General features: G+C 38.6%; 2 protein-coding genes across 4 annotated transcripts; one reads left to right on the top strand and one right to left on the bottom strand.

The window, feature by feature from the left end:
- Positions 1-23871: 23871 nt before the first annotated feature.
- Positions 23872-43025, bottom strand: CISD1 (CDGSH iron sulfur domain 1). 2 transcript variants are annotated; one of them, XM_032312327.1, is made up of 4 exons: positions 39453-39709; positions 37097-37191; positions 35963-36168; positions 23872-26859 (listed from the first exon to the last, which is right to left on the bottom strand). In XM_032312327.1, exons 2-4 carry the CDS (start codon positions 37134-37136, stop codon positions 26770-26772), a joined length of 336 nt encoding a protein of 111 aa, XP_032168218.1. In that variant the 5' UTR covers positions 37137-37191; positions 39453-39709; the 3' UTR covers positions 23872-26769. The 2 variants fall into 2 exon arrangements, with proteins under 2 accessions (XP_032168218.1, XP_032168219.1); XM_032312328.1 differs by lacking the exons at positions 37097-37191; positions 39453-39709 and adding an exon at positions 42790-43025.
- Positions 43026-43964: 939 nt separating this feature from the next.
- On the top strand, positions 43965-91699 carry IPMK (inositol polyphosphate multikinase). Of its 2 annotated transcripts, none has more exons than XM_032312324.1 (6): positions 43965-44622; positions 56978-57072; positions 63976-64072; positions 72746-72918; positions 84984-85065; positions 86563-91699. In XM_032312324.1, the coding sequence occupies exons 1-6, from the start codon at positions 44433-44435 to the stop codon at positions 87183-87185; spliced, it is 1260 nt and encodes a 419-aa protein (XP_032168215.1). In that variant the 5' UTR covers positions 43965-44432; the 3' UTR covers positions 87186-91699. The 2 variants fall into 2 exon arrangements, with proteins under 2 accessions (XP_032168215.1, XP_032168217.1); XM_032312326.1 differs by having other exon boundaries at positions 43968-44622; positions 56978-57063.
- The last annotated feature ends 52480 nt before the right edge of the window (positions 91700-144179 follow it).

The following is a 144179-nucleotide window of genomic DNA, read 5'->3' as shown; positions in this document are numbered from 1 at the left end:
CTGCCTGTGGACCTGACAGGGAATTTCATAGTGGGGGGTGTTTATAGTCCCTAGTCAGATATCTAATGTATCCTCTTGTTTTCAGGACCATACTCCTTTCCCCATGTTCATGGTTAGCCCAATTCCTGAATCTCGGTAGAATTCTATTTTTCTTCTTAGTATTTTTATTATGAGATTTTAAAAACAAGACTTTTTTATTAATACAGAACTTTGACAAATAAAAGCATATACGTCTATGATTCTTACAAGTATAACTCTATTCCACCAGTTTCTTGATTCTTTTGATTTTTATTTATTGGGTGTTTGTCATGCAGAATTTTTTGTTTTGTTTTATTTTTATTTTTTTAATTTTTTTTTAAAGATTTTATTTATTTGACAGACAGAGATCACAAGTAGGCAGAGAGGCAGTCAGAGAGAGGAGGAAGTAGGCTCCCTGCTGAGTGGAGAACCCGATGTGGGGTTTGATCCCAGGACCTTGGGATCACAACCTGAGCTGAAGGCAGAGGCTTTAACCCACTGAACCACCCAGGCACCCCCTTTGTTTTATTTTTAAAAATGATCTCAAAAGTTATGCCTTCCGTGTTTTGTGTTATAAAATTTTTTTCTACTTCAAGAGTTAAAAACTTTTCTTCTTTCTTTCAGAACCTTATAGTCTCTCCAAGTCTTTACATTTGGGGGGGACAATTATCAATTATTGTAAGATATCAGGTAGCAGCAAGTATGCAACATTTTTTTCTTCCAGTTGGCTATTAGTTGTTTCAGCACAATCCTTTGAATTATTTATCTTTTTTTAAACGATGAGAAATGTCATTTTTATTTTAAATCCCAATTTGAATTAAGGTCCTTCCTAAACTATTCTTTTTCATAGACTTTTTAAAGTACAAATTCATACTCCATTATCACACCTTTTCGATTATTATTGTAGTTTAATAATAGGTTGGATAATCTAAGGTTGCTAATTTGGGGTTTAATAGGTTTTGCTACCCACCCCACCCCCATAGCATTCTGAAGAACATCTCAGTAAAACTTAGGTCAAGTCCTCACCATGACCCTTCCTATTTCTCTCACATTCTACACACAATCCATCAGCTATTCTGATCCATTCTACTTTCAGAACATATCCTGAGTTTGACCCCTTCTTGCTCCATCCTACCAAAAGCTGCCTTCATTTCTCTCATCTGGATTATTGCAGTAGCCTCCCAAATGCTTTTCTTGCTTCCGGGCCTAGAGTCCCTACAGTTCATCTCCATACAAAAGTGTGGAACACATGTAAATCAATGTCAGCATCCTGCTCAAAAACCCTCTGGTAACATTTGAGCTTACTCAAAGTAAAAGACAAATACTCACACAGCCCCACTGACTTCTCTGACTTCCTAGACTCCCACTCCCTCCAGTTCCAGGAGCCTCCCTGCTATCCTTCAAATACATAAACAAAACCACTTAGCATAATTTACCACAGGCCTTCACACTTGCTCATCTACTACCTGGAACTTACCTCCTTTGTATATCTATTTCAGTTGCTGACAAAGAGGGAAGTAAGAAGTTCAGATATTCTGTTATAATTTCTTAAGAAGTAGCTTCTAGGCACTATCCTAACAAACAGAAGATAGAGTATATTTCATAATAAAGTTAACGGCAAAAAGCAAAATACAAACTTCCCAAGTTTTCAGGATACATATACCAGCATAAAACAAACACAGGACATATAGTGAGAAATTATATTTAAAAGGCTAAAAATAAGAAAGAAATAATAAACAATGATAGAACTAAAACATACCTATTATATCCATATATGTAAATATGCTAAAACATACCTACTAAAAAAAAGACTCTGGTTGAATTATAAAACAAAGAACATTCCATATTGTACATTCTGTACATAGAGAAAACACTAAATTAAAATTACTCAGAATATTTGAAAATAAAAAGATGAACAAAGATATTCTATGAAAATACATAAAAAGAAAGAGGGGTTGCAATATTAATATCAGATGAGATTAAATTCTGGAAAATAATTACAAACATGACACTTTATAAAGAATGCAATATACAATGAAGGTTTTATGATATGCCCAGCTTATATGTACAATTTGTCTCAAATAGCTGGAAGTTGCAGGTGAGGTTGGGAGTGGGCAATGGTAGAAAATCTGGCAGGCTCATGCGTTGTTTTCTGTGGCCTTGAACCATCATTTAAGCACCAACTCTGCTTTTAAGGTCATATCCAATTATTGCCTGTCTAGTTATTTACCATAATTTTTTAATGGCACATTTCCTTTTTTTTTTCACGTTTTTATTTAAGTTTCTGTTAGTTAACCTACAGTGTAATATTAGTTTCAGGTGGAGAATTTAGTGATTTAACACTTCCATACATCACCTGGTGTTCATCACAACAAATGCACTCCTCAATACCAATCACCTGCAGGTGCCTGGGTGGCTCAGTCGGTTAAGTGTCTGCCTTCAGTCCAGGTCATGACCCCACAGTCCTGTAATTGAGCCCAGCATCTGGCTTCCTGCTCAGTGGGGAGCCTGCTTCTACCTCTCTCTTTCCCCCTCCCTCTGCCTGCCATTCTTCTGCTCTCTCTCTCTGTGTCACATAAATAAATAAAATCTTTAAAAAAAAAATTACCAATTACCTATTTCATCCATCCTGCCACCGACTTCCCCTCCAGTAACCCTCAGTTTTTTCTCTATCATTAAGAGTCTGTTTCCTGGTTTTCCTGGTTTTCCTCTCTTTTTTCCCCTCCTATGTTCATTTGTTTTTCTTTTTTTTCCTTAAGTTCCATATATTAATGAAATCATATGGCATTTGTCTTTTTTCTGACTGATTTATCTCATTCAGCATAATACCTTCTACTTTCATCCATATCATTGCAAATGGCAAGCTTTGATTTTATTGTATGTATATACATCATCTCTTCTTTATCCATTCATCAGTCAATGGACATTAGGGTTCCTTCTATAACGTAGCTATTGTTTGTTGATAATGCTGCTATAAACAGGGTGCATATCTCCCTTCAAATCTGTATTTTTGTATTCTTTTGGTAAATACTTATATAATAGTGCAGTTGCTGTATTATAGGGTATTTCTATTTTTAACTTTTTGAGGAAACTCCATACTGTTTTCCAGAATAGCTGCACCAGTTTTCATTCCCACCACCAGTGTAAGAGGATTCCCCTTTCTCCACATCCTTACCAACATCTGTTGTTTCCTGTGCTGTTAATTTTAGTCATTCTGACAGGTGTGAGGTTATATCTTGTTGTAGTTTTGATTTGTATTTCCATGATGACGAGTGATGTTAAGCATCTTTTCATGTGTCTTTCAGACACATGTCTTCTTTGGAAAAATGTCTATTCATGGCTTCTGCTCATTTCTTAATTGGATTATTTGGTTTTGGGGTGTTGAGTTTGATAAGTTCTTTATAGATTTTGGATACTAACCCTTTATTAGATGATGTGTCATTTGGAAATATCTTCTCCTAAAAGCTGCCTTTTAGTTTTGTTGTTTCCTTCACTGTGCAGAAGCTGTTTAACTTGATGAAATTCTAATAGTTTATTTTTGCTTTGTTTTCCTCGTGACAAGAGACATATCTAGCAAGAAGTGTCAGAAAGTTTACCACCTATATTCTCCTCCAGGATTTTGATAATTTCCTGTCTCACATTTAGGTCTTTCATCCATTTCAAAATTATTTTTGTGTATGGTGTAAGACAGTGGTCTGGTTTCATTCCTTTGCCCATTGCTGTCCAGTTTTCCCGACACTGTTTGTTGAAGAGAATTTTTTCCATCGGATATTCTTTCCTTTTTTTGGTTAGAGACTATAGTTGTGGGTATATGTCTGGGTTTATTCTGTTCTATTGACCTATGTGTCTGTTTTTGTGCCAGTAGCTATTCTGGGTCTTTTGTGGTTCTACACGAAGTTTAGGATTGTTTGTTCTAACTCTGTGAAAATGTTGTGGGTATTTTGATAGGGATTGAATTAAATGTGTAGATTTCTATGGGTAGTATAGACATTTTAACTATATTTATTCTTCCAGTCCATGAGCATGGACTGTCTTTTCATTTCTTTGTGTCATTTTCAATTTTTTAAAATGTGTGTTTTATAGTTTTCAGAGTACAGATATTCTATCTCTTTGGTTAGGTTTATTCCTAGGTATCTTATGGCTTTTGATGCAATTATAAATGGAACTGAATTCTTGATTTCACTTTCTGCTGTTTCATTTTTGGTGTACAGAAATGCAGCAGATTTCTGTACATTAATTTTATATCCTGTTACTTTGCTGAATTCCTTTATCAGTTCCAGCAATATTTTGGTGGAGTCTTTTGGGTTTTCTATACAGAGTATCATGTCATCTGCAAATAGTGAAAGTTTTACTTCTTCCTTACTGATTTGTATGCCTTTTACTTCTGTTTGTTGTCTGATTGCTGAGGTTAGGACATCCAGTAGTATAATAACAGTGGTTAGAGTAGACATAGCTGTCATATTCCTAACCATAGAGGAAAAGTTCTTAGATTTTTCCCATTGAGGCTGATATTAGCTGTGGGTTTCTTGTATATGACCTTTGTTGTGTTGAGGTGTGTTCTCTTTCAATCTTCTTTGTTAGGGTTTTTTTTAAATAATTTTTTTTTAAATAATGAAGGGATATTTTATTTTGTCAAATGTTTTTCTGCATCTATTGAGAGGATCATATACTTCTCATCTTTCTTTTATTTTTTAATTATTTTTATTAACATATAATGTACTATTTGCCCCAGGGTACAGGTCTGTGAATCATCAGGCTTACACACTTCACAACACTCACCATAACACATACCATCGCCAATGTCCATAACCCAACTAATCTCTCCCTATCCCCCCACCCCCCAGCAACCCTCAGTTTGTTTTGTGAGATTAAGAGTCTCTTATGGTTTCTCTCCCTCCTGATCCCATCTTCCTTCAATTTTACTTCCCTACCTCCCAAATCCCTGCCCTGCCTCTCAAATTCCTCATATCAGGAAGATCATATGATAATTGTCTTTCTCTGACTGACTTATTTTGCTCAGCATAATACTCTCTAGTTCCGTCCACATCATTGCAAATGGCAAGATTTGATTTCTCTTAAGACTGCATAGTATTGGGGTGCCTGGGTGGCTCAGTGGGTTCAGGCCTCTGCCTTCAGTTCAGGTCATGATCCCAGGGTCCTGGGATCAGGCCCCACATCGGGCTCTCAGCTCAGCAGGGAGCCTGCTTCCTCCTCTCTCTCTGCCTGACTCTCTGCCTAGTTGTGATTTCTCTCTGTCAAATAAATAAAATAATAAAAAAAAGACTGCATAGTATTGTATTGTATATGTATTTCCCACATCTTACCCATTCATCTATTGATGGACATCTAGGTTTTTTCCATAGTTTGGCTATTGTGGACATTGCTGCTATAAACATTCAGGTGCACAAGCCCTTTGGGATCCCTACATTTCTATCTTGAAGGTAAATACCCAGTAGTGTGATTGTTGGATCATAGGGTAGCTCTATTTTCAATTTTTTGAGGAACCTCCATGCTGTTTTCCAGAGTGGCTATACCAGCTTGCATTCCCACCAACAGTTTAGGAAGGTTCCTCTTTCTCTGCATCCTCATCAACATCTATCCTTTCATGACTGTTAATTTTAGCCATTCTGACTGGTGTGAGGTGGTATCTCATTGTGGTTTTGATTTGTATTTCCCTGGTGCTGAGGGATGTTGAGCACTTTTTCATATGTCTGTTGGCCATCTGGATGTTTTCTTTGCATAAGAAACAAAATCTTTATAGATTTTGGATATTAGCCCTTTATCTGATATGTCATTTGCAAATATCTTCTCTCATTCTGTCGGTTATTTTTTGGTTTGGTTGACTGTTTCCTTTGCTGTGCAAAACCTTTGATGAGAGACTTTGATGAAGTCTCTCAAAGATTAGTTGACCACAGAGTTGAGGATCCATTTCTTGGTTGTCTGTTCTGTTCCATTGATCCGTGTGTCTGTTTTTATGCCAGTACCATACTGTCTTGATGCTTACAGCTTTGTAATAGAGCTTGAAATCTGGAATTGTGATGCCACCAACTTTGGCTTTCTTTTTCAACATTCCTCTTGCTGTTCAGGGTCTTTTCTGGTTCCATACAAATTTTAGGATTCTTTGTTGCATTTCTTTGAAAAAAAAATGATGGTGTTTTGATAGAGATTGCATTAAATATATAGATTGCTTTAGGTAGCATAGACATTTTCACAATATATTTTCTTCCAATGCATGAGTATGGAACGTTTTTCCATCTCTTTTTGTCTTCCTCCATTTCTTTCATGAGTACTTTTTTTTATTTTTCTATTTTTAAACATTTTTTATTTTATTTTTTATTATTATCTGAGTACAGATTCTTTGTCTCCTTGGTTAGGTTTATTCTTAGATATCTTATGGTTTTGGGTGCAGTTGTAAATGGGATCAACTCCTTAATTTCTCTTTCTTCTGTCTTGCTGTTTGTGTATAGAAATACAACTAATTTCCGTGCATTGATTTTATATCCCGACACTTAACTGAATTCCTGTATGAGTACTAGCAGTTTTGGAGTGAAGTCTTTTGGGTTTTCCACATAAAGTGATAGTTTGACTTCTTCTTTGTCAATTCAGATGCCTTTTAGTTCTTTTTGTTGTCTGATTGCTGAGGCTAGGACTTCTAGTACTATGTTGAATAGCAGTGGCGATAGTGGACATCCCTGCCTTGTTCCTGAGCTTAAGGGAAAAGCTCTCAGTTTTTCCCCATTAAGAATGATATTTGCTGTGGTTTTTCATAGATAGCTTTGATGATATCGAGGTATGTACCCTCTATGCCTACACTATGAAGAGTTTTGATCAGGAAGGGATGCTGTACTTTGTCATATGCTTTTTCAGCATCTATTGAGAGTATCATATGTTTCTTGTTCTTTCTTTCATTAATGTATTGTATCACGTTGATTGATTTGCAAATGAACCAACCTTGTCACCCAGGAGTAAACTCCACTTGGTCATGGTGAATAATCCTTTTAAGATACTGTTGGATCCTGTCGACTAGTATTTTGGTGAGAATTTTTGCATCTGTGTTCATCAAGGTTATTGGTCTGTAATTCTCCTTTTTGATGGGGTTTTGGTTTTGTTTGGGGACCAAGGTAATGCTGGCATCATGAAATGAGTTTGGAAGTTTTCCTTCCATTTCTATTTTTTGGAACAGTGTCAGGAGAATAGATATTAACTCTTCTTTAAATGTTTGGTAGAGTTCCCCTGGGAAGCTCTCTGGCCTTGGGCTCTTGTTTTTTGGGAGGTTTTTGATGACTGTTTCAATCTCCTTACTGGTTATGAGTCTCTTCTATTTCTATTTCTTCCTGGTTCACTTTTGGTAGTTTATATGTCTCTAGGAATGCATCCATTTCTTCCAGATTGTCAATTTTGCTGGTGTATAGTTGCTCATAATATGCTCTTATACTTGTTTGTATTTCTTTGATTTTGGTTGTGATCTCTCCTCTTTTATTCATGATTTTATTGATTTGGGTCCTTTCTCTTTCTTTTTGATAAGTCTGGCCAGGGGTTTATCAATCGTATTAATTCTTTAAAAAACCAGCTCCAAGTTTTGTTGATTTGTTCTACTGATCTTTTGGTTTCTATTTTGTTGATTTCTGCTCTGATCTTCATGGTTTCTCTTCTCTTGCTAGTTTTAGGCTTACTTTGCTGTTCTTTTTCCAGCTCCTTTAAGTGTAGGGTTAGGTTGTGTACTTGAGATCTTTCGTGTTTCTTGAGAAAGGCTTGTATTGCTATATACTTTCCTCTCTTGACCACCTTCGCTGTGTCCTAAAGATTTTGAACAGTTGCATTTTCTTTTTCATTTGTTTCCATGTATTTTTTAAATTCTTCTTTAATTTCCTGGTTGATCCATTCATCCTTTAGTAGGGTGCTCTTTAGCTTCCATGTATTTGAGTTCTTTCCAGCTTTCCTCTTGTGATTGCGTTCTAGTATTAGAGAACTGTGGTCTGAAAATATGCAGAGAACGATCCCAGTCTTTTGGTACCAGTTGAGACCTGATTTTTGACACAGGATGTGATTTATTCTGGAAAATATTCCATGTGCTCTAGAGAAGAATGTTATTCTGTTGTTTGGGGATGGAATGTTCTGAATATATCTGTGAGGTCCATCTAGTCCAGCATGTCATTTAAAGCCTTTATTTCCTTGTTGATCTTTTGTTTAGATGACCTGTCCATTTCAGTAAGGAGGGTGTTAAGATTCCCTACTATTATGGTATTATTATCAATGTGTTTCTTTGATTTTGTTATTAATTAGTTTATATAATTGGCTGTTCCCATGTTAGGGGCATAGTTATTTAAAGTTGTTAGATCTTCTTGTTGGAAAGACCATTTAAGTATGTTATAATGCCCTTCCTCATCTCTTCTTATAGTCTTTTTCTTAAAATCTAATTTATCTGGTATAAGGATTGCCACCCCAACTTTCTTTTGATATCCATTAGCGTGGTAATTGTTTTCCACACCCTCATTTTCAATCTGGAGGTGTCTTTGGGTCCTAAATGACTTTCTTGTAGATAGCATATCGATGGATCTTGTTTTTTTTATCCATTTCAATACTCTATGTCTTTTGATTGGGGCATTTAGCCCATTTACATTCAGGATAACTATTGAAAGATATTAATTTAGTGCCATTATATTGCCTGTAAGATGACTGTTACTGTATATTTTCTCTGTTCCTTTCTGGTTTACTACTTTTAGGCTCTCTCTTTGCTTCGAAGATTCCTTTCAATATTTTCTGTAGGGCTGGTTTGGTGTTTAAATTTTGTTTGTTCTGGAAGCTTTTTATCTCCTCTTCCATTTTCAATGACAGCCTCACTGGATATATTATTCTTGGCTGCATATTTTTCTCATTTAGTGCTCTGAATATATCATGCCAGTTCTTTCTGGCCTGCCAGGTCTCTGTGGATAAGTCTGCTTTAATCTAATATTTCTACCATTGTATATTACAGACTTCTCGTCCCAAGCTGCTTTCAGAATTTTCTCTTTGTTATGAATACTTATAAGTTTTACTATTAGATGACAGGATGTGGATCTATTTTTATTGAGTTTGAGGGGCATTCTCTGTGCCTCCTGGATTTTGATGCTTGTTCCCTTTGCCATATTAGGGAATTTCCTCAGTTAGGGAAATCCTCTACTATAATTTGCCCCAATATACCTTCTGACCCTCTCTCTTTCTTCTTCTTCTGAAATCCCAATTATTCTAATATTGTTTCATCTTATGGTATCACTTATCTCTTGGATTCTGCCCTCGCAGTCCAGTAGATGTTTGGCTCTCTTTTACTCAGCTTCTTTATTCTCCGTCATTTGGTCTTCACTAATTCTCTCTTCTGCCTCATTTATCCTAGCAGTAAGATCCTCCATTTTTGTTTGCACCTCATTAATAGCTCTTTTGATTTCAACTTGGTTAGATTTTCATTCTTTTATTTTTCCAGAAAGGGATATTCTAACATCTTCCATGCGTTTTTTGAGCCCAACTAGCACCTTGATAATGGTCATTTTGAATTCTGGTTCTGACATATTACCAATGTCCATATTGATTAGGTCTCTAGCTGTCGGTACTGCCTCTTGTTCTTTTTGTTGTTGTTGTTGTTGTAAGTTTTCTGCCTTGTTATTTTATCCAGAGAAGAATATATGAACAAGAGAATAAAATACTAAGAGGGTGGCAAAGACCCCAGAAAATATACGCTAACCAAATCAGAAGAGACCTGAGACTGGGGGGAGAAGAAAGGAGGAAAAAATAAAACTAAAAAATTAAAATATATATATATATATATATATATATATATATATATATATATTTATTATACTGGTGAATAGAACAGAGCCACCACTTGATTTTGAATGTATTCTGGTCTCTTAGAAGAAACTAACTCCCAAAATTTTAAAGAAAAAAAACCTTATATATAAACAAAAATAAAGGTAAACATGATGAAGGGATGGAATATGACTGTAAAGATGAAAATTTTATAAAGATTCTGAAAAAGGAATTGATAAGTTGGTTGGAAAAGAAAAAAAGAAGAGGAGAGAATGAGCAGGCTGGAGACTAGAAGAAAGCAAATTGCCATATTTAGGGTATATTTTGATCTATTAGAATAAATTGTATTCCAAAATTTTAAAGAAAAAAAACTATATGTATACAAAAATAAGGTTAAATACAATGAAGGGATAAAATATGACTATAACAATGAAAATTTTAAATTTTTTTCCTTAAAAAGGTATTAAGATAAAATAGTTTAAAAACATTAAAAGAGGAAAGGAGAAAGGTTTAAAAAAATAGAATAAGAACATAAATTCTTAAAATTTAACTTTGCAAGACTAAGGAATCATGGGGGAAAAGCTATGAATTCTATGCATTGCTTTCCCTTAGCTCTGGAGTTCCATAATTCTCATTGATGGGTGAACTTCGTCTTGGCTGGAAGTTCTTGCTGATCTTCTGGGGGAGGGGCCTGTTGCAGTGCTTCTCAAATGTCTTTGCCCAATGGAATGGCACTGCCCTGTGGCTGTATTCTTATAACATTTTATCTTCAGAAACAGATAGTGAGTCAGTTTTGACCCATGGGCAATAGTTTGCCAATCTCTGTAGAGATAGGCAAATCACAGACTTATACCCCTGAGAGATGGAGCCCAAGACACCTCTAGTTTATATTGGCTCTTGGAGTATGTATAAATGTCATTTTTCTTTTATTAATGTGGTATAGCATATTGATTGATTTGTGAATATTGAATCACTCTTGCAGCCCAGGAATGAATTGCACTTGGTCATAGTGAATGATTCTTTTAAGGTACTACTGAATTTGATTTGTTAGTATTTTGTTGAAAATTTTTGTATCCATGTTCTTCAAGGATATTGGGCTGTAGTCCTCCTTCTTAGTGGAGTCTTTGATTTCAGAATCAGGGCAGTGCTGGCCTCGTAGAATGAGTTTGGGAGTTTTCCTTCCATTTCTATTTTTTGGAATATTTTGAGAACATACATATTAAATCTTCTTTAAATGTTTGATACAGGAGGGCTTGGGTTGTACAGTTGATTAAGTGGCTGACTCTTGATTTTGGCTTAGGTGGTGATCTCAGAGTTCTAAGATCAAGCTCCTCATCAGGCTCCACACTCAGTGAGGATTCTGCTTAAAAGATTCTCTCTTGGGACACCTGGGTGGCTCAGTGGGTTAAGCCTCTGCCTTTGGCTCAGGCCATGATCTCAGGGTCCTGGGATTGAGCCCCACATTGGGCTCTCTGCTCAGCAGGGAGCCTGTTTCCCCCTCTCTCTGCCTGCTGCTCTGCCTACTTGTGATGTCTCTCTCTCTGTCTAATAAATAAATAAAATCTTAAAAAAAAAATAAAAGATTCTCTCTCCCTCTCCGTCTGCCCTGCACTTGCACACATACAAGCATGCTCTCTCACTCTCTCAGAAAAATAAATAAATCCTTAAGGAAAAAAAAAAATGTTTGGTAGAATTCTCCTGAAAGTTGTCTGACCCTGGACTTTTGTTTGTTGGGAGATTTTTGATTAGTGATTCAATTTCTTCATTGATTATCAGTATGTTCAAGTTTTCTATTTCTTCCTGTTTCAGTTTTAGTAGTTTTTGTGTTTCTAGGAATTTACCCATTTTTTCTAGGTTGCCCAATTTGTTGACATATAATTTTTCATAGTATTCTCTTCTTATTTTTTCTGTTTCTGTGGTGGTGTTCTTATTTCTCTTCTCTCATTTGTGATTTTATGTATTTGGGTCCTCTCTCTTTTCTTTTTGATAAGTCTGGCTAGGGGTTTATAAATTTTATTAATTTTTTTGAAAAACCATCTCCTGATTTCATTGATCTGTCCTAGTGTTTTTGTTTTTGTTTTTAGTTTCTATATAATTTATTTCTGCTTTAAACTTTATTTCACTTCTACTGGCTTTAGGCTTCATTTGTTGTTCTTTTTCCAGCTCCTACAGGTGTAAGGTTATGTTGTGTATTTGAGGTTTTTATCACTTCTTGAGGTAGGTCTATATTGCTATGCAATTCCCTCTTATGACCATTTTTGCTGCATCCTAAAGGTTTTGGATCATCGTGTTTTCATTTTCATCAGTGTCCATGTATTTTTTAAATTTCTTCTTTGAGTTCCTGGTTAATCTATTCATTCTTCACTAGCATGTTGTTTAAAATCCATGTATTTGTGGTCCTTCCAGAATTCTTATGGTTGACTTCAAGTTTCATAGCATTGTGGTCTGAAATATGCATGGTATGATCTCAACTTTGTTGTACTTGAGGCATGATTTGTGACCTGGTATGTGATCTATTCTCAGAATGTCCCATGTGCACTTGAAAAGAATGTATTTTGTTGTTTTAGGATGACATGTTCTGAATATATCTGTTAAGTCCATCTGGTCCAGTGTGTCATCAAAACCATTGTTTCCTCATTGATTTTCTGCTTAGATGATGTGTCCATTGATGTATGGGGCATATTATAGTCCCCTACTAGTATTGTAATATTATCAGAGTTCCTTTATGTTTGTTATTGTTTTATATATTTGGGTCTTCTCATGTTGGGGGCACAAATATTTACAATTGTTAGATCTTCTTTTTGGATAGTCCCTTTTATTATAATACAGGGCTGTTTATCTCTTATTAGAGCCTTGGTTTAAAATCTATTTTGTCGGTTATACATATTGCTACTCTGGCTTTCTTTTGACATCCATTTGCTTGGTAAATGACTCACCATACCTCAATTTCAATCTGCAGTTGTCTTTAGGCCTAAAGTAAATCTCTTGTAGGCAACATATAGATGGGTTTTGTTTTTAATTCAATCTTACATCCCGTGTTTTTTGATTTAAGCATTTAGTCCACCTGCATTTGCAGTGATTATTGATAGGTATGTATTTAGTGTCATTTTATTGATTAAGTCATTGTTTCTGTAGATTTTTTCTGTTCCACTCTAGTCTTTGTCATTTTGTCACCATGTACATTTGAGTGATTATTGATAGATATGTATTTCTGTTAAATATTTTTTCTGGAGATTTCCTTATTCCTTTCTAATGTTTTTCTCTTTTGGTCTTTCTTTCCCACTCAAAAAGTCCCCTTTTATTTTTCTTGCAGGGCTGGTTTCATGGGCATGAACTCTTCTAGCTTTTGTTTGTCTGGGAAACTCTTTATCTCTCCTTGTATTCTAACTGATAGCCTCGCTGGGTAGAATATTATTGGCTGCAGATTTTCCCCATTCAGCACATTGAATATACCATGCCATTTTTTTTTTTCCAAATTGCCTGGTTTCTGTGTAGAGATTTGCAGCTTGCCTTATGTTCTTCTCTTGTAAGTAGGGGCTTTTGTCTTGCCACTTTTAGGATATTTCACCACTATATTTTGCAAATTTAACTACAATATATCTTGGTGTTGGTCTGCTTTATTGATTTTTATGGGAGTTCTCTGTGCCTCCTGGATTTATATGCCTGTTTCATTCCCCAGATTAGAGAATTTTTTTCAGCTATTATTTTTCAAATAAACCTTCTTTTCTTCTGAGACTCCTATGATATGAATGTTACTATGTTTGTTGGAGTCACTGAGTTCCCTAAGTTTACTCTCATGATCCATAATTCTTTCTCTCCTTTGTTCAGCTTCATTATTTTCATAATTCTATCTTCTATATCACTTATTCATTGCTCTGTTTCTTCCATACTTTTGGTCATTGCATCCACTTTATTTCAAATCTCAGTTATTACATTTTCTTCATTTTGACGTAATTTTTTAAACTCTTTTATTTCCATAGTAAGGGACTCCCTGATGTCTTCCATGCTTTTCTCAAGCTCAGTGAGTATCTTAATGGTTGTTGCTTTAAATTCCCCATCAGACATATTACATTATATCTATTTTGATTTTATCTCCAGTTGTGACCTTTTCTTACTCTTTTTGAATGAATTCCCCTGGCTTGGCGTTTTGTCTAGGTTTCTGTCTTTTTCTCTGTGTTGGAGAAGCTTGTTGTATTTCCTGCTCTGTAAAGTAATGGCTTTATGAAGAAGAGGTCATATAATGTCCAGAGCCTGGAGCTTCAGGGAGTGTCTCTGATGTGTACTGCATGACACTGATGCTGTGTTTTGGCTGCTATATCCCTCAGGTCAGTTGTCAGCAGAAGGCAGTGTTTGGACCTTGTCTAGAGTATGGTTTTAACTACGTACAATGTTTTGCTTGTTAAATGAGACCTGATGCTAATTCTATTAGAACTGAAGCCTTTCAGAACTCTGTGGTTGGCAGACGTGATATATATAGGGGTTTGTGCTGGTCTCCTGGGGAATGAGCCTGCTATGCTGGTCCTAAGACACCCTTGCCTGAGCAAAGCAGTATCAGGAGAGCATAGGTTTGGGTGGGACTTGGTGTAAGCAGGTTAGGCAGCATTATGGGTGCTGTGCTGTTTATTAAAGTTGGTTTACACTGAGGGATGGGGGAGAGAAATTGTACCAGCCCCCTCTTTTGTCCCCAGAGGGGGAACCTCGTGCTTGCTGCTTTCAGAGATGTGCTCCCAGAGAAACAAATAATTTCCCCCTTGTGTGTTCAAGTATTTTTTTGATCACTGTTTTCATGCTGTCTGTCTCTGGGTTGCTTGTCTGCCTGGAGCAGCACAGTACACTTTGGGCTGTATTCCAGCCAAGTCTGCTAACTTTCAAAACTCCAGACTTTAGGGATGTGGTATAGACAGGGTCCTGTGCTGGTCTTCTGGTGGATGGTCTTGCCACACTGGGACTGATGCAGGTTTGACCAAGAAGGGGAGTGGCACCAGGACGTAGGAGAGTGGGATATGGAGCAAAGCAGGCTAAACAACCAGTGTCCAGGTTAGCCACCCTTAGCAGATGTTTTTGTGCCCATGCTGAGGTGCAGGGGAGGGAAATGGCACCTTCTGGCTCTTTTGTTCCAGGAGAGGGAACTCTGTGACCAGCACATCTCACATATGTGCTCCAAGAAGAGCTAATATTCTCTTCATGCCTTAGGCTATTTTCAGATAGTGCCATCTGCCCCAGGGTTGCTTGTGTGCCTTCTCTCCAAGAGCAGGACAGTACATTCAGGGCTCTATCCCAGCCAAACCCTTGATCTCTAATCTCCAGTCTTTGAGCCCAGCTCGTTGCAAAAACTCACTTGATTTCCCAGCTAGTGGCTTTGGGGGAGTGTTATCTTTGTGCATATCCTTGTGCATTCTACCCACTCACCTTTTTCTGCAACCAGTGCTCCATTTCCTCTGCAGCACCCAAGATCGGTTTCTCTCCCAAACCATGTCTCTGCACTTTCTACTTTCTTTGATGTAGCATCATTTCTCCTTCTATTTGTGCAGTTTGTTTTGTCAGTCCTCACATCAATTTCTTGGGTATTCAGGATGATTTGATAGTTAATCTAGTTGTGTTCAAGGGAGAAGGCAAACCTAGGTTCCTCCTACTATGCCACCATCTTAGCTCCCCCTGTCAATCACACGTTTCTTAACTGAAATAAGTTTAACAAAAAGAGTTAAATGAGAGTTAAGGCCCTTCCCCCCGCCAGAAACCCAGCTGTTCCTCACATCTGACAAATGTGTTCCATGTTACCAAATTATTCAAATGAAGCAGAAATCCATCTTATTATATAAAATCTTCTGACTTTTTAATGTTAGCTTGAAGAAACAAACAAAAACTGCCTGTTTCTCTTTTGACCATGGGTCTACCAGCACTCAGTTGTTGTGTTAGTAGGTACTAAGGACAAACAAATATATTTCCTTTATTGTCTCCTCCCTCCAGCATCAGCCAATTGTTCTTACAGTTCAGTTACCCCTACTCCTTCTCCCTTCATCCTCAGCCATTGATAATGCCTCTTATGAATTGCCTGGACTGTGAACTCTTTAAGAACATCCTTTCTTATTACATCCCCTCTCTACTTCCTCCTGTCTACCATAGTTTCTGGTACTTAATGGTGTCATGCATTTATTTGTTGATTCATATACTCACTCAACAAATGTTAGATAGCAGAGAAACAGAAGAGTTTATAGGCTAAATGAAAAGTTTTATAATAAGTATAATAATGACTTGAACAAAAAATAAGAATAGTCCTGTGGGATGCAAAGAAGGGGCACCTAATCCTAAATGAAGGGCTAGAGATGCCTCCCCCACTCCCCAGAGGAGGCAATATCTGGAATAATTCTTTGATTCTTGAAGAAACTGGTTTTATCCAGAAAAAAGAAAAAAGGTGTGCAGAGCCATTCCAAGAAGAGAAAGCAGTCTGATATGGGAGCTCATTCCAGAGCATTGGTTGGGAATGATGGTTGATGGTGCCAGAGGGTAGTCAGGATTGGTCAAAAAGAACTACATTGAAGGCGGCACCTGGGTGGCTCAGTCAGTTAAGCATCTGCCTTCAGCTCAGGTCATGATCCCAGGGTCCTGGGATTGAGCCCCACGTCAGGCTCTCTGCTCAGTGGAGAGTCTACTTCTCCCTCTCCCTCTCCCTGCCTTTCTACCTGCTTGTGCACTCTCTCTCTCTCTCTGTCAAATGAATAAAATAAGATCTTAAAAAAAAAAAACTACATTGAATAAGTTCATGTGAGACCAGCACACAATGCCAACTAATGCCTCTCTCTCTCTCTCTTTTTTTTTTCCAATTGTTTTTTCCCCCCAGTCTATAATTTCTTTCAATTCTCTGACTGGGAAAATCTCACTTATCCAGTGAGATTTACCGGTACAAATTCCAGTTTTTCTGGAAAGATGGTCTCAACCTCCCTCTAACCCTTATGAACAGAATTTGAGTTGATTGAACCTTTGTACTTTGCACATACTTATATTTTCATTCTAATTATTTTGTTTTATATTTATTATCAGTTTTTCAGCTAGGCTGGGATCATCTTACGTTTATAAAGTTAATTTTTTTTAAGTTCATCTTGGTATCTAAAACATCCATTAGATATTTCTTATTTGTTCCTTGAATGAATAGATTGTCATCAGCTTCTCAGAGGAAATAGCATTTTAGATGGATGTTGAGAATAAGTAACATTAGACACACACACATGCATGAGGGATGGCATATCATGCAAATGGAAAAGGAGCAAAGATTTTTTTTTCTTAAAGTTTTTATTTTAGAGAGAGAGAGAGCCTACAATTTTGAGGTAGAGGGAGAGGGACAAGCAGACTCTGAGCTGAGTGGTGAGCCTGACCCAGGGCTTGATACCATGACCCTGAGATCATGACCTGAGCTGAGTTGGATGCTCAACCAACTGAGCCACCCAGGTGCCCCAGGAGCAAAGATATTTCTTACTAAATCATTTTGGTTAAAATGACTGCCCAAGTGATTAGAAAAGATAAAGAAATTTTTTAAAAGTTTATTTATTTATTTGAAAGAGAGATAGAGTGAAAGAGAACATGAGAGGGGAGAAGGTCCGAGGAAGAAGCTGACTCCCCATGGAGCTGGGAGCCCAATGTGGGACTCGATCCCAGAACTCAGAGATCATGACCTCAGCTGAAGGCAGTCGCTTAACTAACCGAGCCAGCCAGGTGCCCCGAGGATAAAGAAATTTTGATGGCATTTGCTAAAAGGAAGGCTGTCATGAAATTCCATTTCACACCGAATTCTTCCACTGCTTTGACCTATGTTCAAATATTTCTGAAAAGATGAAATTATTTATTTATGCAAGTGCAGTTGAACAGACAACTATGACAGGTCTTTCTTTCCTTATTGTGTGTATTTTAATACCCAGTTTATATCTGACTTTCTCTATGCAGTCTTTTCCAATTATTGAAATCCCAGGGGCTCCTTTCTCGTTTCCAAATCCCTCCAGACTTTCTGCTGGTACTTCTTCCAATAAAGATTATAACCCCTGAAGAGATGCTTACTTCTTTTGTAATTGCATATTTTATACTTTGAATTGTATTTATAAAATTACTTTTTTGGCATGTGGTTGATATTGTAAGACATCATATTTACCACACATATGCGTATAGAACAATATACATACGTTATTGACTCTTCGTTTTACCTTCTCACAGAATTATAAATATATGGAATCCTTACTAAGAAGGAAAAAAAATCTCAAACTTCAGAAAAATAATATTAGAGAAATGTTCACTCAAGAAATGTATTATTTTAAATATTTCCTTTGTTTGAAATATATTTGAAGACAATGGGAGATCAAAAATTTTATTTGATATTATACATGAAGCTTCTTAGAGCTTGTTTTTTCTCAGCCTACTGATAAGGAACAGTCTGAGATCCCTTGCTTGCTTTGATCTTCCTACTATCTGTAGTTTGATTCTGCCCTCAGGGTTTACATTCTCCTCTTTTTCTCCTAGGACACTAATAAAAAATTTAGCTGATTGGAATGGCTCCTTTGAAATCAACTGGTACACTCCCTCTAGTCAACAGTACTCCAGTTTTCCTGATCTTGATTAAACGTTAATGAGAAACTTTTATAAAAGAGACTTTTCACCACCCTGGTATCTTGCAATAGAAAGGCGTGCCCAGGACTCCCCCTGGTGGTGATGGTCACTAGGGACATACATGGGAATGTTTAGAATTTTGCATTTCTCACTAGGCTTTCCTTCTTTTTTTTTTTTTTCCCCCTTATTTATTTATTTATTTTGCTAGTTCCATGGATTCTTTCTTTCTTTCTTTTCTTTTTTAATTTTTTCAATTTATTTATTTTCAGAAAAACAGTATTCATTATTTTACCACACCCAGTGCTCCATGCAATCCGTGCCCTCTATAATACCCACCACCTGGTACCCCAACCTCCCACACCCCTGCCACTTCAAACCCCGCAGATTGTTTTTCAGAGTCCATAGTCTCTCATGATTCACCTCCCCTTCCAATTTACCCCGACTCCCTTCTCCTCTCTAACACCCCTTGTCCTCCATGATATTTGTTATGCTCCACAAATAAGTGAAACTAGGCTTTCCTTCTATGGAGTGGTTACTAATAGATGAGGCCAAAGGAAGAAAGGGGAAGGATGACATTTAGGAATGTCATTTGGGTTGTCATTTCTCTCAGTTTAACTTTCCAATCTCATCAACTCTGTGTGGTGTGTTTATTGTTTTTGTTCTTTTTTAGTTACTTGGTCTTAGACTGTATCTATCAAAGGATATATTAATCGAACCAACTTTGTACTCAAATTATAGTTTTTGATCAAGAAAAAGATTTCTTTGAATTAAAATGGTCATGGTAATGTAGTAGTAATGGCTCATACAGCATTCTGATATGCTAACAGGTGAACAAGAATTGACAGTAGTGAACAATTGAGCATACTTTCCAGGTGTTGGGCACTATGTAAAAGACTTCATATACATTTTGTATGCATTCATCTTCATGACAGTGCTATGAGATAGTCCTATTATCCTTGTTTTACAGGGACTCAAATAGATTAATTGGTCAACTAAGGTCATAGAGTCGAAAAGGTGGAGTCTTTAGCTCTTGGCTTTGTTAGGAAACTTCCAACATACTTACTCACTGATGGTTAATGAATACCAAGAATGGTTTTAGTATAAATATCCACTTAATTTTCCTCTTCAACATTACATTATGGTATAGTTTAACTTAAAAATCACTATTATTACTGAGATTATGAAACCTTTCATATTCAGGTCAAGTATTTTTCATTATGCAGTGAGAACATTATAGAACACCATTGATTTAACTTCTTGTCCTCTCTGGTGACATGATCAAGGTTGAATACATGACCTTTTAAGTTCTCGCTAAAGCAGTAAGGGCTAACCTCTTCTACCTGGGTTTAATGCTAACTTTGTCTGCTTTCATCTGGTTAGTCAGGGATGACAACTGGATTTTATCTTACACATTAAAAATTAGGAAAAAAAATACTGAGAATACATTCATTCCACAAGAAGTTGCACTGCTGACATAACAAGTTTAGGTAGAGCCAATCAGGGCCATGTTGGATGAGAGGGTAAGGTGATCTCTGGTCTTCCAGACTTGAAACTTTCTCTTCCCCTTCAAACACTTACTCATTCTGCCTTAACCTGGTTCTGGATTTTTGCCCCTTGTACTCTTACAGTGTTTGTACTTATCTCTGTAAGGGCTATTCAGCTAGAACAGCCCCACCCCATTTTGTTGTTTGTGAGGTAAAACTAAATTGACCCTGCCCCACAGGGGAACTTAAAAGCAAGTCCGGGAAACCAGTCCCAGGCAACAAAGCCCAAATACAAGGGTGGGTCAGGTCAAGTGGAGTCAGTGGGGGCACATACTGTCTCCTAGCTACCAAGAAGTATGGGCCGCGCCCTTAGGTTGCGTTTTGGGTGCTAAGGTGGTAGGCTAATTCAAAGAGATACTATGGGGTGACTTGTCGTTCAATTGGCCACCCGTGTTTGACCTAGCATGACTGTGCAGCTTTCTCTGTGTATTGCAATCCATTGGCCACCTGTGTGTGGTCAGGCTCAACCACATGGCCTTTGCTCTATAAAAGTTAGTCTGAGGCAGGGAGTGGTCATGCTCTCTGTAAGAGGTGTGGCCCCAGCCAGTTGGTTTGATTCTCGATGCTTGGCACGAAATAAAGCTTTGCTTGACCTTTGCTTTCTATCAGTCTCGCTCCTTTAATCACGGACTTATTATTGGGGGACCTAACATTGAAGACCCAACAATCTCCTTCACCTCATCTCTCTAATTATACTAATAAGGGCCTGTTGTAATACCACCCTTTACCCTTCCTAAGACTTGGGGGCTGATAAACTCTGTAAAGGCAGGGATTGTTTGAGTCTTGTTACTTACAGCCTGGCAAACAGTAGGTACGGAGTAATTAGTTGTAGAAATTACTATAGAAAGACCTTATAATTAACAACAAAACCCTAGGAAAAACTGGAGACTATTTTAGAAAAATGTCCTGGGAATGTTAACAGAAGTATGCCAATATTCAATCATTTCTCGGTATTATTTGTGTAGAAAACAGCTCTGAATCTTTTTGTACTACTTTTAGCAGGAGACACGCTTTTGCGGTAAGGAAGCCAAGACAGTTTGTATTATGTGATTAGAAGGAATTGGCTCATGAGATTGTAAAGGCTGCTGACAATTCCCAAGATTTGCAGGGTGAGTCAGCAAGCTGGGGACCTCAGAAATCCAATGGTGTAGTTTCAGTCCAAAGACTGGCAGTCTTGCGAGAGTCACTCTCGGGAAGAGCAGATGTTTCAGTTCAAAGGCAGTCAGGCAGGAAGAATTCTTCCTCTGGGGAGGGTCAGCTTTTTTGTTCTATTGGAGCCTTCAGCTGGTTGGATGAGGCCCACTCAACATTAGGGAAGACAATCTGCTTTAGTCTATCAATTTAAATGTTAATCTCATTTAAAAATACCCTCATGGAAATAATTAGAATAACATTTGGCCCAATATCTGGGCAATCTGTGGTTTGGTCAAGTAGACATATATAACTAACCATCACAGAGGCCCACAGAAAATTATTTCTTCGAGTAGCAGAGCAGGGATTTTAAGATGTCTGATTTAAAGAGCTATATTGTTGTGTCAGGGCACACACTGCCTCCAAGGAGGTAATAAATGCAATTAGAAAGCCTTCCAGGTTGACAAACTTCAAAACTTTTAGTCTTTTTCATAGCAGTTCTCCCCTCCCCCCCCAAAAATCCTAAAGCAATGTCCACAGATTTTAAATATTCTAAGTACCATAATTTTCCCCCAATTATAATGCATCATGTGCATACTGTCCTCAAACAAGCTGATTTGGGTTGTAGGATTTGTTGGTTTTTATACTAGAAGTTTAGGCATGTTTAAGTATTAATTAGACTAAATTATATCACTAATCTTGTTAGGGTAAGAGAGCTACTTAGTAAATTTTCCTAATAAGCATGTCCAAAGGTATATATACTGGATGTAAAGGAGAAAATTTGAAAAAAGGAAAGATAACCAGGACTTGGGGGTAGAACAAGACAAAAATATTGACTTTTGGGGGATTATCATTGTATCCTTTTAAAATTACATTCCAATCTCTTACTAATTAAAACAAGTCTTTATTGAGTACTTGCTATGTGCTTATAATTGTTCTGGGTACGGGGTATATTGTAATTAGAATTTGAAAATTTTTCCTTCTCAGGGGTTCAAAAAAAGTGAGTCATGTAGCATGACCAAGGACTTTGGCAAACAAGATGACAAAAGCATAAGGAGTAACAAAGCCAAAAACTGCAAACTGCTGTAAGTGACCAGCCTCTTGGGGGTACAAAGATACTAGAGGAACAGGGACTTGAGTGCATACACTGGATGGCAATGTTTTGAGAAATGTAACTTATGGTTTAAAATTTTTATTATCAGAGAATCTATACTAGGTGGCATCCAGGGTTCGAATGGAAGCGGTAACCAGCAATGGAAAACCAATGTATTTTAGCTTCTGTGCTAGAAGCAACTTCCCAGTGGATGCCGGAAGAAATAGTATTAAAGAACTGGTTGCTTAAGTGATGATCAAAATGCTCTCCATTTGAAGAGACACAGAGATGAAGAGATCGGAGAAAGGGTCATGTGATGACTACAGAGCAACTGCAAGTTGGGAAGATGAAGGCTGAGGAATTTTAAAAGTATAAAATAATAGTATTAAAGTGAATACACAGCCTTCTTGTCTAGAATGAAGCAAGCCTGTATCAAGAAAGTCTCGGATAAAGAAAAAGGATTTCTGTGCAGATGGAGTACATAAATGAAACTCTTTCATGGTTGGGAGATTTTGAAATATAACAGATTTAGCTAAGTGTAATGGATGATACGGCTGTTAAGAGACATACTCTCTCTTGTCTATCTTGAATATGGGGTTAGATCAGCCACTCACTGCCTAATCCAATAATGAAAATGTTAGTAGACAGGATTACCAGCAGAAGAAATAATTTATCCCCTAGTAATGAGCATGTAGGCAGGTGGGCAATATTCACAATTATTTTAAACATAAGGCTGGAAATCTATACGACTCTATACTTACTAATGAAAACAACTTTTGAACTCAGGAAAACCAGGTCTTAACAGAAATTGACCTCTGCTTATCTGTAAAAGAAAGGCTGAAAGAACAAGAAATAGTCTATCCTTACAGGTAACAGGGGTGGCTGAAAACCATTTAGTTTACACAATGTCTGGCTGACATTCTGAGCTTGGCATTCTACTCTTCATGTTTGAGGCTGTACTGCCTTTTTGTTATTCAGATTTTAGGGGTAATACCATATCGATACCCCAATCTATAATCCTAACTATATTCACCAATTTATTGATTAAAATTTTATTCCCAGTCTTTCCTCTTTGTCATAATTCCTGGCAACTTTAGTTAACTTATACCATTCTTTTGTTTATGAAATACTTAAGTCCACAAAAACATAGATTTTTCTCAGGAAAGGCATATACCCAATTAACGATCCTTTCTAAATTTCTGTGTTGTATATTTTAATGCTTTAAATAAAGGATTAAGACGGATAGCCATTATTCTTAGTTTGGACCCATTCCATGATAGTACATCTGAATGGAAATAATAATGATTTCTTGGGGTGCCTGACTGACTCAGTTGGTTGAGCATCTGCCTTGGGCTCAGGTCATGATCCCAGGGTCCTGGGATCCAGCCCCAGTGTCAGACTTCCTGCTCAGCAGGGAGCCTGCTTCTGCCTGCCATTCTGTCTGCTTGTGCTGTCAAACAAATAAAATAAAATCTTAGAAAAAAATTCATTCTTAAAAAAAATGATTTCTTATAAATTTACTTTGCATGAAACCTCAACACACTGTAATCATGTGAAAATTTTCAAATATATAAACTATCAGAATGAATAAAACTATATTGTTTTAATATCCTAATAAAACAGTAAGTCCCAGAACTTTAGATAGGATCACGAGTTAGTGTTTCCCAGGTTTCCAGATTTCATGTAGTTAAAAAAAAAAAAAAGTGGGGACCAATACAGAGCTGTCAACTTTTTATTTTGCCAAGTAAGGATACTTTAAAGCAACTAATAATACTATCAACATTTCATAAAAGGATATTTCAATACCACAAAAGTTGGAATGATCTTATAATAAGAATTAAATTCAAGCTACCTATCAGCCTTTTACTTTTTTTCCCCCTTCTGGATGCTGAAAATTTAGGGTTGTCCTAAAATTTGCAAATAAATTACCTAAAATCCCATTTTCTCCAACCATTTTAAATAGAGGCTGAAAGGTGAGTGGCTTTGTCTGAAATCAGCTTGTGTTAAACTCAGAGAGGAAGCATAGCTTCCGACAACTAGTAGGTAATACACTCTCACAGAAACATAATCACTAAACATGTTGCTGATTAGGAACCTTAATCAATGTTTATCTTCAAACCAAACCAAACCAAACCAAACCCAAATCCTTCCTAACTAATGAAAATTTAAATCCACTTACTTTGTAGTATAAAGACTTGTTATACGCAGCCATATATATTATAAGGAAAACCCCAAATCATAAATTATAATTATGTAACCTATATCATAAATGATATAATCTTATCTGTAAGCTTTTAATTATCCAAAATGTTTCATTCTTAAGTGCATGGTCTATGGAAGATGCTTAATAAATGTCTGTTGTACTAACAGAGGAGTGTCACTTTCAATCACTGCAAAACAAGATTCTTCCTAACATTAGAAACTCTCAACTTAGCATGGAATCCTATTTTGGAAATCACTGGAACATTAATGTATAGAGAAAAAAAGATAGTGGTGGTGTTGGGGAACCCAATTTGCCTGACTTCTCAAAAAAAAAAAAAAAAAAGCAATCAGATACTTTGCGGTGCTTAATGAGAACAGTATTTGCACTCAGTGATTTTTGTGTTAAAACATTACATTAATTTAACCACACCCACTTAACTTTTTTAGGATAAGTAACAGGAAAGTCTTAATATTCTAAAGGAATTCTAGTTCAAGAGCATGAAACAAATTTTTACCATGACCCTGAGGATACACTTATCTAATTATTTTGGACTAACAAAATTCTACAGTAGATCTGCATTTCAATTAGGCGATCACCTCTAATTCCACCATAAACGTACACATAGTCTTATTCCTTTGCAAAATAGTTTTGAGAATTGGCACTAATCCCCCCCCCCCCATAGCTATACAAACGCATGACCAATAGTGTAATTTCAAATTTAAAATTAAAAATACAGTTTAGTGTGTTAAAGGGATGCCCCTTTATCAGAAACCAGGAGTTCATGGATTTTTTTTTTTTCCTTAAAACAATCAACCTTTAAAAGCATGATGCTTCTTTTGCAGACCCGCTCATACTTAAAACAGGAAGCAGAGTTAAGGAAAGAAATTCACCTTAAGAAACTGATAGGCAGAATCAGGGTTTGTAGTATTTTACATTGTATATTTAAGATGTGCCTTTAAGACACATCCGTATTAAGTCATATAGGCTGCTTACTATCAGTATACACAATTTTGGTAAGAACTTTACCTACTGTAATACACAAAATTGTACATTTAAAAAAATATCACTGATCATACATGAAATATAGGAATGCTAATATCTGGTTTGATTCCTGTGACTTCCATGGTAATTCTGGGTTTTGGCATATAGAAACTTGTTATTGACTACTACTGAGAATTCAAGTAGACTAAAAGAAATGGTAAGAATATTTTTGTTACCTTTGTCAAGTTGTTTGTATTACATATATATTCTGTCCTGGCTTTTCCTTCTAATCCATAAAACCCAAAGAACTAATCTCTAAAAATTCACCCATTAACTACTCCTGTCTTAATATTTTTATTGCTCCTAATTATTTTCAGTTTTCACTTTTTTTCCTGAATCAGGAATGAATGCAATATTTCTGAGTCTTTGAAAAATATTATATAAACAAAAACTTGTCTTCAAATTTTTGCTTTTAAGATCATGTAATTTAATAGAATGTAGTTGTTTTTTTCCTCCCAAGTTTCTTTACTAGAAATATGCATGTGCCTGATTTTCGAGAGTAGGAAATAAAATCTACCTGTGCCTTTGATCTAGCTTTGTGACTACTATTTCTGTCATGGATGTGTGGCTTTCTGTTCAAGAGGCTTGACATCATGTGTTCCAAATCTTTCAATGTTCCTGCTTCAAGTGCCACTTCTTGGAATAGAACCCTGGAATATTAACATTTTAAGACCTTCTTCATGACTACTTTAAATCTAATATCACTTTGATCTAAATTTCCAGTACTGGTTCCTTTAATGGGTCAATTAAATACACATGAAAATGAATAAAGAAGCTACTGTGCCCTTTTATTTTAGGCCCAGCCCACTTATAATTAAGCAGAATAACATTCCAAGTTCATTTTGATTAAAAACTATGAAAATATAGAAGCTATATTTTCTCAGTGTCATCGTCTCTGTCAAGTAGAGAATCATGGTCGTAACAGGTTTTTCCTATATTAAGAGATTAATATACCTTAATCACACCCAGTTTACTTTCTAGGTTAACTAAGTAATATTAAAAGGTGGTAGTTTTCTTTGAAACTTGTAAGTACAACCTGCATATACAGGATTTTGACAATAATTTAATGGTAACTTTAATACAGAACTATATTCTAATATAATTACTTTAAACATAAAGAAACGGATCCTTACAAGACCAAAATAACCCACAAGCCATGAAGTTGGTTTTTACTTTTTCCTTTTTACGTTTTAACAAATGTGCACCACAATGGTTCAACAAGTAAGGCAAATGCCATGAATATGAAAGCTGCAGTTTCCAAGAGACCACATCTAGGACCCAGGGGAGGCGAATTAGACAGAAGTCGTAGTCATTCTAATTAAACAATCAGAAAACATCCTAAGTTTGTTTGCAGTGTCAAAACTGTCTATTTAAGTTTCCTTTCTCTTAATGATCAGAGGTCCCACGTTGTCGCCAGTCTCTTCATTGTGTTTTGTGTGAGATCCATCGCAGAATGGGAACTAGAAAAAGAGAGAATGTCAATGTCTAATTGCAAAATGACTATTAGCTTAGCAGAGTGGGGGTGATGCTTAAATATATATATAACACACATCAACTCTCAATAAAACGATTTTCTTAGCCCACCTTATATAAGTATTCTTAAAGAGCATATTTGAAGTATAAACACCAAGCAGAAGGAAGAAATCAACTTGTGGATAATGCAGATGACTAACTGCATTTTGTGGTATTTGTTCATGGATGCTTAGTATCATTTCCCTGTTTATATGTTACAGTTACAATTCCCCATCTAGTGAACTATGTCCATTTAGAGCCTCAGTTCATTTGTTTAGAATCAATTTGTGTGTTATCCCTTTGTTGATCATCTTTGCAGCAATTTTTCCCAAACGGTTTTTTGCTAATTTTTTCACGTTACTTTCCTATTAGTTTCATACAAACATGCCAGTATTTCCCTTTTTAACATTCTTCATGGAGACATCTTTCTCCTAGAGTAAATTTCTTTACATGATTTCACATTTTAAATATAACTGACATTTTGGGATTCAGTGGTAGAAACGTGACAGTAGTAAATTTCTTTTAATTAATTATTTTGACAAAGAAAGATAGCAAGAGCAGGAAAACAAGCAGGGGGAGTGGGAGAGGAAGAAGCAGACTCCCCACTGGGCAGGGAGCCGGATGTGGGGCTAGATCCCAGGACCCCATGACCGTTACCTGATCCGAAGGCAGACACTTAACCCACTTAGCCACCCAAGCACCCCAGAAGTAAATTTCTTTCCTTTTTTAAAAAGATTTTACTTTTATTTATTTGACAGAGACACAGCAAGAAAGGGAACAGAAGCACGGGGAGCGGGTGAGGGAGAAGCAGGCTTCCATCTGAGAAGGGAGTCAGATGCGGGGCTCAATCCCAGGACCCTGGGATCATGACCTGAGCAGAAGGCAGACGCTTAATGCTGAGTCACCCAGGCACCCCCAGAAGTAAATGTCTAACAGTGCCTGTCAGTGTGCTCCAAAGAAGTCCTAACAAATGTACTGATTTGGTTTCATTATGTTTTAAAAAACATATCATATAATTCTCTTGATTTGTAGCATACATTTTTAAAATAAGTCCTGTTATTAAAAAATACAATTTTAGCTCAAAATTTCCCAGGCTGACTGAACCATGGATGCTTTTTTTGTTGTTGTTGAAGATTTTATTTATTTATGTGACAGAGAGAGAGATCACAAGTAGGCAGAGAGGCAGGCAGGGGGGTGGGGTGGGGGGAACAGGTTCCCCACTGAGCAGAGAGCCTGATGGCAGGGCTCGATCCCGGGACCCTGAAATCATGATCTGAGCCGAAGGTAGACACTTAACTCACTGGGCCACCGAGGTACCCCTGCCATGGACGCTTTTAACTCTGATATCTATTATCATAGTGTTCTACAGAACACACTTTACAAAATGATGTTCTAAGATCCTGTTGCTTCAATATTAATAGAGTTTGTACAATTGTTACACCTTTATTCCTAATTTTACAAAGTAAGTTGTACCTGTAAAAATGCCTATTTATAGATTCTACATTATCATACTCATCAATCTACTCTGCTGGGGTAATAACGATGTTTAAAATATGCTTCACTATTTGGTAGAGCTAGGTTTCCTTCAAATTATTCTTGTTAGACTTTTCTTATTTATTCTCTACCTATCTTTATTAAACTTTGCCAATTTTTCTTCCAGATAAACCTGAGAATTTTTTTTTTGCCAAGTACTATTTAATTTCTCTTGGAATCCTCATCTTAAGGTCTCATGCATACTCTGATAACATTATTTCTGTCTTACATATTTTATAGTTATCATAATTAGGTATATTTTCATACCTAACTACTTATATATTATCAACAGTTTTTGCAGGTACAGCCTTCCTACTGTTAAATGACAAAAATAGGAATTCAACAATGTTTTACGTGTCTCCTCAGGATTTTACACTTAGAAGTTCCAATTACTAGTAAATTATTTTTTTCTTTCCTTCTATATTTATACCTTTTTTTTCTATTTCACATTAAATAATGATAGCTAGCATCTTCGTTTTATTCTTGATGTCTGAAGTGTACCTAACATTCTAGAATCTAGAGTCACTGTTTGGTTTAAGGTACACTAACTATTGCACTGAAGAGGCCAATTTAGATGACTGGGATCTTAGCCTTAAGATTAAAATTGCCTCATTACTCACAGTGGAGGCAGTATAATTTTAGATACCTGAAAACAGACAATAGGGTATATAATCTTCAACTCTGACATTAGAAGTGTCTATTCTAAGATTAAAATATCATGTTAAAGAAATTCAATTTTAATTTTACTATTTGTATATAATTCCAAGATACAGTAAATTAGTTAAAATTTACAGCAAAAGTCAAGGTACGAGCATATCTAATATTTCCAGGTAAAAATTCTATCTTGGGGTAGATGGCAACATCGATGCAATGTATGTAACGCTTTCTTTTCTTCTTTCCTTTCTCCTTCCCTCCCCTCCTCTTTTCCTCTTTCTTTCCTCAATAGGATATGGTACACAGTATATTCCTGTTAAAAACAAGTCCTCACAACAAAAACAATCAATCAAAGCTCTCATTTTTTTCTTGGCATGGATAAGAGGCCATAACAATCCACAAAAATCAAACTAAAATGTACCCTATAGCAGAGATCAGCATTTCAAGGTGACATACGTTTAATAAACAAACACAGATGATTTTACAGTGAGAATACAAATTTACATTGTAAAAGACTCCATTTTTTATAAACAGCACACACAAAACATGTTACTGAACAGTTTTACATATACAGATTATAAAATGTATTTCTAAAATATAAAGTATTTAAAATAGAAAAGCCTTAAATAACTTACTGAAATAGCATGTTTCTTTCTTTTTGAATCTCATTTTGAAAATACTGAAAAATTCTAGAAAAATAATACATGTTCAAAAATTATCTCCCTCTCTATATAGAATCAAGAACAGGAGAGAAATCTACAGAGAAATCTACAAAGAACATCTTATAAAAGGTTAAGAAAGCCATATATCTAAGATGAGAATATACTTTTTATATGATAATCTAGGTATGCCTAGAAACAGAAATTTGTCTGTTTCCTGTTTTAAAAGAAAAAATATTTCTTTAAAAAGCAGCGAACAGGGGCACCTGGGTGGCTCATTGAGTTAAAGCCTCTGCTTTTGGCTCAGGTGATGATCCCAGGGTCCTGGGATCAAGCCCCACATCCGGCTCTCTGCTTCCTCCTCTTTCTCTGCCTGCCTCTCTGCCTACTTATGATCTCTGTCAAATAAATAAATAAAATATTAAAAAAAAAAAAAGCAGCGAACAGTAGATTCTGGCTATTTGTTCAAAAAACTTTCATCCTTTCATAATATATAAAGCTTTTATGACTTTAAAATGTAAACTAAGCATTAAAAATCATTTTGTTCAGAGACACAGATATCTTTTAATAGTACTTTATTAATCTCAGGAATTACTGACTTAGGGCAGAAACTTCTCCCAAACTTCATGTGAAGATTAGGTACTTTCATATTTACTCATCAGAGTTTTCACTTTAAGTTAATGAAAAAAACTAAACTCCCCCCCCGCCAACCAGGACCAAGATGAGTTACTACAGGACCGGATTAGCAATTTCTTAAGAATACACTACACATATAAATGGGATATATTTATTGAAATTAATTCATGATTCTCAATATGAATGTCAATTACATGGCATTAAAATCCAGGTGGTGGGTATTTATAGAGGGCACGGATTGCATGGAGCACTGGGTGTGGTGAAAAAATAATGAATACTGTTTTTCTGAAAATAAATACATTGAAAAAATTAAAAAAAAATTCAAATTGTAAATTATGTAACAGTATTTATGTTTTTCAGGAAGTGTCTTGTTCTATTTTTTAACTTTTCTATAGGAGAGAAAGAAAATATGTGTATACTTTCAAATGTAATCTAGGAAGTATAGTAGTTTTTGTATTAATGCAATTATATATCAAAAACAAAAAATACCCTTTCACTGAAGATTTGAAATTTGTTAAACAGTCAAGCAAAGAGATGAAATAACAAAAAAACCCCACAAAGGGTGTATTTAATTCACGCAGTCATCAATATTTAAAAGTAAAACCTAAATAACCGATGGAAAAAAGTTTAGCTCATGAGTGATTCTAAAATCTAACATGCCAGTGTTTGTTATTATTAACAAATTCTGGAGAAAAGCTTGCAAACTGAATTGGCTGAACTTCCTGTATGTCCAGAAAATATCATGTATTTGTTAACCCAATTAGTAAACTACAAATCCCACATATTTTTAAAATTAGAGAAGAGAGGACTTAGAGAAGAGGCTTAAAGAATGATTAGGGTCAACCAAAAAAGGCCTAGAGATTCTTGCTTTTCATTTAGAAAGCTAGCAACATCATCAGTCTTCATAAAATACCCAAGATTTGCTTCTTTTTAAAGGCTTTAATCTCAAGTTATGTTTCTGGTTTTTGGGTATTTCAAGATAAAAATAAATAAATGATCCTCACCTTTTTTATCTGCAACAATTAAAACAAATTATTTTCCTTCTCCAAACTTTGTATTTTTTATGAGTTTGAAATGTATTTCCCAAGGAAGTTGCCGGGGGCCATTTTGACTACCATAAACTCTGAGAAATAGTCTTGCTTTGGTTGAGAAAGAAAAGCAGTAAGATCTGACATAATCTGAGAGGATACAACATTTTATTCCATTCTTAGCGACTTACTTTAAGTAAAATGTAAGACAGTAGTAAAATATATTAAGAGAAATTAAGATTTTATAAGACTATCCTTATGTGGATTGGTCAAGCTATGTAACCGTCACTCAGAATTTTGTTTCAGACTCCATGCACTCTCTTCCAAACCATTAATAGGCTGGAGACTTCCGTAAGGCACAGACACACACAACCTAAAACAAAAACACACCACTAACAAAAGACCTAATTAAAATCCTGAAGTTGTAAATGAAACAAGATGATTCTACACAATATGTTCAGTTGCATTTCAACTTCATTTGAGTTCCTGACAGTAACTGGCACACCTTTCCTCTATTCTTATTTCTTAGTGTGTGTGCATCTACTGTCCTTGTTCAAACTCTCTCCTGCCTCCTAGATGGCCAAAACACAACTCAGGTGAGTGGGGGTAGGGTGGCAATCTAGCAAGACTATGTTGCATACTCTTCTCTCTAACATTAAAGTCCTCTCACTTTCTTATTTCTAAAATAAAGCTCTCTCTTCCTTCCTGAGTTTCACATTTGAACTCCCACTCTCATCTTCCACCTCTTTCAAGACAGCACTGTCTCAAACACTATCTTTCCCACAGTCACTTCTCTATTGCCTCCTTTCTTTCTCCTGTCACATATGGATAGCCCTTTTGTGAAATATGATGAAATAACCATGTTTCTGAAACAGCAGACGGCATACCAATCCTTGGGGGTGGGGGGAGAGGACAAACAAGGCATATTTAAAAATGTAATTTCTGCACACTGCTAAGAGAGGATTCATTAGGCCTGAGAAAACCACTCAAAAATGTTAAACCCACACAATGGGCTACACTAGTGATTGTACCTTAAGAATGAATCAGAACAGAATTAAAGATTGTATCATATATAACTTTTCTGAGATAAGTAGAAAGGTGTTTTCATTTTGTTGCATTATAAACACAACTGGTTTATATGAAGAAAAAAAAATTACTGATTATGAACTCAATACAGCCAAAGGTATTAATTAAAGTCTTTTGTACACTGGTAGAGAAATGTGTGAGTTGGCACTTCTGTGATAACCTTACATACCTCCAGAATGGGGGAGTTTCCAAAGATATCAGAAGAATAAGAACATCCATTAAGAAGAATAAAATTCAAAGTGAATTCTTAACTGATTCATGTGGGAATAAAAAGTTCCTAAAATTCAGTGAAAATTCAGAACTGACAAATACTAGATGCAAAGAGGATCACTAACAACATAAAAGATAAGCTTTAAAAAAAGAGAAAACGGGAAATAAATTCACTGGTCTGTCATTCCTTTCCTTGATGTCTATTTATGGGAAATGACCATCTCTGGTTTAAGAATCTGGAGACTGTGTGATGAAAAAATAATCCCAGAATGTTTTGTTGAATTATAAAGTCTAATAAACATTTAAACCAGTAGCTTGTGTCCATTTATGATTCTTCCTGATATACTTAAGATCTTAGTCCTCATACGTTCCTATTTGCTTTTATTGTACCCTCTGGGAAAATCCAACCAAGGCAAACACCCCTTACTTAACCCCAAATCTACGCTTTAGATTTCACTCAAGCAGTCATCTTTCTTTTCCTTTCTATTTACTATGAAAGTTACTGAAATTTTAACATATACTCAGACTCAGACTCTTAGCATTTCACTTTTAGTAATTCACACGTTAACCCACTTAGACACAGCATAGCTTCTATTCTAATTATTCTGTTGAAATGACAACAAAAGGTCAATTGCCTAATTGTTTAATGCAACTCATACTATAATACTGACCTAGTTGTCTTTACACAAGCCTATGTTTATAGCCAAGTCTTTAAGAATATCATGGCTTCATAATGGAAAGGAGAAAGTTCCAGTTTTCTTCTGACTCTGGCCCATTTCATCTCCTTTTTTGGCTCTTATTCCTCATTCCAAAATGCAAAAAATTCCCCAAGATTTCATGCTTGATTTTTATCTGCATCACGGATCTTCTTAAGCATTCTTAATGCTTAAACATAAGCATTCTTACGTTTAACTCCTCAGTTTTGCTGATTTCTATCTCCAAACCTGATATCTCAGCCTTAGACCCACATTTCAGATTATCTGCTGAACATTTCCATTCAAATGTCACCTCAAATTCACTTTGGAATTGAATTCCTTGTCACCTTTCTAGAAAATCAGCTTTTCTTCTTGGAAGTCCTATTTCTGTTAGCAGCACCATCTCTTCTAATACAACAGGTTTAAATTCTTTAATTAGTTTCAGTTTTTCTCCACCAATCTCCCTTATCAATCAGTCAGTGCATTAAGCTTATCCTTCCCTCAAAATGTTTCCTCTATGGGTTCATTCTTTTCCATTCCTAGAGCTATCACTCTCGCATAAGTCTCATAACTTTGGAAATTCCTGACAAGAAGTTCCCCATGTCTGCAGGCACAAACTCCTCGCAAAGGTACTTAAGACTCTCCTCAATTTGGACTTATTCCTGGGGGGATGGAAGAGCAGTGACCAGACTAGATTCTTTATTGATCCCACCACTTGGCTCACTTGAGTCCTTTCATACAGATTTTAATAAAGACTTCCCCCAAACTGGTAGTTTATTTAAATACCATCACACTTTCCAAGGGCAATTTAACTCCCATGTATATCACTACGCTATCCTAGAAAATTCTAGCCCACAGTGTAAGCCCTTTCTTTTATTTAAAGCACTGAGTCTACTGTACACATTTATGATACTTGGTATGTTACAATTTAACTTTTCTAATACGTATATAGTAGACACTAAATGATCATTGACTAAAGAACTACTAAACTGACTTAAGATTCCTGAATTTCTAAAGGCATTGTTTTGTATATTTTGGTGATCAACAGCAGAATAAAACCTATAATGAGCATAATTTTTAAAATACAAACCAGGTCTGGTCTACAGAATATTACTGAGGATTATTTTCTAGCAACCCCACTAGTACTTATAAATAATCCTACATACCAAATGAACACTGTTCTTTTCAAGGTACAACCTGTAATGGAACTACTAATTTTTCACATTCCATATGTTCATCAAGTAGTTTCAAATACAATGACATTATCCCGCAATGTATCACTGGATTATACATCATCATTTTATTGGTGAAGAGAGTTAGAATACACTTTCTAGTACCTAGATTGTGACGTCTTCCTTATTTGATAAACAGTTTGTGATAATGGTTTCCCACTGTGGAAAGAGATGGTCCCTGACAGGTGCTTTCAAAAACAGATAAATAATTTTTATCGTCTATTTTCTTTCTTTTTTTAAAGATTTTATTTATTTATTTGACAGAGAGAGAGAAATAACACAAGCAGGGAGAGGAGTGGGAGAAGCAGGCTCCCTAAGGAGGGAGCCTGATGCTGGACTCAATCCCAGGACTCTGGGATCACGACCTGAGCTGAAGGCGGATGCTTAAGCCACCCAGGTGCCCTATTGTCTATTAAGTGTTATAGTATCATCTTTGGTGAAATCCATCTTATTTAAATACAAATAGTGGCAGTACACTCACCATATTTCTTACAATACATCACATTCAATGTATGAAGCTTTTCAAGATGACCTTAGGAAAGGATTTACCATCTTCACCTCACTACCTGTCATCACTGTCTAAAAGCTGCAGGTATCACAGATAAGAGTTCCAAATGGAACTTGATGAAATGTAATTATCACAAAAGAAGATTTAAAAAATCCTGTTATGTATTTAATTACAGGAGCTATAGCTTAAAGAAAGCTTAGATACAGTGTTAATATATTTATCAGATAAGAAATTTTCAAGGATCGTTTTCCAAGTTTCTCCTGAATTTTCTAAAACTTGTCCTAGAATTCAGGAACTTAAAAAGCTCAAGAAAAGAATCTACCCTTCTGTGTTTCTCTGTGTTTTAGGCTGCATACTCTCTTTCCTGGGAAAGTGGAGGCAAAGATCCACTTGGGGAGGAAATCCTAAGAATAAATAAAGGGATTTTTTTTTTTTTCTCTTCTTGGTCAAGAATACAGTTACACTCACCTGAACTCAGTAAGGGAATAACGCAATTTTACTGCATAATAGTTATACATTTTAGGAAATATACTCATGAAGAGAACATGAAAAACAGAGAAGAACAGAATGCATTAAAAAAGAAAGAAAGAAAAGGGGAGCCTGGTTGGCTCAGTCATTGGAGCAGGTGACTCTTGATCTCAGGGTTGTGAGTTCAAGCCCCATGATGGGCACAGAGATTACTTACAAATGAAAAAAAAAAAAGATGAAGAGATATCCTAATAATATCTAGTGATACATGTTTGACAGAATAGTTTAAAAAGAAATGTTACATTAAAGATGGCACTAACATAAAAGATTTGTTTTCCTCACCTTTTTGGACCTCCAACAACGGCAATACACAGCTTTATCTCCCAAATCCTCCATATCATAAGCATGTACTATCTTGGGGTTGTCTTTCTGGATGTGAAGGTTTACCATAGATTTGTTGCGATGATCTTTAACATAAAATCTTTTGTAAGCTAGATAACCAACTGCAGCTGTCCCAGCAGCAATAGTAACTGCTGCGATCCATTCAACTAGAGCAGGGAAGGAAAACAGGAATAATCATCAAAACCAAAATATAAACTAATAATGTGTATTTTTACTAATATGATATGTTCAGGAAATCTAGTTTTTGAGTTAAGCATTCCGACAGTCAAAAATTTTTACTGTTAACAAAATAATCACAACACAATGGTGTAACAATTCTTGTTAAGATTTTCCCCAGCCTTTACTGAGGCTATTGCGTATTTTCTATTGAAAGATGATAGCTAAATTGAGATAGAGGAAATCTTAAAAAAAAAAAAAGAAAAGAAAAGAAAAAAGAAAAAAATGATGTTTAATAATAATTTTTAAAGTGTTCATAGATTTAAAATAAAATGTAAACCTGAAGATACCTACTGCTTAAAAAAAAAACCTGATAAAAAAATTCAGATTATAAAGACTACCCCCACCCAAAAAATCAGGAGGTGATTATGTTAACAAACTGACTCATCAGAATTCATTTAAATAGTAGGTCCTTTAGTGATTTTAAAGTGCATAACCACAAACAGCATTGGTATCTGAAGAGAAAAAAACAAACAAAAGGACAAATAAAACAAAGCTGCCCTTAAACATTCAAAGAAATATATCCAGCAGGATTCTGGGATTCCGTCACTCAAAAGTTTTTGTTTTTGTTTTTTAAATTTCAAAGTGCTTTCTCATTAGAGAAGGGCAGAATGTATTAAATCAGAATGTATTAATTTCTTATTTCAGAGAAAACATGAATATAATTACAGTTATATTCTCAATAAAGTCTAAATTTCCATTACCCACCAGTGGATGATGATTTGAATTCCCTACAAACGTCATTTTAAAATTTAATGACATTTTTCTACTCAATTATTTGCTTGACTAACAGACCATCTACTTATTCTTTTCATGTAGCTTTTCAAGCAGCCCTTAGAAACCCAAGCACTTAACTACCCCAGTTCCACAGAATGTTGGAGAGTAGAAAGTTCTGCATAGTCTGGTTAGCCTCAGCCTCAGAGGAGAGTTGTCTATTCCCAGCATGGAGTGAACTGCAGGAAGAAGTTGAACAGGGGTCAGGATAAACACACTGGACTGCTTCCCAGCACTTCCTGAGTCAGATCTTCTCTGTGTTTGTAATAAGTTCCCAGACTATCAAATAAAGCTCTAGAGAGATAAGTACAAAAAACACATTCCAAGAACAAATAAAAACATATAATGAATAATTAACTGTATGGCTTATTTGCACTATTGAGTCAAATTTCTTATTTGTGATTAATCACCCTTCCTAAGAGTGCCCTACATTAAACTGGAGCTCATTCTTACAAAACTATAATGGGAAGGAACAACCATTCTCACACTTAGTTCCTTTTATCTTGGGTCCTCTCTTTTAACTCATTCCTTGGATTCTACTTTCAACTACAGTATTCTTTACAAAATAGTTTTCCTTCCCACAATATTTCTATTCCTCCTTGCTAAAATCCTTTTAAAATAAACATTAACATTATGTCCTTCCCAGGGGCTACATGACTAAGACAAGTTAATAAGTTATTTGACAGCTTCAAACTTTGGACTCACTAAAGAACGTTTTTAACTACACATTTTGTGTAGATTGGTCTTGAATTTTAGTGCAGCTTCATGATATTACCCTGTAGCAATTCCAAACAGGGCTGAAAGTTCACTCTGATTTCTAGCTTGGTTCATGATAGTCCTTTCTGATGTATTATTTACCATGGAACTCCCATGAGAAGGGACACGGCAGGAGCTGTAGCAATCTGCTTCTAAGTTAATGGAAAGCCACTCTGATTAGCTAATGTACGTATCACAAAATGGGCTAAAATACTGCTATGCATAGTATATATTCAAGTGTATTTGCTTAAATATTATCTTTAGTATCAACTTAAAAGGAGGAAATACCCCAAAAGAATAAATTAAGACAATAAAAATTGTGTAATCTTAGTTACACCCTACTTTTTAGGTGAATTATGAAGTAATCCCTAACAGATTTGCTTTAATAGTGCCTACATATATCAAAAAGGCCTGAAACCCAAAGAACTAAAATTGGTTAAGATTAATTTGTCTCACAACGTAAGAAAGAAATCCTATAGAAATTTCTACCTGAAAACCGTAATAGGCCAAAAGAATCTTTCTTAACCATCAAAACAGTCTTCTATTCTCTTTTCTCATATTAGCCACTGAATCCATACGGTGACTTTTTTTTTTTTTTAAACCTTTACCTCTCTGGAATTTTTGACAGTGGAATAAATGACAGAATAACTGACACACAAAAGAGGCAATAGCAAATCAAGAAATGGAAACTGAGTCTAGATATTATTGAAAAGTAGCTGCCCCACAGGGAATCAAAACATGCAGTGTTACTCTGCCCCCTAACAAAGGTGACTTATGACCCTATATAAATGTCATAGTACCCTATGTGTGCTAGGAAAATGGCTTTGCATTTGCTCCAGTGGGTTTTTTAGAATCAGGACTAGATAAATTCTTAAGAATTTCCACCCCCCACCCAAAAACCTAATTCTCTAATCTCATAGAAACAAATGTAAAAGTTCCCAGAATAAGAAATATGTTACTGTTTTATCATTTCATGATAAATGAATCATATATATATATTTCTTTTTTTCCTGGCAAAAAGCTGTGGATGCCACTGGCAACTCTAGGGGAAAGAAGGAAAAGGAAACTGTAGAGACAGGCAAGAATGACGATTGCCTGAAAAGTCAACAATTAGAATAGAGAAAGAACTGAAAACCCAATATAACAAACAAATTAAAACAACAAAACCTAAGTAACATTTAGTTTTTGATAGTGGGCATATTCTATTAAGAATAAACACAAGCTCAAAGGCAAAATGAGACTTTACTAAAACCCAATTTTCAAAGACATTTCAGCTGGCACCTTTCAGACATTCTTTCCTAACTGGGGTCCAGAAAGCACTGAGCACTACTGCTGCCTCTGGTTTTACCCTCACTTCCCTTCTCTTATAAACATCTCTCAAGGTACAGTATTCCTACAGTTAGATCAAACCCCGCCCTTCCCAATCTTGCTTAACCATGCTTTCTCTCTCTACAAATACAATGAATAAGCCAATATAAAGAACAAAATACAGGAAATACATTTCTAAATAATCCTTTCCATTCTTACTCTTCCCTTGGTCTACTATTGTATAACATTGATTTGTATAGCAGAATACTGGTTTTCTCTCAGGATAATTCAGATATCGAAAACAATCTCTTGTTTATAACCCATTCCCCAGCTTTTCTCTTCTACTGTGGAAATTATTTTAACTTAGAAATCTCACCCTGTTTCTGTTCCTTTAGTCCCTTATCTGTCCAAAACTGTCCTCTTTCCCCCAGTGTCAACTGCCACAGAATCAGAATGTCCTTTTCTTCTCAGGAGAGGGGGAGGGGAACTATGTTTAAATCTTTCCCTCCCTAAGGTCTCTCTCCCAAATCGGCAGGCTGTGCCTGGTAGTTGTTTTCTTAACGCCTGGCTTACAGGTGGTGTTCAATGTTAGTTGAATAAGAAGAAAGAACAGATTATTAATTTGAATTTGCAACTCCATCTATTTTACCATCACATTGCTCTTACACCAATTGACTTATCTTTGGCCTCATCTTAACCTACTGTATAAGTGTGGGACTTAAACATTTCTTTATATTAAAAATACAACTTTAGGAATGCCTGGGTCGCTGAGTCAATTAAGTATCTGCCTTCGGCTCAGGTCATGATTCCAGGGTGCTGGAATGGAGCCCTGAATTGCATGGGGTTTCTTGGTCAGCGGGGAGTCTGCTTCTCCTCCTGCCTGCTGCACTTCCTGCTTGTGCACTCACATATGCGCTCTCTCATAAATAAAATCTTAAAAAAATAAAAATAAAACTTTATTATGGAACACTTCAGACATATACAAGGATTACTATAATGAACTCCCATTTATCCTCACTCAGCTCCAACAAGGATAAACTCACTGCCAATCCTGTTTCATCTATAGTCCCTAATGTCCCCCAATATTTATTTATTGTTTATAACCTAAAGGAGCAGATTCAATGACTTTTAGAGGTATCAAGGAGCAACACATATACTAAACTTCCTAATAGTCATATACTGGGTTGAGGAGGGGTCACTAAAGATGGGGGACTCCATTGTAGTGAAAGATGCTTAATGTTAGAAACTGTAATAAACTAATAGTATCTGGTATCACATAAAAAAGTAAATTCAGCATAAGTACGTTGATTATATGTCAATAAGGGAAAAACAAAGGTTGGCATCACCCACTCAAGGTATATCAAGAACCATATCACTGAATAGGATCTCTGGATTTCAATTCCAATGACTTATCCTCATTGACTTGCCCAGATTTATGTCCTGGCCTGATCCCTATTAATTTTATTTATAACCCACAACCCATTCTTTTTCTTCTGAATACAAACAAGAATTCTACATGCATAGGCAACACCCTTTTATTTTTTATTTAACATATACTTACAAAGCACATACTATTTTTAAGCCCTTTATAATTATTAATCTATTTAGTTGAGAAGAGACATCTTTTCAATTCATCTTCCCCAAATTAAAAAATCAAAATTTCAGATTTTTTAGTGTGGTTTAAAAATTGGGAACAATTTGAGGTCTAAATATTATAAGGTGGACTCCCAATATATTATCTGTCCCTTCCTTGCCAAACTACTGTGTTTGGAGAAGAAGATAAGAAGGTGCTGGATAAAGTGATTTACAAAGGTTTTGGACCTTTGCCCACAGTCCTCCTAACAAACTTTACACTTTTAAGTGAAATAAGAAGTAGTCACTTCTCATTACAAAGTTGAGTACTTCAAGCTGAAGCTGATAACCCTCTTCAACAAGCAATTTCCTATTCCTAGAAAAAAGCAAGGAAAGTCACCTTTGGATTCCCTTATGATTGGATTACACACACACACACACACACACAAAACAGCAAGCTAATGGGAAAGTTCCCTTTGGATTCCCTTATGGTTGGATTGAACACACACACACACCCCCCTTGTCTCGATTGCACACACACACACACACACACACACACACAAAACAGCAAGCTAATGGGAAAGTCTCCTTTGGATTCCCTTATGGTTGGATTGAAAACACACACACACACACACACACACACACACACACACACCCCACCCCTTGTCTCGATTGCAAGAAAGATTGGCCAGCAGGGAGTCTGAAGGAGTCCTAGGGTTCACTTACTTCACATTTCAATGGGCACTACACCCTAGGTTTAAAATACACAAAGTGACTCCACATTTTAAAATCGTGTTGGCATCTTTCCATATCACAAAAGTGCAAACTGTCTTCCTATAAAATTATCAGTGGCTCAAGTCATACGATATCTTATTTTACACAATAGTTTTATTCCTGAGAAAATACAGGCTTGGATTTTTTAAAAAACAAAAACAAAAATCGCTATTTTAAGAGCACCAAGGTACCTCTATTTAAAGATGAGCATGCTTTGAAATAAGTTTTATAAATAATCACCTCCTACAAACTTCATTAGTAAGTTAAAAATGTCATGGGTTATCATCCTAACTCTGCCAGGTAACTTTTAGAAACAGACATGAAATTCTCCAATTTAAAGAATAGATTACAAAATTAGGTCTCAGGTAAACAGAGAGCCTTTACAGAACCCGGGCACTCTAGATGCTCAATATTTACTAAATGAATCAACAAGGCTCTTTTTAATTAGCTTCTGGACAATCTCTTTACTTTTACTTTACAATTGTTAAAGGTAACCAAACCATGAGGCGTGGCGTTATATACCTGGGCAGAGTATTTTATTACTGGTGCACAGTATTATATTTAACAGTTCTACCACCACCAAGAATTGTTATAATGTGAATCTCTACATTAATAGATTAATAGCAAATCTCTTAATTTTAACTGGACCTGTTTCCAAACGCCAGACTAGAGCAAAGGAAGCAAGGCTGAGAAAGCCGAGAGTTCAAAGAGCTCCGTTTTCAATCCTCTCTCCTGGACTACTGCCAGAGGGATTAAAAAAAGGAAAATTAAAAAAAAAAAACCCACAATAACAACAACAAAAAACCTGGGAAAACTGAAGGTCTTGGATTGGGTTTCTTTCCTTTAAAAAATGTGCAAAACTGAGATGTGATTAGTCACGCATTGCTTCAGGGTTGCAGAAAATTGATGGTCTGACTCCACGGTGATTTAAACTTGAGAAGGGGGAGCAGTTCTTTTTTTTTTTTTTTTTTTTTTAAAAAAAAAACCTTTCCTCTTTTCCAAGCTCTGTGATTTAAGAAAACAGAGGTGTCTCAAGGGAGAACAAGAAAAAAAAAGCTAGAGGCGGAATCGTTAGGTTTTAGGACACGGCTAGTTAAGGAAAACGTGGTCCAGACTTGGGTAGATGCTTCCATGGCCCCAGTACCCCTTAGGCCTGGAGAGATCACCAATTCATATCGACATCGCCCCCTTTCCTGGTTTGGCCCAGGGAGTCCGCAGGCCCGCCCTACGCTTGCCCTTCTACATCTCAAGGTTACAGGGCTGGCGGGCTCGCAGGGCAGCGGTAACTAACAGCCCAGAGAGGCGCTGAGGAAGCTGCAACCGGTGCGCAGGCCTCCAGCCTCACCCGCTCCCAGGCCCCACTTCACCTCGTACGCTGGAAGTCAGACTCATGGCGCCGTCGCTTGCAAGGAGTGTGCACAGGACACTAGGCACAAAGAGGTTCTTGCGGAGGCCCGGAGTCAAGGTTCGAGAAACGTCCTACGCGTACCGACTCCAGGCCGCTACGGCGCAGGCGCCGCGGCTGGCCGTGAGCCGGTGTGTATTGCCACTCTAGTTGATGCTGAGCATGCGCGGAGCTGCGTCCCAGTCTAAAGTCTTGAGTCCGGATTTTGACAGCGGGAAAGTAGGGAGACCTAGAGTGGTAGCAACTGAGTGTGCGCAGTCGTAGGGGGCGGAGTCCTGGAGCCTGGGGCAGGGCTTGGAGAATAGAGATTCCAGGCCAGATTTAAGTCTTTTCCAGGTGTGCGGGTTTCTTATGGCGAAGGACAGGTGCTGGTAGTACACTTGACAGAATCAGGTATCTAAGATTTTATTTACAGTTTTCTTGCTCAGTTCGGCCACGACCAGTTTTCATTATAAAATGCCAGTGGCAGACAAGTCCTATTTTAGAACCTCACCTCGCTCTCCGTGTACGTCACTTTCTAATGCTTTTGAGCCAGTTATCCATTGAGGACCCTGGAACCCGCGCTAGGGGCTGAGTAGGAGAAACAAAGCGGCTTATTTCTTCAAAAAAATGTACTCGAAAAGATACTAAGATTATTCTCTATCTCCTACAGTCTGCAATTAGTGTCAGTTACAAAATATTTTATAAAAGCGGTTTAGGGGCCCAAATTTGGGGAGGGGGGTTAGAATTAACTCAAAGGATGTTTTGAAGGTGCATTTTCTAAGAAGCTGCTTGTTTTTACTATTCTTGTTTCCATGCGGGATGGGAGCTGGAGGAAGTTGATTGCAGGTAGCCTCCCAAGCCACGGCCCCACGGCCTCCCAATTCTCAACACGTGACTGATTGCTCCTCACACCTGGAAGCCCCTGGAGTCTTTGAGCCGGACCCCAGGAAGCGCTGAAACGCCCACTGAATGAATGAAGCTACAACAGCCCGGCTGGTACTGTAAAGCCAGCTCGGCGGTGGGGGGGGGGTGTGGTGGTGAGAAAGACCGCGAGGGCCCTTGCCCCATCCGGTAGCCTTCGGTTCGCGCTGGCTGCGCCGGGCTCCCGCCCCGCTGCAGGGGGTCCCGTCGGGCAGCTTCTGGGCATGCTCAGTAGCAGCGGCGGCAGCGGGTCGCGCAGTCGGAAGCTCGCGGCTGCGGCGGCGGTGCAGGCGGCGCTGACGCGCTCGGCAGCTGAGGGGACTGGAGGACGGCGGGAGGGGGCGGGGGCGCAGGAGGTGGGGCCGCCCTCGCCGTCAGGGCCCCAGGGAGAGCGGGGCGCCGCCGCGGCCGCCGCTCCTCGGCTCGGTTGGGTTTCCAGGGCTGAGCCGGCAACGGTAGCCGCAGCGGCAGAGCAGCAGGAGTCGGGAGCCGCGCTCCGCTGAGAGTCGGGCAGGGGAGCGCTCGCGCTTCCGCGGCGTCATGGGCCCCCTTCCCGGGCCTCAACGGGCACCAGCCGCGGGAACCCCCGGGCCTCCTCGCGGCCAAGCCTAAGCGACCCTCGGGTTCTCCGGATCCCCCTCCTTCCGCCTTATTTTTTTCCTGCTCTCACTGCGGCTATACCTTCAGCTTCGGCTCTCCGTTATGGCAACGGAGCCGCCTTCCCCCCTCCGACTTGAGGCGCCCGGCCCCCCAGAAATGCGGACCCCACCGGTGAGCGAAGCCCCCCCCGAGGGCACCCCGAAGCCGGCAGGCGGCAGGCTCTGCTTCCTCAACGGATGCGTGCCCCTCTCGCATCAGGTGGCTGGGCACATGTACGGGAAAGACAAAGTGGGTAAGTGGGGGGTGGCGTGGGGCTCGCCGCTCCGCTTTCGCTTGTGTGAGCCCCCGGCCGGCCGAGGCAGCTTGGCGCTCACAGGCTGGGCTAGACTCCCCTCCGGTTTGCGCACAGCACCCCAGGCCTATTCCGCTGTCCCCCGTAGCCTCGAGACCTATGCAGCAGAGGCTCGAAAGGGGGGGGGGGGAGATTTCTAGGGTGGGGGGGCGTCAGGCCAGCATTGGGAGGTGGGGGGGGAGAGGAGTGCCTGGTCTTCCCAAGAGGGCGGTTGTTGATTGGAGACGGGGTTATTTGTGAAAAATAGGAACTCACTGAACGGGGAAGTGAATTCTCCCCTGAGCACAAGGTCTGTTTATTATAGGCGGGGAGCAATTGCACAAGAAAAGGAATGAAATGCAGATGATGCTAATCTAGTGTTTCTCTCCTGTGTGCAGCTGCATAGCTGGAGGGGAAGAAAAAACACAGGGCTTATTTCACTTACTTATTTACTGGGAACGTTTTATTGGCTTACCCAGGATCTTTCTTCCCATTCCTTTGAGAGGTTTTTCTGGTGTCGCCTGGGTTTTTCAGGAGGCGTGGTTCCGGTAATGCAGAAACTCGAATTCGTGGTAGGAAATATACCCTGCTGTTACTAGAAAGGTACACAGTTAAGGCATTCAATTATTCTTGATTATCTTTTTAAGACCGTGTCATGGTCTGTGTAACACATTTTGTGAGCCCACCACGTTTAAAGCACAATGTAGGACCTATCGCAGTTGGTTCTCTTGGTGATGTAAAAGTTGAGTTTAGGAACCGTAATTCACCTAGTTTACTCACACTGCTTCTCCGGGCCATGATTACTTGGGGAATCTGATGTATGAGTATGTGAGTAATGCAGATCTTAGACTTAGAAACCATTAGATACAGTTTGGTTTATGTTAGTAAAATGATTCGGGCTTAGGGTAGTAAGATAATATTGACATTTTTAGAAGAGTAACTGAGGCTGAGCCTGGTTAAGTGGCAAGCCTGAAGTCACGTCACTGCGTGTTAGAATCGGGAAACCAAGCGTCATGCCTCAGAACACTGTACATCGTGTATTGTTCTTGCAGATAACTCATCCAACAGGGATTTGTGAAAGTGGATGAGTATTTGTTTGAATCTTTGTATGTATGTTATTTCTCAAAGAGCGGTATTTCTTCCTGCTTTTATCTTTACCCACCTTTCTTTTTTTTCATGGTCAAAGTTAGGTGTTAATGATGTCATGTAGACTCTGCCTTTGTCCCCACTGAACTGTGAGTTCCTTTAAGTTAGGGACCAAATCTGTTTATCCTCATAGCCTTGTCTTGGGATTGGGGCTTAGTTAAATTGAGAAATGTTGAAAGAGTGAAAAATGACAGTTCTTTTAGTACACAAAGGCAAGGAAACAAATATAGTTCTCAAGGTGCTTAGCCTATATGTAAGGAAACAACTTAAGATGCTTTGCACAGACACATTCTTGTGTGTGTCTCTTCTGGTATTGAAAGTTTGAGAGTAATTATGGAATTATTGTTAGTAAATTTATACTGCATACCTACTGATTTATTTTAATGAATTGTAATGATAATATTCCTAATAGTATTTTAGAAGCCTTAAAAAAAATAATTGTTTTCCTAAGGGTCCCTAGAGATTGACTCATGTACAAAGGAAAATAGATAAAATACCCCAGAATACACACAATTTCAATGGTGATTGTCATTTGAGAGTGTAACCACTGCTTATCAAAGTGTGTAATAGTGAACCTATTCAGCCTATTCACAAATGTACTCTAAATGTGACTTTATACCACATTGCAAACAGTGGCTGAAAGTTGTTTTGGCACCCAAATTACCTAATAGAAGGAGTAGTTGAGATTCTAAAAGTCCTTAATTTTATTTATTATTGCATTCAATTTAAAAAATTTTGTAGGATACTCTTGACTAGGGATTGTCTGTATCACTAGGTCACAATGCCTCGAACATACTGTGCTAGCAACCTAATAAATATTTTATTGAATTTAATTCATAGTTATTTACACAGCCTAGCATATATTATTAATGAAAGGACACCTGAATGATGATAATCTTATGTATTCATAAAATGGATAACAAGATGCTCAGTAATTCAAAGTTCAAGAATTTATTGTGTCTCTCTACTATCATAAATCAATTACAGTTGTAAAGTACTTTGTGTAGATTATACTTTGGCTTGGCTGTCAACTGAAATTTTCAGAGTAAATTTTCTTAAAGACATTGTGTGGATATTTGTTTTGCCTTTTAAAATTTTTCTTACTACCATTAACTAAGGGTTTTTCAGTTTTGGATTGATAATCTATCTTACCTATTTCCAAAAAGAAGTTGTTGGCTTTGTTAAATTAAAAATTAAAAACATGAAACCAATTGCACAAAAGTACTTGAATGTAAAAATAGATCTTGTTACAGTTGAGTAATAAGAACATGTTATAGTTCTGCTATCAGAGTAATATTTTGTGTTCTTCACTGAAGTATGATTTCAGTCTTATATCTAAGAATACAAAGTGTTGGTTTTTTAATTGTAAAAGTAGTACATAATCTTTTAGGAAAAAAATTCAAATGGTATAATAGTACCCTTCTACCTGCTCTTCCCTCTCTTATAGGTAGTCACTGGTAACTATTCCTGGTGCAACTTCTCAGGTTTTTGTTTCTGGGCCCATATGTAAATACACTAACAGAACTCTAATTTTTGTACAAATAGATATATTAGCAACTTTTTTTTTTTAAAGATTTTATTTATTTATTTGATAGAGATCACAAGTAGGCAGAGAGGCAGGCAGAGAGAGAGAGGAGGAAGCAGGCTCCCCGCTGAGCAGAGAGCCCAATGCAGGGGTGGTGGGGAGGGGTCTCCATCCCAGGACCCTGGGAATATGACCTGAGCCAAAGACAGAGGCCTTAGCCCACTGAGCCACTCAGGCGCCACGATATATCAGCAGCTTCTTAAAAATTCTGTATTATGTAGTATATCCATATTTTTGTATTCATAATACACTTTATATTTAAAAAAAAAAACTGGTGTATTCCATAGTGTGACTCTATCACAATTTATTCCAACAATTCCGTAATAGTGTATTAAACATTTTTGTGCAATATAGTATACTTAACACATTGTGCAACATTATAGGGAGGTTTCACATTCTTAATAGGGAGGAATTTGGTTTAAATTCCCAAAGCTCACCAAAGTTAGCATGAAATCCTTTTTTTGTTTTATTATTTAACATGTACCATTAATTTCTTTCAAAATTCCTTAAAGTTTCAAACAAATATTGAAATCCTGTATTTGTTTCCTGATCTAAGGATATAGAAATGAGGTGGTTAGGGTAAAAGAAGTATTTAAACTGGTGTTATCTATTTTGGCTTATGGTCTGTTTTATTAGATATGTTCTAAAACTAATTGACTTAAAATAATTTCAGACTTACAGGAAAGTTGCAAAGACAGTATAGAGAACTTAACATTTTATGGAATTTCTTTCTCTTGCATATTATTTATTGGGGGGAACTATTTGAGGATAGGTTGTATATATCTTGTCCCTTTATACAGTAATATGTCAGTGTGTATTTCTGTAACCATGGCATATTTATCAAATATATGAAATTTAACAGTGATACAGTGCCTTTATCCATAATCCATATTCTAATTTTGTCAGCTGTTCCGGTAATGTCTTTTATCATACTTGTTTTCCTCAGTCCAGGATTTAGTTAAGGATCATTTATTGCATTTAGTTGTCATGTCTCTCAGAATCCTTTAATTTGTAACAACTCCTCAGCCTTTATCTTTTATGACATTGTCATTTTTTAAGAATACCAACTAGTTATTTTATGAAATGTTCTTTAATTTGGATTTCTGATGGGTTATAAGATTCAGGTGATGCGTTTCTGACTGGATTAGTATAGAAGTGTGTTCTCCTCAAGGTATCACATCTGGAGGCCTACAATGTCCATCTCTCCATTATTAGTGATATTTATTTTGATCATCTGGTCCAGTTGTGGTCTGGCTTCTCCAGCATGTAGTTAATATTTTTCACTTTGCAACTAATAAACTGTGGAGAGACACTTCGAGATCATGGACATATCCAGATCCTCCTCAGACTTCATCTTAGATTTGGCATCTATTGGTGATTTTTGCCTGAAGCAGTCTTTACTCTGAAAGTTGAAAAATTGTGATTTTTCTCCCCAGTTCTATCACTACCTCTATTTATTTTCACAGTCAGCATTCTAAAAACAGCCCTCAATTTACTCCTGTATATGTCCTTTATTAATAGTTTGGATCCATAGATTCTTATTTTATAGTGTCATGACCCATTATAGAATGTATTTATTTTGGTGTTCAAATTGTCCCAGATTTGTTGAGTGGGAGTACTTCCTTCCTTTCTGTCACAAGTTATTTTAGACTTATACTTTCCCTTCCCAATTCTAGAGCCAGCAGTTGCTCTCAGGAGTCCTGGTTCATTTTCAGTGGGAAATGGTATTTTGAAACTAAGATCTGGGTGCTAGATGTGCTCATTGCTATTGGAGTATTACTGCTTCTTGGCCCTTCCAAAGAACATAACTGAGAAGAATGTATAAATATTTAGAAATCATAATTTATACTGATATTTCCAATTTCTTTCCAGTACCACAGAGTTCTTTTCTTTCCTAATTCTAAATTTGTATTTCCTATCTACCTCAGTGAGAACCCTGGCTCGCAACACTGTTAATGTTCTTTTGTGTGTGTGTGTTTTTTGGTTTGTATGTTTTGCTTGTTCCTGTGATTTTCAGAATTTCTATACCTCTACTACTACAGAAAACAAACCTAGAATAAAGAATTCAAGATGAGATTCCCTTATACTAAGGGTATGTGGTTGGAAACACTTCAGAAGCTATTGGGTTAGGGGTTTGTGGGGTGAGGGGGGGTTGGTTATTTTCCCCCCTCTTCCCTAAAGTAATATTATTTATTTGAAAAACAGTTGGATTCATTTGTGTTTAAATTCAGTTCCCTCCCTTCATTTTTATTTAATTATGTATTTTTGAATGTTTATAAAATTAATATTCTTCCAAAACTCAAAACTTTACAGAGAGATCTATCAGAAGTATCACTTCATTCTCTCTCACTCCACCCATATCTCAACATCCTTTGTAGGTAACGAGTCTCGTTTTCTGATTTATCCTTACTAAGTTACTTGTTGCAAGAACATGCAGATCTATATAAATTTTTGTATTTTTCTTTCTTTCTGGCACAAAAAGTAGTACACTTCATCTACTGTTTTGCACTTCAATTTTAAACTTAATATATCTTAGAAATCAGTAGTATCAATTCATAGAGTGCTTCCTCATCCTTTTTAACAGTCAGTTGTACTCCATTGTGCATATATACCCCTGGATTTCTTGGATTTGCTTTTAGACTTGTATTTATTTTCATTAATTTGCTTATCATAGAAGTAATATCCCATTGTCTTAATTCAGTGAGGAATTGAGTATTAATGTATGGTGGAATAAGCATCCTGTTTTCTTTTTTGAGATTGTCTTGATGATTTCTGATCCTTTGCATTTCCATATAGATTTTAAATCAACCTGTCATTTTTCCCAAGAAAAGGTAAGATTTTTGTGTTTGCTTTGAGTCTGTAGGGTGCTATGGTGAAAATTGATTTCTTTATCGTACTTGCATCTTCCAATACATGAACATAGCAGATTTCTCCATTTATTTAGGCCTTCTTAAATTTCTCTTAGTCATAGTTTTCATTGTAGAGGTCTAGCATTCGCTAGATTCGCTAGATTTTTCCCTAAGTATTTGATGCTACTATAAATTGTACTGCCTTTTTTAAGGAATTTTTATTTTATTTTGGGAAAACTTCAAACTGAAAAGTTGCAAGAATAGTATAATCAATTAATGTATACCATTCATCTAGGTTTACCTGTTATTAATATTTTGCCACATTAGCTTTATCACTTTCTACTTGATAATGATTTAGCAGAATCATTTAAGATTAAATTGCAGACATTATGACCCCTTTTCCTCTAAATAATTAATTCCTAAAAATGAGAACATTCTCTTACCTAACCATGGTACAGTGATCAAATTGAGAATATTTAATATTAGGCTTTTGTCATTTTTTTCCCCCGTAATATCCATTGTAGCAATTTCCCTCATCCAAGACTGCATGTTGCATTTAGTTGTTAGGACTCTTTAGTTACTTATCATTTGGAGCAGTTTTTCATTTTTTTTCTTTTATTTCATAACTGTGAAATACTTAAAGAGTATAGGCTTCGTCAGAACACTATTTGAGTTACATTGTATTCTTGAAGCATTATAAAGCACAGGAAGTCAGTTGCATTACTGGTGATGTGACTTTGACAGCTTGGTTAGGTGATATGTGCCAAGTTTTCCACTGTAAAGTTTTCATTTTTCCTATTGTAATTAAGTAATTTGAGAGGAATAAAAAAGGACTGATGAAGACTGTTAAAATCCTGTTCCTCAGTTTTCATCCAGCGTTATAAGCATACATTGACGGTATTTGACCAACTTATTACTGTGGTAGTTGCAAAATGGTAATAACTGTCATTCCTGTTAAATTTGTTAGTTGGCATTCTGCTTTAGGGAATTGTAGGTTTCCCTTCTCTCTCTCTCTTGCTTTCTTTCATTATAAGGATTTTTGCAGACTCCAGGCAATGGGTCTTATCCATTATTGTTACTACTTACATTGATGCTCATCTTGTCCCAAATTTGGGCAGTGGGAGCTTCTTCAGGCTGGTTACTTGGTCTTTTCAACATTTCCCATTTTTCCTTTTTTTTTTTTTTTTAAGATTTTTATTTATTTATTTGACAGACAGAAATCACAAGTAGGCAGAGAGGCAGGCAGAGAGGCAGGCAGAGAGAGAGAGGAGAAAGCAGGCTCCCTGCTGAGCAGAAAGCCTGATGGGAGGCTCAGTCCCAGGACGACCTGAGCCAAAGGCAGAGGCTTTAACCCACTGAGCCACCCAGGCACCCCTCCCAATTTTCTTTTGAAGCACTTTCTCACTTTCTAGCATAAAAAAGATGTTCTGTGTTTATCTTGTACTTTTTCTGTTCCAGCCCTGGAGGAAGCTTATTTTTCTTTAAGAACCTGGTTCCTTTAGGGAAGAATGGTATTTAAAAACCAGAGTATGGGCACTAGGTATACTCATTGGTCCTTGGGTATGGTTGCTGGTTTTCCTTAAGCAGGTTGGACTAAGAGATACGTAATTTAATATTTTTAAAATTTGGGTTCATACCTATACCTATAATTTAAACCTAATACCACAGGGTTTTTCTTTACCTTCCCCTGTTTATATATCTCTTCTTTCTCTTTGAGAATTCTGTCTTATCCAAAATATCAGCGTATTTACTCATACTGAAATATTTCAACCAACTTTGCATTCCTGGAATAAGTCCTCATGGTCGTGATAATATATTACTGGATTAAGTTTACTGATGTTTCATTAAATATTTTTATGACTGTGTTCATGAGGTCTATAATATTCTTTTAAGTCTGTTGGGATTTTTAAAAAGAATATGCTGGTTTCATAAAATTAGTGGAGAAATGTTCCCCACTTCCCTGTTTTCTAAAAAAATTTGGGAAGAGTGCTATTATCTTTTTCTGTAAATGTTTGATAGAATTTACTGTTGAAACCATTTTGGCCTACAGTTATCTATAAAGATATTTAAAATTATTAATTCAGTGTTCTTCATAGACCTAGGGCAACTCAGGTTTTCTGCTTCTTGTGTTTTAATAATTTATGTGTAAAGGAGTTTATTCATTTTATTTAAGTTGGATTTATTGGTATGAAGTTCAAAACTGTCTTATGACTTTAATGCTTATAGCATTTATTGTGACACCCCATCTTTCATTTATTCCTCACTATGGTAATTTGTTTTTTTCTTGCTCCATCTAGCTAGAGTTATATCAGCTTTATTGATCTCAGAGAATCTTTTTCATTGATTTTTTTTTCCTGTTGTCTATTCTTACTTCATTGTTTTTGTTTTTATTTGCTCCTGCCTTTCCACTTATTTTGGGTTAATATTTTACTTCTTTCTAGCATCTTAAGTTGGAACTCCCCCTTTCTTTTTCTTTTTTTCTAATAGAAGTATTTAAAACTACTCATTTTCCTCTGAGTACTAAGCAGTACTTCAGGTACATTTCACAAATGTTGTTAGTTTTTATTACTATTTAGTTAAAATTTTTTTTTAATTTCCTTTGTGTATTTTGATCCATGGATTAACTACAAGTGTGTTTACTTCTCATCTCTTTGGTATTTTCCCAAATATCTTATTTCCATTATGGACAGAGAATATTCAGTCCTTTTAAATTTAAACTTTTTTTTTTTTTAAATCATTCAGCACATGGTCGGTCTTGGTAAATGTTCCATTTGTACATGAAAAAATGTTCCATTTGTACATGAAAAAATGTCTATTCTGTTGGATATAGTATCCCGTAACTGTCAATGTGATTGTTTGATACTGTTGTTTAGTTTTATGTGTCACTACTAATGTTTTTATCAATTTTTGAGAGAATAATTGCAGGTTTGTCTCTCTTCTCAGTTCTGTCAGGGTTTTTTTTTTTTTTTTTTTCATTTATTTTGAAGTTCTTATTAGGTACATACATTTAGGATTGCTGTGTCTAAATGAATTGACTTATGAAATGTCCCTTTGTGCATAATATAACATTCCTTTTTCTTGAGTTCTCTATTATTAACATAGTCTGATATATGGTAATAATAATATGTTAACTTTCTTATGAATGGTAGTTGCTAGTATAGTCCTTTTTCCTATCCTTTTACTTTTAACTCCTCTGTGTCTTTATATTTAAAATATCTAGGAGTTTGGGGGCGCCTGGGTGGCTCTGTGGATTATGTGTCTGCCTTCACCTCAGGTCATGATGTCAGGGTCCTGGGATCGAGCCTCGAATCGGGCTCTCTGCTCAGCACAGAGCCTGCTTCCCCCTCTCTCTCTGCCTGCCTGTCTGCCTACTTGTGATCTCTCGCTCTCTGTGTCAAATAAATAAATAAAGTCTTTAAAAAAAAAGTCTAGTAGGAGTTTGTATTTTCTATCCTATTTAGAATTCCTGTCTCTGTGTTTTTAGGTTTTTTATTAGTTTTAGGACATTTTAGACATTGTCTTGTCAAGTATTTCCTCATACCCTTTCTGTCATTTAAAAACTTTTCCCTTCGTCTTTTTCAATAACTTGTTTACATAATTGAGATTAAATAGAATGTATAATCATTTTAGTATATTTGAATTTTTCATGTCATATATTTTTTCTCATAATAAAAGCAGTGTGTTTATTATAGAAACTCCTGGAGAAAGTTACAAAAATAGAAATAAAAATTACCTAGAAAGTTCTTGCCACAGATAGAAATTTTAACATGCACTTATTTTACATAGTTGTAATCCCACTACCTACATAATTTTTTCATTGTAGTAAAAAAAAAAAAGGCCCCACAACATTAAATTTACCATATTAATCATTTTAACCACACAGTACAGTAATGTTAACTATACAAATATTTTTGTGCAACATATCTCTCAGAACTTTTTCATCTTGCAAAAGTGAAACTCTATTCCTTGAGCAACAAATTCCCCTCTCCCTTCCTCCAGGACCTGGAAACCAGCATTGTAATTGCTGTTTCTAAGAGTTTGACTACTTTAAATACCTTATGTAAGTGGAATCATGCAGTATTTGTATTTCTGTAACTGTCTCATTTCACTTAACATATGCCCTCCATGTTCATCCATACTGTAGCATGGAATGAAGAATTTCCTTTTTGAAGGCTGAAAAATAATTCCATTATATGTATAGATCACATTTTTTAAATCTTTCATCTGTTGATAGACATTTAGGTTACTTCCACTTTTGGCTATTGTGAATAATGGCTTCAGTGAACATGAGTGTGCCTTTTCTTTTTTCTAGGATTCTAATAGTTATCTTAGGCTGTTCAATATTATTCCACAGATTGTAGATGCTTTCTTCTAACTTTTTCCACTTTTTTTTTTCTCCTGTTTGTGTTTCAGTTTGGGTAATTGCTGTTGACCTGTCAACAGCAATTCCTTCCTCTTCTATATTTTGATTCCTTCTATATTCTGATTCCTTCCTCTTCTATACTTTGTCTGCTTATGAGCCCATGGAAAGCATGTTTTTGTCTCTTTATTCTTTTTTCTTCTTTTTTTTAAAATTTCTTTTTTTATTTGAGAGAGAGTGAGCAAGAGAGGAGAGAACACAAGCCAGGGAAGGGACAGAGGGAGAGAGGAGCAGACTCCCCACTGAGCAGGGAACCTGTTGGGGGACTGGATCCCAGATCTCTGGGATCATGACCTGAGCTGAAGGCAGACACTTGCCTGACTAAGCCACCCAGGTGCCACTCCCTTTTTCATGTCTAACATTCCATTTGTCTCTTAAGTTTCTGTACTGAAATTTCCCATCTTTGCATGCATGTTATTTACCTTTTCTGTTATAATCTTTAACATGTTAATTGTGGTTATTTAAGTTCCTTTGGTAATTCTGACATTTGTATCATCTCTGAAACTCTTCTATATGATGCATCTTCTTTTGGTAGTGTTTTTTTCCCTTGCTTTTTCATATGTCTTGTAATATTTTATTAAATTCTGGACATCACATGTGAGACTGAAAGCAAACAGTATTTATAACTGAAATGAATGTACCTCTTCTGCTAGGCAGTTAGTGTTGGTGATTGAGCCAATCTAGTCCGGAATAGAGCCAAGTTTGAATTTTGTTATACTTACTTTCTGTTATGAACTGAATGTTGTGTTGCCCCAAATTCATACACTGAAGGAACAACCTTCTTCAGTATGATTGTATTTGGAGAGGGTCTTTGTGGGGATAATTAAGATTAATGAGGGCTTAAGGGTGGGCCTGACCCAAAAGGATGAGTGTCCTTTTTTAAAAAGAGACATGAGAGTATGTTTTTTCTCTCACTGTCTCCACCATGTGAGGTAAAAATAAGAAGGCAGCTGTCTACAGGCTAGGAAGAAAATTCTCACTGGGAGCTAAATAGGCTGTCATCTTGATCTGTGACTTCCAGCCTCTAGAATTGTGAAAAAATAAATTTTTGTTGTTTAAGCCACTTAGTCTACAGTATTTTGTTATGGAAGCTAGAGCAGACTAATAACACCTTTAGTGCCCCTCAGGCTTGAAGTTTTTCTCTTGTAATCTTATGTTTAGAATGGGGTTGATTTGCCAGAGGAGTTTTCTCAACATTCCTGTTTAACCCTCTACTTTATGTCTTCTTTGTGCACTCATGCTTCAGAGATAATTTTTCTCCATGTTCATGCCTTTTCTCCAAATGTAGGCTACTGTTGCTTTTTACTTGGTAATTACCAGCCTGATGCAAGGCTGTAGGGGGTGTTTCTTGTTGTCTTGGTCAGCTTCAATATTAGGTAGGCCCTCTGACCCTGAGTCTTGGGATGGGATTTTTAGATTTCTGTCTCTTAAGTGAAAGTAGAAGTCCAAGAGTTTTTTTTTTTTGTTTTTTGTTTTTTAATTTAATTTTATTTTTTCAGTGAAGGAATTTTTTCTGACATAGTCTCTTTTTTTCCTTACGATACTTATTTGAGCCCTGTTGTGTTCTAACACGTGATTTGGTGAAAATCTCAGTATTTGAAAATTTAAGATTTTAGCATATAAATTTGGTAATGAGTGTTGTTGGTATAGGGACAGGACCAGTGCTAGTACATATGTGATGGCTTTAAGAAAAGGGTTCTCCTTTGAGTGGGCTGATAATGAGAAGTTGCCCCTTCCTGCTTCAGACTTGGTATCTGATTTCAGTCCCCACTTTTCCCAGTGGTTATGTGCCCTCAAACTATCTGTACGTAGTGCATCTGAATCAGGAAAAATTTTTAGTTGGTTTCTTATAATAAATGAGAAAAACTTATTAAAAAGTTACAAAATAGGAAGTTCATATAGTACCACCTTTAACACATTTGTTTTTTGCTGTATACAAGAGTGGAATCAGTTTACACTACTGCTTGTGATTTTTTTTGTTTAACTATAAATTACTTTCTCCCAGAAAGACTATTAATGAAGAATTTCTATAAAATTTAGAAATATATTCTAAATTTATTAGAAAGTCTGAGAGGGCTCTAAAGGGAATAGTAATTTGAGACAATAAAACCACACATCACAATTTGTGTTCTGGTGCTTTGCATATAACAAGCACTGAAATCTATTGGTTAAATGTTGAAATTTCTGAAATAAGGAAAACAGACCCCTTAATTTTTATGAAAGTGATTTATCTGTAACTTTAAGAACTCATCTATCTTGTGATACAAGGTATACCATTATCAAAGCATTAAAAAATAGCTGATTTTTGTTCTATAGGTATCCTGCAACATCCAGATGGCACAGTTTTGAAACAGTTACAGCCACCTCCAAGGGGTCCAAGAGAGCTGGAATTCTATAATATGGTAAGTGAGGTAAGGTTTGTTTCATTGTATTCAAAGAGTTTTTCGTAGTTCTTTGATGACTAGGTAAATTCATTTGACAGCATGTCCTGGTATATTGTATATGTGACTAAAACAAAAGCTTCATGAATATAATGTGTATCTCTACAGTCTAGTATTTTCCATTATACTTCATTTTTAAAATTTTATTTATTTATTTTAGAGCACACGCATGGGCAGGGGGGTAGGGAAAAGGCAGAGGGAGAGGAACTCGAATAGACTTCGTGCTGAGTGAGGAGCCCAACTCGGGACTTGATCTCACAACCCTGAGATCATAACCTGAGCTGAAATGAAGAGTCGGCTGCCCAATTGACTGAGCCAACCAAGTGCCCCTAGTCTACTTTATTTCTTAAAGATCCTTATTTCGATCTGCTAAATTGATTTCAATTAATGGATTTAGACCTACATTCTAAAAACCCCTTAATTGGGACACCTGGGTGGCTCAGTGGGTTAAGCTGCTGCCTTCAGCTCAGGTCATGATCTCAGGGGGATCCTGAGATCGAGTCCCCACATTGGGCTCCTTGCTTAGCAGGGAACCTGTTTCTCTGCCTCTGCCTGCCACTCTGCCTGCTTGTTTTCTCTCTCTCTCTCTCTCTGTCTGACAAAAATAAATAAATAAATAAATACCCCTTAACTGAGAGCCCGTTGCAGAAGTGCTGAATTTAAGTAAGTGTTTTTATTTTTACTACAGGACTTTTTTTTAGAACCTTAAATGTGCTAATACGTACTATGAATCTTTAAATTTGGGGAAAGGGACATGGCATACTTAACATCTAATTAACTCTATGAGTAGGAATACTTTTTAGTGCATTCACAGTGTTTTCAACTCTCAACTCTGTCTAGTTCCAAAATGTTTTCATTACACAAAACCCTATATCTGTTAAGCCATCCCTGGCAACTGTTAATCTGCTTTCTATGGATTTACCTATTCAGGATATTTCATATAAAAATTTTTTTTAAAAGATTTTATTTATCTATCTGACAGAGAGAGATCACAAGTAGGCAGAGAGGCAAGCAGAGAGAGAGGAGGAAGCAGGCTCCCTGATGAGCAGAGAGCCGGAAGTGGGGCTCGATTGCAGGACCCTGGGGTCATGACCTGAGCCAAAGGCAGAGGCTTAACCCACTGAGCCATCCAGGTGCCCACAGGATATTTCATATAAATGGAATTAGGTATAATATGGGCCTAGCCTGGTTTTTTAGCGTAGAGTTTTTTTCTTTTAAAGATTTATTTACTCATTTTAGAGGGAGAGAGAGCATGAGCAGGAGGTGGTGAGGGTGAGGGAGCGAGAATGTCAAGCAGACTCTGTGCTGAGTGTGGAGCCCAACTTGTGGCTCTGTCTCATGACCTGAGCTGAAACCAAGAATTGATTGCTTAACCAACTGCATTACCCAGGTACCCCTAGCATAATATTTTTAAAGTTCATCTACGTTATAGTATGCATCAGTACTTTGTTCCTTTTTTTTGTTTTTTTCATTTTATTTTTTTTAATTTTTTTATAAACTATATTATAATGTATTTTTATCCCCAGGGGTACAGGTCGGTGAATCGCCAGGTTTACACACTTCACAGCACTCACCAAAGCACATACTCTCCCCATTGTCCATAAACTTTGTTCCTTTTTAAGGAAAAGTAACATTCCGTTTTACTTCCATACCCCATTTTGTTTATCCATTCACCCACTGATGGACATTTGGGTTGTTCTCATCTTTTGACTTTTGTAAATAGTGTTGGCTATGTACATTTCTGCATTAGTGCTTGAATACCTGTTTCCAATTTTGGAATTGGTGGGTCATTTGAATATTCTACAGGAACTGTCAGTGTGTCCCAGAGGGGCTTTACCATTTTTTTATATTTTCACCAGCAATGTATGAAGTTTCCAGTTTCCCCTCATCCTCACCAATATTTGTCAGGGTTTTTGTTTGTTTTTAATGGCCATCCAAGTGAGTGTTGAAGTGGTTTTTATTTTTTTGTGGTTTTTGTTGTTGTTTTGTTTTGTTTTTGTTTTTGAGAGCGCAATGCTAATTTTATTGCAGTTTGTTTGGTTTGCAATTCCCTAAAGGCTAATGATGTTGAGTATCTTTTCATGTACTTACTGACTATGTGTATTTATTCTCTGGGCTAATGTCTTTTCAAATCCTTTGCTTATTTTTTCATTGTGTGGTCTTTTTAATTTAGTTTTAGTTCTTTATGTATTTTAGATAAAAGTCCCTTATCAGGTAAATGATTTGCAGATATTTTCTTCCATTCTTTGGGTTGTCTTTTCACTTCCTTGGTAGTGATTAGAAGCACAAATGTTTTAAAAATTTGAAGTCCAATTCATCTGTTTTTTCTTTTGTTGCTTGTGCTTTTGGTGTCATATCTAAAGTCATGAAGATTTATGCTTATTTTCTTCTAAGAATTCTGTAGTTTTAGCTCATTTAGATGAAGTAGAAGAAACAGTACAAGCCAAACAAAAAACAAATACTAATATAAATGCTTTTCCAGTATTAACTTGTTTAATCCTCAGAAAAAACCTGTGAGTTAGGTTCTATATTATCCTCATTTTATACCTGTACATATGAAGGCATCATTAGTTGAAATAATTTTACCAAATCATTCAAATAGTTAATGATGGCCCTAGGATTTGAATGTACTCAGTCTAGCTCTTGAATATGTACTTTTAACTGCTACACATGCCCTCCTTTTTGAAGAATGTATTTTATATTCCCTCTGTAAAAGTCTTTTACATGATTTGTTCAGCTTACTCTTTGTACCTCATTTTTTGTTTCTGTCATAAATATTTTTTTGAATTAAGTTTCCCAATGATTGCTAATATATAGGAATGATATTTGTATTTCTTTTATCTAGTAATCTCATTGAACTATAACAGTTCTAACTGTTTCCTGTGTAGACAGTTAAAGCTATGGTGATTGGAAGGGTTTTTGTTGTTGTTGTTGTTTAATATTTTATTTATTCATTTGATAGAGAGAGAGAGGGAAGCAGGTTCCCTGCCCAGCAGAGAGCCTGATGCAGGGCTCGGTCCCAGGACCCTTATATCATGACCTGAGCCAAAGGCAGAGGCTTAACCTACTGAGCCACTCAGGTGCCCCTGTTATTGTTCCTTTTGAATCCATATATTTCTTTTAAGTACTTCCAGTACAGTGGTGAATGGAAGTAGTGATGGGGGAAAGAAAGGGCATCTTCTTCTCATTTAAGAAAAGTACTTCTAAATTTCTCCTTTTAAGTATGGCTTTCTCTTAAGTTTCTGATACTTCTTCCCAGGTTAAGGAAATTGCCTTCTGTGGGCGTCAAGACTGTCAAAATATGAAGGTACACTCTGTCGGTTTAATAAAAGGACTGTTTACAAAGGTGTGGTCACAGTTCAAGGCCACCTACAAGAGATAATGCTATATCATCTCTGGGCCTGAAAGGGCAAAGAAAGGGAGTGGTTACTAGAACTAAGGGAAGGTAACTTTACTAGAAGGTATGAACTGAGAAGGAGGAAATTAAAGAAATAAATAACCTTACCTCAACACTTTTCCTACCCTCCACTATCTTGTACTATTAAGAGACACTGGTTACTAGAACTAAGGGAAGGTGACTTTACTAGAAGGTATGAACTGAGAAGGAGGAAATTAGAGAAGTAAATAACCTGACCTCAACACTTTTCCTACCCTCCACTATCTTGTACTATTAAGTCCATCACTGGTGGACAAGGGATGCCCACCGATCTAGTTGATTGAAGTTAGTTTCTTGGGAAAAGGGGAAGTTACACAACATCCATTCTATTTTTATTTCAAGAAACTTTTTAAGATCTGAATGGGTATTGAATATTTTTCAGCTACCCTCTCTGTATCTATTGAAATGATTTTATGAGTTTCCTCTTTTAATCTGTTAATGTAAATGTCATAATAGATTTCTAATCTATTGTCATCTTTCATTTTTGTAGTAAAACCTACTCGTACATGTCCTTCTAATTTTTTCTTAATAATATGCATTACTGGATTTTGTTTGCTAGTGTTTTATTTAATATTTTTTCCACCTATTCCCAAAAATGAGATTAAATTATTTTATTCACATATTTTCCTTGTCTAACTTTGATATCAGATTTCTTATATCTTCATGAAAGGAGGGGCATTTCTTTTTCTATTTTATGGAAGAATTTCTATCAAATAAGGATTTTGTTCCTTAAGGGCTTTTTTTTTTTTTTTTTTTTAAAGATTTTATTTATTTATTTGACAGACAGAGATCACAAGTAGGCAGAGAGAGAGAGGAGGAAGCAGGCTCCCCGCTGAGCAGAAAGCCCGATGTGGGGCTCGATCCCAGGACCGTGGGATCATGACCTGAGCCGAAGGCAGAGGCTTTAACCCACTGAGCCACCCAGGCGCCCCCCTTAAGGGCTTTTTTAAAAAAAGATTTTATTCATTTATTTATTCATTTTATTTATTCATTTTATTTATTTATTCATTCACCTATTCGTTTTTAGAGATTTATTTATTTATTTATTTTTATTTTTAGAGATTTATTTATTCCTGTTGAGCAGGGAGCCCAGTGTGGGGCTCAGTCCCAGGACCCTGGGATCATGACTTGAGCCAAAGGCAGACACTTAACAATAAGCCACCCAGGTGCCCCTCCTTAAGGACTCAGTAGAATTTAACTGTATCATTGTAGCCAGTTGTCTTTTTTTTTTTTTCTTTTTAATATGCTTTTTTTTTTTTTTTCATTTCATTCCTTCTTTCCTGGATTTTTTTTTTAAAGATTTATTTGTTTATTTGAAAGAGAGAGAAAGTGTGAGCATGAGAAGGGGCAGAGGGAGAGAATATCGAAGCAGACTCCTGCTGAGCATGGAGCTGGCTGGACACAGGACTTGATCTCACGAGCCATGAGATCAGGACCTGAGCTGAATCTAAGAGTTGGATGCTTAACCTACTGAGCTACCCATGTGCCCCTGGGAAGGGATATATTTTTAACCACTGATTCTGTTTTTTAATATCTTGACTTTTCTGTCATTGTTTTAGTAAAATATAGTTGGATTACATACAACTTCTTTTATATTCCTAATATTATTTGTTTATTTGTTGCTTCTGTCTTTTTGTTGATCAGTTTGGCCCCCAGCAGCATCTTTTTTTTTTTTTTTTTTTTTTTTTTTGGTCCCTGGCATTTTTAGAGTGTAATGGTAGGGGAAGGGAGAGGATGACAGAGTTTTTACAATTCAGTAGTTAGATTTTCTTTTCCTCTCCCTGTTTCAGTATAGTAACTCTGTCTTCATCTGTGAGAACCAAAGAGAACCTTTGGTTCAGATCTTCAGAGTAGACCTTTATGAAGCCCAAACATTATAGCTCAGTTTAACGCTTTTGGTTCCCTCTTTATTTCAGACCCCTACGAGTTTCCTTTTTTCTTCCTTGGGAGCTCAGGTATACATTTAAGAAAATGTTTATTATATTTTATCCTACATTTTTCCAGGTAGAAAGTTTTTTTTTTGTTTTTTGTTTTTTTTAAATCATCTCTCCCCCCTCCCATATTTAAGTAAGAAGAGAAAGTTTACCTTTTATATATACTCTTCCAGTACTTTTATCTTTTTTACTTAAAAATATATCATGGATTTTAAGTCCATATCAACATAGATATATACTTGGTTCCTCCATCCTGTTGTTATGTCTTCATGAACACTGTGCCCTCACTGATGTTATGCCAGGAACAAAAGGTTGGTAAGGTATACCCTTCCCTTACTTACCTTGGCCTAGAGTTGACTAATACCACTTCTGCTCACATTTCAATAGGGAAAACTGGGTAATACAATCTATCACATGGATATTTAGTGAGTCTGCCACACTTGAGTTTATTTTGTAGAATTGTTTTATGTATAACTACTAGACATGAATATGGCTTGACAAATAGAATTGTAATACTGAGATTTCACAAATATTTTACACCAGTGAACTTTAATGGTTTTGGATAATTGGGTAGACCATATTGTGAGAATTCATTGGATAATATGTTTTACAAGTTGTTTTAAACCAAAAATATTTTCTTTCCCTACTCTTCTAGGGAAAAAACTAAGAATCTAGTTCCAGGATATGTGAACATTTCTAGTATTTTCTAGAATTATTACCGGTTATACATCAAGGAGTTAAATGACAAATAATTAGACTTACATTGAGTTAAAGGATAATTTTTTAAAGGTAAAATCATAACTCCCAAGTGCCTTTGTTAAGTCAGTTAACTATCTGCCTTCAGCTCAGGTCATGATCTCAAGGTCCTGGGACTGAGCCCTGCATCCAGCTCCCTGCTCAGCAGGGAGCCTGCTTCTCCGTCTCCCTCTGCTGTTCCCTGTACTTGTGCTCTCTCTGTCAAATAAATAAATAAAATCTTCTAAAAAAAACCATAACACCCTTACAGATATAAAATGAACATGTGTTAAAGATTTTGGTAAACTCAGCAGATATTGAAACTGGTTCAAAAGAGAATCCAAAGAAGCACAAATTTATAAGAATTAAAGGGAAGTTGAAATAAGTATATATCTTCTGCCCTCCCATGAGGGGTAGTGGAGGGTAGAAGGAAGTGAGCTGAACTTCTTCCAGCCAGAATTTTTTTTACATTTCCATGGACAAGAATTATTTTGCATTTGTTGAAGCTTTATCTACAACTTAGTTGTAAAATAGTTCAAGGACAGTGAAAGGCTAGAATTAGATAACCAAGAAAGATGTGCTCTAAACAATCATACTTTTTTGTTGGAGACACAAAGTAATCTTTTTTTTGCTTCCAAATGTATTTCCAATTGAAACTCAATACGAGATTATGATTCACCAGTATCATTTTATTTGAGAAATGTGTAGGGCAATTATAAAGCATTATAAGAAACTGCCATGCAAATGTTATATTTCTCTCTGTTTCAGGTTTATGCTGCTGACTGTACTGATGGTATTCTTTTAGAGCTACGAAAATATTTGCCAAAATATTACGGCATCTGGTCACCTCCCACTGCACCGAATGGTAATCTTTTCTTAAAAATCTGTTCTTTACTATTAATTCATGACAATGACTTTTTATTTTGATTTTTAAAATTATTTTTAAAGATTTTTTTTGTTTTTGAGAGAGAGAGTATATAAGCATGGGGAGCTGGGGGCAGAGGGAGAAGCAGACTCCCCACTAAGCAGGGGAGTCTGATGTGGGACTTGATCCTAGGAGCCTGAGATCATGACCTGAGAGTGTCTTTTTAGATGCCTTTATATAAATTTAAGCCTAGTTTTATACAGACAGAATATATGTGGTTTTCTTTCTAGTCTTTTCTTCACTTCATTAAGGGAATCGTACTTCTTTCTTTCTTTTTTTAGGATTTTATTTATTTATTTGAAAGAGAGAGAAAGTGAGAGAGCAAGCGTGAGCAGTTGTGGGGTGGGCAGTGGGAGAGGAAGAAGCAGACTCTCTGTTGAGCAGGGAGCCCAATGTGGGGCTCCATCTCAGGATCTGGGATCATGAGCTGAGCTAAAGGTAGACACTTAACTGACTGAGCCACCCAGGTGTCCCTGCTTTTGTTTTTCATACCCAGTTTCTTAAATGGTGTATAGCATTAATGACCAATGGGAAACCTAGGTGGCTTAGTCGGTTGAGTGTCCAACTCTTGATGTAAGCTTAGGTCATGATCTGAGTCATGACATCCGGCCCCCTGATGGCTCTGTGGTCAGCAGGGAGTCTGCTTCTATCCCTCCCTCCCTCTTCTTCTGCCCCTTCCCACCACCCTCCACTCACATGTGCACATTCTTTCTCTCTAAAATAAATGTCTTTAAAAAAAAAATTAATGATCAATTTCTTATAATTGAATAACAAAATCTATGTACTTAATACTGTGTAAATTTATAAATGTTCTTTTTTCCTTATTTATTGGGCAATTTCTTTTTTTATTTTGAGTAGGAAAACCAAGAAAAACATTTTGTTTACGTAACTTCCTCTGTCTCGTTCTAGGCTTTAAATTGCAATCTGCTAGGGGCGTCTGGGTGTCTCAGTCAGTCTGACTCTTGATTTCGGGTCATGATCTCAGGGTTGTGAGATTGAGCTCCATTCTGGGTGTGGAACCTGCTTAAGATTCTCTCTCTCCTTCTCCCTCTGCTCCTCCCCTCTCCCTCTCTTTAAAAAAAATCACAGTCTTAAAAAAATACTGCTAAGTTTCATGGTTAGAAGACAAAATGATCTATGTAAGGTCACATCTCTTTCTTAATGAATACTTGAAGTATTTGCCTTTTCGAAGCCTTTGACAGAGCAGAATTAAACAAATAGCATGACTGCTTAATGATTGAAGAATCATTCATGAATAGGTGAAGAGTTTCAAACTTGAGTGAGTTTGAGAAAAACCCAGAGGCTTGTTAAAATGCAAATTAATAGTCTCAACTCCCAGTGTTTTGATTATGCAGATTAATGTTAGAGTTTAGTGATATGCTTGTTAAAAAAAAAAAGCTACACTTTTTTTTGGATGTAGCTGCATTTTGAGAAGAGGGAGAGAAGGAGCTCCAGCTTGGGCTTGTTCATCAGCTTTGTTTTTCTTCTTTTCTTCTACTTATTTACTAGGTAAGGAAGTGTCATTTGTAGGGAATCATGGTATCTTCCTGGTATTCTCAGTTAGGTAATAGTAAATCTATGATTCCCCGGGTATTTAGGATTCTTCTGTATTTCAGTAATATGAAAAAAAAAATGAGTGAGTTTAGCTTTTGTCTTCCTCCTTTTTTCTTTTTTCCCTTTATTTCTTTCCTTTCTCTTTTCCCTTCCTTCTTTCTTTGTCTTTTTGTCCCAAATATACAGTATATCCTGATTGAGATCACCATATTACTTAAGTTACTTCACAAATCTTTATGATCATCTTACTTCGTAGAGGTTTCCGTTGTAACATAAAATAATTGGATTCCATTAAACTTTGCCACTGGTTGCTGTTTAATTTTGAGCGAATCATTACTTGTCATTAAAGTGACTGAAAGATTAACAGAGGTCGCTGAGGATGGTACTGTATTCAACATCCAGATAAGTAAATACTCATTTTTAAAAACGTTGTTAGGAAGGCGTAGAATAACTGAGCAAACAGCATCATTATTTTGAAAAGTAGAGTATATAGAAAGAATCTGGGTAAGAAGAAATATTTTAATTAAAAATAACATTTTATAGCTTGGAATTACTAGCATATGATTTAAATATAAAGGACTTACTAGCAATTAACAATCTTCTTGGTCTTCAGTACTAAATAGAGAGACATCTATACTAAAATAGAAAGAGTAGTTTGAAGTCCAAAGACTTGGGTTTTGTTTTTTAAAGATTTTATTTATTTATTTGACAGATAGAGATCACAAGCAGGCAGACGCAGGCAGAGAGAGGAGGAAGCAGGCTCCCTGCCAAGCAGAGAGCCGGAAGTGGGGCTCCGTCCCAGGACTCTGGGATCATGACCCGAGCCAAAAGCAGAGGCTAAACCACTCAGCCACCCAGGCACCCCAAAAGACTTGGTTTTACCTCGATTTTTTCGAAATTTTGTGAAGTTGGTAATCATGAACCTTTTTTCTTTTTCTTTTTTTTTTTTTTTTAAGATTTTATTTATTTATTTGACAGAGAGAGACACACAGCGAGAGAGGGAACACAAGACAGGGGACTGGAAGAGTGAGAAGCAGGCTCCAGGCTGAGCATGACTCCCGATGTAGGGCTCCATCCCAGGACCCTGAGATCATGACCTGAGCCAAAGGCAGACACTTAATGACTAAGCCACACAGGCACCCCAACTCATTAACCTTTTTGAGCTCTACTTTTTCTTTCATAAATTGAAAATAATACCACATACATTTGAGGAGTTGCATGTTATGTAAGAATGCTTTGAAAATTCTAATATTCTTATTTGAATTTCTCTTACGGAGAAGTTGGTGCTACTAGGATAAGAAAATGAGGTGAGGAAAATGAGAGGAGAAAATGTAAATAAAAGGGTGGAAAGGACAGGAATCAAACTGTATATAGAGTGGTTTAGTAATTGAATAGTTGCCTTGGTAGATTTCCTATTGCTTTTCAATTTTTTTGCTCTGGAGGAAGTTACACAAAAATTCTTGCATTGTGCAGGTGTTTAGCTTTTTTTAGAGAATCCATGGGATCATTTTTCTGTTATCCTTTTGATAATGAAACAAATATAAATATTTATATCATGAAACCAAATATTTTCTTAAATTTTAGAACACTGTGGTTTGCATTACTGTATTTTACGTAGGAATAACTGGCCTCCCCAACCCACCCACCAGGTGGGTGCTTATGGTAGTTTTATAAATTATTTATTATTTTTCAGGTGCTCATGGTAGTTTTATAAACTTGATGTAGTTCTTACAGCCCAGAGTAGTAAAATGTAGAAAGTACTGCAAATTTGCTTAGCAAATTATTGTAACTTAAGTGAAGTGTAAGATCATGCTGACCAATAAGGTTTGTTCCATTTGATTTTTTTATGATAGCTTTATTAAGATATAATTTATGTATCATAAAACCCACTCATTTAAAGTATACAATTCGGTAGTTCTTAGTATATTCATAGAGCTATAAAATCATCACCATTAGCTAATTTTAGAACATGACCAATAGATTTTTTTTTTAAGTTAAAACATTTATAAATTATCTTTGAAGATTTTGAGTTAGTTACATATATTAAATCTCATCCTTATCTATATAAACATATGATGCCTAGGATATATACCATCAAAAAGATTTTATTGATAGTTATCTAGGGAGATAGAAAAGTATATCTTTAGTGGGTTTGAGCAAATTGAGAGTTTTTAAATGTACTTTCCAGCTTGATTAATTGTTAGGTGTCTGGATCTAGCTACTAGTCAAATTTTAGGAAGCATGCACTGAAATAAGCTCCTATACACTTAGGTCAAATTTGGAAGCTCAAGGTCTCTGCCTGTGATTCTTTCTACTTTGAGATTATCTTGCCTTTAGAAATGACCAATGATTGCAGTTGAAAGCAGAAGCAAAAGGTCTTCTCTGTTTTTCCATATGGCTTCCTGGTTGGGCGGGGGCTCCTCATCTGGCCTTTTCTCCTTTTTTGAGAGGTTCAGAAATGAAGATAGTAATTAATACCTACTGGACTTTCTGGAGATGGTGGGGAAGAATTTGATGAAACTTGGAACCCATATTCTCATAATTTATACAATCAGTAATATTTAGTATAAGAGCATCTAAATAACTCTTCCTTCAACTCCCTGAATGCCCTCTCCCTAGTCCTTCCTTTAAAGAAACTAATTATCTTTACTCTTTAGTTATATGTAGGTCTTTCAGTTTTTCTATACTATTCCAAATGTTTCTACTTTTTCTCTTTGATACTGGGAATTTTCTGCCCCTTTCTTAGGGTGTCAGGAATATATTCCAGCAGTAGAAAATTTGCTATAGGAATTTTTTATGCATAATGTATTACAAAGCAATGTATTACATTTAATTTATATTAAAGGTAATTATATTTAATTATACATATTTAATTAGAAAATATATTTAAAATAGGAAGCTTCCTTCAGCCATAGTAACCTTGGGTAATCTTACACTGTCGTCAACAGCATGAAGTATATAATATTTTGAGCATGCTAACCATGTCATTGGTAAAGCCACTGAGAAATTTTACTTAGTAATCTGCTTATAACAGCATGAAGTGCTGTATTTCTGAATACCTGGTAGTTATTTTCATGATCTTTGCCTCAAAAAATTAATGAATTATAGAAATTCTGTGTATGCTTCCATGAATTTGTAGATAAATAATGGACTTATCTCTTATAGCCATAGCCTCTTAAACTGAACTGTATTTCTAGTCATTGTGATCTCTTATAATGAGTTCCATGTATTTCTGAAAAGTAGATGGCCTTTTATTTATTATACAATTATTACAGAATATCTCCTTAGATCTGAGTTTCATAAATGCCAGTCCTTTGACCTCTGGGAGACTGGTTGTATCAGTATCTGTTGTCTTAAATAGAGGTTTTCAGAATTTAAAAAAGTAAATCTAGTTATTATTCTATCAATCTTTATAATGTATACAACATACAGTTATACACATGTATGTGTAAAAATCACCTCTCTTCATTCAAAATCATATCTTGCAAGTTACATCATATTAAATAATCATAATTATTTTCCAAACATTGTATGAAAGTATTTTCATTTATTTCCTTGACCTTGGTCAGAATGAACTTAAAAATATTCCAGATAGAACACTTATTCTTAGTCCATCCGATTTTTTGGATGAGTTTCATTTTTTTTTTTTAAGATTCTTTTTTTTAATTTATTTGACAGAGAGAGAGAGAGAGACAGCACAATTAGGGGGAGCAGGAGAGGGAGATGCAGGCTCCTTGCTGAGCAGGGAGCTGGATGCAGGGCTCAGTCCCAGGACACTGAGATCATGACCTGAGCCAAAGGCAGACGCTTAACCGACTGAGCCAGCCAAGGTGGCTAAAACCCTGGATGAGTTTTAGAACATATTTTCTGTTTACCTGAAAATTTAAAAATACTACTTCATTCTATAGCCAGAGGGGCCTCGCTGAAAAAGCATCCTTTGTTATCCAGTCTGTGACATTGCTTTACAAGTGAAACTCCCCTGTAGTAAAATGCCTTTGAGCATTTAAGTTACTAAATCTCAAGATTGACTTATTTTGAATTAAGCTGTATGCTAGTGAAATAATTTGCTAATCGCATTTTGCAGAAAATTAATATTCAGACTTAACTCTAGTGATAACCTGTTTAAAAAAAAAATCTGTAAAGGTGTCAGTGCTCAGATCATGTCCCATTTTCCTATTTATCTATTTCATTCAAAAGTACTTGTGGCAAGCTGCTAGATATATGACATTATAGCCTTAAAAAAAAAAAACTGCATCTCTGAAGCAGGTTTTGATGTTTATTTTTACAACTAAGGGAAGGATAGAAATTACAATCTCAAATTCTGAGTTTCACTTACAAAAAAAAAAAAAATCAAGGCCAGGGAACTAAAAGAAAAACACTAAGCCAACTCAGCAGGTTTTAATTTAAGAATTATTAACTTCCCCTGGGGCTAATAATACATTATATGTTTATAAAAAAATTAATTTTTAAAAAAAGAGTTATTAACAAGGTTAATAATATTTTAGCAGTTGTTTGGTAATTTGAGTCATATATCCCATTCAAGAACCTGAAAGTAAAGTAAAGAAAAACACATTTGGCTAGTTGAAATATATGTCAAATAAAACCCAAGATGCTCAAGCCTGTTTACTGAAGGAATGACTCAGTTATTACAGTGTTAGTAAGGCCAAATCCAAAGTCCCACTGGGCAGTAGGAATGAGAAAGGCAAACATTTATTCATTCAGCAAACATTTATTGTATTCCTACTATATATGGGATTTGCATTTGTATTTTCCTCCTTCCCAAGAGGGGAAGAGGAAATAGAGATTTTATATTATGGTTTGTAATCTACTCTTGCTTCTGTCATCTCTAATTATTACAAGAAACAGTTTATTGTTTGTTTTTAATCACTACCAAATTGGCAAGTAGAAAATAATAATCCTACACTGAGAAAAAGATGCTATGATAGTTAGCTAAGTTCACACACTATCTTTATACTCTCCTTAAGACTTTTGAGGTCTCTTTGAGTTACAGAAAGTAATGATCCACTTGTGTATGTCAGGGATTTACTGTATTGGGTTCTAATTAGTTTTTTCTGATATTTGAAATATAAACCTTGTTACTGAAATTTTTACATAACTGTAGCAAAAGGATGGCTATGTTTCCTTTACTTTCACTCAAGGTAGCTGGAGATGAGAGGAGAGAATACAAAGGCACGGTTCTGTGCTGCTTTCTTCCCCATCATCTCATCCCATCCTGTGGTTATCTTTGAAAGCACAGAATCTTGGGTGGGTTCCAATTTCTTGATCAGAATATTCCCACAGTGCCCTTACTTTTCATTGTCAACAGTCCTGTGTCTGTGTCCAGACCTTTTGTTTTCTCTTACTGAACATGTCTGTTTTTGAGAGTCCTTTTTTAAAATGTGTCCTACTTCTTCCTCTGTGCCAGTGCTAGTTTCTTGGACTATAGTTTTTTGTCATTTTGGGGCTTGACTTCACCTGGTTCTACAAAATCATGACCTTGCCCCCATCTTCCTTTTACTAAGGGATAAAACTTACCTCTTTATTTCCTATCCTTTTTTTTTTTTTTTAAGATTTTATTTTATTATTTATTTGACAGACAGAGACCACAAGAAGGCAGAAAGGCAGGCAGAGAGAAGGAGGGGGGAGCAGGCTCCCTGCTGAGCAGAGAACCCAATGCAAGGCCCAATCCCAGAACCCAGAGATCATGACCTGAGCGGAAGGCAGAGGCTTTAACCCACTGAGCCACCCAGGCGCCCTTATTTCTTATCCTTTCAAGGAAAAGATTTATGCCCCTTGAATCTGAGTGGCTTAAAACTTTCACAAGCTCTATGAGGATTGTTCTCATTTTTGGTTCAATACAGCCTTCTTTGTTGTAATTTAATAGCTATGCTTGGTGTGGGTCAAGGTAAAGGAAAATAGGACAAGTCTTTTTTCTCTAGTAGCCTTTTATTCATAAAAAATACATATCTTCTCTAACTTTGCTACTTTAGTAAAAAGTAGATAAAATCTTTTCTGTTTTTGAGAAAAAGTTTTTAGGAGAAATGCTTCACTTATTCATAACTGAAAGTTATGATCTCAGAACTTTGGGAAGATGCTTTCATCAAGTAAAGAATTTCTTTCCTTTCTTCCCTTTGTACCTAGACTTTACTTTCAAGCTAAGCTGTAATTAGTTCAGTTACAGTCTTTAGTAACTAGAACTTATAATTTTTTACTTGAATCTCCATTTATAGTAGTCTTCTGTGGGAAGATGTATGCAGGATGCCAAAGTAGTTTACAGATGAACTTTTTGATGAATGCTTATATTCTGAAAAGCAAGATACTTATTTTTCTTTTGAGACTAGTAATACTAGAATGTGTATTTGGCAGTGACCATAATGTAGATAGATTTACCTTCTTTTTAATGATTTTATTCATTTATTTGACAGAGACAGACACAGCGAGAGGGACACAAGCAGGGGGAGTGGGAGAGGGAGAAGCAGGCTTCCTGCTGAGCTTGGAGCCCGCTGTGGGGCTCCATCCCAAGACCCTGAGATCATGACCTGAGCCAAAGGCAGACAGTTAAACGACTGAGCCAACCAGTCGCCCCTAGATAGATTTACTTTCTTAAACTATGCTTCTGTTGTGTATTCTGTGGGAAAGATTTATTCCTACTATTAATTTTAAATGAAAATTTTTAGGAATTATTAAAATACTAAGAGATCTGCTGAAGCACAGATGACATAAAATGTATTCAAAAGGGGAATGCATTTTGAAAAAGCTTTTGAAATAATCTCATTTTAATGTCCTTAGGAACTTTATATCTATTTCATCCTTTTGCTTATGATTGAATATTAATTTAATCACTTCCTGCAAGAGTTTCTCTGTGATATTTATACTTGTTATAAATTTATTGGTCAGTTTTTTCTTCTTCTTTCAGTTGGAATAATAATAATTGTTGACTCTGGTTTTATTTTAACTTTTTTCTCAGTTTTAAGATTTTCTCATTTTGTTTTCCTGTGGAAGTTATTTGGGTAGTAATGTGTTTTCCTATTACTAATTAAGGTTTTTCTTTAATAACAGATTTATACTTAAAACTGGAAGATGTGACCCATAAATTTAATAAGCCCTGTATAATGGATGTAAAGATAGGGCGAAAGAGTTATGATCCTTTTGCCTCATCTGAGAAGATTAAGCAACAGGTCAGCAAGTACCCATTAATGGAAGAGATTGGGTTCTTGGTGCTTGGCATGAGGGTAAGAGTGATTATTGGTAACATTTCTCTTTACATGTTCTTCCCTTGGAAAATATAGATGTTATTATAATACTTACATATTAGAAGATAATATATTTTGGATTTGGGTTATTCATATCTCCCCAATGCAGGTAGAGATTTTAATCTCCTTTGTTCACTAATAGATGGTGGGTGTCTGGAGTTATTCTGACACATAATATGTAATTAATGAATGAATGGCTAAACCATAAGACTCTGACTCTGATAATTTTGTTTTAAAGAAGCTTAAGTTTAGGTGCAAACTAATGTGATAAGTAAAAGTGATATTACTTGTGATTCTTCCGTGAGAAAAGTGTTAAAGTTTATATTTTCATTTTTTTCTATTTTTAAAATAGAAAAAGAAAATTTAAAATTGGGTTATTTCTTCAGACTGTATTTTAAAACAGTTGTTTTATTTGCTCATGATTCTGTAGGTTGAAAGTTTGAGTTGGGCTCAGGTAGACAATTTGCTGATCTCAGTTAGGGTCCCTCATATGGCTGTATTCCTCTTATGGCTGTGTTCATTTAATGACTCAGCTAGGTCTAAAATGACCTCACTCTCATGTCTAGGAGATCATACTGTTGGCTGGGCCTTTTTCCCTGTGATCTCCCGTGTTCTAGCAAGCTTGCTGGAGCTTCTTCATATTCCAAGAAGGGAAGAGTGAGAGCTATAAAGTCTCTTGAAATTTACATTAGGAAGTCATTTGATGTGACATCTGTAGGACAAAGAATATCACAGGGCCAGCCCATATTGATAAGGAAAAGAAATAGACTTCAATTCTGATAGTGGGAATGGAGAGGTCACAATATAAATGGTAGTGCACACAAGGTTGGGAAGGATTGTTGAAGCCATCTTTGCAAACAGTATGCCACAGTTAAGAAGTAATGTGGAATAAAATTCTCTAAATACATGGTATGCTTTCTAGATGTGTGGAGGCAAAATTTGGATATATGATAAATGATTGTTTACCTATATAAGTATACTGGGTAGTTTTGAAACTCATCATGTAAGATGATATATGTATAGGTGTTCCTTTTGACTTTTAAACTATAATACAGAAGTGTTATAGATGAATTGTTAGTGTGATGGTAATAATAGCACAGCTAAATTTGGTATTCTGGTTATAAATAAAACCAAAAAATGTACAGTTATTTCATTTTAGAATACTATAATTAAATATGGTTATATGGTAAAGAAAAAAAAAAAGGTAATGGAATAATGTTAAAACAAACAAGAAATAAGCATGGAGCCTGACGCAGGCCTTGATCTCATGACCCAGAGATCATGACCTGAGCCAAAATCAAGAGTCAAACACTTAGAGGACAAGCCACCCAGGCACCCCTCCACTCAATATTAAACTTATTCTAGTCTGGCTTCTGTTTGATCATCCCTCCAGATTTGCTCCTTTCTAAGGTCCCTAAAGACCTTAACAATCTTCATTGTTAAGTAGGTCCAAATGACATTTTTTCATTATTCACTTTACTTTGAAAAGCAACTTTCAGTGCTATCTAAGTTATCCTTGAAAACTTTCCCTCTTCGTGTTCATGATACCCTCTCTTGGCTGTTTCCTAAGATCACTTTCCTAAGACCACTTGTCTTATTTTCCAGCTCATTTTTTTCTGTTTACTCTTTAAATGTTGATGTATTCTGCTCAGTTCCATTTTACTCCCTCGTTTTTCTTTCTGTTTCTTCCTGAGCAGTGTCTTTTGTTCTTAAATGGTTCATTTTTACTTACACTGGTTAAACCCAAGGTGTATCTTCTACCTCTGGTTTATCTTTGCTCTCCTAATCCGACATTTACTTGGATAATGTAAAGACATCTAGAATGACTACATTAAAAACTGACACACATCCCTCTTGCAAACTAACAACCACAACAATAGTAACATCTCTATTATTCCCTATCCCGGTAAATGGCATCACCATACATACAGTTTTACAAAGCAGAAAACTTGTAGTACTATCATATCTCAGAACCATTCATCAGCTCTATTGATCTTAATTTCCAATGTCTCTTGAGTCACATTATCCCTTTCCAGACTCTACTCTTAACCGATCTCTCAAGTTCAGTTTTGCTCTCTTCCAGTCTGTTCATCAAATATTGCAAAAGACATACCTAATTAGGACATTACCCTGTTTAAAAATTCTTCAGTGGATTTCCATTACCCTTAGGGTACATATACAGGATAAATAAGACATTGTGTGATTTAGCATTCTTGGGATATGTTGTTTCCCCAGACAAGTAGTTCTTCTGTTTGTATTTTTTTAATAACAACTTTTTGAGATACAATTTACATATCCTTCAATTCACTTATTTAAATATATGATATGATTCATTGGTTTTAGTATATTTATGGAGTTGGGCAACCATCAACACATTCAACTTCAGAGTATTTTCATCACCCTCAAAAGAAATATAATAACTAGCAGTTGCCCCTCTTTTTCTTCCAGTCTTTTAATTCCCCCTAGCCTTAGGCAACCGTAATCTACTTTCTATCCCTATAGATTTGCTTCTTCTGGACATTTCATATGAATGGAATTTTACAATATAATAGGTGGTCTTTTTTTTTTTTTTAAGATTTTATTTATTTATTTGACAGACAGAGATCACAAGTAGGCAGAGAGGCAGGCGGAGAGAGAGGAGGAAGCAGGTTCCTTGCTGAGCAGAGAGCCCAATGCGGGGCTCGATCCCAGGATACTGAGATCATGACCTGAACTGAAGGCAGAGGCCTTAACCCACTGAGCGAGCTAGGCGCCCCTAATAGGTGGTCTTTTGTGACTGGATTCTTTCACCTAATGTTTTTAAAAGTTCATCCATGTTGTGGCATAGATTGGTATTATGTTCCTTTTTATTGCTAAATAATATTTCAGTGTCCATAGTGAAATAATATTTCAGTGTCCACATTTTCTTTATCCATTCATTTAATTTTTTTAAAGATACTTTTCATTTATTTATCAGAGAGAGAGAGCACACAAGCAGGGGGAGCAGCAGGCAGAGGGAGAAACACTCCTTGCTGAGCAAGGAACCCGATGCTGAACTTGATTCCAGGACCCTCAGGATCATAATGAAGGCAATGCTTACCTGACTGAGCAACCCAGGCATTCTGTATCCACTCATTTATTGATAGACATTGGGTTATTTCCATGTTATGTCTATTATTAATGCTATTATGAGTATGAGTATAAAACTTTTTTACATGTACATATTTTTATTTCTTTTCATAGATTTCTGAGTTTGAAATTGGTAGGTCCTGTGGTTAAGTTTAACTTGTTAAGAAACTGCCAAAGTGTTTTTCCAAAGTTCCTGCACCATTTTACATACCTACCAGTGATGTTGTGAAGGTTCCAATTTCTTCACATCCTTGCCCAACACTTGTTACTATCTTCTTTTTTGTTTAACCATTGTCATCCTAATTAAACAGTATGTTTACTACTGTATAAAGGAAGTTATGAGAACAAAAATAACAGGAACACAAATTGATCCAGTATGATCCTCACCAAAATCCAAACTGGCATTTTTTTTTAGCAACTGACAATTACAACTTAATCCTAAAATTCAAGTATAAATTTAAGGAGGACCCAGAATTAGTCAAAACAATCTTGAAACAAGAAGGAATAAAATTAGAGCTGTCACAGTTTCTTCAAAGCTTCTTCCAAGGCTACATTAATAGACAGTGTGGTTCCAAAAAAAAATTTGCAAATCATATATTTGATATGGGGTTAGTATCTAAAATATATAAAGTACTCATATAATTTAATACAATCGACATCCTGATGGGTGTGAAGTGGTATCTCAATATGGTTTTGATTTACATTTCCCTAATGACAATTATGTTAAGCATCTTTTCATGTGTTTATTGACCATTTGTATATATTCTTTGGAGAAATGTCTATTCCTATCCTTTAGCTGTTTTTAAATTGGGATAGTTGTCTTTTTATTAATGAGTTTTATACAAATACCTGATGAGATATGATTTGCAAATATTTTCTCACTTTCACTTTCTTGACAGTTCCTTTGAAGCACAATTTAATAGATAAAAAAATCTAATTAAAAAAATGGGTAGAGGAACTACATAGAGATTTTTCCAAGGAAAACATCCAAATAGCCAACAGGAACATCAAAACGTTCTCAACATCACTAATCTCAGGGAAACACAAGTCAAGACCACAACGACAATTACCTCACACCTGTGAGAATGGCAAACATCAGAAAGACAAGAGATAACAAGAATTGCCCAGAATATGGAAGAAAGGGAATTAACACTCCTTTGGGAATTAAACTCAGCCTCTCAGCATCAAGCCACTAGAACTTTGAATAGTTTGAATGCGAGGAATGTAAATTAGGTATAGCTACTATGGAAAACCGTATGGAGGTCTCTCAAAAAATTAGAAAATAGAACTACCACATGATCCAGCAATTCTACTTCTGGGCATATATTCGAGAAAATGAAAACAATTATCATAGAGATACGTGCAATTTATACTCTAATGTTTAAAAATTTCCCTCCAGGAAAGTCATGCCTTTAAACAAACAAACAAAAAAATCCCTTCTTATCACTGACTAGACTGTAATTTACCAAATATATCAAATATTCAAAAATATATTTAAATACTTTTCTGTTCAGGTAGTAGTAGAAGAGGTTTTGCAGGCAGAGTAACTTGCCAGTTTTGTATGCTGGTTTAGGATCTCTCTTTTTTTATATTTATTTGTTTAAATTTTATTTATTTATTTATTCGTTTGTTTATTTAAGAGAGTGGGTGTGAGCAGGGGGGAGAGAGAATTTTTTTTTTAAATTAATATATAATGTATTATTAACCCCAGGGGTACAGGTCTGTGAATCACCAGGTTTACACACTTCACAGCACTCACCATAGCACATACCCTCCCCAGTGTCCATAACCCCACCACCCTCTCCCTGCCCCCCACCCCCCAGCCACCCTCAGTTTGTTTTGTGACATTAAGAGTCTCTTATGGTTTGTCTCCCTCCCAATCCCATCTTGTTTCATTTATTTTCCTACCCTCCAAACCCCCTACGTTGCATCTCCACTTCCTCATATCAGGGAGATCATATGATAGTTGTCTTTCTCCAATTGACTTATTTCGCTCAGCATAATACCCTCTAGTTCCATCCACGTCATCACAAATGGCAAGATTGCATTTTTTGATGGCTGCATAGTATTCCATTGTGTATGTATGTATGTGTGTGTATACACACACACACACACACACACACACACACACCACATCTTCTTTATCCATTCATCTGTTGATGGACATCTGGGTTCTTTCCATAGTTTGGCTATTGTGGACATTGCTGCTATAAACATTTGAGTGCACATGCCCCTTCGGATCACTACATTTGTATCTTTAGGGTAAATACCCAGTAATGCAATTGCTGGATCATAGGGTAGCTCTATTTTCAACTTTTTGAGGAACCTCCATGCTGTTTTCCAGAGTAGTTGCACCAGCTTGCATTCCCACCAACAGTGTAGGAGGGTTCCCCTTTCAGAGAGAGAGAATCTTAAGCAGGCTCCACTCCCAGCACAAAATCTGACACAGGGCTCAGTCTCACGACCCTGAGATCATGACCTGAACCAAAATCAAGAGTTGGACACTTAACTGAGCCACCCAAGTGCCCCTAGGAATTATTTACTTTTAATGACTTTCAGTAATTATACTATATTTCATTGATCCCAAGATGATGTGGATGATAAGACTGAAGAAAAATGAAATCTTGCCATTTGCAATGACATGGCTGGAGCTAGGATGTAGTATGCTAAGTAAAGTAAGTCAGAGAAAGACAAATACCATATGATCTCATTCATGTGAAATTTAAGAAAGAAGACAGATGTACATATGTGAAGGGGGAAACAAAATGAAGGAGAGAGGGAAACCATAAGAGATTCTTAATGGTAGTGAACGAATAGGATTGATGGAGGGAGGTAGGTGGGGGGTGGGCTAGATGGGTGATGGGTATTAAAGGAGGACACTTGATGAGATAAGCAGTGGGTATTGTATATAAGTGATGAATCACTGAATTCTACTCCAGAAACCAATATTGCATTCTATGTTAACTAACTAAAATTTAATTTAAAAAAGAAAGCTTTAAAAAAAAATTAATTTTCAGGTGCTTGGCTGGCTCAGTTTGTGGTACACATAACTCTTGTTTCAGGATTGTGAGTTCGAGCCCCATGTTGGTGTAGAGATAACTTAAAAAATGAAAAATAAACTTAAAAAAAAAAGACTGATTGATTTAATAACAAGATTTATTGAGATATGTGTTACAAAACAGGTAGAAACAGAGTAGAGCCTGTAAGAGCAAGGGAGTCAAGAAAGCATTATAGAGTGACTTTAGAAAAGATGGTACAATTTTTCCATGCTCTCTGAAAGTAGAGTGCTCCTATGAAACTTTTTGTGATCTGATATGGCCTCAAGTGAAAACTCAGTTACCGTTAACTTATATGGAAAAGTTTTGAGTTTTCCCACACTCAAGAAATAACCCTCAGGTTCTTCTTGATACCTTAGGCTCCATCTTGCTAATGGATGCACAAAATTCATCAAGTAAAGCACAGATACTCACAGTTCAAAGGTATGGCATCCTGATCCTGGAATGCTGACTGCAGTTCCCTGTGAAGGAGTTGGTGGTGCTGCTCTTGCTGCTGGGGGTTCATGTTGCCTCTGTAACAGTTACCTCCAAACAAAGGCTGAACACTATTTTCACTTTTTGCCTTTCTTTATAGAAATGAAAATCCTCTTTGGCCTCTTTTGGTTAGCAAAAACAGATACTAATGTAGTTCTTTTGTGAAAGTAAAGTGGTGTTACACAAACTTCTGAAAAGCAAGAGATATCCTTTGAACTGGCAACAAGGGAAAGTAAAAAAATTGAGAAGTAATGTGTATTGTGAGACAGGAGTTTATGTAAGGTGACTGAAACATAATGTATATAGGTAGGTGAGGTGTATATTTTCTTAAAGTGTTAGATTTAAAAGAAGTAACCTGCTTTAGGACTTACTGGGTTTTTTAAAATAGTGTCCTTATGGATTGACTATTATATACATTCTTGTTTAATTTTCCAGTTTTGTATTGATTCTGAAACCAAGATGTAATTATAGGGATTTATTATATTTATTAGCTAAAAGTAATTAAAATATAGTGTATAGAAATTTATCTGAAATTTCTTTAAATCATAGAATTCAAGATTTTAAATGATTTAATTTTCAAATGTTCCACTGTATTTTTGGCAACAACTTAAAGTTTTGACAAAGAAATACTTTTGAAGGGAAGTACTTTTTCTTAATCACTGATTCCTAGTTAATTGGAGAAATGATTCTTCTCTTTTGGTATTTATTGAGCACATTATTTAAAGATCAGACTCTTATCTTTTTTTTTCTTTATAATATGATGATAGTAACCTCTTACATCTTGAATTGACTTAATAGGAAAGGTGTTTTGCTAAAGATATTATTTGTTTGCTCCAGATTTAAGTTCACACAAAATGAGCAACTCATATGGTGAAATATGATCTAGGAAGGGCTAGAACTTGCTTTTGCTTGTTTTTTGATTTTGTTTTTAAGTGGGCTCCACGCCCAACGTAGAGCTTAAACTGTGAGATTAAGGGTCAGTCACATGCTCCCACTGACGGAGCCAGCCAGACTCCCCAGCTTTTGCCTGTTTGCCTGTTATTCTGCCCTACTTATGTCTCCCAGCTTTCCTTTCCATTAAACTTTTTTTTTTTCTACATGTTTTTAAGATTGGTGTGTAACTTTTGATTTATAAGTATCTTTGCTGCTGACCAAGACTGGGCAGTCAGTAGAGATAGAGAGTAGAGATGGAGATACTCTATTTCTTTCCATTCCAGTGTTAACTGTAAAATAGAGGAAAAGAGAAGATCAATAAAGGAGTTCCACTGAAACTGTTTAACTTTAGTCTGTGTGTGAAATGTAGATTCTTGTATGTGAAATACAATTTAGCTCAGATAATACACCCCTTATTCTAATAAGTAGAATAGTTTTTATTTTGAAAATCATGGGTTTTTTTGTACATTTTCTAGTTTATGGTTCACATAACTATGTACTTAAAAATTTGAAAATTCTCATTTTTTGCATTGATCTATTCAGATTATTAATTTTCTCAATTTCATCCTTTTTTATTGCAATATAATTGACATATAACATTGTGTAATTTTAGGGTATACAGCATGTTGATTTGATACATATATATATTGCAGTATGATTACCACCTTAGCATTAGATTAGCTAACACCTCTATCATGTTGGAAATTCTTATTTATTTAATTAATTAATTTACTTTTTTTTTTTTTTTCCAAGAATCCTCTTTTAAACCTGTTTATGTGTATAGAGAACATGAGTGGTTATTTTAAAACACATTTTGGATATACTTAACAGTTCTTATAAAAATAATATTTCTTGTAGCCAAATGTAATTTTTGATGTTTATAAAGTGCCTTCTTCCATTCATAGTAACACTTTGCTCAAGATAAATTACACACACACACACTTATTTTAAGGATTTTATTTATTTACTTGACAGAACAAGAAAGTGCAAGCAGTCAGAGCAGCAGAGGGAGAGGGAGAAGCAGGCTCCCCACTGAGCAGGGAGCCTGATGCGGGCTCAATCCCAGGACCCTGGGATCATTACCTGAGCCAAAGGCAGTCACTTAACTAGCTGAGCCACCCAGGCACCCCAAATTATATTTCTTTAGTAGGCAGTATGTGTGTGTGTTTAAGAACATGATTGTAGGGGCGCCTGGGTGGCTCAGTGGGTTAAGCCTCTGCCTTCTGCTCAGGTCATGATCCTCAGGGTCCTGAGATCGAGTCCCACATCAGGCTCTCTGCTCAGCAGGGAGCCTGCTTCCCCCTCTCTCTCTGCCTGCCTTTCTGCCTACTTCTGATCTCTGTCAAATAAATAAATAAAATTTAAAAAAATAGTGATTGTAATTGAACTTTTCTCAGTTAAGTATAGCATTTGAAATAGATGGTAATTAACTGTAACAGACTAAAAGATATTATATCAATTCCCAAATCAGTGTATTTTTTTTTTGTTTTTAAGATTTTATTTATTTATTTGACAGAGATCACAAGTAGGCAGAGAGAGAGGAAGGGAAGCAGGCTCCCTGCTGAGCAGAGAGCCTAATGCGGGGCTCAGTCCCAGGACCCTGGGATCATGATCTGAGCCGGAGGCAGAGGCTTTAACCCACTGAGCCACCGAGGTGCCCCCAAATCAATATATTCTTAATACTTCCTAAAAATATTTATTTAGGGGGTACCTGGATAGCTCAGCTGGTTTAACATGTGACTCTTGGTTTCAGCTCAGGTGGGGCTCTGCACTTAGTGGGGAGTCTGGTTGAGATTTTATCTCTCTGCCCCTCCGCCCACTTGTGCATGCTCTCTCTCAAAAATAAATAAATCTTTAAAATATATGTATTTATTTAAAATTTGAGAAGGTACATTATTGTATGCCTCAAACTCCAAAAATTGTAGAAACATACACAGTGAGAAGTCACCTTCCATACAGGATGTTACTATTTTCTCCCCAGTGTATCCTTCCAGAGATATTTTTAACATATACAAATACTACATATATGTGTTCTTTTATCAAAAAACCTACTTTGAACATGGTTTTGTATATTACTTTTTTTTTTTCCATTTAACATATCATAAAGATCTCTCCACAGTGGCACACTGTTACTACACCATGACTTAACCAGCTCCCTTTGATTGTTTCCAGTCTTTTGCTATTACAAATAATGTTACAAATGAATAAACAGAGACCTACATCATTTCACCAGTATGCAAGCATATTTATGGCACAATTTCCTATAGGAGAATTGCTGGGTTATATGCATTTGTAATTTTGGTAGATATTGGCAGTATCCCTGATAGGGAGCAGTAATTTTGAACCAGGAGCAGTTTTGCTCCAGGGAAACTTTTGGCAAAGTCCAGGACACTTGATTTTTCACGATTTGGGGGAGGGCTGTGCTCCCCTTGTGTTCGAGAGCTGATTTATGTGAACTGTTGAGATCCTTTTTTCATTTTTTCACATAAAAGTAATCATGCCCTTTGTTCATTATATAAATTTTAAATACTTTTTCTCTGTGTCTATTTGTCTTTTGATTTCTGCTTGGCAAAAACACTATGAACATTTTTTAAAACATACTGTGTATGAATGAAATTTCTGAGTTCTGTTTAGAAATGCCTTCCCTAGTATCAGTTATTCTTCCATCTTTGTGGGGATACTTTTATCATTTCATTTTGTGCATTTTGATATTTGATATATTTGGACTTTATCCTTGTATAAGGTATAAATACAACTAATTTTTTTTCCAGATCACTACCTAAAGACACTATCATTACTTAATTATCCATCTTTTTCTATTGATTTAAAATACTGTTCTCACAGACTTCTCATGTATTTGATTCCAAAGATATGTTTTAATGAAATCAGTGTCTTAGAGATATCTGAACTCCCATGTTTATTGCAGCATTATTAGTGATGGTTAAGATACGGAAACAGTACATGTACAGATGAATGGATAAGGAAGATGTAGTTTGTATATATACACACACAACAGAATATTATTCAGCCACAAGAAAGAAGGAAATCCTACTGTGCTATAGTATGGATGAACCTGAAGGGCATTTTGCTGAGTGAAATAAACCAAAGAAAGACAAATGATGTGTGGTACCACTTACACATGAAACCCCCCCCCCAAAAAAAAAAGAAAGAAAGAAACCAATTTCATGGAAACAGATTAGAATGGTGGCTCCTAAGGGTTGGGGGGGGGGCGGAAATAAGGAGATGTATGTCAAAGGGTACAGACTTCCAGTTACAGGGTAAGTTCTAAAGGACCTGCTGTACAGCATGGTAACTCTAGTTAATAATACGGTACTGTGTACTTGAAATTGGCTGAGAGTAGCTCTTAAGCCTTCTCACCACACATGCACAAAAAATGAGTTAACTGTGAGGTGATGCACATGTTAATTATCTTGATCTTAGTAATCATTAACAGTGTGTATGTGCAGCAAATAATCACGTACACTATGTATGATTATATTTCTCATACGTTCCTCAATAAAGCTGGGAAATATAAATATATTTTAATATCTAGTAGGATGGCAAGGCTAGTCCCTCATTACTCTTATTTGGATTTCTCCTGCCTATTGTTTTTTTAAATATGAACTTCAGAATTAGTTTTTATGGCTAAAAAAAGTTTTTATTATAATCTCACTTTAGTTGTTGAATAAGTAGTAGTAAATTGATTTAGTTGTTGATTTAAGTAAATTAAATTGTTAATTTAAGTAGGATTAATACCTTTATGATGCTGAGTTTCCATTCTGAGAACAATGGGGGTGATTTGTATGTCTTAAGAATGTTTTAAAGATATCTTTATATAGACTTACACTTATTTAGTTTATTTCTTTGTTGTTGCATTGGTAAATAGGGTCTTCCATTATATTTTCTAACTGGTTATTTGTAAATATGAAGGCTTATTTCTGGGTACCAATTTGTACTCAGTAACCGTTTCAAGTTCTTAACTGTTTGTATTAGCTTTTCAGTTGATTTTCCAATACACAACTATTATCTATAAAGAGTAATATATTTATCTCCTTTCCAAATTATTATACCCTTTCTCTTGTGTATATTTGCTAGAAATTCCAGAACGATATTAGATAGATGATAAAAAAAAATGTGGTAGAATACTTTTTCTAAAAGCTTCTTGTATTTTAGGATAAGATGTTTCCTTGTATCCTTTTTAAACTCGAGGCTAACTTTTGGTGGATTGATGTTGATAATTCTTTCATATTGGAAATATTTATCAGTCCTTTTAAAGAGTTTCCATCAATAGAGGATATAGATTTTTTAGATGCCTTTTCAGCATCCATTGATATGATATGAATTTTTTTCTTCTTGAGTCTGTTAGAATGAAATATGAGTAGATCTTCCTACCTTAACTATCACTGCATTGTTGGGTAAACCCCACATGGTCAAGGATGATTAGTTTTTAATATTCAGTGCTTTTTCTCACAGGTTTACCATGTTCATTCTGACAGCTATGAGACACAAAATCAGCACTATGGAAGAAGCTTAACAAAAGAAACTTTAAAAGATGGTATGGATTGAAAAACTTATTTCAATACTTTTATTACTGCACAGTTATCAAAATAATTCTAAAATAATTTCGGTCTCAGTTCTTTGGTATAATGATGGTATAATGATTTGATCCATAATAAATAAATGTAAACCCTTAAATTTATACAGTTGGATTATTCATAATTCCTAGTTTGTAATACACCAAAACTATGAATCCTTGAGTGCCTTTTTAAATTTTAGTTCATTTCTTATTATACATTAAAAAATAATGAACATCTGTGAACCAGCCATATAGTTCAAGTCCTGAAACTAGAAGTTGTTTTTCAAATCCTAGTGTGTAAATCATAATGTATTAAAACTGCTTTTTACATAAGAGACTTTAAGATGTATATTGTTGTATGTAATATATTTTTATCCAAATCTCCCATGTCTAATTTAGCTGTATATTATAAGCTTCTAGAACCACATAGTAAAAATAAATGGCATTAGAAGTAGTTTAAAGCCTGTTAACATAAATGCCTCTAAAATAGTTACAGCCGAGCTATTACGAAAGCAATGATACCCTAATAGATTCCTGGAAATAATATTCTATTAAAAACTTTATTCTTAGCTTTGCCTGAGATGGGAAAGAGCTTACGTGTAGTGTAGTTTGAAAAAAATTTTTAATTTTATATATAGAAGACAAACACACACAGTGTGATCTTAACAGTATCTGCCTTGGTTTACATAACCAATAGCAGGATAATACTCAGATTGGCTCTTTGTTAAAATATTTTGCAGGCTAATGTGAGTATACATTTTTAGCAATTTCTACCCATAGTGGAGGAACAAACTATTTAAAAGCAGAAATCAAGTTATATATACCCATAAATTTTCAAATATGATAAAATAGGCATAAACAATGTGAAAGAGGCTTAATAATCTGATAGTTTAAAACACATAAAAGTCTCAGTTTTGAATAACATATTCAACCTGGAGTAGCTTTGATCCCCAAAGTGAGCTTAACTTTTGTGAAGACTGATTTAATCAACATTATTAAGAACAGAAAGAATTTATTATAGTTGTGATTTGGTATTTTGGTAATGGGCCATTGTTGCCATTACAAGTAGTTGTGATTTGACTCTAGGTTTTAGATTAGCTCTTGAATGTGATTCTAACAAACAAATAATCTAATTAAAAATAAATCCCTCACACTAGCAAATGAAGCAAATCTTGGAATCACATTCCTTAAGAGAATATATATAGAGAGAGAACTAAACTACCAGTCTTTGTGTAATAATTTTTTTAATCTAAATAGTATGTTTTACTTTACCGAAGTGTCATTTTCTAATAAGAGAATCTTCACTAAAAATTATGTTGAGGTTCAGGTTTCTATGTCTGACTAGAATTTTACCTGTTCAGCTAATTGCAAGGGGTGATAGGAAGAAATTGAAGAATTGTATTTAAGATGAGTTTATTTCCCATGTGACAGCTAGTTCATAATTTCATTACAATCCTAATATTTTCCTGTTTATAGGAGTCTCCAGGTTTTTTCATAATGGATTCTGCTTAAGGAAAGATGCTGTTGCTGCCAGTATTCAGAAGATTGAGAATATTCTGCAGTGGTTTGAAAATCAGAAGCAGCTTAATTTTTATGCAAGTTCATTACTGTTTGTTTATGAAGGTTCATCTTGGCCAACTACTACAAAATCGAATGACAGAACTTTGGTAGAAAAACTTTTGTCCAAAGGGCAACTGTCAGACACAGATGTACTAGAGTACAATAATAACTTTCATGTGTTAAATTCCACAGAGAATGGAAAAATAGATGCTTCAGTAGGCAAAAGCCTCTCCAAGATGTATGCTCGTCACAGAAAAATGTGTTCAAAAAGGCATCACAGTCAGACTTCATTGAAAGTTGAAAATATAGAGCAAGACAATGGGTGGAAAAGCATGTCACAGGAACATTTAAATGGAAATGTACTTTCCCAACTGGAAAAAGTTTTCTATCATCTTCCCACTGGTTGCCAAGAGATTTCAGAAGCAGAAGTGCGAATGATAGATTTTGCTCATGTGTTCCCTAGCAACTCAATAGATGAGGGATATGTTTATGGGCTGAAGCATTTAATTACTGTACTGCAAAGTATTTTAGACAATTGAATCTTTTGCTGCAGCCTTTGTAAAGGATGGGACAATCATAAGAGCAGCAGTCAATATCTCTGTACTTGTAAAGCTATGTAAAAAATTTATATTGTGAGTCTACATTTTGTCTTTATACTTTTGGTAGGAGGGTTATCTTTTTTATAATCTTACTCAGGAAAACTAATTATTTGCTCATTAGAAAACTATGAAGAATAAAGAAACTTAGGAATCTTAAGCAGGGAATGTGGTGGTACATGGCTTAAACATCTGGCTAAACGAAGATGCAAACCATTATTCAGTCATTAAGAGTTTATTTAGCTTTCTGTAGCCAATTTGTCATGAACTCTCTGTCCACTGAACCTTGACAATGAGCCATATCTAAACTCATTAAATTAATGGAACACTTTTAAAAATCTAGAAAGCACAGGTTGATGTCCTTGGTATTACTATGTATGAAGTCATTAAAACTGGAGAAAATTCTACTTCAGAACAATTAAGTACTGTTTAGGTTTTATGTTAAAAGTAGACCAGCATATCAAAAGGTGCTTCTTAGTAAAGCGATTTAGAATTATTGCATTCCAAAAGCAGATTTTCTCTTTTAATTTCCATTAAAATGGATATTTCAATATATTATACTTCATGAGAAAAATAATTAAACAAGAACAACAACAAAAATCTTGAAATTAATGTCAGTAATTATTCTTGTCAGGGTTAGGAGAAGAAATAAGTTATTTGCAAGGAACAAAATGGTTTTCTTTTAAAATCTTTCATTGATGTGAAAATTGGAATATATATTTACTACATTTGAAAAGTGCTGTAAACCGTATAATACCTTTTGCTCTAAATGCAGCTTTAAAAGGTAGATTATTGAAGCTTTGTCTTATTTCTCCTTTAAGTAGCTTGAGAATTTTCTCATTTAAAATTCATGTATTTATATGTCCCATTTAGTTCAACAGTAGTATAAATATATGTTGCCAAAAAAGTGCTTCTCAGAATTTCAGAAAGCAATGAAGGACACCATCAAGTATTGTGTTATCAAAAGTACTGTGTAAATTAGTGCATCTCTGTGATTGGTGCATATCTAAATTCATCCTTCTATGTCACTCTTAAACAGTTTTATACCCTATTCCAGAGAGAAATTATGATTTAATTTTGTGATAGGTGGGGGGAATGCTATTTTTCCTGGAAAAATGAGATTTTTAAGTATTTTCTGCATTTCACACTTACCACCTAAAAGGATTTACAAATATGTTAGCTGTTTATGAAAGCATTAACTGTACTTTGACTTACTAAAAACACATCTAAATAGTTAACAGTTTTGCCATATTCCTGAAAAATGTTTCAGATTTGTGGGCTGTTGGACTTTTCCCTCTTTTTCCCCCTAGAATTACAAATTAAAGTTTTAAACTAAGCAGCTTTTTTTGGTGTGGAGGAAAGTATCACAATTTTATCTTTATCTCTAAGCATACTTTGCAAATATCTGAGCACAGACGGAAGTACCAAATGCTCTATGATTCTGTGTTTGGTAAATCTATTAAACCTGAATTACTTTAAAATTCATATACATTTTGTTAGAGCAAAAAAAAATTTTTTTTTTAGAGTTAGTATAAGTATTTTTCGTAGAGACTTCATATTTTTCTTACTGCCTAAATGGGTATTGGCTATAGCTTTTTGGGGGAGATAAATTTCAAGTGCTCATAAATAGTCAAATTTTTAATTTTACCTTTTTTCTCCTACCGTATAGACTTCTGTTGTTCTTATTTGGACAGTAGTTCAGTAAGTCTTAATAAGCTCAGTTAATTAATAATTTTGAGTCTTTTAACAAAAATTTTTTTGTAGGGGATGGTATCGGTCTATGTACAGTAAATTTAATAAATCTAAGTATTACCAGACTTTTGCACATTTTAGCTCAATAAAGTGTGAATCAGCTTTCTAGATTTTCTTTATCCATATTTGGAAATACAGTTTTGGAAAAATCAGTGTCTTACCTTTTTGATACAGTAGATAATCTTGGTTTTAATAAAACAAAAAGCGCTTTTATCATTTGTTTTTCAGGGAAGGGATTAACATTTAATTCTGTTTGTTTACATTTTTATCACTATTATCCAATGCCCATTTTATGTTACATTATAAGTAATCTTACATATCACAGAGGAAGTATCTGTTTATGTAATCTAGATGTGAATATTATACTGTCTAGCCCAGTTTAACATTATGTTTAGCCATTTAACATTATGCTGAAATTTACCACTGTGGGGAAGAATGATCACTATTCACCAACCATATTTAAACATGTACATGTTTAAGAAATAAGCATAATAAGGATATAGTTTGGGTTAATAGGATTATCATAGGTTTTTTTTCCCCCTAGGAAACATAAATAATGATTTTAGTGTATTTCTTATGGAATGCACTCATGAAAAGGACTTTAAGAGATTGTGGATAGTATAATAATACATTTCTCTAATAAAAATTTAAATTGTATAATAGTTTTATAATAAAGTATTTACACTAATATTTTAATATGGATAGAAGTTGCATAGATTCAGATAAATTAAAAATTGATAAATGCTAAATATTTTATCTAAATAGTTTTTCAAGAAACAATTGTGAAAATGTGTATATTAAGTGGCTCTAACATGGAGCTTTGTGGTATTTTCAACTCAGTATTCATTATTCTTTGTTTTATATGTCTAGAAAGAGCATACTTAGTATTCCTCTTTACACTACAATTTGCTATTATGGGGCTTTAGATTGTGTTAAACTGAATAAGAAATTTTTTTCTGATTTTCAGTATAATTTACTATTTTATGATTTCTAAGGCAGTGTTCTTCATATTATCTCTATAATATCTCTATATTGATAATATAACTTAAGAAAAAGTTATTAATTTTCAAAGATTTCAGTTGTAGTTTTCATATTTCATGCAACTGAAAACTTTTGTTTCTAGGATTTGGAATATTGTAGAAAATACAGGATGAAAGAAAATAGTATGAAACAATTTTATTTGAGAAATTACTGTTTTTAAAACACTGTCATCATTTTAGTACTCTCTTAACAGTTAGACATTTGATACTTTAAAACTTGATTTGCTCTTAAAATTGTTTACAATGCTTTGTAATAATCTTTCTTATTCAGTGCCTTTAACCTTGATTTGATATGATTGTAGCCTCAGTTATCATTCCACTACATCCTGCAATATTTTTATAGCCTAGACAGCAATTTGTTTTAAAAAAAAAAAAATGTCAATTTGATCATGTAAAGAGGTAGCAATTGTCTATCAATGCTTTGGGAAGACAAGTAGAGTTACCTATAGGCCATTCTCCTTAATTCATTCAAAAATATCGGATGTCTACCATGTGCCCAGCATTTTTGGCCCTGAATATGCAGTTCAGACAAAGCCCTAACCATTGTCTGCATTCTGTCTGGATGGGGTGGGTCTGGGGACTTAATTAAAAGAGAGCTACAGAAAAATATGCATTGTCAATAGTGAAGCTAACTAGCATTTGAGTTTGTGTAAAGATAAGGTAATGATTATTGAGCTGAGATGAAGCAACTGACAATATGTTGGGTGAAAAATAATACTTGCAGCATTATAACCTCTATTTGACTCTTGAGTTCAGGTAGTAATTATAGATAGGATAAAAAGGCCTTAATTTTTCACTTTTTTTGCTGGTAAAGGTACGTTTATTTTTAGGCTGTCCATTTAGAGTAGTGTTTTAACAGAACATTACTGTGAAAAACATTCCATTACATATTCATAAGCAAATTACTGCACATTTTTAAAATTGTATTTTACAATTTCATACAAGTACTTTAGACCTCAGTCTCATCTTCAAACCACTGGTATTTTAAATTTGGCAATGAATACGAAATTTTCGACTTACAGAGTGATTGTATTGTTACTTAAAATGCCTGTTAATATTTTAGGAAGGTTGGAGTCTCCGTTTTTTGGTGTTTAAATTGTTACTTATGTTGATAGTGTCTAATAAGAGGAAATAGCATTTGTGCGATTAAATTAGAATATACTTTTAAAAGTTTTAATTGTTAAACTTTGTCATCATGGGGTTATATTTTGGCCTGGTGTTCACTTACAATCTGTTAGTAAGTTTAATTATGAAGTGAAATAGTTTCAAATAGTAATGCACCTGCGTATAAATGAAATTGGTGTGCACAAAGACACTTTACTATAGGGAGTTGTACTGGAAGATTTATGAAAGCATGTGAAATTGCACCTAAAATTGTATTAGTGACTATGCTAAATTTATTTTACTTGATGAATGAATGTATTTAGTGTAGTCAAAGTTACTTTGGTTTAAATGTCTACACAATGTCTTTTTTTAAATGTGTTTGTAATTTGTAGTATTGATGGGGGGTATTTGGACTTGGACTGCAGGGGTTATTGTCAATGTGTGATTTGTGTTTTTATTTTATAGAATCATCTAATGTGATATACCGATTTTTATAAGTGATATTTAGATAATTCTAATAACTGTATATTTGACAACCTATTAAAATGTTTTGCAATTGGAGCTTTTCTTTACTAATTGTATTATGCTAACAAACTCATGGTAATTGAAAAATAACATACTCATTCAACAAATATTTGAGTGCATGTTATGTACCAGAAACTACAGGAATCATGAAGGATTCAAGGATGATTAGGACAAGCTAGTAACAGAAAAAAAAAAAATGCATTGCAAATGAAAAAAATGTTAACTTTTTTGTCTGAATATTTTTCTATGAGATGTACTAAAGTCTTTGGAATCAACCTTGTAGGGGAAGTGGAAAACAGGAGAACAAACTGACTTGGCTGTGAAGATATATATTACAATTGTAAAACTTCAGAAGTGGGTAAGATAGTTTTGCCTGTATTTGAAGTTTTGTGAATCAGCTACTTAATCAGTGACCTAATTATTTTCATTCATTAATTAAAAAGAGAGGGTATATCAAATGCCTGTCCAATATTAGGCACCATATTTGGCTTTGGAGATTTTGAAAAGCTGCATAAGAGATTCAGTACATGTTCTCAAGATATGTACTATCTGGTAGAAAGAAAAAACAATATAAATATGGGGTAAAATATTATTGGGGTATGACTGATACTTAACCAATATACAGCAGGGCTGTGAAAGAGAGGAGTCAGTTCTGATAAAATGCAAGAGGAAGAAGGGATTTATAGTCTCATTGCAATTATGAGTCAAGGCTCCAAAAAGCTAGAGGGCATTCCTCTTTATGCCTGCTACTATGAACCAAGGGAAGGAGCAATACTATGTGAAGTAGTTTCTAAGACTGGCTGCCTAACTGCTGAGAATTAACAGAATCCCAGAGCTATAGTCCCCTAGTTATAGCTAACTGTAAGAACTAAGTAAAAGCTGAAATGAAGGGGAGCCGGCTGGTGCAGTGGGTTAAAGCCTCTACCTTCGGCTCAGGTCTTGGGATCGAGCCCCACGTCAGGCTTTCTGCTCAGCGGGGAGCCTGCTTCCTCCTCTCTCTCTCTCTGCCTGCCTCTCTGCCTACTTGTGATCTGTCAAATAAATAAATAAAATCTTAAAAAAAAAATGAAGTAAGTGAAAATGACCACCTGAGAATTTCATTGAAAATGCAGATTCCGATTCAGCAGGCCTGGGTGGGGTCTGTGATGCTCCTGGCCCATGGACTACTCCTTAGCAGCAAGATTTTCAAAAGGTTCTTTCGGTGTAGAATGTGCAATAGAACTTGGATCACTTTTATCCAAGCAACCAGAGCTATTTGAAAGCCAGGGAGAGTGTTGAGAAGAATGGGAGAAAATAACAGGCAGTAATGGCTCACGTTAATACCGTCCATTCTTTTTTTTTTCCCCTTAAAGTTATTTATTTATTTATTTATTTATTTATTTATTTATTTATTTATTTGATAGAGATCACAAGTTGGCAGAAGGCAGGCAGAGACAGAGGGGGAAGCAGGCTCCCTGCCGAGCAGAGAGTCCGACGTGGGGCTCGATCCCAGGACCCTGAGATCATGACCTGAGCTGAAGGCAGAGGCTTAAACCACTGAGCCACCCCAGACGCCCCAATACTGTCCATTCTTGAATGGAAGAAAAGTTCATCTGCTATGTCGGGCCATTAAACTTTCCTCCTCCAGGTCTTAGGGCTCCTGTAATAATAGGCTAATCTTTTTCTATTTGCAGCTGTTAGCTTTTCACATGTGTGAACGATGCCTACTTTGCCAACTGAAGAAAACAGTCTGCATATGCTTGTTAATTACATTGTATTTGCTTTAGGGAGAAATAATGTGGTACAATTGGTTTGGACACTCAGATGTTTTGAGTCTATATGTTTCTAAAGAGAAGTTAGGAAGGTTTTGGGTTTTTTTAAGGTTTTTTTTCTTTTTTAGCTGATCACAAGCCCTATTTTTTTTTTCAATTCAGTGTTCCAGAATTCATTGTTTATGCACCACACCGTATTTTTAAAGAGTGTGGCATGCAGGCAGAGAATTTTAGACTGTGAAGCCCTATGTGGGGTCCATTTCACAACCCTGAGATCGTGATCTGAGCCCATATCTAGAGTCAGATGCTCAATGGACTGCGCCACCCAAGCATAAAGGAAGGTCGTTAAAATTGTTATTAATTAAACTAATATAATTTGACAAAGTGCTTTGGGATGGGCACAAAAAAGATGCTGAATGTGGAAGCGTCATGTGGACACTTGTTATCTATGGAAGAATGAACAGTATCACCTCAAACATTTTAAAGATTGTAAGTTTAAGGTAAATAGGCTGAATTTATAGCTTATAGGGCTTTGATCCAGTTCAAAGAGTATCTTTATTTTTGTGAGTTTGTAAAGAAACCATAACTTTTAGTTCTCATCAGTCTTAACTTCCATTTTCCACTCCCTATTGTGGTCAACTCTAACCCATCCAGGTTATGCCAGAGGCAGAGAGACCAATCTCAGTAATGGGCTAGCCTGGCCACTCTGTCAGCATGATTGCTGCATAACACCCTAAAATGTAGGTGGCTTAACAATTGTCCTTTATTATTTGTATGGATTTGCAAGTCAGTTGGGTGATTCTGCTGATCTTGGCTAGATTTACTCATGTTTCTATAGTCAGCTGTCAGGTCAGCTGAGTTGGGGGCTGGGAGGGGGTGGGTTGTGAGCTAGTCCGGATGGCTGGGATGACATGTCTTAACCTTCTTTCATCAGGCTAGCCCCAGCATTTTCTTTTGGTAGTTGTGGGAGTCTAAGAGAAGATGCTGAAACCATGCAAACAGGTTTTCAAGATTGTTTGTGTCAAGTTTGCTATTATTGCCCAACCCAGTTAGTGTGGGCAGCTATGGAAGGGCATGATGCAATTAACCACATGCTCCAAACTCAGACCAACTCATATAGGACACCAAAATATTGTCCTGGCTTATCATGGTCTATGTTTTCATCAGGCAGCAAAGTCAGATCAAGTGGACAATGTGGGCATTCCATAAGAATGATCCGTTGATCAGAACAGAGGCAGCAGGATAAACTGTTCAAATTTAAAAATCTCGTCTGTTTTCCCTTTTTTAAAGATTTCACCCAGGTTTCCACACTTTACCTCCCCTAGGTAGAACCCTCTGGGTAGTCTCACAATGTTGCCATCCTCAGTTTGTAATAATATGTTATTTGAGGAATGGTTTGGTACGTTTTTTTTCCCCCCGAAGTTTTTACTTAAATTCAAGTTAATTAACATACAGTGTAATACTAGTTTCAAGTGGAGAATTTAGGGATTCATCACTTAAATACAACACCAGGTACACATTGCAAGAGCTCTCCTTAATCCCCGTCACCTGTTTAACACCTCCTCCCATCAGTCTCACCTCCTCCAGTAACTATTGATTTGTTCTCTATAGTTAGAGTGTTTTTTGGTTTGCCTCTCCACCCCCGCCCCCATGTTCATTTGTTTCTTAAATTCCACATATAGAGGTGCCTGGGTGGTTCAGTCAGTTAAGTGGCTGCCTTCGGCTCAGGTCATGATCCTGGATTCCTGAGATGTAGCCCAGCATTGGGCTCCCTTCTCAGCAGGGCATCTGCTTCTCCCTTTCCCTCTACCCCTCCCTCCACTCATGATCTCTCTCTTTCTGCTCTCAAATAAAATCTTTAAAAAGTCCCACTTATGAGTGAAATATGGTATTTGTCTTTCTCTGACTGACTTATTTCACTTAGCGTAATACTATTTAGCTTGGTCGATGTCCTGGCAAGATTTCATTCTTTTTGATGGCTGAATAATACCACAAGGTATCCTAAGCAATCTTAATGGGGTTCCTTGGTGATGACTTGGGTGTCAATTTTCTTTCAAGTGTATATAAACTTAGGTTTCTATGACAAAAATTATGCAAAAGACATGTACTTTCTATTACATATTGCAGATAACTCTTTTCCAGTTGATGAAACTATGTTTTTAATTGAACTAGTACTTTTGGTTCAGTTTTTAGGTGCAAGAGCTACTTTATTCTAAAATATTATTTGAACTTGAATGCGCTGTTTTATTGTCAGGTTAGCTAGATTTTAGTTTTCATTTTCTCCCCACTTTTTTTCTGTTATTAGTATATAATATACCACTGAGGGTGAAAATCCTTTTATTTTTAAAGTTTTATTTATTTATTTGACAGAGAGCTCATGAGAGAGAGAGAGAGAGTGAGAGAGGCAGGCCGAGAGAGAGAGAGGGGAAAGGAGGCTTCCTGCTGAGCGGAGAGCCTGATGTGGGGCTCCATCCCAGTACCCTGGGATCATGACCTGAAACAAAGACAAAGGCTTAACCCACTGAACCACAGGTGCCCCTGAGGGCGAAAATTATTAGAAAGAATGTCTGTTTATTTCATAATTTCTCTTTTCTATGAATTTCTCATTCATTTTTCAAGGAGGAGATACTATTATGGTTTTTACCCTTTTAGTATGTTCTGAATATATTTCTTGGGGAAAATAAAATTAAGAAGTCTTCTTTTAAGAGTAACAACATCTCTCTACTTATCCAAAGCAGTCAGGGATTTTATCCTTAATTTCCAGTTTCTAGGTTTTTAGTAATTCTGTATAACATCAAATAGGTGTAGTTACTGAGCAAAATTAGACATTTTGCTCAGTAACTACACAAAATCCATGCTATGTAGCTTTTCCTGGCTGTTCGATCTTTATTTTTCTTTTATAGCTTTTGTAGAGACATTGCTTTTGCAGAAGGGCTAAAGTATTGGAGTCTTAGGAATATGATATTCAGGGGCACCTGGCTGCCTCAGTCAGTTAAGCATCTGCCTTCAGCTCAGGTCATGATCCTGGAGTCCTGGGATCCAGCCCTGCTTCAGGCTCCCTGCTCAGTGGGGAGTCTGCTTCTCCCTCTGGCCCGCACCAAGCTTTTCCTTTGTCTTCCTCTCAAATAAATAAATTAGATCTTTTAAAATATATATATAATATAAACTTTTGAGGTAAGCCATAAATAGCAAATAATGTATTAGAAGCTTCACATAACAAAGCTACAAATAACTTCAGGTGTCACAATGTTCTTTTTTTTTTTTTTTTTTTTTTTTTTTTTTTTTTTTTTTTTTAAAGATTTTATTTATTTACTTGAGAGAGAGACAGTGAGAGAGAGCATGAGCGAGGAGAAGGTCAGAGGGAGAAGCAGACTCCCCATGGAGCTGGGAGTCCGATGCGGGACTTGATCCCGGGACTCCAGGATCATGACCTGAGCCGAAGGCAGTCGTCCAACCAACTGAGCCACCCAGGCGTCCCTGTCACAATGTTCTTAAACTCTTTATAGTAATCCATCCAAAAAGCATTGTACAATTTCTTATATTTTCAGAAGAAGACATTAAAGGTAAGTGGTGACTGTTTTTTCCTCTACCTAAACAACTTTAGGCCAGGAGGTGTAGCCACTTCCAGAATCATTGTTATTCCTGCTTCCTTCCTTAAACTTAACAAAGCAAAAGCAAACTCCTGTGAAGTACCTATCTTTCCTTACTGTGCCTTCTACTCACAGCCCTCCAGTGATGTAAAATACATCACTGTGACCTGGCTCACAGTCAGTCTCTCCGTGAAGTTTTTTAAAGGCGATATCCGTGTATATGCACTCAAACTGGTGGCTGAAGTCTGAAGAACGGTCTTACTGGAAACTGTCCTGTAACCTGTGGAGTGTGATGCTAAACTCGAGCAGTTAGCATCAGGATTATATTGCGGTATTTTAATGTGTGTTTCTGTTTAAATCACCTTAGTATGTGTATACATATGTATGTACATATATATACACACAAATTTATATATTTGATTCATTAACATCAAAATCATGGCCAACAGCACTATAACTCATCCCTGATCAAAGCTTATCAAATATATGTGTTTCTTTGCCAGGCACATCACAGCCTTCTTCTCTCAGATACACTAGGTAGAAGTTCAGCCCTGCTCAAGGGCCATTTAAACAATGATATCACCCAAAAAAGGCACAAAATTACAAAAATATAGCACAAAACAAAATACAAAAAAGAGATAATATGAGAAGTGAAATGAAGGTAGAGCACTGCCTTGTTCAACTTCAGCTGGGCAACTCAAATTTTTTGCTACTCTGTGCATGTCCACAAATTATTGTAAAAATGGCATGAATATTGATTTGAAGCTATAATAAATTTTACTGAGTAGGTGAATTTGCAAATATGGAATCCATGAATAGTTAGGCTCAACTGTAATAAAGAGTGAGAATGTTTATATCAGCCACTGCATTATTTACATATTATAATCATTTATAACTCAATTCTTTTAGTTTGGGGTCTAGGCATAATTGGTTAGAAGCACCTATCCCGGGCACCTGGGTGGCTCAGTGGATTAAGCCGCTGCCTTCGGCTCAGGTCATGATCTCAGGGTCCTGGGATCGAGCCACACAACGGGCTCTCTGCTCAGCAGGGAGCTTGCTTCCTCCTCTCTCTCTGCCTGCCTCTCTGCCTGTTTGTGATCTCTGTCAAATAAATAATAAAATCTTAAAAAAAAAAAAAAAAAGAAGCACCTATCCCACATCCTGTAAGAAGTTCAATATACTTCTCCAGGGCTGGTTCTCAATAGAAACTAGCCCCAAGTGTGTATTTCTCCAAGCATTTCATCTCGTTTATCTCTACAACTGTACTTTCTGCTCCATACAAAACCAAGAGTGGGACTCAGCTCTTTTTTCTTGATTTACTCTCAAACTGTTTGCACAAGGCATTTGTATAGCAGGCTAGGGAAGGCTGAGAAATTGAAAACTTGGTTATGCTGTAGTAACAAAAACAGAATAGAATATTAAACATCCTTGCCCTAAATTGTCCTTTATTTCCTCCATCCCATCTCCTGGAACTTTATTAAAAATAAATAGCTACTATAGTCATTAGTCTTTGTTTTTTCCTCTTTCCTAGCAATATCTGTAAATAGAAGAACAGAGATTTAGTTTAAGTCTAATGAATTATGGTAACCACTCTTTGGCAAGCACAATTGGCTGTGGCAATTTTAAGTCCATTTTCCTCCTTTATGTAGCTAATTTCAAATCCATTTAATCCTCACAAAGTCTTTATAAGAAAGATTTATTTCAGATTTACAGACTAGGAAAAGGCCTATTAGAGGTTAAGTAACTTATCAGAGTTCAGACTTTAATACAAGAAATTCAACCTAGATCTAAGAGGCCACGGTGCTTAACTACCACACTAGATTTGCTTACTACTCAGTTCTTTAAATTCCCTAATAAGGAATGTCTGGATGAGTAAGAATATGCCACTTACTGACCTATAGGAAAAAACACCCACAATCAAATGCTAAAAATATTATCCAAATTAGAAATGTGGGTTTATGAACTCTTACTCTCCACAGAGGTATTCTGGGCAATTGGCTGGCTCAGGAAGAGGAGCATTTGACTCTTGATCTCAGGGTCATGAGTTTGAGCCCCAGGTTGGGTGTACAGATTGCTAAGAAAAATAATAAATATAACTTAAAAAGCAATCAAGAGGGATGCCTAGGTGGCATAGTCATTTAAGCGACTGACTGGGTTTTGGCTCAGGTTGTGAGATCCAGCCCCATTATCAGTTCTGCACTCGGTGTGGAGTCTGCTTAAGACTTTCTTTCCCGGGGTGCCTGGGTGGCTCAGTGGGTTAAAGCCTCTGCCTTGGGCTCAGGTCATGATCCCAGGGTCCTGGGATTGAGCTCTCTGCTCAGCAGGGTGCCTGCTTCCTCCTCTCTCTCTGCTTGCCTCTCTGCCTACTTGTGATCTCTGTCTGTCCAATAAATAAATAAAATCTTTAAAAAAGAAAAAAAAAGACTTTCTCTCCCTCTCCCTCTGCCCGTCCCCACCAAAGCTGACACACAACTCTCTTAAAATAAATAAAATCTAAAAAGACATAAAGAGGTTAAAATTCTGGAAGTAAAAATTGAATAGTCTCTATTTAGTGTAGAATATGACACAGGAATGGAGATTTTAAAATTGTATTTAATTATACTGGTTAGCTATTTGCAGCATTGTGATGGTTTTCTGATGTTGTTAGGCAAATTTGAAAGGGTGCAGATTAGAGCTAAAAGTACCATGGTGGGAATATGTTTACATTATATAAATTAATTTAAAATTTTAAATTACTGCTAAGTAGAACTTTCTCATGAATACATAGACAAAGTAAATGAATGCTATCAAGATATACCATGTACGGAAAATTTTCTTTTATCCTTTTACATTTTATTGAGGTATAATTCAAGACCTGTTAGCATATTTGAGATTTAAATTACAATCGATTTTAGAATTTTCCATTACCCCCAAACTGTTCCTCAGCCCATCTGCAATTTTTTCACTGTTTTTAACAGGCCTGAGGTAGGAACACACATGCACACACAGGCTTTACTACTTGAATTAAAAAGGAAAATCGCCTGGTACCACCTAGTGGTGTTTATGTAGATAGCAAGTTGATACTGGAGTTCTCAAAATCCTCGATTTGAGAATCCTTCAATGGGATCACTACATAAGCTACAAATATTTATGGTTTATCATTGAAACTCAACTCAAAAATACCCATAATCTTATCTAAAAGCCTTACTAGATAAATTTATTGAAGTTTAATTTTAAAAACTAACAGTATCTTTTCTTTGAATGAGAGTTTAGTTGGGACCCCAGTATGTTTAGGTTGATAAATGCTTAACAGCTTTATTTGAGGCAAGGATAAATCATTTGAAGCCAGGATCCTAACCAACTTACTCCCTGACTTGGTAAGAGTAACTTTATAAAGAAAAGGCTGCAGAGAAATACACAAAAATACAAAGAGTGGTTATACTTAGGTATTTGAAAATGAGTTAATTTTTCCTTTTATTTTTCTCGAGTATATATTTAGAATTGAAAAAAAAATAAGCTCTATTTTCAAAAGTGAACATCAAATTTCACCATATCACAAAAATGCCTAACAAAGTACCTTAAAGGCAGTAATTTTTCATGACTATTCCCTTTCTTGGTTCCTCCCTGTTGGTAGCAGTAACTGCCTCACTCATAGGTTAAGACTGAAGGCGGTGGTTATCTAAGGGACACCTGCCTCAGCCTCTCAGTATGACTCCTTGCTGGGGACTCCACCTGTTACCTCGTTTCATGGGAGCTCAATGTTCCAAGGTTAATTAAATATGATCAACAGTGTTATTATAGTGAAATGTACATATTTCTGATAGTATTACTAGAAAACAGTGCTTTATTATAAAAAATTATTCAGGGTGAAAATAGTTATGCAATTAGGGACGTCAAATTGAATAATAATACTTAATTTAGATTCCAGTTCTGGCTCTGATTTATACTATCCACGTGACTGTGGTAAAACCACCTGACATCTTTGTCCTGAACTTCTCAACTGTAAACTGGGGATAACAAAAATACCTTGTAAAGTATTTGTAAGGTTGTTACGGGAATTAAATTAAACAATACATGAATACCATATATTAAGCTCTACCTATAAGGTATTGTTACTATTATTGCACTGGTAGTATTATTTTCTTAGAGTGGTGTAACTTAATATGTGACTGGGGAATTCTGATCACACCACTCCTACAAGTGTAGATAGAACATAAAATACAGTATAGGAGAGGTAGATGCCGGTGCTGTCCGTGGTTCTGAAACCACCATGATTCAGCAGCCTGAGACTGTTTGGAAACCTCAGGACACTGGTGATTCTTTTATTTATTTAATTTTTTTAAATACTTTATTTAAATTCAATTTAGTTAATGCATACTGTATTATTAATTTCCAAGGTAGAATTTAGTGATTTGTCCATTGCATTTAACACCCCGTGGTCATTACCTCAAGTGCCCTCCTTAATGTCCCTCACCCAATTACCCCACCCTCACTCCCCTCCAGCAACCTTCAGTTTGTTTCCTAAAATTCAGTGTTTTGTACTGTTTGCCACCATCTCTCTTTTCATCTTATTTTTCCTTCCCTTCCTCTATGTTCATCTGCTTTCTTTCTTTTTTTTTTAAAAGATTTTATTTATTTATTTGACACACAGAGATCACAAGTAGACAGAGAGGCAGGCAGAGAGAGAGGGGGGAGCAGGCTCCCTGCCGAGCAGAGAGCCGGATGCGGGGCTCAATCCCAGGACCCTGGCAGGCTTAACCCAATGAGCCACCCAGGTACCCCTCATCTGCTTGTTTCTTAAATTTCACGAGTGAATTCATATGGTATTTGTCTTTCTCTGATTGACTTATTTTGCTTAGCGTAACAGCTTCTAGTTCCAACCATGTCATTGCAAATGGCAAGATGTCATTCTTTTTGATGGCTGAGTAATATTGCTATATATATATATATATATATATATATATATATATATACACACCACTTTTTCCTTATCCATGCATCTGTCAATGGGCATCTGGGCTCTTTCCATATTTTGACTATTGTGGACATTGTTGCTATGAACATTGGGGTTCATGTGCCCCTAAAAATTAATGATTTATAAAACAACAGACATTGGTGAGGATGCAGAGAAAGGGGAACACTTTTGCACTGTTGGTGGGAATGCAAACTGATCCAGCCACTCCAGAAAACAGTAAGGAGTTTCCTTAACAATAGAGCTACCTTATGACCCAGCAATTGCACTACTAGGTATTTCTCTAAAGGAATATATTTTAAGGTGAGAAATATCTTTCATACTAACTAAAGAAGAAACACTGAAGAGAAAGTGTTGAGGATCTGCAATGTTCAAATCACTACTACAGTGTCCTGGGTTCTGTGGAAAGAACTACCTTGTATTAAACATCTTGATAGCAAGGTTCTCCCCCCCACACTTTAAAAAAAAATTATTTTCAGTGTTCTAGAATTCATTGTTTATGCACCACACCCAGTATTCTATGCAATATGTGCCTTCCATAATACCCACCACCAGGCTCACCCAACTCCTCACCCCCCTCCCCTCCAAAACCCTCAGTTTGTTTCTCAGAGTCCACAGTCTCTCATGGTTTTTCTCCTCCTCCAATTTCCCCCAATTCCCTTCTCCTCTCTATCTCCCCACATCCTCTATGTTATTCCTTATGCTCCACAAGTAAGCAAAACCATATGATAATTGACTCTGCTTGACTTATTTCACTTAGCATAATCTCTCCCAGTACCATCCATGTTGATACAAAAGTTGGGTATTCATCTTCTCTTATGGAGGGATAATACTCCATTGTACATATGGACCATATCTTCTTTATCCATTCATTCATTGAAGGGCATCTTGGTTCTTTCCACAGTTTGGTGACTGTGGCCATTGCTATGAACACTGGGGTACAGATGGTCCTCCTTTTCACTGCATCTGTATCTTTCGGGTAAATAACTTAATAGTGCAATTGCAGGGTTATAAGTAGTTCCATTTTTAATTTCTTAAGGAATCTCCACACTGTTTTCCCAAGTGGCTGCACCAACTTGCATTCCCACCAGCAATGTAAGAGGGTCCCCCTTGGGCACCTGGGTGGCTCAGTGGGTTAAGCCTCTGCCTTCGGCTCAGGTCATGATCCCAGGGTCCTGGGATCGAGCCCCACATCGGGCTCTCTGCTCAGTGGAGAGCCTGCTTCTCTTCCTCTCTCTCTGCCTGCCTCTCTGCCTACTTGTGATCTCTCTCTGTCAAATAAATAAATAAAAATCTTTAAAAAAAAAAGAGGGTCCCCCTTTCTCCACATCCTCTCCAACACATGTTGTTTACTGTCTTGTTAATTTTACCCTTTCTAACTGGTGTAAAGTGGTATCTCAGTGTGGTTTTGATTTGAATCTCCCTGATGGCTAATGATGATGAACATCTTTTCATGTGGCCTGTTAGCCATTTGTATGTCTTCTTTGGAGAAGTGTCTGTTCATGTCTTCTGCCCATTTTTTGACGTGATTATCTGTTTTGTGTGTGTTCAGTTTGAGGTGTTCTTTATAGATCTTGGATATCAGCCCTTTGTCTGTAGTGTCATTTGCGAATATCTTCTCCCATTCCGTGGGTTGCCTCTTTGTTTTGTTGACTATTTCCTTTGCTGTGCAGAAGCTTTTGATCTTGATAAAGTCCCAAAAGTTCATTTTCACTTTTGTTTCCTTTGCCTTTGGAAACATATCTTGAAAGAAGATGCTATGGCCAATGTCGAAGAAGTTACTGCCTGTGTTCTCCTCTAGGATTCTGATGGATTCCTGCTTCACGTTGCGGTCTTTCATCCTTTTCAAGTTTATCTTTGTGTACTGTGTAAGAGAATGGTCGAGTTTCATTCTTCTATACATAGCTGTCCAATTTTCCCAGCACCATTTGTTGAAGAGACTTTTTTCCACTGTATATTTTTCCCTGCTTTGTTGAAGATTATTTGACCATGCAGCTGAGGGTCCATATCTGGGCTCTCTACTCTGTTCCACTGGTCTATGTGCCTGTTTTTGTGCCAGTACCATGCTGTCTTGGTGATCACAGCTTTGTAGTAAAGCTTGAAATCAGACAGTGTGATGTCCCCAGTTTTGTTTTTCTTTTTTTAACATTTCCTTAGCAATTTGGGGTCTCTTCTGGTTCCATACGAATTTGGGGATTGTTTGCTCCAGCTCTTTGTGAAATGCTGGTGGGATTTTGATTGGAATGGCATCGAAAGTATAGATTGCTCTAGGCAGTATAGACATTTTAACAATGTAATTCTTCTGATCCATGAGCAGGGAATAGTCTTCTAACTTTTTGTGTATTCCTCAGTTTCTTTCATGAGTGTTGTGTAGTTCCTCGAGTACAGTTGCTTCACCTCTTTGGTTAGGCTTATTCCTAACCAAAGAAACATAAGATATGCATATTATATTATTAATTTCAAATATCTTATGATTCTTGGTGCTATAGTAAATGGAATTGATTCTCTAATTTCCCTTTCTATGTTTTCATTGTTAGTAAGAAACAACTGAGTTCTATATATTGATTTTGTATCCTGCCACATTACTGAATTGCTGTATGAGTTCTAGTGGTTTGGGGGTGGAGTCTTTTGAGTTTTCCATATAAAGTATCATGTCATCTGCAAAGAGAGAGAGTTTGACTTCTTCATTGCCAATTTGAATACCCTTTATTTCTTTTTGTTGCCTAATTGCTGTTGCTAGGACTTCTAATACTATGTTGAACCAGAGTGGTGAGAGTGGGTATCCTTGTCGTGTTCCTGATCTCAAAGGGAAGGCCATCAGCTTTTCCCCATTGAGGATGATATTTGCTGTGGGTTTTTCCTAGATAGATTTTATGAAGTTGAGGAATGTTCCCTCTATCCCTATGCTCTGAGCGTTTTAATTAGGAACAGATGCTGTATCTTGTCAAATGCTTTTTCTGCATAAATTGAGAGGACCATATGATTCTTCTCTTGTCTCTTATTGATTTGTTCTATCACATTGATTGATTCGCAAATGTTGAAGCACCCTTGTATCCCATGGATAAATCCCACCTGGTCATGGTGGATAATCTTTTTCGTATACTGTTGGTTCCTGTTAGCTAAGGTCTTGTTGAGAATCTTGGCATTCATATTCATCAGGGATATTGGGCTGAAATTCTTTTTAGTGGGGTCTTCACCAGGTTTGGGGATCAGGGTAATGCTGGCTTCATAAAAAGAGTTTGGGAGTTTTCCTTCTGCTTCAATTTTTTGAAGCAGCTTCAGAAGAATAGGTATTTTTTTCTTCTTTGAACTTTGGTAGAATTCCCAGGGAATCCATCAGCTCCTGGGCTCCTGTTCTTTGGGAGGTTTTTGCTCACCGCTTCAATCTCATTACTAGATATTGGTCCATTCAGGATGTCAATTTCTTCCTGATTCAGTTTTGGAAGTTTATAGGTTTCCAGAAATGCATCCATTTCAACTAGGTGCTTAACTTATTGGCATATAACTGTTGATAATAATTTCCGATGACTGTTTCTATTTCCTTGGTGTTAATCGTGATCTCTCCCTTTTCATTCATAATTTTATTAATTTGGGTCTTCTTTCTTTCTTTTGGATCAGTTTGGCCAGTGGTTTATTGATCTTATTGATTCTTTCAAAAAACCAGCTCCTAGTTTCGTTGATGTGTACTACTGTATCTCTAGTTTCTATCTCATTGATCTCTGCTCTAATCTTGATTATTTCCCTTCCTGTGCATGGGGTTGGCTTAATTTGTTGTTGATTCTTCAGTTATTTAAAATGTAAAGAGACTTTATGTATTCTGGATTTTTAAATTTTTTTGAGGGAGGCTTGGATGGCCTATGTATTTCCCCCTTAGGACTGCCTTTGCTGTATCCCATAGGTTTTGGACCAAAGTGTCTTCATTCTCATTGGTTTCCATGAATTGTTTAAGTTCTTGATTTCCTTCATGATTCAAGCATTCTTAAGCAAGGCGGTCTTTAGCTTTCAGGTGCTTGAATTCCTTCCAAACTTTTTCTTGCGTTTGAGTTCCAGTTTCAAAGCATTGTGGTCTGAGAACATGCAGGGAATAATTTCAGTCTTTTGGTATCGGTTGATTCCTGATTTGTGAGCCAGTATGTGGTCTATTCTGGAGAAAGTTCCATGTGCACTTGAGGAAAATGAGTATTCTGTTGTTTTAGGGTGGAATGTTCTGTATATATCTATGAGATCCATCTGGTCCAATGTGTCATTCAATGCTCTTGGTTCTTTATTGATTTTCTGCTTGGATGATCTATTACTGAGAGAGGCATGTTAAGATCTCCTACTATCAATGTATTCATATCAATATGACTCTTTATCTTGATTAATAGTTTTCTTATATAATTGGCTGCTCCCATATTGGGGGCATAGATATTTACAATTGTTAGGTCATCTTGGTGAATAGTCCCTTTAAGAATTATGTAGTTCAAACACACTTTTTAAAGCACTTCTATCTTCAGGAATGAACACATTAGTGGAAGGACAGTTTCTCAACTGTGTTGTTTCTTAGAGTTAAGTCAATGGCCCTTTCCTTCAGCTTCAACATGCACACCTGAAAGTGCTTGTATCTTCACAAATCAAGATGTTATTTCAAAGGTGCATTCTCTTTGCACAAATGACTTGCTTCTTAGAATGAAGTAAATGCTATTTTCCTGATGCATTCACACACACTTTTGCAAATGCCTTCATCTTGATGACAGAGGATGAGAGTTGAAAGATGGTTTTTTGACGGTGTTCTTTTTAGTGTTCAGTAGATGGCATTTTTCTTATGGATTCATTGGAAGATGCTTGAAAGAGTGTTTCTATATATGGTTCTTTAGTAAAGTAAAAGTTAAGGAAGTATAGGGCACTATATTTGGTAAAGTAAGTAAGGGCACTTGGTAAAGTAAGTATAGGGCACTTTCCTTATGCAACCACACATACATGGGAAATCGCTCTATCTTCATGAAAGCATAGGGTACTTGAAGGAAGCTTTCTCCACAGACTTCTTTTTCCAAGTTCAGCCTACAGCACTTGCCTTCCCCTTTCATGCATACATGGGAAAACACTTCTGTCCTCATGAAAAGTCATTTTGGTTGAAAGAGGGTTTTTGTATATGGTGTGCTCTCTGAGGGCAAATAGTATTGGCCATTTCTCTGTGCTTTAAACACACAGTTGAAAATGCTCTTATCTCTGTGAAACAGGTCAGTTACAAGACACCCTGTCTCTGGGAATCTTTTTAGAATTAAGTATATGCTACTTCCTGATGCTTCTGCATGTCCATTGCAAAAGACTTCGATTTCTGTGAGTGACGATGCAGGAGAATGGAGGTTTCTCTACAGTTTTCTTAGAGTTAGGGACAGGGCACTTTCCGTATGCTTTCACATATCCCTTTGTCAAGGCTTCTATCTCCATGAAAGAAGATACGCTTTCTTTCTGCCCCCAGAAAGCTCCCATGCGTGGGGGCTCTTGGGGGAGACACATGGGCCCGGACTATGTTACTGGATGGCTCCAACATGTACTGAGCGAGACAGCACTCTAGACCATGGGCGCCAGTGCAGCCCGAACCGCCACCCAACGCCGGCCAATTCTCACAAGCTTTCTGCCCAAATCAATATTGACTTGGGCAGAAATCTCGTGAGAACTGGCTGGAAAAACCCCAGTGAACTCACTTCCTGTGGTGCATGTCTGCAGGGCCTCTGCCTGGGCCTGAACCTGACCTGGGTCCTGAGTGGTCATGGCTGGAACCCTGCAAGAAAGCCCTCTGAGTCAGGTGCATGGGAGGCCAATGCCTCCTGCTACACAGCCCCCTGGAGTGCCCGGTCTGGCGGATCAGGCCTGCCATGCCCCTAGGCCCTGGCCCAAATGCTTGGTTGGGATTTCAGGTTTCCATCCCCAGTGGACTGTCCCTCGAATCCTCCAGATTGGGGACCCCTGAGCCACACCGCATGACTCCACCTGCCCCCTGGAGTGCCCGGTCTGGCGGATCAGGCCTGCCATGCCCCTAGGCCCTGGCCCAAATGCTTGGTTGGGATTTCAGGTTTCCATCCCCAGTGGACTGTCCCTCGAATCCTCCAGATTGGGGACCCCTGAGCCACACCGCATGACTCCACCTGCCACGCAGGAGGAAACCGTGCTACTCGGGGCTGTGCAAAACCCTCCGAGAAGGATTTACCTGCATGCCCCGCGCTGAGGCCACCCCCACCTTCGGTGTCCCACTGGGCCACTAACATGGAGGCTGACTTCTCTCCCTCAACCTTGCCCCTAGAAAGCTCCCATGAGGACGGTTCCTCTCAGGAGCTGCCTGGGCCCAGCCCATTTTCTCAGATGGCTGTGATATGCACCTAACAAGGAAGTGCTTTAGACCCCAGGTGACAGCGTGGCCCAAATCACCACCCAATGCCAGCCAATTCTCACGAGCTTTCTGCCCAAATCCATACTGATATCGATTTGGGCAGAAAGCTCGTGAGAACAGGCTGGAAAACCCTGGTGAACTCAATTCTTGTGGTGCATGTCTGCAGGGCTGCTGCTTGGGCCTGGCCCGGGGTCCTGAGTGGTCACAGCCCAAACAGAGTGAGAATGCCCCCCTATGACCCAGATGCATGGGAGGTCAATGCCTCCTGCTACTCAGTACCCTGAGGTGCCCAGCCGGGCTCTGGTGGATTGGGCCTGCCATGACTCTAGGCCCAGGCCCAAACCCTCAGTTGGGTTTTCAGTCTTCCTTCCCTACGGGCTGTCCCTCAAGCCCTCAAATTAGGGAACTCTGAAACACACCCCATGAGTCCACCTGCCACCCAGGAAGAAAGAGTGCCATTCAGAGCTGCAGAAAACCCTAAGAGTGGGAGAAACCTGCATGCGGCCCCTGAGGCCACTCCCCACTGGGCGCCCCACTGGGCCACAAATATGGTCGCTGAGGCCCAGCCGAAACCCCTCCCTCAACTCTGCCCCTAAAAAGCTTCCCTGCATGGGGGCCCTTCGGGGGATCCACGTGGGCCCTGCCTGTGTTCCCAGATTGCTGCTACACACACCTAGGGAGAAAGTGTTAAATATCGCGGTCACCAGCATGGCCTGAATCGCTGCCCAATGCCAGCCAATTCTCACATGCTTTCTGCCCAAATGGATATTGATTTGGGCAGAAAACTCATGAGAACTCGCCAGAAAACCTCCGGTGAACTCGCTTCCTGAGACACATGTCTTTAGGCCGCAGCCTTTACCTAGAATAGGGTCCTCAGTGGTCACAACCCCAACCCTACAAGAAAGCCCTCTACAAGCCAAGTGCATGCGAATCCAATGCCTCTCACTGCTCAGCCTCCTGGAGCAACTGCCTCAGCGCAGGCAGATTGGCCTGCCATGTCCCTAGTCCCTTACCATAACCCTAGGTTGGGTTTTCAGGCTTCCATCCCATGAGGCCCCCATGGCCCCCAGATTAAGGACTACTGAGTGATACCACAGGACTCCACCTGCCACGTGGGAGGAAACCTTGTGGTTTGGATCTGTGTGGAACCCTCAGGGAGAAACCTGTAAGCCCCTCTCAAGCCACTCCCACTATGAGAGGCCCCCATGGTCATAAAACTGGATCCTGCTGCTGCCCAACACATGCCTCAACTCAGCCCTGAGGGGAGCCCGCATAAGCACCTGCACATTGGGCCTGCCATGCCCTTAGGCCCTAACCCTAACCCTAGGTGGGGTGTACAGGATTCCATGCCCAGAGGCCTGTCCCACAAGCCCGCTGATGGGCATCTCAGAGACTCATGCTAGCATAGATTAAGGATGCCTCAGTGACACCCCAGGACTGCGCCTGCCATACAGGAGGAAACGGTGCCCTCTGGAGCTCTGAAGAACCCTCAGAGAGGGAGAAACCTACATGCCACTTTGAGGACACCCCCAGCTTCTATAGCCTCCCTGGACACAAACTTGGAGTCTGACGTTCCACCTGATGCCCACCCTGACATCAGCCCACTGGGGAGCCCACCTCAGCACTGGCAGATGGAGCCTGCCTAGCCCCTAGGCCCTTACCATAACTCTAGTTTCTGTTTTCAGGCTTCCATCCCAACAGGCCTGCCCCCCAAACTCCCCAGATTAAGGATCCCTCTGCAACAATCCAGGAATTCAACTGCCATGCTGGAGCTCCAGTTTCTTCAGAGAACCCCCATATGAGGACCCCCCCCCACGTTCTGCAGCCCCCCAGCTACAAACCCAGAGCCTGATGCATCGCCTGACCCTCATCCTCAACTCAGCTCTTTAGGGAAGCCACCTTCAGACCAGCAGTTTGGGTCTGCCACGCCCCTAGCTCAGCTCTCCTCAGGGACCCCTGTCAGCTCTAGGCAAACCTGGAACTCCCCTGCCTACCACAAAGCCCTGGGATTCCCCCCCACCCATTTTTCTTAATTTACACTGGCCCAAGGCTTTCATGAGAAAGGGGGAAGGCTACCTCCTGAATGCTTAACACCTCCTCTCCTCTTCTGCCATATTTTTCTCCACTTACCTTTGTACCTGGGCAAACTGGAAGGAACATATCAATGGAACATGTACATGCTCTGAGATCTGAATCTTTCATTGCAGCTTTCTGAGGACTCCTTATGCAATCAGAAACTAGTGTATCCTACCACAGTGTGTTTGAAAATGATCATATACAGACTAGAAGAGCGAAAACCACTCCATATTTACCTCAGTCTTCCTGAGGTAGTACATGGTCTTCTTCTTTTCCTCATTGACTTCAATTCCAATATGTTTCCATGCAGTGTTCATTCCTTTGCTTCAGGGGTAGGATTTCGTGATTCCTCACTTGACCCAGAGCTCATCACAAGTGCCCTCCCTAATAGACGTCACACATTTAACCCTTCCCCCCACACCCCTGCCTCTAGGAACCCTCGGTTTATGCTCTAAGGTTGAGTCTTTTCCTCATTGGCCTTTCTCCCCTCACTATGTTCATCTGTTTTCTTTCTGAAATTCAATAGGAGTCAAGTCATAGGATATTGGTCTTTTGTTACTGATTTTGCTTAGCTAAATCCACTCTAGATCCATCCACATCCTTGCAGATGGTAAGATTTCATTTTTTTGAACCTGGCTTCTATCCCATTAAGAAGATGTGGGAGATTAAATATATATATACATATATATATATTTAATATGTGTGTGTGTGTGTGTGTGTGTGTGTGTGTGTCTGGTCACTCATCAGTGAATGACATTGGGACTCCCTCTATCATTTTGCTATGGTTGATAATGCTGCTGTAAATATCATGGTGCTTGTACCCCATTGAATGTGCATTTTTGTGCCCTTTAGGGAAATACCTAAGAGGGCAATTGCTGGATCCTAGGGTTGTTCAGTTCTTAGCTTTTGAAGGAACCACATACTCTTTTCCAGAGTGGCAGCAACAACCCACATGCCCATCAACAGTGCAGGAGGTTTCTGCTTTAAGCAGAACATTCCCTGCCAGCAATTTCCTAAGGAGGAAATGGAAAACCTGTGGGAAAACCTGACTCACCCAGCATCAGGCAAACAGCTACAGAAATTCACCCCAGGGTTCCTGATGCCAATCCTCATGAAGCCATCAGAATGCCTCTACCCCAGGGAATTCCCAAAGACTCTCCTGACTTCACCACCCATGAAACTGCAGAGAAAATATGACATGTCCAACTATCTAGATAGTCCATCAAGTTAAACTAGAAAGTCAAGCTTCCCTTTTTAATCATCCAAGGCTCCTTGGAATCCTTTTGCATTTTCCCTCTGCCCTCATTGGAACTCTTTGGATAAAAAAGATGAATCCATTAGGATACATCACTTTTGACAAAAGAGAAGACGTCATCCAAGTCTCTATCTGACCACAAACAGCCACCTAACTCTAGATGCTGGCCATTCCACCACAGCCTAGGACCAATGGAATAAACACCGGTAGATGAAGGAACACATCCTATGTTCAAAACACACACTGCGTCAGTCTCATCTTCCCTTTCGAATCCAAGGGATTGCCAAGGAAAGAGATATTTCCAAATACCTAAACAGAGAAAATGAGAACCTCTGCCAGGTGCTCCCTGCAGGGAAACTCAGGAACTCTGGCACCCACTTTACATTGCTGACAGCTGCTTTAGTGTGACTTTAGGGCTCCACTGGAGACAAGAGAAAACCCAGGAAGTTTGGGGTGAAAGAGAAGTTTTACCTCCCATCCTGGCATGGATGTGACATTGTGCCCCATGGGCCTGCTGTTTTCTCTGAAAGCTGACGTCCTGGGACAAGCTGCATGACTGAGTCACATGCTGATTTCCAAACTTCAGGTCTCGTGGAGCCAGAGTGAAGAAGGGTTGTCAGGTGGGGATAAGCAAGCACCTCCCACCTAAAGCCTGCACACCTGCTCCGATTCCTGGGAGGAGAGACACATGCTTGTTTCTTAAGTGGTCATTAACTTTCTTCTAAAGCCAACCAATGCCTTTGTCCTTTCTGGAGAAGCAAATTTACTCTTCCAAACACTCAACTCCTCGGTTCCAAATGCACCATGAGTCAGGTTTGGTTTCCCCCGGGTCCAGACCCCCACCGGGAGGACCCTCCTGAACAATCCTGACAGCACATTACTGGAAAACCTGGGGCAACAGGGCACAATGTTGAATGGGGGGCCCAGCTCCAGGGATTATTACCACCACTCTGGAGCCTGGAGAAACAGAGTCTTTAGCTCACCCTCCAGTAAAAACAAGTTGACTGCAACCTCACCTTTCAGCGTCTCTCACCCAGCACTTCACCACTGCCCTCAGACCCAGCAGGCTGCGCTGACTCTTCTCCTGTGTTTCCCACTGCAGCTCGCCACTGCCTCCAGTGGTGTCAAGAAGTATTGCCATGCCTTGAGCGGTCTCTCACACCACAGCTCACCACTCCCTCCAGTGGCATGAATCGGCACTGCTGGGCCTTCCACAGACTCCTAATGCAGCTCACAACCCCTCCACAGGTCTAAAGCCACACTGGCACTGTCCTTCTAGAATGGGGACCTCTGGGTCACAACTCCGGAGTCCGCCTGCCACCCAGAAGAAAACTGTGCCATTAGAAGTTGTGCAGAACCCTAAGAATGGAACAAACCCACATGTCTCCCTGAGGACACCCGCAACCTCGATGCCCCCACCCCAGCCACAAACTCACAGCCTGACGTGTTTCCTGACCCCCATGCTCAATTCAGCCCCAAGGGTTCCTGCCTCAGTGCCAGCAGATCAGGCCTGGATACCCCTAAGCCCTAACCCAAACCCTAGGTTTTGTTTTCAGGCTTCCGTGCCCAGAGACCTGGCCAACAAGCCCTCCAGATTGGAAGCCCCCCGAGCCACACCCAAGGACTCCCTGCCAGCCACCCAGGAGGAAACTGTTCTATTCAGAGCTGCCCAGAACCCTCGGACCTGGAGAAACCCGCGTGCATTCCTGAGACCACCCTCACAGCAGATGGCCCACATGACAACAAAACCCGGAGCCTGATGTGCTGCTTGAGCCCCATTCATGACTCAGCCCCCAGTGATCCTGCCTCAGCACCAGCAGATTGGGTCTGCCATGCCCCTGGGCCCTAACCCTAACCCTACGTTGGCTTTTCAGGTTTCTGACCCCAGAGAACTGTCCGCCAAGCCCTCCACATTGGGGACATCTGAGCCACACCCCAGGACTCTGGCTGCCACCCAGGAGGAAACTCTGCCAATCAGAGCTGTGCAAAACCCTCAGAGCAGGAGAAAACTGCATGCCCCCCTAAAGCCACCCCAACCATCAGCAGCCCCCAGCCACAAAGCCAGATTTTGCAGTGGTGCTGGACAAATGCCCTCAACTCAACCCTGAGAGGAGCCCACCTCAGCCATAGCAGATTGGGCCTATAATCCCCCCAGGCCCTAACTCTAACTCTAGTATGGGTTTTCAGGTTTCCATTCTGAGGGGCCTGGCTCCCAAGCCCCGTGGATAAAGGACCCCTGAATGACACTCCAGGACTCCGCCAGCATGGTAGGAAAACTGTGCCATTTGGGGCTGTGCCAAACCCTCAGTTGGGGAGAAAACTGCTGCACCAAAAAGCCACCCCAACCATCACCGACCCACAAACCATAAAGTCAGATTCTGCTGTGGTCCCCCCAAAATGCCCTCAACTCAGACCTGAGGGGAGCCCGCCTCAGTGCCAGCAGATTGGGCCTGTAATGTTCCCAGGCCCTAACCCTAATCCTAGTTTGTGTTTTAAGGCTTCCATTCTGAGAGGCCTGGCTCCCAAGCCCCCTGGATAAAGGACCTCTGAATGACACTCCAAGACTCTGCCAGCCACACGGTAGGAAACTGTGCTATTTGAAGCTGCACCAAACCCTCAGAGGGGGAGAAACCTGCATGCCCCCCTCTAAAGCCAACCCCATCAGCAGCAGCCCCCCAGCTGTTGAGCCAGATTCCACCATGCTGCTGGACGCATGCCCTCATTTCAGCCCTGAGGGGAGCCCATCTCCACTCCAGCCGATTGAGCCTAGGCCCTAACCCTAACCCAAGTTTGGGTTTTCAGGCTTCCATTCCGAGGGCCCTGACTCCTAAGCACCCAGATAAAGGACCCCTGAGTGATACTCAAAGACTCTGCCAGCCACGCAGTAGGAAACCATGCCATTTGGAGCTGCCCATACCCTTAGAGAGGGAGAAAACTGCACGCCCCCTTAAAGCCACACCAATCATCAGTAGCCCCCTGGCCATAAAGCTGGATTTGCTGTGATGCTAAACAAATGACTCCAAGTCAGCCATGAGGGGAGTCCACCTCAGTGCCAGCAGATCAGGCCTGCCATGGCCCTAGGCCTTAACCGTAACCCTAGGTAGGATATACAAGCTTCCGTGTCCAGAGGCATGGCTCCCAAACCTGCCAGACTGGGGATGCCTGAGACTTGTGCCTGCACTATTCCAGCCTCCTAGGATGAAATGGTGCCATTTGGAGCTGTGCAGAAACCTCAGAGCAGGAGAGACCTGCATGCCCCCTGAGGCCACTCCCAGCATCTGCGTGCCGCCTGGACCCAAACCCAGACTCCCACCCTTCCACCTGACACCCGCCCTCAATTAGGGATTAATTAGGATTAATCCTAATCCTAACCCTAGTTTGGGTTTTCAGGCTTCCATGCCAAGAGGCCAACATGACAAAAAGCCCTCTATGAATCAGGCGCACATTTGGCCAATGCCTCCAGCTACTCAGCCCCCTGGGTTGCCTGCACCAGCACTGGCAGATGGAGCCTGCCATGCTCCTAGGTCCCGGCCCTAATCTTCCGTTGGGTTTCATGCTTCCATCCCCAAGGGCCTGTCCCTCAAGTCCTCCACAATGGGGACCACTGAGCCACAGCGCATGACTCTGCCTGCCACCCAGGAGGAATCAGTGCCATGCAGAGCTGCAGAAAACCTTCAGAATGGAAGAAAGCTGCATGCCAACCCTGAGATCATCCCCCACATTTGGCGCCACACCGTGCTGCAAACTTGGAAACTGACGCCCAGCAAGAATCCCTCACTTAACTCTTCCCCCAGAAAGCTACCCTGGGCATGGGCCCTCGGTGGAATTGCGTGGGGCTGACCAATTTTTCCAGATGGCTACGACACACGCCTAGCAAGAAAGCAGTCTAGACCGTGGGCACCAGTGTGGCCCGAATCGTCACCCAATGCTGGCCAATTCTCACGAGCTTTCTGCCCAAATAGATGTAGATTTGGGCAGAAAGCTCGTGAGAATTGGCCAGAAAGCTCCAGTGAACTTGCTTCCTGTGGCGGGGACACTCAGCTTGAGCCCAGCTTCAACTCAGGCCTCCAGGTAGCTCGCCCCACAGCCGGCAGATCTGGCCTCCCATGCCTCTGGCCTTAATTCTAACCCTAGTTTGGATTCTTAGGCATTCATCCCAGAGGCCTGGTCTCGAATCCCTCCATATGGGAACCCCTGAACTACAAAACAGGATTCTTCCTGTCCCCCAGAATGTAATCTTGCTATTTGGGTTTATGCAAAACCTCTAGACAGGAGAAACCTCCATAGCCCCCTGAGGCCACCCCACATTCAGTACCCCTCATGGATGCAATCTCCAGCCTGAACCACAGCCTGACACGCGCCCTAACTTCAGATCCCGGGAAGCTCATCTCAGCATCTGCAGATCGGTCCTACCATGCCCTAGTCCCTGTCCCTAGCTTGAGTTCACACTTCTGTCTCCAGACTCCTGATCCACAAGCCCTCCCAACTGGGGATTCTGGAGTTATACCACAGGACTCTGCCTGCCCTCCAGAAGGAAAACATGTCCTATGGAGCTGCACAAAACACCCAGATTAGGAGAAACTTGCAAGGTCCCCAAAGTCACCCCACTGTCATAGGCTGCCCTGGACACTGATGCACAGTCTGACACTCATCCTGAGTCCTGCCCATCAAATCAACCCCTTGGATAGCTTGCCCCAGAGCCACCAGCTCAGGCCTGCCATGTCCTTAGGCTGTATTCCTATCTCTGCCTTAGGTTTTCCAGCATCCCCCCACCCCCCGCCACAGAGGCCTGGTCTCAAATCCCTCCAAATGGGAACCGCTGAGCCATAAAACGGAAATCATTCTAACCCCCAGAAGGTCACCCTGCTATTTAGAGTTCCATAAAACCCTCAGAGTAGAAGAAACATGCACCACCCCCAAGGTCACCCCCACTTTCAGAGGTCTGCCATGGATACAAACTCGAGCCTGAGCCACAGCCTGACTGCCAATATAAACTCAGACCCCAGGCAGCTTGAATCAACATCTGAAGACTGGGCCTGCTGTGCCATAGGCCCGAACCACAGACCTCCGTTCCCAGAATTCTTGCCCCAGACTTCTCCAGACTGGGGATCCTGGGGCCACAGAGATTACAAGGGAAACCACATTCTCCCAATACTCCATCCTCAGAACAAAACTATGAACTGTACTTGTCAGTCCTGTGTGCAGGCTCACAGTGAGTCCTGTGAAGGCCAGACACCTTCTTGAGAGCACTCAGTCTCTCACTCCTCTCCTAGGACAAGGAGGGTGCTGCTCTCCCTGACTTCTGTACCAACTAGAGAATACTCGGAACAAGTCTTGCCATACTCCATGCAAATGCATATTTTCTGTCTATAAAATGATGGAGGGTGAAACACCACAGATTCCCCACACCTTCTTGAACCGAGGTAAGTTGGAGATATAGCTTGGCCAGTGCTATTATCCCCAACCCCATACACACACACACACACACACACACACACACACACGCACACCCTTCCCTTGTGCACTCCAGACCTGTTTCCATCCACTTCACTGATTCTCAGCCATTGTCTCTGCAGAGAAGTACAGTAACACCGAGATGCTGGGATTGAGGTCCTAGGTGCTAAGTCAGCACCTTGGACCCACTTACTATCAGAAATTAATATTCATTTTATTAACTGATGCATCCCAGAAGATCTTGCCACCACAGCCAACAGAAAAGTCATTACAACAGAGGTCTTAACAACGTGTGCCAGTCTCCATGGCTCCACTCCCTGGTTCCGGGGATTGGCTCATCCATGGGCATTTGACCTGGTCCCAGCCAAAGAGGTGGGAGGAACCTCGTCTCAGCCTGCAGAGCCAAGCATGGGCTGGGCCACCCAGGCCAGGGGCTTTTCTTCTGCAACTGCAGAAGTGGCCTAGGCCAGGCCCATGCCAGTGGCAGAGAGGGCCCAGAAATTCACGTGTTCCATAACATTGCTGAGGGCTGAATCAGACTCATCCTGAAGCCCACACATGCTATATCCTCCTCTAACTCAGGAGAACCCTAAATGTGCTTATGGTCTTGGCCTGAATGAGATGACCATCTGTGTGGTGTATAACTCGTAAGATATACCCACCCGGCAATGGGGACTTACTCAGCCAAAGAATACCTACATGGAATTCAACCACAGACAAACGTATTATGGGAAGCTTGAGGCCTACAGAGAAATGGCTGGGGTGGGGGTGGGGGGATTCCTGAGGCCTTAATTGTTGGCCAATCTCACTATCATCTTTTGTCCTTTCAAGTAGAGGGGCCGGATTCAGGCAGGATATATCCCAGAGGACTCCCACCCAGCCACTGGGAAAGTGTACTCCCACTCTGCCATTGGAAAAGAAGAGCCCTGTTCCCCATCAACGATCATGTTGCAAATCTGGGGTGTGGGAAACTACCACCTATGGGCCAAATGGAACCTCCCCCTGTATTCTGTCAATCAAGTGTGCCTGGAACATAAGTTATGGATGGTCTGTGGTTGCTTTCAAGCCACAATGCAAGAGTGGAGTCATTGTCAGAGAGACCACATGGCCTGCAAACCTAACAGAAAATCTTTACAGAAGACTTTCCAGAATAGTCTGTGCTGATTCCTGGTTCAAAGATCCTAGGATCATGTCCCTTCTTTGAGTAGAATGTAGCACCTTCTGGGAAAAAATCCAATTTCTTCATCCTCAGAGGCAAGGACTTCCATCCTTCTAGGCAGAACTCCATCTCATGCCTCCTCTATATACACCTGGAATGGCACGTCTACAGGTCTGCAACCCAGTGGGAATTCACTGTCATTTACATGGCAGTGATGCTCAGAAAAGGAGGTGTAAGTGTGAACTTGTGAGTGTGAATGTGTGTTGCCTCTTTGTTAGGCAGTGTGCAAGGAGGAGACAATAGAGTAGCATGCTTTCTGTCCCATAGGAATGGTCGGCCACACCATGTGGTTCCAGAATGATCTTGGAAGGAAGTCACCTTCGTAGAATAAACTTCCTCTGGGAGGACTCCCAATTCCCTTGTCCTGGACACAATGTTCCACTGAGGCTGGGGACACACAAGAGACAGAGACTGCCCCTGCCCGTCAGGGTTTTGAAGCATACCTGTTGTTCCAGGACAAAAGATCTTGTAACTATTCATCCATCCATCATCCAGCCAGGCATCTGTGAGAGATCTACTCCAAGCAGAAAGGACAAACTGAGAGACAACAACTGACAGCCTTGTGTGACATGTGCCATGACAGGGGACACTCAGGAGTGCTGAGGGTGTGCAGGGTTCACCAGACCTGGCGGTAGGGGGGCCGGAAATCCTCCAGGAGGGTGATCACAGCTGTTTCACTATGGGGGATGCTCTGGAGGACTGGAGGTGTGCAGGGTTGGCCAGACAGGGTGGCAGGGGGACCAGGAGTGCTCTAGGAGGATGTCTGAGATGTGCCCTTGTGTGGCTACACATGTCAGTGTGACTGGGCATTGGCCAGACTGGAAATGACAGCGCGGGTGAGGGGCGGTGTCCCTAAATTGTCTTCTGCAAGGCAAAGTTCAGTAACGAGATTTCTTTCAGTATGATTTCATGTCACATGTGTCCTTGAGTCCCTAAAGCTCATTGTGTATAACATGAAGTACGTAGTTTGCCATTGCTTTCAAGCCTGAGGTGCTGGGGGCAGAGTGCACTGAATATTTCATACTCTGCTTTCAGAGTATGATGACTTTTCCTGCCTTCACCTCCAACCCAAGGACAGGGAACAAAAGCAACACAGATCTAGACCTTGAAATGTCAACAGAAATTTGAAATCCCAAGTTCTCCCAGGAGCTAAATGTTCAGGACCATGGTGACAGAAAGGGAAAACAGAGAGTAAGGAACCAAAAGAACACGTCATGTGCATGTGAACTGGCCCACTTCTCTACCTGTCAGAAGCAAGTCATGCCTGACCAGAGGGAGTCCCACCTGCACCCAGTCCATCTTTTTGCTGCCCTTGAGCAGGGCAGAGGATGTGCTGAGCTGGGTGTGGGTGTCGGAGGGGAGACGGCCTGCTGGCCACAGATGCTACCTGTCAAGTACCTATAGGACGAGCCCCTGGTCCCCAGCTAAGATGAAATGGTATTTATGTTTAGTGACCTATATCCAGGGATAGGGAATATGCTCAGTGGTTTGGTGACTATATCCTCTCCCACTATATTTTTTTAAAACCCCCTAGGCAGGTAAGATTGACATACAAAAAGCTGCCCATAGTTAATGTACATAACTTGACTGTGACCCTCACCTTAATCTCTACTTAAGATATGCCCAATTTAGAATATTGCTCATAAATTAGAGGATGGTGTTTAGGAGCTAAGGAATTCAGGGACCAACCTTCTTCTGTCTTCTCCCTGGAAGCTGGTAACGCATAATATATTGGGCCACGTGCTATCTGGAGAGTGGCCACATGGGGGCAACAGTGAGTAAACATTGCCCCCAATCCCACTGCAAAGCCAATTCTTCCTTCATCCTGTCAAACCTTGTTCATTCAATGTTTACAGATCATTGTAGAGATTATGAGAAGTGTAACTTTGCTGAATTTTTAAAAACCAAACTAATCCTTTCAACCTGTTCAGAACAGAAGACGTTTTCTAAAATCTCAGAGTTGGAAAGCAGATGAAGGCTAGGGACCTGGGGAAAGGCTATTACTGTTGAATCTATTCAGGTCTACTTAGGAAACAAGGATGACTTTTATTCCACTTCTTTGCAGTAAGAATCGGTATCCACTCACAGTACTGAATCCATACAAAATAGTACAGCTCAGAGGAAAACAAAGGAGAATCAGCAGCCTCCAGAACCAGAGAAGGAGTCACACCCAGGAACCAAGAAGACAGACCTTGGAGGCTCTTCTCAGGCCAATTTGCATTTCTGTAGATCCTCTGGAGCTAGAAAGCCCCCAGTGCCCCTGGGGGTCTTGGGTCAGGGCACACCCTGATGCTGCACTGTTGGAACCCATGCCAAGCCTCCTGGTCCCTTCCCCCATGAGACACCCCCTACTCCTGATGACTCCAGCCTGCTTCTTGGAACTCCCATTCCCCTTTCAGACCAGATCATTCACTTTTATTATCATGGCCATAATACAGAGTACACTTAACTACTTTCTATTCTGTCATTTAAATGGTTTTTGTTATCTTTGCTTTGAAATGATACATTGCATCATCTACCCTGATGTAGAATCCCTTAGTTGCATTCCATGACTTAACTGTGGACTCTAAGGGCCCTCACAGTGTCATGGGTGCTAGTGTCCTGGGCAAGGTCCTCATTAAGCCAGCCCAGTGGTTGCAGTGAAATCCTGACCCTGGTGCTGCTATTTTTGTGCAAGGCAGCACAGCCAAACCTTGGTTTGGGTACAGGATTGCTCATGGCCCTTTAGCCACATCAGATGTCCTGGGGGCCCACCCTGAAGACTCTTGCTAGTCCAGTGTTTCCCTGGGGAATCTCCATGGAACAGCCATTGTGTCCAGTGGGGGAACTCATTAGGAGTGGGGAGGATGGGAGTCAGGACTCCTGAGATAGAATTCATCTTGGAGACTGCCCAGAACTTCCTAGGAGTTTCATTCCATAATCTTGCATGAATCAATTAATCTAAAAACACTTCCACATTTTAGAAAAGATGAGCCTGAAGCTCTGAGGAAGTGACTCTCCTAGGTCGTACTGGAAATCAGCAAAAGAGCCAGATTGAGATGGGATTCCCCAGCTGCAGGATCCCCCAGAGCAGCTTTAGTTAGAGCTGCAATCACCCATTTATCTTTCCTGGAATCCCCAACTGTCATGAAACTCTTTATGGGGCATATTGTGGGAACAAAGATCATGTCAGTGCCACAGAAATCTTTGAAACTGGATATAATGAGACTCCATGATGTCAATGGAGTCCCAAGCCATAGGCCAACTCAGAGTTTGTCTGCAAAGATAGGGTGGGTGGGAAACCCACATGTTGACAGAGGGTAGAAGATGGGAAAAGCTAGGGAGAGAGGGGTGCTCACGTCACATCTGGCCCTAGATGACATGGTGGTGTCCAGCAGGACACGCCCCCCAAAAGCCCCCCAGTGGCATCACAGAACTCTCCCCTAAGGTTTGAAGCTGAGCTTCATACATAGGTCATAAGTGCTCCGGCTAGCTCAGGGAAGCATGACACAGGACATAATAAAGCCACAGCTTTGAAAGATGGAGCAATAGCTTTCTCCAAATATATTCTGATATGGTAAAAAAAAATTCACTGATAAAACATAGATATTTTTAATTAAAAAGAAAGCCATACTTCTTCAATTAATAAATATTTATGGAGTATATACTTCATGCAAATATATGGCTCTAGTCCCACCTGGGGGCTTGTGAAGAGTGTGGGATATAATCAATGGATCAATTTTTAGGAAGGAATGTAGGCTAAGGGCTAAGGGATCCATTCTATTCAGAGTGGCCCATTAAGGAAGCCCCTGAGAAGATGCTTTTAGCCAAGACCAGAAAGACAGAGAGGGAGACAAACTACAGAGACTCTTCATTACAGAAACAAACTGAGGGTTGCTGGAGGGGAGGTGGATGGGGGGTGGGGTAACTGGGTGATGGGCATTAAGGAGGGCATGTGATGCAATGAGCACTGGGTGTTATACACACCTGATCTACTATTGAACACTACATCTGAAACAAAATATTACTGTAAATTGGCTCATTGAATTAAAGTTAAGCAAAAAGAACTCAAGCAAACACTCCTAAAAATTTGTATTTTTAGATACTGAACAGTCAATGCAATGTTGAGAAGAAAAACAAAGTTGGAGGAGTCACAATTCCAGATTTCAAGTTATGCTACAAAGCTGTGGTCATCCTCACAGGATGGTACTAGCACAAAAATACACACAGTGACCTAGGGAACAGGATTGAAGCTCAGATATAAACCTGCAATTGTGTGGCCTATTAGTGTTCCACAAAGCAGGCAAGAATATCAAAAGGAAAAAGGACAGTCTTTACAACAAACGGTATTGGGAAAACTGGACAGCTTCGCACAGAAGAATGCTTTTTTTTTTTTTTTTTTTTTTTTTTTTTGCTTCCTTCTGGCATACAGACACATAAGCTCAAAGCAGTTTCAAGACCTTAATAGAAGACCTGAAACCATAAAAATCCTACAAGAGGGCACAGACAGTAACTTCTTGACATGGACCAAAGCAATATTTTTCTAAACTGTCTCCTGAGTCAAACGAAATAAAAGCAAAAATAAACAACTGAGCATGTATCACAATAAAAAGTTTCTACACTGCAGAAGAACTAAGAAGAAGTAGTAATAATAAGACAATCTACTGAAAGGGAGAAGATATTTGCAAATATCCTATGCAGTAAAGGGATACTGTCCAAAACACGTGGAGTGGATACACCTTAACACCCCAAAAACAAATAATCCACTTAAAACAGTCCAAAGACATGAACAGACATGTCTCCAAAGAAGAAATACAGATGGCCAATGGTCCCATGAAAAGACGTACACTATCACCCAAGCTCAGGAAAATGCAAATCATAAGTATAATGAGATATTACCACATACTGTCCGAATGGCTCCCATCAATAGCAGAAGGAATGACAGGTGCTGGGAGGATGTGGGGAAAGGACAACCCTTGTGAACTGTTGGTGGAAAAGCAACCTGCTACAGCCACTCTGAAGAAAAGTACGGAGGGTCCTGAAGGCATTAAAAATAGAGCTACCCTAGGATCCAGCAACTACACTACTGGGTATTTACCCAAAGAATACAAAAACAATAACTCAAAAGGATACATGCACCCTCATGTTTCTTGCAACATTATTTACAAGGTCACAATATGGAAGCAACCCAGGTGTCTGTTGATAAAATGATAAATGAGATGACAGATGTGTACACACATACATACACACACACACACACACACACACACACACACACACACACAGTGGAATATTACTCAGCCATTAAAAGAATGAAATTCGCCATTTGCAGCCACATGGATGGATCTAGAGAGGATTATCCTAAGTGAAATCAGTCAGAGAAAGACAATACCATAGGATGTCACTCCTGTGTAGAACTGAAGAAACAAACATACATTTAAAAAAGGAGAAAAAGGAGACAAACCAAAATACAGATTCTTACCAATGGTTACCAAAGGGGAAATGGCTGGAGGGATGAGTGAAAGAGATGAAGGGGACTGAGAATACACTTTTCTTGATAAGGACTGAGTGATATAGAGAATTACTGACTCATGCTATGGTACACCTGTAATTCATATAGCACTGTATGTCAACATGAATTAAAAGAAATAATAAAAAAGATTTTTCTTTCAGTAATCTATTTGAAAAAGCTTTGGTACACAATGTTCACATGCTCTACTAGGGAGCATTTCCTTGTCAATATTCATTCACTCTATGCCTGGAATTCAAATTTCACTGAATTCTTCTATTTTACTTGTTAATCCTAGCCCACAGGAGCCATGGTTCCTTTCTATCCAGGATCATCACCTATGCATTCAAGAGAGTGTAAGTAGAAATAGATGCTATGTCATAATCCAGAAAGCTATTATTGTTTATGTTTTAGGATTAGATGGTCACAGAGTGTGGGACAGGTTTTATAGCAGGTTTGTTCTCTAACCTGGATCGCTAATTCAGTGGTCATTCCCTGGATCCATTTGGCTAATAGGTTCCCTGTGGGTGAGCTTGCTTCCAAGCACATCCACGGAAGACACAAATGTCGGTGGGCTCAGTGTAGGATAGGAAGAGGATCAAGTACAGACAAGGATACAATCCCTCCCCTGATCCAGGAACTGCCATGCGTGTGGGTATGGGAGACAGAAACAACAGGAAACCACCAAACTCACCACCTGAATGCAGGAGACACAGGTCAAGGGATCTCAAGATGCGGGGCATGGAGGCTGCTCTGAGCTTCCTCTGGGAGGGAGAGGGGGGAGGGTATGAGAAAGAGAAACTACTTGCACCTGGCTCATGCCAGCTAGTCACCGCTCCTGGCACACATCAGTCTACACTGCTGACACAGCCCAGGCTCAGGATGAGCTGGCTTTTGGGTCCCTCAATCCTCAGTGGGACAGCTGGCTCCAGGGCTCAGGGACAAGCTGAAAGAGGTGCAGAGAAGGCTGCCCCTCCCAGATCATCACCTCTTTGAGCAGACAGTGGTGTGGGACCTCTAAAAACCCACTGAGAGGTTTGAAAGACATGCCATGGATGAACTAAGGCATGGAGAAACAGAAAACAATATTGTTATTAAGATCAGAGCTGTCAGCTCAGGAAGTGGGGACAGCTTCCCTGAGGAGGACTGAGGGGAGGGCAGGCCAGACTGAAAAAGGAGATGTGGCTCTCCTGATTGGGGACCTGCAACCCCCCTCCAGGGCAGAGCATTATCCTCACCTAACAGGACCAATGGAAGTGTTCCATCAGGGGACTGACAAGTGCTGACTCTCAAGAAGGCTACCCTGGCATTGGGTTGCACAAGGCAGAGAATGAGGCCCTGATGGAGGTGGACAATACCCCGGGGGGCCATGGGGCAAGAGCAGAGGCTCATGGCAATGAAGATGATGAAAAGTTGGAGGCAGCCACATGGGAGCTGGTTAGCATCAAAGTGCCATGGGCATAGTGCCCACAGCTATAGTGACTTGGTGCCTTCTGTGCCAGACACGGTTCACTTCAGTGGGCTCCAGATGAGTGCTGACCACAATCTTAGGAAGCATGCACCACCGCCACCTTCCTCTCCCCATGCTGGCACTGGGAATCACAGTCACCAGATTGTGATTGGTTTTCATGGAAACCAAGCACTGGCTCCCACCACACACTGCACCTCTGGTGGCAGTCTAGTGTGGCCCTCATGCCTGGCCAGAGACTGCTGTCTACTTGTCTCCACACAACTCAACTGACACGAGGGTGTCCATGAATTCCATAGGTTCTGGGGACAGATCCACAGGCCCCATTACCCCACCCACTATGAACACACAGTGGGTCACTCATGACCTCATATATTGTCATGAAACTCCCCATGCCCTGTTTCTGTCACTTGCTACAGAAAGCCAGGTTCTGATTCCCCAATTTACCATACATCCTGGTTGCTGACTTGGGGCCATGGTATGAACCCACAATGGTACCTTTCTGTTAGAGAAGGCCACCCTGCACCTCCTGGAAAATATTTCTAAGGAAGTACAAGTCCATCAGGGCTAACGTGTGAACAGTGTGGAACATAGCCTGCATGGTAGTAATCAGTAATCTAACAAGGGTTGACCACCTCCCCCAGTCTCACAAACCCTTTCTCTGTCCCCATGGAAGTCATGGCCTACCCTCAGAAAATACCCCAGGAAACTAACCTTTAAACTGAATGCTCCCTTCATGCTCTGGTTCAAATCTTGTCCAATCACAATAGTATGAAACTAGAAATCAGTCACAAGAAGAAAATGGGATAGTCACAAATATGTGGAAATTTAACGAGATGCTAGTAAACAACCAATAGTCAAATAAGCAATCAAATTAAAAGAAAATTTAGAAGTACCTTGAGACAAATGAAAAAGAGAACCTATGAAAAGTTATGGGATGCAGCAAAAGTTGCTTTAAGACGGAAGTTCATAGAAATTCAGGTCCTCATCAATCCATCTGAAAGCCCTCCAATAACCAACCTAATACACATGGGAAAAGAAGTGGGAAACACACACACACACATACACACACACATGCAAGGAAATTTCCAAATCAGTAGATAGAATGAAATAACAAAGTGGAAAGTGGAAATAAATCTAATGGAGACTAAAAAGACAAAAGATCAAAGAAAATACAAGCTGCCTTTTTTAGAAAGATAAACAAAACAGAAAAACTTTTAGCTAGACTCACCAAGAAAGAGCAAGAAATCAAATACAATCAGGAAAAAAAGATAATTGATTCCTGTCTCACATCAAAATGCTAGAGGAGAACAAAGCCAACAACCTCTTCAACCTTGGGCGCTGCAACTTCTTGCAAGACATGTCTCTAAAGGTCAGGGAAACGAAAGCAAAAATGAACTATTGGGACTTCATCAAGATAAAAAGCTTTTGCACAGCAAAGAAAACAATTAACAAAACGAAAAGGCAACCTACAGAATGGGAGAAGATATATGCAAATGGCATGCCAGATAAAGGTCTGGTATCCACAGATGTACAAAGAACTGCTCAAACTCAATACCCAAGAAACAATGAAACCACTCAAGTGAGCAGAAGACAGGAAGAGACATTTCTCCAAAAAAGAAACATAAATGGTCAACAGACCATGAAAAAAAATGCTCCACATCACTTGTCATCTGGGAATTCAAAACCACAATGAGATACCACCCTCCAGTAGTTAGGATGGCTAAAATCAACAGGACAGGAAACAACAACTGTTGGCAAGGTAGTGGAGGAAGGGGAACCCTCTTACACTGTTGGTGGGAATTCAGGCTGGTGCAGTCACTCTGGAAAACAGCATGGAGGTTCCTCAAAAAGTTAAAAATAGAGCTGTCCTATGACCCAGCAATTGCTCTCCTGGGTATTTACCCTAAAGATACAGATGCAGTGAAAAGAAGGGGTACATGCTCCCCAATGATGTTTATAGCAGCAATGTCCACAAGAGCCAAACTGTGGAAGGATCTGAGATGTCCTTCAACAGAGGAATGGATAAAGAAGATGTGGTACATACATACCATAGGATAGTATTCAACCATCAGAAGGGATGAATGCCTACCATTAGCCTCAACATGGATGGAACTGGAGGAATTTATGCTAAATGAAATCAGTCAAGCAGAGAATGACAATAATCATATGGTGTCACTCATATGTGGAACACAAGGAATAGTGTGGAGGACCACAGGGGAAGGGAGGGAAAACTGAATGAGAAGAGATTAGAGAGGGAGACAAACCATGAGAGATTCAATCATAAAAAACAAACTGGAGGAGATGTAGGTTGCGGGGGGCGGGGTAATTGGGTGATGGGTATTAAGGAGGGGACACGTGGTGACGAGCTCTGGGTGTTAAATACAACTAATGAATCATTAACCATTATATCAAAAACTATACATTGGCTAACTGAATTTAAATTAAAAATGTGAAAAACTTAAAAAAAAAGAAAGAAACATGAGCTATTACAACGAACATCACAAAAATACAAAGGATCTTTAAAGAGTACTATGAGTACATACAGGACAACAACTTGGACAACTTAGAAGAAATGGATAAGTTCCTAACAACAACCTAGAATGAACAGTGAAGGAAAAAAAAAATCTGAACAGAATGATCACTGGTAAAAAGATTGATTCGATAATCAAATCCTCACAAGAAACAAATGCCCAAGACCAGACAGTTTCACTGAGGAGTTCAACCAGATGGTAGAAGAAGAATTAATACCAACCCTTCCCAAACTGTGTTTAAAAAGGGAGAGAAGGGCATATATCCAAGCTCATGTTATGAAGGCAGCATTACCCTGTTACCAAAACAAGACAAGGACTCTACAAGAAGAGGAAAGACTAATATCCCTCATGAACAGAGATGCAAAATCCTCGACAAATTATTGGCAATATTAATTCAACAATCCATCAGGAGAATCACACAACACAATCCAGTGGGATTTATTCCAGGGACGCAGGGATGACTCCACATCAGCACATCCACCAATAGCATGTACCACTTTAACAAAATAAAAGAAAAAAATCCTAGGAATGTTACAAAGAGCAGAAAGAACACTTGACATGACTCAATATGCATTTATGATAAAGACTCTAAACCATCTGGATACTGAGGGAAAAAAACCTCCACCAAACAAAGGCCTATATGAAAAGCCCAGAGCTGACATTATACTCAAGGATGAAATGCTGAAAACTTTCCCACTACCAGGAAGAACAAGATAAAGATGCCCACTCTTACCACTTTGATTCAACATCATATTGAAAGTCCTAGCCAAACCATTTAGACAAAAAAGAAAGAAAGAAAGAAAGAAAGAAAGAAAGAAAGAAAGAAAGAAAGAAAGAACAGGAAATCTAAATAGGAAAAGAAAATGGTCACTATTTGCAGATGACATGATACTATATGTAGAAATCCCTAAAGAAAAAAAAAATCCCTAAAGAGTCCACACACAAAAAATTTTATTAACAAATAAACAAATTTGAATAAATTAGAATAAACAAATTCAGTAAAACTGCAAAATACAAAATCAATATACACAGACATGTTGCATTCCTTTTTTTTAAAGAATGTATTTATTTGACACAAGGATAGAGCATAAGGAGGGGGAGCAGCAGAGAGTCAGGGAAAAGCAGACTCCCTGCTGAGCAGGAAGCCCAATGCTGGACTCATTCCCAGAACCCCAGGATCATGACCTGACCTGAAGGCAGACACTTAACTGACTGAGCCACCCAAGTGCCCCAACTTGTATTTCTATATACTGATGCCCAACTTTCACAAAGAGAAATTAAGAAAGCAATGCCATTGACAATTGCATCAAGCAAAAAGAATCTAGGAAGAAAAGTAATCAAGAATGAGATAGACCTGGTATACTGAACACAAGGTAGAAAAGGAAGGAAAAATGTGTGCAGGTTGGTGGGTGAATGTATGGGCCAAAGATTTGGAAGAAGACACAAATAAACAGAAGCATATGCCATACTCATTAACTGCAAGAGTTAATAATGTTAACATGTCCACCGTACCCAAAACAATCTACACTTGTGATGAAATCCCTATCTGAATTCCAATGGCATTATTCCAAGAAATTAAGAACAGTCCTAAAATTCATATGGAATTACAAAAGACCCCAAATACCCAAAGCAATTTGGAGAAAGAAGAGAGAGGGAGAGTCCAGAATGGCAGTGGAGTAGGACACCTTCATTTCATCTGCCACAAGGAATTTATCTAGATAGCTATAAAACCATTCTGAATACCTGCAAATTCAAGCAGAGATCCAAGAAAAGAATAGCAGCAATTCTACAAACAGAAAAGCGACCACTTTCCATAAGGTAGGAGGTATAGAAAAGTGAGTCTAAGCTGATAGCGGGAAGATAAGCCCTGTGGGGAGGGAGCCTCTGTCAGCTGGCTACTGCAAAGTGCTAGCAGCAGCAGGGCACAAAACCAGAACTTTTAGAAGACTGCTCTGGTGAGGGATTCCACTCTGGTGGCTAGGCAGTATTGAAAGCTTCGATGGGACAGTGTGGTCCTAGGATCCTCGAGGTGCCAAGAAGACCAGGGTCACTTGAGGGCAGCAGAGCTCCCAAGTATCAAGCAGGGAAGGCAGCTGCAAAGAGTGAGCCCCAGGGTGGGCTCTAAGCTGGAGGTTGTCAAAAACTGTGATCCACATCACAGTCTGGCCACTGCTCTTTGAGAAGGGGTCCAAGAGGTGGCACAACTGGGGAGAGTCCCCTTCCTCTCCCAGGAGGAGTGGTGCCTGAGAATGCTGCAGGAGTCTGATGGATTTGGAGACTCCAAATGTGGTCATGTACCAGAGACAGAAATGCTTGATCACAGGTCTGGTGAGCATGGAGTGCGGACAGAGACCAGGGAGTCACCAAGGATTGGTGGTCATGGCAAATCATCCTTTTAATGGGCTGTTGGATCTTATTGGCTAGTATATTGGTGAAAATTTTTGCATCCATATTCATCAGGGATAGTGATCCACAATTCTTTTGGGTGGGGTTTTTGTCTGGTTTGGGGATCAAGGTAATGCTGACCTCATCAAAAGGGTTTGAAAGTTTTCCTTCCAGTACTATTTTTTGGAAAAGTTTCAGAAAAAGAGGTATTAAGTCTTCTTTTAATGTTTGGTAGAATTATCCTGGGAAACCTTCTGGAGCTGGGCTCCTGTTTCCTGGGAGATTTTTGATGACTGCTTCAATTTCCTTGCTGATTATGGGTATCTTCAGGTTTCCTTTACTTCCTGGTTAGTTTTGGTCATTTCTGAGTTTCTGGAAATGCATCCATTTCTTCAAGACTGATTTTCGACACAGAGTTACCATCCTTTGTTCCTAAAATTGTTTTTATTTCTTTGGTGTTGGGTGTGATCTCTCCTTCTTGATTCATGATTTTATTGATTTGGGTCCTTTCTGTGTTCTTTGGAGAAGTCTGGCCAGAGGTGTATCAATCTATTAATTCCTTCAAAGAAGCAGCTCCCAGTCTCATTGATTTGTTCTATTATTCTTTTGTTTTTCTACTTCATTGATTTCTGCTCTAATCTTTATTATCTCTCTTCTCCTTCTGTTTTTAGGCTTTCTATGCTCCTCTTTCTCCAGTTCCTTTAGGTGTAGGGCTATGTTGTGTATTTGAGACCTTTCTTGGTTCTTGAGAAAGGCTTGTAGTGTTCTATACTTCCCTCTTAGGACTGCCTTTGCTGCATCCCAAAGATATTGAACAGTTGTGTTTTCATTCTCATGTGTTTCCATGAATTTTTAAAATTTATCTTGTATTGACTGGTTGACCCATTCTTTTTTTTTTTTTTTTAAGATTTTATTTGTTTATTTGACAGGCAGAGATCACAAGTAGGCAGAGAGGCAGGTGGGGAGAGGTGGTGGGGGAGAAGGCTCCCTGCTGAGCAGAGAGCCTAATGTGGGGCTAGATCCCAGGACCCTGGGATCATGACAACCGCAAATCAATCCATGGAATCCACTACCTTAGGCAACCTGGTGGTCCCCCGCCCCCAGGAGGTCACCATATTGATGCCGAACTTAGTGCAGCCACCCGATCGGCATAGTGCACTATAGCCCAGAACTCCTGGGCTCAAGTGATCCTCCTGCCTCAGCCTCCCGAGTAGCTGGGACCACAAGCACATGCCACTGCGCCCAGCTGGAATCCACTACCTTAAGAGAAGAAAGAACAAGAACCATAGGAGCCTCTCAATAGATGCAGAAAAAGCATTTGACAAATTAATACACCCCTCCTTGATCAAAACTCTTCACTGTGGAGGGATAGAGGATACCTCAACATCATGAAGGCAAAACTGAGAGCTTTTCCCTTCAGGTCAGGAACAGGACAGGGATGCCCATTCTCATCACTATTGTTGAACATGGTACTAGAATTCCTAGACTCAACCACCAGACAACAAAAAGAAATAAAAGGCGTCCAAATTGGCAAAGAAGAATTCAAACTCTCATGCTTTTCAGACAATAGGATACTTTCTGTGGAAAACCCAAAAGCCTCCACCCCCCAATTGCAAGAACTCATTCAGGAATTGTAAAGTGGCAGGATATAAAATCAATGCACAGAAATCACTCACATTTGTCTAGAGCAACAATGCAACAAAGAGAAATTAAGGAGTCCATCCCATGTATAATTTCACCCCAAAACACAAGATACTTAGGAATCCATCTAACCAAAGAGGCAAAGGATCTGTCCTCAGAAAATTATACCATAGTCATGAAAGAAATGGAGAAGACACAAAGAAATGGAAAAGCATTCCATACTCATGGATTGGAAGAAAAAATACCATGAAAATGTCTATGCTACCCAGAACAATCCAAAGATTCAATGCAATCCCTATTAAAATACCATTCATGTTTTTCACAGAACTGGAATAAATAATCCCCCAATTTGTGTGGAAGCAGAAAAGACCCCAAATAGCCAGAGGGGTGTTGAAAAAGAAAATCAAGGCTGATGGCAACCTAATTGCAGATTTCAAACTCTATTATAAAGCTGTAATATCAAGACAGTATGTATGGTCCTGGCACAAAAACACACAGATCAATGGAACGGAATAGAGAAACCAGAAATGGTTTCTTCATTTCACCTAATCTTCCTCAAAGCAGGAAAGAATATCATATCCAATGGGGGGGGAGTGTCTTCAATAAATGGTGCTGGGAACATGGGACAGCCATATGCAGAATAAAGAAACTGGACCAATTCCTTATACCATACACAAGAAATAGACTTCAAATGGATGAAAGTCCTCAATGTGAGACAGGAATTCATTCAACTCCTTGAGGAAAACAGAGACAGGAACCTCTTTGACCTCAGCCAGAGCAACTTCTTGTTGGACACATCTCCAAAGATGAGGGAAATGAAAGCAAAAATGAACTGTTGGGACTTCTTCAACATAACAAGGTTCACAAAGCAAAGGAAACAGTCAACAAAACCAAAAGACAGCCAACCAAATGAGAGAAGATTTTGCAAATGACATATCAGATAAAGGGTTCATATCCAAAATCTAGAAAGAACTTAACAAACTCAACACCCACAGAACAAATGATCCAATCAAGAAATAGCCAAAGACATGAACAGACATGTCTCCAAGGAAGACATTCAAATGGCCAATAGTCACGTAAAAAATTGTCAACATCCCTCGATATTAGGAAAATACAAATCAAATCCATAATGAGATACCACCTCACACCAGTCAGCTGGATAAAATGAACAAGTCAGGAAATGACAGGTGTTGGCAAGGATGTGGAGAAAGGGGAACCCTTTCATACTCTTGGTGGGAATGTAAGCTGGTGAAGCCACCCTGGAAAACAGTGTGGAGGTTCCTCAAGTTGAAAATAGAGCTACCCTACAACCCTGCAACTGCACTAGTGGGTATTTACCCCAAAGATACAAATGGAGTGATCTGAAGGGGCACCTGCAGCCCAGTGTCTATAGGAGGATTGCCCACAAGAGCCAAATTACACAAACAGCCCAGATATCCATCAACAGATGAATGGATCTATATGGATATATATAGCATTGAATGTTATGCAGCCATCAAAAATGAAATCTTGTCATTTGCAATGACATGGATGGAACTAGAGGGTATTATGCAAAGTGAAATAAGTCAATCAGAGAAGGACAATTATCATATGATCTCATTCATAAGTGGAATTTAAGAAACAAGACAGAGGATCATAGGGGAAGAGAGGAAAAAAGGAAGCAAGATGAAACCAGAGAGGGAGTCAAAGTAAAAGAGACAATTAATCTCCAGAAACAAACAAGTTTCTGAAGGGGATGGAGGTGGGGGAACAGGGTGGCTGGTGATGAGCATGGGGAGGGTATGTGCTGTGGTGAGCACTGTGTGCTGTGTAAAACAGAAGATTCTCAAATCGGTACCCCTGAAACAAATAACACATTATATGATCATAATAAAAAAGTGAAAGAAAAACATTTAGAATAAAAATGTAAACTAAAAATAAATAATCTCACTTATAGAAAGAAGACAAGCAATCAACAAAGCAAGTGAGGAGGCAAGCAAGCAAACAAGCGACTAAGAAAGCTGGAGTCACCACACTCCAATTTAAAGCTAGATTACAAAGCCGTTGTCATCAAAACAGTATGGCATAAAAGACACACAGGTCAATGGAACACAACAGACAGCTCAGAAACTAATAATCATAGTACTTTGGGCAAAGTTTATTCATTCATATATTAAAGGGATGTTTCAACTTAGCTCTGATAGAATTATTAACTCTGAATGGAAATTAATAATATTTATGTCCTATTCCAATGCTTGCTTCCAATAAATGCATTTTTAAACATACTGTTTCAGATAAATATATATTATAAAAGAAGGATTATTTAAAATCCATACTTTTAGAAAAAATAAATTCACTTTAATAAACCTACCACGGAAAAGGAAACATAGATATCCATTATCACAACTGAGAACATCACAAAAGAAGACAATGAGACACAATCTGGTGTCTGACTGTAGACTAGAATACTACTTAAGTGGGGGCACCTGGGTGGCTCAGTGGGCTAAGCATCTGCCTTCAGCTCAAGTCATGATCCCAGGGTCCTGGGATCAAGCCCTGCATTGGGCTCTCTGCTCAGCGGTGAGCCTGCTTCCCCCTCTCTCTCTGCCTGCCTCTCTGCCTAGTTGTAACTTCTGTCAAATAAATAAATAAAACCTTAAAAAAAAAAGAATATTACTTAAGTGGTTCTGCCCAAATGTTCAAACTGTTGAAAGCTACAGAACCAGCTACTCATTTACAAAAATGCAGTTGTCAGAGAAAAGTCCTAACAAAGAGTATGAAGATGTCACCAATGAAGTCCACACTGCATCTACTCTGACAGGAAATATATTTCCCCAACAAATTAACTGTAAGAGCAGAAGGAAGGAAGGAAGGAAGAAAGGAAGATGAGAAAGAAACAAGATGAAGAAAGAAAGAGAAGCGGAGAAAAGAAAAGAGAAGAGAAGAGAAGAAAAGAAAAGACAAGACTCCCTCCAAAAGAGAGATGCACTCCCATGTTCACGGTGGCATTATTCACAATAACCAGACATGGAAACATTGACCTTGGGAGCCTTATGCTAAGTAACTCAGACACAGAAAGACACACACCAGAGGCTCTCAGGGACATTCCACATGGAAAAAAATACTGAATGCATAGATAATGAGAACAGATGGGTGGGTGCCAGATTCAGGGATGGTGGGGAGAAACAGGTGAAGGTGGTCAAAGGTGCCATGTTTGAGTGATAAAATCCGCAAGTCATGGAATGTTCTGTGCAGCATGGAGACAAAATATAACCCTGCAGGATGGGGTACAGTCTCCCCCGCTACTTGAAAGTACAGTATTCCTAGGAAAGCTTTCACAGCAGAAATGGTGTCAATGGAAAAAGGAATGACCATTCATTTCTACAGAAAAGTGAGTGAGCATGCTCAGACACCAAAAGTTCCTTCTCTTTGGCTCTTCTTAGGTCTCAGGACACAACATCTTACAGATGCCCCAAATAAATGAAGATAAAGCACAGTAGATGCTCACAGACACAATTCAAAGTGCCAGTAGCTGGACGTGAAGAGCAGTAACCAGGAAGGAGCTGGTTAGGGTGCACACTGCCTCTGCAGGGGTTCCCCACAAAACAGATGCTGAATGCAATGCCCACTTTTTGACTTATTTCTTAACAAGGAAATCCTCTTCAGGTTACTTCCTGCTACCAGAACAATAACATGAATCCTTCCAAAAAGCCAAGTGTCTTATCATGAACTTTGAGAAAAGTGGGGAAGACTTGTACTTGAAAGTTGCTGAGGGGTTAGAATTTCAGAGTTCTCCCAGACACAAACTTCAGCAGATCCACTGTGAAAGGCACCTTCCTCAGCAGGTGGAACAAGGACTACCTCCTTCCCCCAGAAACTTCCTCCTTTGCCTCACTTAGGACAACCCACAAGAGCTGGGAGTTACCTCAGTTCCTCCTTTCTCTCATTCCCAATATCGAACCCATAGGCAAACTGTCTGAGCTCCATCTTCAGTAGGTACCTGGAATAGCATTAACCCCTCCTTCCAACGCCACATGTCTGGTCCATGCTGGAGCCCATCTCTTGCCTGAGTTCCTGGAAAAGCTTCATCATTTACCTTCCTTTCCCATCCTCAACCTTGTGTCATCTGTTCTCAACACTGTAGCCAGGATGGCCCAATGAAACTGGGTCTCATGGGGTCACGACCCTTCAACTGCTTTCTGTCACCCTACTGTCACCTCCCTGAGGTCATGTCCTAAGCTGTCTCCTGTGGCCACAGGGTCTTGTTGCTGTTCCTGGACATACCTGGTATGCTCCTGCCCCAGGGCCTTTGTATACACTTTCCCTTCCATTTAGAAGGCTCTTGGTGTTTTATCACTCACTCTCTTTGGAACTTGACTCAAGTATCATCTTCCTAGTGAAGTCCTACTGGGCCCCTATATGAATAGCACACCACTGCTAGCCCCCCTTCAGCATCTCAGCCCTATCTCCTGCTTTCTATTTCCAGAGCAGTTATCACAGTCACCAGGCCATCTCGGCAAGGGGGAAACAGAGGCCTACTCAGATGGTTTCACCATTGTCTCTCTGATTTCCTAGTCCAGACCTCTAGGTGAAAAGATGACCAGAGCTCTTGCACAGCCAAAATGCCCAGGACAATGCGTCCCCCTATGGCACCCTGAAGACCATCAGGAAAATGAGCCATAAGAGGAATCCACTTGCACATGAAACCTGAAACCAGACACCTTCCTTGACTCCAGGTGAGCACACAGATGTCCTCCCCATGATGTGCTCACCTGAGAAAGTTGAGCAGAGAAGCATCCCAGGGTCCAAATCTCCCAGGATGGGCCACCAGGTGAGCAGCTGCCCCCACTGAGGGAGGGTAGATTTTCTTTGGAAGCACAAAAAGTCACTCCCCAAGCTACTCAACAACGTATACTCCGTCTCCATTTGCCCTCCTCACAAAGGCCACTGTGCCCTGTTAGAGCTCCGTGCCTGCATTTTACTTTAAAAAATATTTTCTAATATTGGAATATGGTTCATTGAAGAGAAAAACATAAACACCCATGAAGAATTCTTTTAATATTTTGGAAGATTTGTTTCCCATTGTTTAATTTAAACAGGAAATAAAAATGCACAGATCGCCCCTTGCACTGGCATGTATGATTCATGCAGTGACTTAAAGGAGAGCAGGAAATACAAGAGGAACAGATGTTCTGATGACCCGTCATTTCATCGCCAAGGTTTTGAAACTTCAAGCACACTCAAAGAAAGAAACCCAAACCAATGTGTTGGCCTGGCAAGGTGGAGCAGTCTGAACTGGAGCGACAGGGACAGATGAAGAGATGTGTGTTGGCTGAGGTTGGTGGCACAGAAGAAGGTGCCCTGCCAGCTCTCCACCTGGGCTTCACCTGTCCTCAGCCAGGAACCTGCTCATAGCCCTGACCCATCACAAGTGTTACATGGGGGACACACGGCCACCCCTGGCTCCAGGGTCCTCCTGCAGAACCCACTCCGCTCTCCTCCAGGACCCCTGGCAGCTCTACCCAGACCTGGAACTGCCCTGTCTGCTGCAAAGCTCCAGGATTCCCCCATCTTGTCAAAATTATGCTTGTCCAAGGCTTTCATAAATGTGTTGTATTTCTCTCCACTTACCTTCCGACCTGGGCAAACTGTCAGTCACGCATCAGTGGAATCTGAACATGCTCTGAGATCTGAGTCTTTCACTGCAGCCTTCCGAGGACTCCTTGTGCAACAAATACCATAGCTAAAATAGAGGGTTATGAAACTATTATTTACAGAATAGTAAATTGTTAGTTGCTCTTCATTAGGCTGAAAGTTTCTGTGTAAAAAGCCTTTCCATAGATATTAACTTCCAGCAATTTTATGAGAAGAAACAAATTCTGTGGGATAAGCTGACTCACCCAGCATCAGGCAAGCAGTTCCAGAATTCATCCCAGGGCTCCTGGAATCTGCCAAGCCCCTTGACGCCACCAGCATGCTTCTATCCAGGAGAATTCCCAAAGACTCTCCTTCTGACTCCACCACCAAAGAAACTACAGAGAAAATACAGCAGGTCAGAATATCTAAATACATTGAGTCAAACTAGAAAGCCAAGCTTTACTTTTAAACAGTAAAAGTCTACTTTAAATCATTTTGAACTTTCCCTCTACCTTAATTGGAATGCTTTTGATGAAAACACTAATCAGTACTGATTATGACACATGATTATGTTTATGATTATGGGTATGAAACATCACCTTTGACAATGACAAGACATCATCCATGTCTCTATCTGGCCGCAAAAAGCCACCACTTAACTCTAGATGGTGGCCATTCAACCATCCCCTAGACGCAAAGGGATAAACGCTCTTAGATGAAGGATCCAACTTTTAGCATATGCTAAAAGCACACTAAGAGTAAATCTCATCTTCCTTCTCTGATACAAGTGATTTCCTAGGAAACAGATGTGCAGATGACATTTTGCAAGCAGTAAATGAACAGGGAAAATGGTATTCCTTGCAAGGTTCTACCTGCAGGGAAACTAAGAAACTCTTGCACCAAATCCAGAATGCTGACAGCTACTTCAGTTTTACTTCGTGGCTCAACTAGAGAAAAGAGAAAAGTCCAGGAGGTTTTGGGTTAAAAAGAAGTTTTACCTCCAGTCCTGACATGTAAGTGACATTGTGCCCAATGTACCTGCTACTTTCTCAGAATGCTGACATCCTGTGATGAGCTGCCTGACTGACTCAGATGTTGTTCAAAACTTCAGGTCTCGTGGAGCCAGATCGAAGAAGTGTTGTCAGGTGGGGATACGAAAGCACCTCTGACCTAGGCCAGCACACCTGCTTCTGTTCCTGGGAAAAGGGAAAATACATACTTTTTTCTTTCTTTTCTTTTTTTTTCCTTCCTTTTTTTTTTTTGGAAACACATACTTGTTTCCTAAGTAGTAATTTTCAACAATCTAAAACAGACCAATGGCTTTGTCTTTTTAGAAAAATGAAATTAAACTTCCAAATGAACACCTCAACTCACCTGTTCCTCATGCAACTTGAGTGGGGTCTGGTTTCCTCCAGCTTCCAGACCCCCAACTGGAGGACGCGCCTGCAGGATCCTGACAACCCATTACCTCCATCCCCGGGGAACACAGGACACAATGCTGAAGCTGGGGGTTGGCTCTGGGGCTTGTTATTGCCATACCTGTGCTGGGAGCGGGGCAGGAATCTGGAGGACCCTCATACACAACTCTGACAGCCAATTACCACCACCCCACAGACAGGGCGAAAAATGCTGAAGCTGGAGAACTGTTCTGGGGCTTGTTAGCACCACACCTGTGGGCGGTGGGGAACATGGGCCATCCTGCTGAACTCGGGTGCTGCTCAAGATCCATTACCTGCACTGTTCCAGGGGAAAGGAGGCACCCCAATGAAGTTGGGGACTGTGTGCTGTCTTTATATGCACTCATCCTGGGGAAAACAGGAAACCCTGAAATGTCTGCAACCCATCCCACAAAAGCTTGGGTGAGCTGATGCCCTGGAGTTCAGGGGTCTGGGGGGATATGGCCAGTTGATGGACATGGGGCAGAAGAGACTTTCAAGGGAAAAGGAAAACCCATCTGAGTCCCCACGATGAACTTGCTTCATCTGCCCCTCGACGACCCTACCCCCAGGACCCCCACCCCAGTACACAGCCCACACTCACGGAGCCAGGACCCCATGCCCAGGAACTCTCCAAGCGCCCCTTTGCCTACACCCTTCTGCATCCTTAGGCAGCTCTGGGTCCACCCACAGATGACTTAGCTCCACCCCCACGTGCTTATCAGTTGAGAAAGATGGTGCCCTGAGACTACTGGACGCTGTGCCTGCCTGTACCAGGCGGACGGACCTTATGCCCGCACCTCCCTGCTTTTGCACCTACTCCCGGAGGGTGCGACTCCTCAATGGAACACCTTCCTCTGCGGGGCAGGAATGGGCGGGTCATGGGTAGGGGCCTCATACCCCAGACAACTGGCCCCTTCTCGGGACCCCTCCTGGCTGCAGACCACCCTCAGACCCCTGCCCTTTCCCTTCCTGCACCAATACAGCCCGAGGAGCTGTTCCTGGCTCCTGGCTAAGTCAGCTGCTCTCAGACCTTCCCAGTCTTGGGCTTTAGGAAATGCAATGGTTGGGGCGCCTGGATGGTTCAGTCCTTAAGTGTCTGCCTTCAGCTCAGGTCATGATCCCAGGGTACTCATATCAAGCCCGGCATCTGGCTCCCTGCTCAGCGGAATGCCTGTTTCTTCCTCTCATACTACCCCTGCTTGTGTTCCTTCTCAAACTGTTTCTCTATCACATAATAAATAAAAGGTTTGGAAAAAAAAAAAAAAAGGAAATGCATGGGGCTCCTGGGTGGCTCAGTGGGTTAAAGCTTCTGCCTTCAGCTCAGGTCATGATCCCAGGGTTATGGGATAGAGTCCTGCATCAGGCTCTCTGCTCAGTGGAGAGATGGCTTCTCCCTCTCTCAGCCTGTCTCTCTGCCTACTTGTGATCTCTGTCAAATAAAAAATTAAACTAAAAAAAAAAAAAAGAGAGAGAGAGAAAGGAAATGCAATGATTTCCCACATTTCTAAGGCAATTTTAAGACCCAATAAGTAATGCTCTAAGTGGGAGGAGCTTCACCTTGTGGTCTCACCTATGGAGTGGATGGTGCTTCTCAGACCTTCTGAGCATCCTTCTAGGATGAGCCCATTTCTGCTGGAAAATAGACACATGCTTGGTTCTTCAGGGAAGCTCCAGGATGAGCAAGAACAACCGCCCTTCTGTGCTATTGGAGGTGTGAACCAGGAACATTAATTTTCACTTAAAAAAGAAAATATGCTGTTATTGTTGACACTAAAGGGACAAACTCTTTTAAACATTTTAGAGAGAAAGGATAAGAGTTTTAGTCAAACCCAGGTCAAGACAGCTGCATGGGAGACACAATCTTCACAAGGAAGGGGGTGCTCTGGGGGAGGAACATCTGGGGCGGGTTCCTATATTCATTCTGTATTGTTTTACATACAGAGTTACACATCATCATGAGGAAGAGCATTTCAGAAAGTTACAGACTTTTTCTTATGTGTTCAGTATGTGCAAGTCAGTATGACTTTAATCTTATGGGAGCAGGAGAGATTATTTTGTTTTTCTTATCTTTATGTTTGCAATGACATTTTTTGGTAATCTTTTTCTTCTCCAAGCAGATGTATAACATGTGCCTTGGGCAGAAATAGGGCCTATGCTCTGAGTTTTTCCCAGTCATTTTGAGCTTGATAAAATGTTAAAGGATAGCTTCCCTGGAAGCCCAGGATCTGGGCCCATGGATGGTAAAAGACAAAAATTTCCATTATTGTTCTAGTTACTACTAAAGAGAGGAAACTGAGACAAAAGCACCTTTAATAATACTACCAAGAAATCAAAATGATGCCTACAGAAGGATACCTTGTCAACACAGGTAGCAGAGGTGTTCACAGAAGCTAGGCTCTTCCCTTTCTTCTGCCCAAATCTCTGAAGGACACAGATAATTTTAAGTCAGAATTTTAGAACCTCCCGGAATCTTGGAGATGTCTGGTACCATTCCCTTGGACTACAGATTAAAAAAGAGTAGCTCATTGTCACAACACTAATTTAAACATGAAGTCACCCTAAAGCTTGGATACACTGTTACACTGTCTTAGTTCTTTCCCTGAATATTTTGACTAATGTAAGTCATAGTCATACCACATAAGCATTACAATGGTTGCAAAGTAAGTCATTGTGGGTAAGGGAATAGTTTAGCACTGTTTACAAGCATTGTCTTACTTTGTAGAAGAGGCTGAGCTGAGTGTTTTAAAATACTATTTCAGACTTGTGTTACAGCACACTCTGAACATACCAGAGCCTGAATCAATTTTAAAAAGATAGTTCTTTCAGTAACTTTAATATCAGAAAAATATTATAATGTCTGTATTCCTCGGGATCTTTGAATATCTTACTCAAAGTTCCTTCACTCTTAATGATCATGGTGGGCAGAGGTAAAAAGGCCAGCTGAATTTATTCCAGTTGAACACACAACAAGAAAATCCTGAGACTTGAGATGTTTCCAGATTGAGAAGACCAGCAATAAGAGGGAAATAGTACCATGTATGGAATAACAAGAGATTTGGAGTCAGTTTAGGGGTCTCACTTAGGTTTCTGACACTAAAATCCTCTGTGACTCGAATCATCTCTGAGCCCCTGTCTAACCATCTAGAAAATGTGACTGATAACATCTACATCATAGTCTGGACGTTTGAGAGGGAGAATTCCACACAGAGCTTGTGTGCTGGTTCTCAAGACAGGTGCTCAGGAAGCCATGATTAGTATTTGGGTCTATTTCTTTTCCAGAAGAAAGAATGCATGTTGAATATGTATTTCTAATAGATGAATCCCAAGATGATTTTTAACCCTTAAGGAAGGTCAAGAACCTACTATCGTGTCATATCTCACTCAGAAAACATGCTGTTGGACTGATGAGGACAATACAATGGCACCATCATCACTAGGGCTGTGCAGCTTCCCATTTCCACATGGCCATGTTGTCCCTCTTAGCTCAGGGCCACCAGAAAGGGCAGCTTGGGTGGGGGGCACCATCATCACTAGGAGTGGGGAGCTTCCCATTTCCATATGGTGATGTTGTCCCTCTTAGCTCAGGGCCACCAAAAAGGGCATCTGTGGGGGACCACAGGCCAAGGCTGCCAGGTGTGGCTGGGGCAGGCAGAACTCTGACTTAAAGCTCAACTAGTTAATTACATGGCTAATTACGCTGCTAATTACACTGCTCATCACAGATAGAGTCCCATTTTCTGCGAGTTCTGATATAGGAAAGGCTGAGGATTTCCCTTGTGATTCCCTCTCTGACCCCTAGGATATGTAGCAAAGTTACATTTAATTTTCAAACACTGAGGGATTTCCCGGTTTTCTTTTCATTATGACTATGGTTCAATTCCCCTGTGGTCTAAAAATGTAATCTAGTTAATTTCAAGCTTTAAAATGTGTAGACTTGCTTCATGGCCCAACATTTACTCATCTACTTGGGTAAATATCTTAGGACCCCTTGAAAACAATGTATTCTGTACTTAATGGGTAATGTTCCATATATGTCAATTTGGTCACATTTGTGACCAATGTTTCATCTGCTTTTTCTATCAGATATTGAGAAAGGTATATTAAAATCTTCAAACAATGCTATTCTAGTCAACATTGCATTGGGGAATCTACCAAGTGTTAGAAGTTAAGAGAAATAAAAAGAATAAGAGTTGAGGGGATAATTGTGATCATTCACAGATAATATGAGGGTGTACATAAAAAATACAAAATAGTCTATAAATACACTATTAGAATTCAAAATGGAAATCTTGCAAATAAGCAAGAAAGCAATCTAGAACGCAGCCAGGGGGAAGAGATTTCTTATGTATTGAGGAAGGAATGTCAGAATAATGTCGGATCTGTCCACAGAGACCTGGCAAGCCAAAAAGGGCAGACAAGACATATTCAGGATACTAAATGAGAAGAACATGCAGCCAAGGATACCATATCCAGCAAGGCTGTCATTCAAAGAAGAAATAATACCCATTCTTCTGAAGCTGTTTCAAAAAATAGAAATAGAAGGAAAAACTTCCAAACTCGTTCTATGAGGCCAGCATTACCTTGATCCAAAAACCAGGCAAAGACCCCATCAAAAAGGAGGATTGCAGACCAATATCCCTGATGAACATGGATGCCAAAATAGTTGATAAGATCCTAGCCAATAGGATCCAACAGTACATTAAAAGGATTATCCATCATGACCAGTTAGAATTTATTCCTGGGATGCATGTGTGTGGTTCCACATTTGTAAATCATCAACATGATAGAGCACATTAATAAACAAAAGGACAAGAGCCATAGGATCATCTCAATTAATGCAGAAAAAGCAGTTGACAAAATACAGCACATTTTCCTGATGAAAACTCTTTGAAGTGTAGGGATAGAGGGGACCTTCCCCAGTTTCATAAAAACCATCTATGAACAGCCCACAGAGAATACCATTCTCAATGGGGAAAAGCTAAGGCTTTTTCCTTAAGGTCAGGAACACAACAGGATGCCCACTTTCACCATTATTGTTCAGCATAGGACTAGAAGTCCTGACCTCAGCAATCAGACTACAAAAATAAATAAAAGGCATTCAAATTGGCAAAGAAGTCAAACTCTCTCCTCATAGATGATATGATACTTTATGTGGAAAACCCAAAAGAATCCACTCCCAAATTACTAGAACTCATACAGCAATTCAGTCATGTGGCAGGATACAAAATCAATGCACAGAAATCAGTTGGTTCTCTATACACTAACAAAGTAACTGTAGA

Source organism: Mustela erminea, chromosome 14 (genome assembly GCF_009829155.1).
Source record: "Mustela erminea isolate mMusErm1 chromosome 14, mMusErm1.Pri, whole genome shotgun sequence".
Lineage (NCBI taxonomy): Eukaryota > Metazoa > Chordata > Mammalia > Carnivora > Mustelidae > Mustela > Mustela erminea.
The sequence above is the reverse complement of the archived record's forward strand: the minus strand, read 5'-3'. Positions and strand labels throughout refer to the sequence as shown.

Coding starts and splice junctions, on each gene's coding strand:
- CISD1 (XM_032312327.1), bottom strand. CDS start 37,136: ATGCAGAACTTTCTACTCTCCAACATTCTGTGGAACTGGG. Junction 36,169..37,096: donor CAACATTCTGTGGAACTGGG/GTAGTTAAGTGC, acceptor TCCCTGCTCTAG/TTGAATGGATCGCAGCAGTT. Junction 26,860..35,962: donor GTTGTTGGAGGTCCAAAAAG/GTGAGGAAAACA, acceptor CTCTTTTTCTAG/TTCCCATTCTGCGATGGATC.
- IPMK (XM_032312324.1), top strand. CDS start 44,433: ATGGCAACGGAGCCGCCTTCCCCCCTCCGACTTGAGGCGCCCGGCCCC. Junction 44,623..56,977: donor GTACGGGAAAGACAAAGTGG/GTAAGTGGGGGG, acceptor TTTGTTCTATAG/GTATCCTGCAACATCCAGAT. Junction 57,073..63,975: donor TCTATAATATGGTAAGTGAG/GTAAGGTTTGTT, acceptor TCTCTGTTTCAG/GTTTATGCTGCTGACTGTAC.